This window comes from Xiphias gladius, chromosome 17, assembly GCF_016859285.1.
Source record: "Xiphias gladius isolate SHS-SW01 ecotype Sanya breed wild chromosome 17, ASM1685928v1, whole genome shotgun sequence".
NCBI classification, from domain to species: domain Eukaryota; kingdom Metazoa; phylum Chordata; class Actinopteri; order Istiophoriformes; family Xiphiidae; genus Xiphias; species Xiphias gladius.
Genome location: NC_053416.1, coordinates 1,695,023 through 1,815,000, shown reverse-complemented (window position 1 = coordinate 1,815,000; position 119,978 = coordinate 1,695,023). Strand labels below are relative to the sequence as shown.

General features: G+C 43.6%; 4 protein-coding genes and 7 non-coding genes across 17 annotated transcripts in view; 6 read left to right on the top strand and 5 right to left on the bottom strand.

Moving 5' to 3' along the window:
* zgc:77151 (uncharacterized protein LOC337153 homolog) overlaps positions 1-19,764 on the bottom strand; it is a 41,973-nt gene extending 22,209 nt beyond the window's left edge. Inside the window, exons 1-3 of the mRNA XM_040151555.1 lie at positions 19,528-19,764; positions 2,416-2,568; positions 28-135 (exon numbers count right to left, since the gene is read on the bottom strand). Of these exons, the coding sequence (XP_040007489.1) occupies positions 28-135; positions 2,416-2,568; positions 19,528-19,548 (282 nt within the window). The 5' untranslated portion in view covers positions 19,549-19,764. The remainder of the gene's footprint in view (positions 1-27; positions 136-2,415; positions 2,569-19,527) is intronic.
* Positions 19,765-31,604: 11,840 nt separating this feature from the next.
* LOC120803049 (hexokinase-4-like) lies at positions 31,605-58,400 on the bottom strand. 2 transcript variants are annotated; one of them, XM_040151340.1, is made up of 11 exons: positions 58,257-58,400; positions 54,348-54,464; positions 46,102-46,264; positions 45,109-45,257; positions 43,679-43,798; positions 42,358-42,453; positions 41,024-41,123; positions 38,170-38,353; positions 35,824-35,979; positions 34,389-34,622; positions 31,605-32,978 (listed from the first exon to the last, which is right to left on the bottom strand). In XM_040151340.1, exons 2-11 carry the CDS (start codon positions 54,405-54,407, stop codon positions 32,777-32,779), a joined length of 1,464 nt encoding a protein of 487 aa, XP_040007274.1. In that variant the 5' UTR covers positions 54,408-54,464; positions 58,257-58,400; the 3' UTR covers positions 31,605-32,776. The 2 variants fall into 2 exon arrangements, with proteins under 2 accessions (XP_040007274.1, XP_040007273.1); XM_040151339.1 differs by lacking the exon at positions 58,257-58,400 and adding an exon at positions 57,601-57,836.
* A 1,428-nt stretch (positions 58,401-59,828) lies between these two features.
* uimc1 (ubiquitin interaction motif containing 1) lies at positions 59,829-87,808 on the bottom strand. 6 transcript variants are annotated; one of them, XM_040150766.1, is made up of 23 exons: positions 87,701-87,808; positions 87,240-87,352; positions 85,662-85,792; positions 85,404-85,488; positions 83,889-84,007; positions 82,912-83,092; positions 82,556-82,722; positions 80,488-81,231; positions 79,237-79,303; positions 77,822-77,928; positions 76,985-77,106; positions 76,051-76,270; positions 75,313-75,417; positions 74,220-74,275; positions 71,637-71,839; positions 70,965-71,032; positions 69,877-70,018; positions 69,393-69,707; positions 67,524-67,605; positions 67,323-67,425; positions 67,102-67,150; positions 66,082-66,115; positions 59,829-65,197 (listed from the first exon to the last, which is right to left on the bottom strand). In XM_040150766.1, exons 3-23 carry the CDS (start codon positions 85,770-85,772, stop codon positions 65,026-65,028), a joined length of 3,252 nt encoding a protein of 1,083 aa, XP_040006700.1. In that variant the 5' UTR covers positions 85,773-85,792; positions 87,240-87,352; positions 87,701-87,808; the 3' UTR covers positions 59,829-65,025. The 6 variants fall into 6 exon arrangements, 5 of the variants coding, with proteins under 5 accessions (XP_040006700.1, XP_040006703.1, XP_040006701.1 ...); XM_040150769.1 differs by having other exon boundaries at positions 69,877-70,006; XM_040150767.1 differs by having other exon boundaries at positions 70,965-71,029.
* Positions 87,809-87,906: 98 nt separating this feature from the next.
* Positions 87,907-87,978, bottom strand: trnad-guc. The gene has a single exon. It is a non-coding gene; the product is annotated as a tRNA-Asp (tRNA).
* Positions 87,979-88,286: 308 nt separating this feature from the next.
* Positions 88,287-88,358, top strand: trnad-guc. The gene has a single exon. It is a non-coding gene; the product is annotated as a tRNA-Asp (tRNA).
* Positions 88,359-89,150: 792 nt separating this feature from the next.
* On the top strand, positions 89,151-89,222 carry trnad-guc. The gene has a single exon. It is a non-coding gene; the product is annotated as a tRNA-Asp (tRNA).
* A 120-nt stretch (positions 89,223-89,342) lies between these two features.
* trnad-guc lies at positions 89,343-89,414 on the top strand. The gene has a single exon. It is a non-coding gene; the product is annotated as a tRNA-Asp (tRNA).
* A 574-nt stretch (positions 89,415-89,988) lies between these two features.
* trnad-guc lies at positions 89,989-90,060 on the top strand. The gene has a single exon. It is a non-coding gene; the product is annotated as a tRNA-Asp (tRNA).
* A 120-nt stretch (positions 90,061-90,180) lies between these two features.
* trnad-guc lies at positions 90,181-90,252 on the top strand. Its single transcript has one exon. It is a non-coding gene; the product is annotated as a tRNA-Asp (tRNA).
* A 468-nt stretch (positions 90,253-90,720) lies between these two features.
* trnad-guc lies at positions 90,721-90,792 on the top strand. The gene has a single exon. It is a non-coding gene; the product is annotated as a tRNA-Asp (tRNA).
* An 8,831-nt stretch (positions 90,793-99,623) lies between these two features.
* On the bottom strand, positions 99,624-109,609 carry st6gal1 (ST6 beta-galactosamide alpha-2,6-sialyltranferase 1). Its single transcript, XM_040151147.1, has 7 exons — positions 109,400-109,609; positions 106,732-107,100; positions 105,270-105,534; positions 104,113-104,210; positions 101,369-101,470; positions 100,944-101,118; positions 99,624-99,895 (listed from the first exon to the last, which is right to left on the bottom strand). Exons 1-7 carry the CDS (start codon positions 109,589-109,591, stop codon positions 99,624-99,626), a joined length of 1,473 nt encoding a protein of 490 aa, XP_040007081.1. The 5' UTR covers positions 109,592-109,609.
* Between the last annotated feature and the right edge of the window lie 10,369 nt (positions 109,610-119,978).

Genomic DNA, 119,978 nt, shown 5'->3' with positions numbered 1-119,978 from the left:
AACCGGTCTCCCCGACCTTTGACCCACCTCTCCGTGCTCCCTTGTCCGGCCCTTTGGCGTGTCTTCGGGTAAGAAGTAAAGTCTGGCGCTGGCCAGCAGGTGGCGCCGCGTCTGGTCTTCCCACAGTAAGGTCACCTGCACACGAAGGAGGACAAACTCGTGTAAACGCGGATGCCGTGTTGCCGATCAGCTTGTTAACGTCAGTAACCAGGCAACTGTCGGCAGTAATCAGGTTTTTTTTTATCTCTAATTGTCGCAGGCGACGGGAGAAACAACCTGATGCCTGCGGCCACGTTTCACCTGGAGACATCCGATTTATACAGGTAACCAGGTAACCAGGTTTCCGGTCAGCTTTTCTCGGGAATCATCACGGGGTGATGACGTTTATCCACTGATGATTAGGTAGACAGCGATGGCTGAATGTACCCCAGCCTTATGACCTCCGTGTAAAAGTACAACACGAGTAAAAAATCTTCAATTCAAGTTTTTATTTAGGTAAAAGTGCGGACGAATTGTCAGCAGAACGCACTTAAGGTAGTAGACATAAAAGTTAAAATTATAAGTGAAAATGCAACGTAACCATAAACTGTGACTGTCATATAAATGCAGTGAAGTAAAAAGTACAACATTTCAGAGGGAAATGTAGTGGAGTAGAAGTAAAAAGTACAAACACAGAGTACATAAAAGCAGTGGTAAAACATAACTAAGAATATTTAGTTAAGTGCTGCAAGATGTATTTGTACTTAACCTGAATGTTTCCATTTTATACTTTTTTTATTTTTACTTAGTCAAACGACAATTTTGCCTCATGTAATGATACAATTCATGAAGCCAATAAAACCAAAAAATTAAGACCAAAGGCGCCAGAATGTTTCAAACAAAGCTTGTTGATCATCTAGTTTTTCGGGATTCGCTGTTGTCCTTTGGTGTTCAGTAAATAAAAAGTCTAGTCAACAAAGAGCCAAATATACACAAATTAAATAAGGAAGGTCTGTTACTGGCCCACGTGTCCAGCGGTTCTTAAGATTTATTTAAATTGTAAAGAAGATGAACTTGGTGTCTGGTGGGTGTTCAGTTCATTTTCTTTGACACGTCTAAACAGTTTGTGTTACCTCTTCATTAACCCAAAACTCTTTCATTATGATCAGACACTGTCAATACAACACAATCACCCTAAATACAATGCAATCTCATTAACAGGTGACCTTACTTTTTCAGCTCTCGACCTGAATTGACTAAATTTAGCCTTGCTGTGGGATGTAGACTCAATAAAATGGACTATCAGTCTTCAGAGCAGGAGCCAGACCCATTTAAGGCTCGATTTGTGGCGTCATACTCACTCAGCTTGTAGATTTAGTTTGGGTCAGTCATAGTCAACAGTTAAGGGGGCACTCCAACAATTTTACACACAATGTAAAAGATCTCTCTGGATGTGACTAACCTACAGGTAATTATCAGCTGAACCTGCAGCTCCCTCAACTTTTCAGAGCTTTATGGCAAGTTTCAGTTCATTGTTTCTCTGTCTGGACCACAACTTTACTGTTCTGGTTCACTCTCACTACTTTTATAGCATCAAAGAGCCACCGTCCACTACCTGCTCAGCAGCAAACAGCAGACAGACACAGTCAGAGACCAGCTGGTGAACACAGTGGAGCGTTCAGCAGCTACAGACCCAGATGTTTCCCTCAGGAGCTGGTGGAGACCAAAACCAGAGCTAAAAGAGAGGCCGTAATGGACTTAGATTCATCAGGTGGACACACCCACCACTCCATAACTGTAAAAATAAGCAACCGTTTGCTTATCCATTAGCCACACCGACTTTATTAAGTGATAATATTTGAAATGTTTTGTTTACAGTCTGTTTCAGCTGCCCTCAAGTGGCCAGAAAAATCAGTTATTGCAGTTTTTAAGTCATTGTTTTCAGTCTCTTGCCCCTGAGGCCCGAAAACCTGCAGTTTTTTACTGAAACAGTTGCCTGGAGGGACCAAATAATGACGCTATGGGAGCGGTGAGAGGGAACCAGAACAGTAAAGTTCTGCTCCGGACAGGTAAACAATGAACCGAAACTCACTTTAAAGCTCCGTGGAGCCGAGGGGAGCTGCAGATTCAGCTGATAATTCTCTGTGGGGTCATCACTGTGAATGACCCCTTTCACATTTTCACATTGTTTTAACATTGTCATGTGACACTGTTAACACGATGCTAACACGATGTTGAACTAAAAGGTCAGTTGACAGTTTTAAGAGGCTACTTAGTGTTAGTGTCAGTGTTTAATCAGACTTTTAAGGGTTCGCTGCTGCTACGTCTAATGACCTTTCCTTCCTTCCTTGAGCCGTTGTTGCTATAAAAGCACTGATTATAGCAGCTTTAATCTAGCGGAGAGCCAAACGATAACCACATGCGCCGGTACCTCACCTCAGCGATGCACACAGGATCCTGCGGTCCGCAGCGGATGAAGTAAAACTCCCCGAGCTTCCACACCTGGACGGGCCCGTCGGGTCGAGCTCTGCTGCTCACCGACTTATAGAAGGCATAGCTGCCTCGCTGGCAGGAGGGAGCACCCAACCACTAAGACAAACACAAGACAGTACAGGAACACGGATGAGGCAGGGTTAATGGAGCCCGCCTGGCTCAAAAGAAACTCAGAGCATTTTCACGGTCAGAGTTTAGCATTTAAAAAGCTAAACAGACCAGATTTCTCTCAAGAGGGCACAGCCAAAGAGGCACAGGTTCCTGATAAAGTATCATTTAACTCAAGTGCAGAGGAAAAAGGGAAATAAGTTAGAATAGAGGAAGCTAACATTTTTAAACCTAAAGCTGTGTGAGTAACAGAAAATCCAATCAAGCTACAGTGAGCCAAAATGAAACAAGAATTCTTTTCCATATGTCAGGAAATCTTATTCAAAATCAAATATAATAAAGCAAATTATAATAAATCCGGCTCTACAACAACACACACACAAAAACCCCCCCCACCAATTAGTCGATTAATCAATTATTCGATCAACAGAAAATTAATCCGCAACTATTTTACTGTTCAACAAATCATCAATTTGCATTAAACCTCTCAAATATTAAGATTTCCTGCCTTTATCTTTTTTATATCAGTTCAAATCAAATATTTTTGGGTTTTTGACTGTCGGTGCGAAAATCATCCGCAGATTAATCGATTATGAAAATGATCGCTAGTTATGGCCCTGATTGATACTTCTGTTTACCGTGGCCTTCAACGAACGCCATTTCAAACAAGCTCAAGACCTTGGCTAGTTAAACGTCACGGCTCAACAGAAGGGGGCGAGTCCATGAACGGCCACGGCTAATCCAGACATGTCTGCGCACACACACACAGCTAACAAAGAGGACTGAACGTTTTTCATCCACTTCGATAATCGATTAATCGCTTCAGTCACTTTTCAAGCAAAAATAGCGAAGCAAAGACAAACATTCCTTGATTCCAGCCTCTCGAGTGTGAGGATATTTCCGATCTTCCTCATTATTAATTTAGTATTTGGACTTTTGGTCGAACATAACAAGACATCCAGCTCTGCAAAGCTGCGATGGGCATTTTTGGGGTTTTTCAATAACTAAACGATTATAGAAAATAATCACCACATGACAGGAAACTTGGTCTCTGGTTTCAGAGGTTATGGTGGCACTAGAGGAAAAGTCAGAGAATCACCTAAGTATTTAGGATTCTGCACTCTCTGTTTATTCTTTTCAGCATATCTATCTGACACACATTGTTTATACTAAGCTTCAAGACCAGTTCTTGAGGAATATTCTCAGTTTCTTAAAAATTCAGTGTGAGGCTTTTAGATGCAAGGAAAAGGTTTTTGCATTGACACTGCAGACAGCCATGTTTTACCAATGTTGAAACGCCAAGTTAAAAAGACAGCTATGGGGCACTTTGACATTTTTCGTTTATTAAAAGGGAAACATACCTGAGTGATGACACTATCAAATTGAAATTGAAATGTGTGGGCGTTCTCACAGGGTCCTCCCTACATTTTCTTGAGTGTGTTCAAACCATAAATTCTGCAGAAACCACCTCTGGCATCAACACCTCTGACAATAAAAATGCACCATCTTGCAGCGAGCCAGTATTTTCACATGTGAAGAGCACTGCTGTGTCTTATTGTATGAGCAGGATATTGTAATATATTAAACTACTCAGAGAGGAGAAAAAATTCCCTCCTCAGACTGTTTAGCATAGCAGAGGAATATCTGCAGCCACCGATTCTGCTGTTGCAAAGTGACAACCAATGATCAAAAACATTATGATGAGAAAAGTCTGAAATTTCAGACATGAATAAACCCGTCTGATCTTAATCTTCTGTCTGTGTCATACTTCTTTTCCAGATATCCTTTGTTTAAACACATGAATTTAAAAGAAACAAAAAACAACAAAACGGCTGATTCTACAGAAAAGCCGCCAGCTTCCTGTTATCATCTCACTACAACACAGCAGTCGCACTTCTTGTTATACGGATTTAAAAACGCCTTTGAACCCTTGGCTGTTAAATAAATGAGAACATCAGTAGTTGAAAGCGAACATTAATAATCGTTATTCTGCTGTTTAGCTTTTACTTTTGCTCAGCTGTACAGTAGAGAGGGCACACGCTTTCCAGAGGCCACCATAAAATCACCAGCTGTAGTTAATCATTCAGTATCTATAAATCGTTCACAAGGGTCCAACGTCAAAAAGAGTTATGTTATTCTGACATTTGTTTTCTGCTGTTTTTTGACAAGAACTACTAATTACTTTACATTTCCACCACGTAATGAAATCTGAAGACAGAAGAATGAAATCAGGACTCAAGAATTTTCACAGGACTGAATTTGATAAACGTCTGAAGTGATTATGCCTCTCTGCACGCTGTTTTAATCTTTAAAAAACTTTCAGTAATGTCTGTGTAGTAATCAAAGGTCAAATATTAAATTTGTGGAAGTATGCCGGGTAATGTGCGCACTACGGCACAAAGTCGTGTGACCGGATCCAATCAGAGGTTCCTGCAGTCATATTTTAAAGTTATTACTCTGCTTTTATTCTGGTACATTTTGCCAGCATCTCTCTTTTTTCTGCTCAGTGAGGGAAACTTTTCATATTTTCAAGACAAGCTGGCCTGCATGATGGTAATCATGTGTGTTGGCTGTAGTTAAGCTGCCCCCAATGACAAGCTAAATACCTCCTGTAAGTACTTAAAACTAAAAGCCATTTTATTTATTTGTGTGTTTGCACATTCATAGAAATACTACTACGTCTTCCAATGTCTTGTTTTTTTTGGATAAGTTTACTATCACAGAAAACTACAGAAACCAGAAAATATTCAGATCTGAGAAGCTGGAACCAGAGAGTTTTGATGTATTTTCTTTTAAAAAAAAAAAAAAAACAAGCAAAAAAATGAAAGACTCAAAAACGAATTTTTGCAGCTCTGTACCTACACATTTGGACCTCACTGTACATGAATCGAAAGTGAATCGAGCCTGTGGAGGAGAGGAAGGAAGCAAAAACGCTTTTACAAAGGCCTTTACTAAAAACATAGCACGGTAACAGATTTACAATTTCAAGGAAGACTTTTACTTTGAAGCTGCTACAGGAAGTGTCCGGCCAACTGTTGTCTGCAGCTCCTGCTCTGCAGCAGAGCTTTGACATGGTGATGTGTCAGGCTAAGGTGGTTTTTCTCCTTAAGTTCACATTTTAGCAGGTTAAAAAAGACACTTTATGCAGCCTGCTGTACGTTGAGGTTTGCAGACGTTCCTTACGATTGGCTCAAGAGCTGCCTGCATAATTTATGAGGTTCGAAAGTAAGGCCTCACCCATCAATCACTTTAAACGCTTAATCAGTTTAGTTTATCATTTAGTCTACGTCATGTCAGAAAACACTGAAAAATGCCCGTTACAAGTTCCAAGAGTCCAAGGAAATGTATTCAAATGTCCAACCAACATGTTCAAAGCCCAGAGAGTCCAACATTACAAAATCCCTGACAACACTTCAGTGACTGACATTACTCTCAAACAAGGACAGACTGTTACCTGAGTCCTTGGTACATGAAAAAATAAACATCTGAACCAAACTGTACGGCGAAAAAAAAAAGTAGCAGCCGTCGGAGGGTTCAACAAGCATTAAAAGCAACAGCATTAAAGCTTGTTCATAAAAATGTTTTACTGTAAACTGAAACATGAGAAGGCAATCTGTGACTCAGAGCATTTTCTTCATCCACTTGCACAACTCTGACTAATCTGAAAAAAATGGCAAAAACTTTATTCTTACCAGAACTGACATTTGTGTAGTTGCCTTTCGAGTAAGAGATAATCCTGTACTTTACAGACTCTGGATGATAAATCCACTAGACTCTTTCTGCTGTTAAATGGGCGCCTGGAAGCATTTTGACAGGTACTGTAATAACAGTGACTTCATGTGCACAAAAGTGGTGGGGGCTGTGGCGACGACGTCGTTCAGTTGATGCCTCCATTTCATGTGATTTGAAGGAGATGGATGTTTTGACACCATGCGTCGGGGTAAATTGTAGCTTGTGGTTTTTTTTCATTTTCTCCTGCAGCTAGGTGTTTTGTTGTTCAGGTACGTGGGGGAAAACAAAGCAGGAACGGATCAGTCGTGAACTGTGTGAAATGAGCCGCGCACAGGTTTATAAACGTGTCCTCGCTAAAAATGAACCCAACTCACAAAAGGCCTCCATTACGCTTCACTAAGGCCGCAGCTTATTGTTAGCACGCACATGGAGTCGGGTGCCGTTGAGAGATTATTATTTATCTCACAATTTCCCGGGAGAGATCAGAAGAAAACTGTCAATGTTGGCCTGTTTTTTTTCCTCCTTGAAATTCTGCACAAATAAAAAGAAATTACATTCTGAGCTCCAGACCCAATTACCAGCTTCTCTGCAGCTTTCATCTGGCAGTGGCGGAAGAAGTAAATAGATCCTTTCATTATGCAAAATGTAAGAGTGCAATACATTCAAAACCCTGCTTAAGTAAAAGTAATATAAAGTGTCATCAGCAAAACATACCTAAGAGTATAAAAACAGAAAAATGTCCCCTGTGACTGGTACAGTACAATATCATATCTGACATTATTAGATTAATTACGACTGAGTCATGGAGGCTTCAGCGGCATTTTACAGGTGGAGCTGCCTTTAACTGCTTTATATACTGTTAGCTAACTTAACTTTTATTAACGAAGTTATTTCACTGAGACCGTGAGAGAGGTTTAGAGCGGACATGTTTCCGCTGAACTATTGAAATGCGAGAGGGGGGCCCCAGCTGGACGCTGCCTTTTTCTGTAAGAGGTCACGAAGGTTCAAAAAAACCACTGGTTTAATCTTTAATGATGTTTTGTGTTTGATAAACTTATCATACGTCTTCATTAAAGATCTTAATCTCCAAAGACACTGGTAACGTTTGCTGTCGAATGCATGTGGCGCAGTAAAAAGTTACATCTATCAATAAATGACTACAAAATGTACTCAGTTACTTTGTAGAAGTTTTCTGTAGTTGTTTTGATTGTTTTTTAATTGGTCAAAATACCATTTCCGAAGTCAAGAATGAATTTTCACGCTGTAGTTTGTTTGTTTTTTGTAATTATGCATATGGTTATATAAAAATGCCATCAAGAGGAGGAACAATTAGTCAAATCAATTAGTCGATCAACAGAAATTAATCGTTCGGTCCATAAAATGTCAATAAATAGTGAAAACGCTTCCGTCGCAGTTTCCCAGAGCCCAAGGTGCAGATTCAAATGTCTCGTCAGTCCAGAACCCAAAGACATTCAGTTTACACTGATATACAACAGACAAAAAAAACAGAAAATATTCCCAACTGATAGAACTTAGAACTAGGTTCTGTTTGGATTTTGTTTTTCTTGGAAAAATTAATCAATTGCCGATTGATCCTCTCTCAATCGACTAATGGACTGATCAACAATTTGTTTCAGCTGTGTCTGCGATACTTTTGAGAATCAACTGTTCATCTATCAAACAAAAACGCCAAACGCTCTCCAGTTCCAGCTTCTTTTCTCCGTTTTATGTTACTGTAAACAGAATATCTGAGCCTTCGACTGTCAGTCAGAAAAAAAACAAACAACTGAAAGACGCCAACACTGGACTCTGGGAGAGTGGGACAGACAATATTATTCATTCAATTATTAGTCGATTAGTCTATCAACAGAAATTTTATAGGCAGCAATTTTGATAACCAATTCATGGTTTAAAGTCCTTTTTGAAGCAAAAATACCAAAAATGCACTGGTTCCAGCTTCGAACATGCATATTTTCTGCTTTTCTTTGTCGTCTATGATAGTAAACTGAATAAACCTGCAGCTTTGATTTCACTGTAAGAGGAAGTGTGAGGAGCCCCGGGTCTGTGGCACCCTGAAGAGTATGTAGTAGGAAGCTAAAACACAAAAAAAACCCAAAAAAAAACCAAAAAAACGAAGAAACAGAGGCAGTTTTTCTCAAACCCAAGGCTGCTGGATTTATGTGAGGCCTCCACAGGCCTGATGGAGTTTCTATAAACTGGACACCTTTCAGTCAACAGTACCAGACCCCTTCAGAAAATACATTCTCTTTCTTGTATTCTTTAAGAACGTGACCTAAATGATAGTCTGTGTTTCTGTCAGGAGGATGATGATGAGATTCCATTTTGGATCCTGAGCCACAGATTCAGTCAGCAGACTGTGTTAATGTGCTCACACATAACCACAAAATCCACAGGCTTCTACCAGTCCTCGCTCTGAAGATGAAACAGTGCGGACGGACTCCTTTCAACGCAGATGGGCTGCTTTTTATTCAAAAATCCTAAAAGTGTTGTTACATTACGAAAATTCAAACATATGGAACTCTGACAAAAGTTACAGTTCAGCCTTTTTGGGCTTTAGATCAAGTTTTTATGAGGGTGGAGAGAGGTTTTGTAAAAACATTAACACGTTTGTTTTTGGATAAATAAGTACAGATAAATACCAAACTCGTGATTATTTTCAGTGTGGATGAATCTGCCAGTTACGTTCTCGTTTAATCCAAGTTTTCGTTCGGTCTATAAAGTGTCAGAAAATGGTAAAATAAATATTTGTCACAGTTTCCCAAAACCCAAGATGATGTCTTTAAAATGCCCGTTTGTCACCAACCAGTAGGTGAGCAGTCTAGGTGAAACCTAGAGATAAACCTAGACTGGTTCCAATCACAGGAGACCGAAAAGCAGCAAATATTCACATTTGAGGCACTTTGACAACAGTTGTGATAATCAAATTAAGCAATTAATTATCTGTCCATCAGGCTGAAATTTCAAAACCCAAAAGGATCGTGAAGGAATTAAAGTCAGACAACCTCAACATATTAGTCACGGCTGTAACTAATGATTGTTTTCATTGCTGGTTAATCTGCCTGTTCAGCCTATAACTGTTTTGTCTATAAAATGTCAGGAAATAGAAGAGAAAAAAAAAAAAAACCCAGTCCAAGGTAACAGCTTCAAATGTCTTGTTTTGTCCGACCAACAGTTTAAAGACCGAAACATTTTCCATTCACAATGATAAAACGGAGAAAAGCAGAAAAACCTTCATATTTGAGAGGCATATTGGGAAATAGCACTTTGTTTGAAAAAAATGACAGAACGAAAGATTTGTTATCAAAACAGCTGCCAATTATTTTTCTGACAATCGACTAATCAACTAACCGTTGCAGCTCTAATATCAATAAACAAAGCTGGCGCTATTCTATGTGTTTTTCTTATTGTCAACAAATCCCATGAAAAGCCAAAACCAACAACGTGTCAGCTCGTCTCCCACCACTTCCTGACTTCCCTCCTCAGCCTGTGTTTCTCAGCTCTAATCCCATTGGTTACTGCCGAAGACGTAGATCTTTACAAACACCTCACAAATATGGGGTTTCGTGTTTGAAAAAGGCTCAGTAATTTCCTAAAACAGCTGCTCACTGTCATTTTTAGCAAACAACCAGGAGAAAACAGCGCCTTCGTTGGGGACTATTTTCAGCTGCGGATGAATCCACGCCCCCCCAGTGCAACAGTGTGGCTCGTTTTATGCGTTTTTAATAGTTTGTGGACAACAATTGACGTCTACGGCTCCGTACCCGTTAGTAAGAGACACTCAGTGTCGGTTTGGTCTTTATATGAGATTTGTCGACAACAAGAAAATGTAGAAATATCATCAGACTTATACTTTAATTCACTTTCACGTTCATCCGCCACTGAATCCCACAGTTACATCTGAGACGATAAAATCAAGGCAAATTGCACACATGCAGTTTTACATAAAACACGGCAGAGACCCGACGACCCAGTTTTTACAGCCCTATACTGACGGCTGCCATCAAAACGTTGCTGTTTTCTGACACTGAGCCCATCTCGCAGCCTCCGTGATCCTCTGTTTAGAGTTAGAGGCGAGAAAAGACCGAATTACGACCACTTCACATGAAACATAATCTGCAGACGCACAGCTGCAACATACAAGCCACGAATGACCCGAAATATTAAACAACGGCTTCTCAGTGACAGAAATTCAACCTGAAATGAGGCATTTATTACTTTTGCTGCTCATCATTTGTCTTGTTTCATTTGTCTTGTTTAGGGCTGTTTAGTTATTTTCATGATCGCATAATCTGCCAATTAATAGTTTTGACTATAAAATGTGAGAGTATAAAAAAATATTAAAATTACGATTTCCCACAGTCCAAGCTAACGTCTTCAAATGTCTTGTTTTGCCTGATCACCAGTTCAAAAACCCAACAGATATTCAGTATAGAGTGGCAATGATTAATCGATTAACTGACTAATAGATCAACAGAAAATTAATCTTCAGTTATTTAAAAATCAATCCATCGTTCAAGTCATTTTTAAGCCAAAATGCCAGATTTTTATCCGGTTCCACCTTCTCAAAAGTCACAATTTGCTCCGTTCCCGTATCTTAACATTATGATAAATTAAATATCATTGGGTTTTACAGTGTTGGTCGGCCAAAACAAGAGATCTGAGGACACCACCTTTTACTTTATAGTCAAAACATTTAATTTATTATCAAAAACGTTACTGTCAAATTACATTGTTTATGAACGTAATGGTTTGTTGCGGCCGTAATTTAACTTATGATGATATAAAACAGCAAATCCTCACATTTGAGAAACAGGAGTCTGAAGAAAGTTTGGCATTTATCCTTGAAAAATGACTGAAATTGCTAATCAGTTATCAAAATAGTTGCAGATTAATTTTCTGCGGATTTTATTTAATAATAGACTAATTGCTTTAGCGCTAGACAAATCGATAAAATTTCCATTTCACTTAAATAACAACAAAAATTGATTTTCAAAAGTTTGCAGGAAAGTAACTAATGTTCAGGGCTGCAACTAATGATCATTTTCTCCATTAACTGATTGATTGTTTGGTCTAGAAAATGTCCGATAATTATGAAAAATCAAAGGTTCCCAGAGCCCAAAGTGAAATCTTCAGCTGTCTCGAACAAAACCCAAAGATAATGAGTTTAGCGTGATTAAAATAAAAGAGAAATATAGCAGATCGCCACATTTGAGAGGCTGGAAGCTAAAATTTAAAAAAAAAAATGTATTAAAAAAAAAAAAAAGTAATCTATTATCTAAATGGTTGTTGTGAAGCGGACTTCCATCACAATTTCAGTCCAAAACCCAAAGCGAGTTCATGTAGTTATTTAACAGAGCTGCAGTGATTACTTTCTCATCTCATTGTCTGTCTAAAATTTCCCGGAGCCCAAGTTGACAGATTTAAATTTGCTTGTTTTGTCTGATCAACAGTCAAACACAAACATATTTATTTCAACAGAGAAAACCAGGAAGTTTTTCCATGTGAGAGGCTGAAAACAGAGGATTTTTTTTAGCATTTTTGCTTAAAAAGTGATTAATTGATGATAAAATGGTCGCCGATTTATTTTCTGTATTTACTTGACTAATCTGTTGATCCATTGAGCTGTACTTACTTGTAGGTAAATGAGCAGGAAAAACAAGCAAAAATAAAACACACAAACTATCACAGGAGACAAAGAAAAGCAGCAAATGATTATCAAAATGGTTCCTGATTGATTTTCTTTCGATCAGCTAGTCATTGCAGCTCTCATGTTTACCATGAAGCATGGCTGGGCAGTTTTGAATGCATGACAGTTTAGTTTTTTCATATTAAGTGAATTAAAATACACCCGGCAGAAGTCACATTCACCAAGCTTATTATCCTCAAGACATAAAAGGCCTAGTGTATATGCTCAGGGTGTGGCCGTCTCTGCAGCTGCTATCCATTTACTCATGATAGATGGGACGTGAAGATTCACAAAATAAAACGCATATACGGCATTTCCTCCCCTTTCTGTACCAGAAACAGTCTGTAGGGGCATGTGTTTCTAAACTGGAGCTTTTCTGAAACAACCCGACGTTCCTGTTCCTCGTGCAGCTGCTGTGACGTTTGAACACAGCAGCTTTCCCGTCGCCCTTCACCTCCCGCCTGCTGCCTAAACGCAAAATATTCTCAAATTCTCACTCCTGTGTTGATTATCCACAACCCCCACCCAGCACACCCTCCCCCACCCAATACCCATAACCCAACACAGGCAGCACCCCCCCCACCCCCCCTTCTCCCCCTCCCCCACCCACTGTAGCTCTGCAGACCAGCTGCAGCAGGCCCAGGATCAATTTTTAGAAAGATACTGAATAAATGTCAGAGCAGAAAACATACATATCGGCCATACACAGACTCAAACAACAGCATTAATACCTGTGTAATTTTAAACAGCCCCTATAAAACCCAGATGCAGCGACGTAACGTTTAGTGACGTCACTGTGGAGTATCACAGACACACTTTATGCTCCTGTGGGAAAACTGTAGGACACCAAAAACTAAACACTAATGAAAAACAACATCAAGCCAGACGAGCTCACTATCACTTAGACCCTTTCTGAGGCCCAGCAGGAACATGATATCTGTATTAGAAGAATATTATGGTGATACAACTGAAGAGAGAACACCGCTAAATTAGACAAGGTCACTGTTGAATGTCAAACACGCTCTGTCCTGCTATAGGAACTGAAATTATAGAACCACAGGAGACTAAATAAAACGCAGAGGTTGTGGAAACATTATAATGATGCACCGAGAATAAAACACATTTACCACCACAGACGCAAGATAAACCTCGTATAGCAAGATTGTTAGAATGTTATAAAACACCAGAGTAAGAGAAAGTCATAAATAAGTGCTGCAGACATGCTGCAAGTCCCTGCAGGAATATTATAAAAGACACTGTACCCAGTGCTGAGTCCCAGAGGTGCATTTCAAGCCCATATAAAGATATTAAAAGATGTATTTTAGTCATTAAAATAACCACAGAGTAAGACAGACGCATCGTGACGCACTACAAATTTAATACAGAGTCATATGGCTTCTATAAATATATTCATATGTAGAATATGATGCTCATACAAGGAGTCAAAAAGCATACAGTTATAAAAAAACCACTACACTGGAGGCGGCGGTAGCTGATATAGCACCATCAAAGAACACCACAGCAATACAGTAAGATACATTTGACCAGGCACTGATTACTGCAAAGGAATATTATACATGTTCGTAAGGAGTATTATACCCATACAAGGAAGAATATCATTTCAAAAAGAGTAAAATAATACTACACTCTGGAGTAATTCAGACATAGTGTTAGCCCCTAAAGAAGTACTGCTGGAATATTAAATAGTTTTTTGGGAGTGAGGAAGAATTAAATAAGAGTAGAAAGAAAACAATGAAGTCACGTAAAGTCGTCACTACTTGCTGTGGGTTCCTGCAGGAATATAACAGACTGATTACGGATCATTACACTTATACTTACGATAACGTTTCAGGCACAAATCGACTGCTATAGACAAAATAATACCCATTAATTGAGCGAAAGCTATAAGAGTGTTAATGTATTATATGACAAAAAATAAATAAAGTCACTCTTGAGCCCTACAGACACAATATCATCCACTATAGGCATATTATCGATTCATTTAACTAATACATCTAATGATAAATTATTGGAATAAAGAGCGTCATTAAGACAAAGTCTCCACTGATTCCTGTGAGGATCTATAGGAAAATTATGGATTTATTTACGGAGGATTATCCTGGATACGACCCTAGGAAAAACACAGTACGTAAATAAAGCACACGTCAGAGCACTATAGACATAGAATCAACCTCTAAAGGAATATTATAGGATTAGTATTTACAGGTTTGGGAATATGAGGAGGACAAAAAGGAGATTGAACAAAATGAAGTTAGATAAAAATCGTTACTGAGCTCCACAGACACAATACTAGTCCTTATTGATATATTATAGATATTTCGCCCAATATTGAATGTTACTTACAAAATATTGGGCATTAATCGAATGTGATTTTATATTATGAGAATATTAAACAGTTTTTTACAAGCATATGAGTGGGAACAAGAACGAGAGAGAATAAAATAAAGCAATATAAAATCAGTACGGAGCCGTACAGACACATTATTAACCCATGTAGGAATATCACAGATGCTTTTAAGGAATATTAGTTTAGAAATGGTTCAGAAAGAGGATTCCATGAAGACAGATGTGCTCTCTATAGAATATTATGGGGTTATTTTAGATGTATTTTTGAATTAGTACACTTGAAACCATAGACCATAGAAAAAGACAATAAAGTACGATTAAGACAAAACACTGACAACTATGGGCAAAGCATCAGCCAAGAACTGAATATGATGTGAATATTAAACAGTTTTCATTTGGAATTTGACGAGAAAGAGACAGGATAAGATAAAGTTAGATATTGAGCTCTACGGGTAAAATGTAGCCCGTTACAGGAATATCATAAATACATTTACGTAATATTATGGTAATACTTCAGCTGAGGGACACCATAAAGTCAGATCAAGTCTCCTTAATGGATCAGCGGGTTCCCTCCAGGAACACCCGTGTGACATTTTAGATGTTTTTAAGTATCATTATACTCGCATAACTCATATACACTATGAGAATAACTATGATAAAGGTAAGAGCAAGACTAGTGAGTGTTGGGCTTTGGAAGAAAACTCAAGAAGAAGAAGAAGAAATAGGATAAAATCACTATTGAGTTCTACATGCAGACACAGTATCAGCCCCTCGAGTTATACTATACACATATTTCAGGAGTATTAAATAGGTATTACTTAAACATAAAGAATAAAACCGTTAAGTCAGGTAAAATAACTAAACTAACGGAGCTGCAACTTATGATGATTTTGATGATCGATTAACCCGGTGATTACTTTCTCAACCAATCATCTGGTCTACAGGATACATGTAAGATATAATTTAGCAGGTTGACGGACTTTAATTTGCTTGTTTGGTCTGACCAATGGGCCGACACAAAAATATTCAATGTGCTATCAAAAGAAGATGGAGATAACCAGGAAATATTCTCATTTCGAAAGCTGGAACCAGAGGATTTATTTTGGCAATTTTGCTTTAAAAAATAAAAAAAAATTCATCAATAATAAAGATTTTTTTTCTGTTCGACTAATCTATTAATCCTCTGAGCGCCAGTCATCTGCAGGTATTTGAACAGAAAACGTAAGGAAAAATGAAACAGCAACGAGAGATAAATTCACTATTTCGCTCGCGTTTGACGAGTGGGAGCCAGAATTTTGAGCAATTGGCGCTTCAAAAAAATGATCCATCGTTTAGCAAAATTATCGCCAATATACGTTGTGTGCAGTGAGTAATCAATCAATCCGCTGAGTCTGACATATTCACTGTACAGGTATATGATCAGGAGAAAGACTACATCACACTTCACCTACAACAGAATATTCAGGCATTTTGCCTAAAAAAAAAAAAAGACCGATCCACTATAAAGTTGTTGCAGATGTTTTTTCTGTTCATCCACTATTCTATTAATCCTCTGAGCTCCAGTTTTTTGTATTTATAGAAGCAGGAATAACGAGAGAAAACACCGCAACAAAGTGAGATAGATTCACTTTTTAGCTCACACCCGACAAGCTGGAACCAGAGAGAAATTGGCCATCGTTGCTTAAAAATGATCAATCGATTATCAAAATGATTTTTGATTTGTTTTCTGTACTTCCACTGACTGATTAGTGGTTTGATGTCCAGGTATATATAGGTATACATGCAGGTAAAATCAGGGAAACAGACGACAACAATGTGAGACAAATTCACTGTTCAAACATTTGACAAGCTGGAACCAAAGCTGGAACCAGAGGATTTATTTTGGCAATTTTGCTTTAAAAATAAAAAATTCATCAATAAAGATTTTTTTCTGTTAAACTAATCTATTAATCCTCTGAGCGCCAGTCATCTGCAGGTATTTGAACAAGCGTAAGGAAAAATAAACAACAATAAATTCACTATTTTGATCCATCGTTTAGCAAAATTATCGTTGTGTGCAGTGAGTAATCAATCAATCAGTCTGACATATTCACTGTACAGGTATATGATCGGAGAAAGACTACATCACACTTCACCTACAACAGAATATTCAGGCATTTTGCCTAAAAAAAAACCGATCCACTATAAAGTTGTTGCAGATGTTTCTGTTCATCCACTATTCTATTAATCCTCTGAGCTCCAGTTTTTTGTATTTATAGAAGCAGGAATAACGAGAGAAAAACAAAGTGTCACCCGACAAGCTGGAAAGAGAAATTTTGCTTAAAAATGATCAATCGATTATCAAAATGATTTTGATTTGTTTTACTTCCACTGACTGATTAGTGGTTTGATGTCCAGGCAGGTAAAATCAGGGAAACAGACGACAACAATGTGAGACAAATTCACTGTTCAAACATTTGACAAGCTGGAACCAGGCTTGGTTTTGGGGCAAAATTATAAACTAATCATCGAAATCAGTGCAGATTTACTCTGTGATGATCAACTAATCAATTAAATCTTTAAACTCTAGTTATTTGTAGGCATAAAGCTGGAAAATCAAGAAAACGGACAACAACAAAGTGAGAAAACGTACTATTTAGCTCACAGTTGACAAGCTGGAAGCAGGGAATTTTGGGGGCATTTTTGCTTAAAAACGATTTAAAATCGATTAGAAAAGCGTTGCCAATTTACGACCTGTTTATTGAGCAATCAATTAATCCTTTGAGTTTGTGATATGAGAGGGGAAAAGGGCAGAAAAAAAACAAGGAAAAAACTACGACAAAGAGACAAAGTTTTTACTGAGCTCTGCAGACACAGAATTATACATATTTTTAACTTAATCATAGTGGGAATATATGATAAATACTACCATCAAGTCAGTATAGTGTATAATAAACCTACTATTATCTGCTATAGGAGCGTTATATGACTATCATAGGGCTTTTTTTTTTTTTTTGGCCCTGGGGGAGGGCCAGCTGAAGCTGTGCTCCAGCCTAGTGGTGGAAACGAGGCAGGGCTGAGCAGGCAGGAAAATAAAAGCCACATAATATAATCTGAGAACTGAGAGGCAGTCCTCTGTCTAAAAATGTGAACACACACACACACACACACAAATTTAAAATGGAAACCTGCCTACGTCAGTTCTCGTGATATTTCTGGGAATAATGCAATGAGATATATATATATATATATATATATATATATAAATTTTTTTATTTTTTTTTACAGTTTTCAGTACAGGAAGGAAGAGAGGGGGAAAAAAACCTCAGTTGAGTATTAATAATAAAATGTCTCCTGCTTTAGACAAAAATAAATAAATAAATAAATGAATCAATTCCAAACACAGCCCCACAGTATTGACCTTGGTTATATCCTGTTATTCAAAAAGCTCACAAGTTCACCACTGGGGGGAAAAAAAACCAAAAAAAAACCTAAATGCTGCAATAAATTAATATTTAAAGGGAGATATTACAAAATACGGCCCTGGGGAGGGCCAGCTGAAGCTGTGCTCCAGCCTAGTGGTGGAAACGAGGCAGGGCTGAGCAGGCAGGAAAATAAAAGCCACATAATATAATCTGAGAACTGAGAGGCAGTCCTCTGTCTAAAATGTGAACACACACACACACACACACACACACACAAGAATTTAAAATGGAAACCCTTAATCTGCACCCTGCCTACGTCAGTTCTCGTGATATTTCTGGGAATAATGCAATGAGATATATATATATATATATATATATATATATAAATTTTTTTATTTTTTTCAGTACAGGAAGGACTCAGTTGAGTATTAATAATAAAATGTCTCCTGCTTTAGACAAAAATAAATAAATAAATAAATGAATCAATTCCAAACACAGCCCCACAGTATTGACCTTGGTTATATCCTGTTATTCAAAAAGCTCACAAAAAAAAAAACCTGGGAAAAAAAAAAAAAAACCTAAATGCTGCAATAAACACGGATATTTCTGTCAAAATAAATGAGATTTCTGTCAAAATAAATGACTTTGTTCCTTTTTTTTTTTTTTTTTTTAATTATTATTACTATCATGATTATCATGATAATCATTATTATTATTATTATCATTTCGACTGAAGCTCACATTGCTCCGGCTGTGTGCGACCCTCTGGATGTTTCCTGGGTGTTTCTTGGGCAGGACTAATCCTCGCTATTTCAACTACAAAAACTACACACACACACACACACACACACACACAATATTAACATTCCTCCTTAAACTGTGGCAATTACGCCGGAGACAAAATGTCGGGGGGGGGAGGAGGTGGGGTGGAGGGTTGGAGCTGGAGCTGGAGCTGGTGGTGGGGGGGGGGGGTTTGATAATAATATCAATATGCTTTCCTCTCATAAGCGACACAACCGCTGCTCCACCTCGTCCCTGTCGAAAAATCTCCCAATCGTTAAATATCACGTCGGTGTCAAAACAAAAAAAAAAAAAAAAAAAAAAAAAAAAAAATGTAATTTTGAAGGGTCCGCGGTCAGAAATGAAAAATGTCGATGCGACGACTCGCGATTTTTCTGCTGAAAAGGTGGACTGGCTGAAAAGTTTCCTGATATTCTGAGGCAGGCGGACGAGCAGAAATTTTTTATTTGATTTCGCTATAATGTGCCGTCGGTGTGGGTGGGGGTTGGTAGCCGGAGGAGAAGCCGAGACTGTCGACACGACACACAAAGAAATTAATCATTAACACGCCGAAAATATCAGAAATATTAAACTGTATTTTAACGGCCGAGGCTCCGGCAGCGGACGAGGCGACGGCTCGGTGTCGCCGCCGATCGTTTCCCCGGAAAAAACGCAAATATCTGCGGTTGATTTTCCACCTCTGGAGGGAAAAAAAAAAAGTTGAGCCTGGTTGAATAAAGTTGTAATTGCAGTCGGAGCAACTCTCCGTGCTCGGGTTCGGTTGATATGGGAAAACAATCAATACGACATGGTCAAACTAAATGAAATAAAAGACGAGATCCGGCTCCCGTTCACAGCGACACACGGCGGAAATATTCCGCCCGTCAACAGGTCAGGGAAGCCGCCGGCACGAAGTGACAGAAAACGACATTTATCTGGAAATTATATCGGCTTTACCTGTATTGCATTGTGCTCCATTGCAGTCCTGCATTCCCTCTCTGAGGCCCCTCTCCGGTTACACCGCCGGGACTCGCCGACACACAAACAAACGCACCAGAGAGCGAGCGAGCGAGCGAGAGAGAGAGAAAGAAAAAAAAAAAATAATAAAAGCCGGATTTTTTTTCTTTAGCTTTTTTTTTTTTAATAGTGTGGAAATGGGACAGGATCTAGGTGTGGCCAAAGTTTGCCACAGAGTCCAACTTAATGCTAAAGTCACAGCGAAACGGCAGTTGGAGCATCTTTAGCTTCGGCGACGTGACGTATTTCCGACTGAAACGGAATACGAGGGCGGGGTTTAGCCACGGGCAGCGGTGGAAGGCGAGCTCGGCTCCTCCACTTCGCCGAAAGTTAGGGGTCGATGCCGGACGCCGTCCGCCGCAGGTAGAAGCGGCGCGGCCGAAGCGCCGGCGTTCAAATACGCTGCCGTCACCGGAATGGACAAAGCGGGCTCGCCCGTGACGCGTCCGCGCGTTCGCCACTTTAGGTGGGGCCAACTTTCACCACCCTACACGCAGCTGGGCAGATGCTGCGTTCGCCTCAGGGGTCATTGGGGCCTCATCCTAAACCCGTTACAGTGCACGACGTCAACATGCGTTATTAATCTGAATCCGCAGGAAATATAAAAGCAGAGCATCCTCCCCCCCTGAAAGAGCGGCGCAGAAACACAAGGGGGGTAGAAAAGAGAAACACTCGAGTAAAGTACCAAGTGCCTCAAGACCTGAACATAAGTAAACCACAAGAGTACGTTTACTCAGTTACTTCAGGGTTTTAACTCGAGCCCCAGAGACAAACAGCGGAGGGAGAAGTAATCAGACGTCTCAGTGAAGCAAAAGTAGCAGGACCAAAGAGTAGAAATACTCTGCTACAGGTGAAGTCCTGCGTTCGAAACGCTGCTTAAGCGACAGTGCAAAAAGTAAGAAATAAAGAGATAAAGTAAGAAATAAAGTAAGAAATAAAAGTACCCCTTGTACAAAATGGCCCATTTCAGAACCATACATAGGATTTTATTATTCGATCATAGTTACTGATGCATTCATGTGTTCGTCCCTTTAAAGCGGCAGCTGAAGGTGGAGCTCATTTTGATTAATTTATAGCAGCGGGGCGGCTCGTTAATTTCCCCACCGGGAATCGGTCAGATCTCATCTCATCCTCTGATTACTACGTTAGTCCATCAGCTATTGGTCGGTCACATTTCGTACTATTAGTGGAGCAGAAGCAGAAAGTAGCAGCAAGTGGAGGGACTTCAGGAATGTACTGCTAAACTGTACTTAAGCGGCACCTGAGGTAATGTACTTGGTTACTTTAGGGTTTTAAATCGAGCCCCAGAGACAAACAGCGGAGGGAGAAGTAATCAGATGTTTCAGTGAAGCAAAAGTAGCAGGACCAAAGAGTAGAAATACTCTGCTACAGGTGAAGTCCTGCGTTCGAAATTCTGCTTAAGTAAAAGTACAGAAATATTAGCATCAGAATATACTTAGTTACAAAAGTAGAAGTACACGTTTGTGCATTAATGTGTACTTTTACGTCATGTCAGTGTCCCCATCAAAAATCATTACAGTCTCATCTAAACCTGCAATAATACATCATAGGATGTATTTGTATTACTTAAGTGTTGTTTTTACATTTATACACATATACAGGAAAAAACGAGAAAGCGGGGGGGAGGGTGGCCTGTTCACCTCCGCCCACACATCCCTCACCCACATTGTTCAGTCAGGAGGAGGAAGAGGATGACGAGGGTTAACTGAATAAATCAGAGCTCAGTCCAAACACACACCTCCGACTGCCCTGCCAGCTACGCACCAGCCACGGGCTCGGTGAGGTTTCATACGCAGCCGGTCAGCCAACTGTCCCCCGGGTCAAGATGAGCCGTCAGAAAATGTCCTACTTTTCACAGCAAGAGAAGAAGGAGGCATTGGGGTTTTTTTTTTTGAACGTAACAGCAGACAAACGAATAGTTAACGCGGGGACACGGGAATGGAACGTGGAAAATGTATTTTTCATTTCGCTGTAATTACTGAGCGGTTGCAGTTAATGAACAATGTGTTTTGCTTTTCCACAAGAATCCGTAACAATTACTGACAAAATTTTACAAAATAACACGAAACCAGGTGCAAAGAAACCCGGCGCAAACAAAGGAAATCATGCGGTCCAATAATAACCATAGGAAAAATAAAAAGTGGACACTGATCACCGCTGTGTTTTTGTTCGATTGTAATCATCAATCAAACAATCCCAGGATTTTCTCTCTCCGTGAAGCACTTTGGTCGACGCTTGCCGTTTCCAAATGTGCTCTATAGATAAAATGACTTGACTTGACAGCATCGAACACTGGGTCTAAAAATAAGCAGTTTCTTTAGCTGCCACGGTCACATACAGTCATTGTTAATCAGAAGCCTCCGCGGGAGTATAAAGCTTAAATAACATTAATTATCAGACTTATAGCCATGACAACAACGGGCTTAAACGCATCAGAAGATCAGGCTGTAATCCGCGTCTGCAATGTATGTAATTTGCAGCGGTGGAAGAAGTGCTCACATCCTTTAATCAAGTAAAAATACCAGTACCACGCTGTAAAAATACTCCGTTACAGGCCCAAGTACTGAATACGAATCCTACTGAGGTAAAAAAGTGGTAAGTAGCCTAACGTCAGGTAGAAGCACTCATGAGCAGAATGACCCCCTGTGCGAGTTACAGTATTATATAAATTATATTATCTGATTATTATTACTAATGCATTAATCTGTACAGTGGTGAAAGAAGTACTATGTAAGTGAAAGTACCAGTAGAGCAATAGAAAAATACTCAATTACAAGTAAAAGTTCAGAACGATTATCAGCCAGATGTACTTAAAAGTACCAAAAGTGAAAGTACTTCACTCTGGGCCCTTTCAGTTTACCTGTATTATCATTTACGAAATCATTGGCTCATTGATCCTGAGTCATGGATGATTCAGCGGCATTTTACTGCTGGAGCCGCTCCAGATGCAGTTGCTTTCAGCTACGTCAGAGACGGGGAGAGAGTTTAGTCCACCGGTTCCCAACCTGGGGGTCGGGCCCCTCCATAGGGTCACCAGGTGAACCTGAGCGGTCGTCAGGTGGTTCATGGGAGCGGAAAGAAGAAACAACAAAGTTTTCAGACTCAATTCTGTTTTTAATTTTTGGATTGTTCGTTAATCTGTGCCTTCTTTTGGTGAGATACTGGGTCGTTTGATCAGTTTTAAATGAAATTCCGGGAGAAGTTTATAGGACAGATGTCTCCGGTGGAACTGCTAACAACTCAACCACATCCTGAAACGTGTGACGTGGGACACGAAGAGGTCGGCAGCCACCGGCAGCGGTGGCAAGTAGCTAAGTACATTTACTCCGGCACCGCACTCAAGTACAATTTCTAGGTACTTGAGTATTTCTGGCGTCCGCAGCTTTGTACTTCTACTCCAGAACAAAGAAACAACCGAGCTGACCCAGATGCCGTCTGTTGTTGGTCAGTCAGAAGTGCTGGTGAGTAAACTACCGGCCTGTCACTGCAGAAAAGTTCAATATTTTATGCTTTAGTCGCGTCCACGATGTTCAGACCGTTGCCGCTCTCGCGTCTGTTAGCAGCCGGTTAGCCTAGCTTAGCACGAGGACTGAAAACGGGCAGAAACAAGCTGGCTACGTCCCCCTGATCAACTCCTGGTACCTTGTTTGTTTCCAGTCGCCGTGCTAAGCTAAGTTAGCTTAGTTAGTTAGTACGGATACAGTGACCGGTTTCAATCTTCTCATCTCACTCTCCAGAAGAAAGCAAATAAGCAAATTTGCCAAAACGTAATTTGTCATACACGTCTTACACATAAATAACACAGCTTTCAACCAGGCCCAGAGAAACAGATGCTGGTCTTCTCCTCTAAAATCTGGTGAGAATACGACGAAGAATATTTAAAAATATCCTCTTTAAAGCTTCAGTTTCAGGATAGGCCTCTTAAAACGAGTTCAGTCCACTTTATTGATCTAAGTTTCTCAACAGAAATATGTGAAATAACTTAGATGATCAAACAGAAACAACAGGTCCAGGCGATATTTTATAGACATTAATGAACTAATCCAACAACACGGTCACGCTGCGACGTTTTCGGACAAGCATGAGACTCTTATCTGCCTCTAATGACACTGAACCCAGATCATTTGAGATATGGCTAAATTTAACCCTGGTCTTGTGAGTCTGAGGACATCCTCATAGTACGTGTCTTTTATTCCGCATGTCGGTGCCACACGAGCACAAGCTCTGTTCAGGTGGTGCACGACTTCGACAGTATCCCCATTGTCCCGCTCTCCCTCGCTCTCTGCTGTCTTTCGATTGACTCTATTGCATTAAAACCGCCGCAACAGTCTGGTTTGAACCTGCATCTCAGCTCCGGGGGCCTAAAGATCTGGTAGCCACGCACAGCATTTAAAAAAAACAAAACAAAACACCGCCGGAAAACGTAATCTTCAGTAACGAAGAAGTAATAAAAGCTTGGTCAGTATTTTCTGATACAGCCCCAGCGAGAAACATTTGAAGAAATAAACTGCATTTCGTTAATACTACATCCACTGTCAGGCCTGCACACATACCTGAACTAATAGGTCTGCATGACTGTAGCAGAAATGAATGTGTGTAATGCATTTACGTTTAATAGTCGTAAATCAGCATATTTCAGCCCCCTCCACAACACACTGCCAGTGATTTGTGGAGTTTTTCTTGTTGTTGTTGTTGCTGCTATGAGGCCTCGTTATTTTTTGTTGCAGTTTTCAGGCCTTCGTTGAAGAACCCCGAGTGTGAGACCGAGGTAAAGAGAAAAGCCGCCGTCGCACCGGACTTCATGATAAAAGACAGCCGGAAAAAAAAAAAAAAAGAAGACCCGGAACTGGAATCATGTTTTACTGGCAGGACTGTGGGGAATTCGTCTCCAGCAGGTTGCTGCGCCACAGATGGAGCATAACGACACATGAGAGACCTAGAGGCACAATCTAACCTCAGGATTAGACCCCGGGGACCGCATCCCGCAAACAGTCCGATGTGCCGATGATGTCAAATTTAAAAAATGCAGATAAATAAACAAACTTTTCATTTACAGGGTTTTTGAGGGGCCCTCCCCGCGCTGGGGCCCCGGGCACTGGGTCACGCTGTTCGCCCCTCGCTACTCGTTGGTGTTTGCAGCCTTGTTCTTACGTGTTCTTGGAGAGTGAGAAGAAGGGGCGCAACAGCCACACGTTCATCTGCTGAAGAAACCTTCCATGGCTGTGCTTTCGACAAAGGTACGTTTGTTTTCTACCCCAGCGTACCTGCTGCGAGCTGCCGCAGCGGTGGACCAACGCGCCTGCTGGGGGCCACTTTTCAGAACCATTGGTCCCGTCTCTCCACTTGTCCTTACTCCACATCGTACGGTGACGGAGAAAACAAAGACATCTCTGGGGCCCCGCTTTTGTTTTGTGTTTTCTCCTGCACATCACGGTATTGTCTGTCGCAGAGTGAAACTGCGATTTGTATTTTGCATTAGCTCCTGTGGCTGTTCTGCCCCTTTTTACTCTCCAATCACACGATGAGGAAAATGTTGTTAACAGCGTTTTTCCCTGTAGGTACCTGCTATTCACAAAAATACTGATCCCTGCTCTGCTCCCCGTTCCTTCCCCGTATCTGTATTTAAGTACCAGTAGGAACAAGTACATATTTCATTAGAACCATAGAGGATTTATTACTTTAAACCACCGCAAGAGTCTGAATCTTGATCTCCGCTCCTTAAATCTTGCAGCACCGACAGAGGAAAGCTTGAGTCAGCCAGCCTCAGTCCGGCTTTTTTAGTATCACAGCAGTTCTTCTCAGTTAATGGGTTTGCCCTTGTGCGTTGGAAATGTTGCCGTGACAGGCCCGACCCGCCAGATCCGCTCACCCCGTGATTTTGGACGATGTTTTGGGCTTTGAGGGTCAGGGGTTTACCTTTTAAGTACCGTGTGTATTCACTCAGCGGCTGGACAGTCTGAACCTTAGTGTCGGTGCAGACTGAGGCGCAGTTTTAACGAAGGGGTGCGATGTGGGAAAATGAGTATAAACGTGTAAAGACTCACGTTTGAGGCCCTGCTTCCTCTCAGTAAGAGGCTGCGCATTATTAATAGTTCCACTGTTTATCCAGCGGAACAAATAAATGCCAAATAAACAACTTTAAATACTCGAATATGACAAAATAACCATCATTCGCTGCTGTTTTTAAACTCCAAAGATTCTACAGCCATGGACAGATCATTAAAGAACGGGCTCCTGGAGACAGGCATGTAAAAGGACCCCCCCCCCCAGACAGGAAGAAGACCCCCAGACTCAAAGAGACGCTTTGTGTTCGTTTCGCGACTCTTTGCGGTCGTTTGATCGGCTTTGATTTACAGGTTAAAAGTCACTTCACACAGAGGTTTTGGTCCAAGGACCCGCTGATCTGTCCTCGTCCCCGGGCCCGTACGCTTCCAAACAACAGAGAGAGACCAGGAAACGGAGAGGAGTCTTCTTTCGCCGTCAAATCTTCAGCCCACCATCGTCTACAACAGGATTTGTAAATCACGGAAAAAATCATAAACTATACAGAAACCAGAATAAATACTCGTTAAATAATCCGGCTCATCTTCTTTTCCAGGCTTGTTAGAGACACAGTCAGCAGCTTAAACACCTCAAAGTTAAACGATTCCAGTTTTCCCCTCGGCCGTTCACCAGAATCTTTCCCTGGACCGTTGAGCCGCTTCATGTAAAATGATTTCTCGTAAATCACGGGGGTCTCACTTTCCTCTTCACCAAAAAAAAAAAAAGGAAAGAAAGAAAAGAAGGAAAATCCCACAGCTCACACAGTCGGCTTTGCTCCTGGATGTTTGACCTCGGTGGCCTCGGTGGCGAGAGGTGAACGAGACACAACATATGATTCAGGGACAGATTCAGGTCGATATGTCCAGACCGCTGACGCTTCACTTCAAGTCCCCCAATTTATTATTTATAGGCAGCATATAAACATTTGATAAGTGGTTGATAACTCACTCTAATGCAGTTGTAAGCAGATGTGAGGGCGTCTTTATTAATGCGCTGTGTTTGTCAGCAGTCGTCATTCACAAGCGCTCAGGCCCGTACGTCCTCCTGTCCGAGCCCCTCAGGCTGGGTCAGCCGACGCGATTAACGGCTCGGGTCGGGGTGGAAAAACGCGGTCGCACGCAGGACGCGCGGATCCCGTTGAGAGGGTCTATAAGCTGCTGCTACCGGCTGTCTCCAGTGGGGGGAGGTAGCACGTGCCTGCTTCAGCGTCCGCCGAGCCGAGCCGAGCCGAGCCGAGCTCCGCTCTGCTCCCCCTCCAACCACGAGGCTCCAGCGTGACCTTTCATGTAGCGGCAGGCCTGGGCTGAAGCGCTCGGTTCAGGCCTTGTGCCTGCGAGGATCCGCTGTGACGGCTCCAGGCTCGTGCACCCGCTGCGCTGCTTTGTTTTCTCACACGTCAGATGTGTTTTGGTTTCGTGAAATCCGAAGGTCAAAAATAAACAGAGGCTCATGGGAAACAAAAGGGGCGACGTCAGCTGTTATTAAGGATGTTATTAAGGATTTCAGACGGGCGAACCGTGGGGGAGGAAGTTTTCAGATGCTCTACATGAGTAAAAGTGCCAATGCCATACTGTAAAAAGACTCTGTTGCGAGTAAAGGCCCTGCATTCAAAATGTCACCCGCTTTTACAGAAGTATTGTCAGCAAAATGGCCTTGAAGTAGCAAAAGTAAAAACATTCAATATGCGGCACAAAACACCCAGTCAGTGGTACATTATCATCACTGATTACACTGCTGGATTATTATTAGTGATGCATAAATGTGTGAGCAGCATTTTCTGAATCGGAGCTAATTGAGATGAATTACATACCGAAGGGAGGTTTGATGTTAACAACGCGTCATCATTTACAAAATGATCACGGTTTGAAAATTCAAATTTTTAGTCATCATGTGGTCAGAAGTAAAATATTTCCCCCTCAGCTGTAGCGGAGAAGGAACGTGGAGCGGCAGAAAATGGAAACGCTGAAGTGCAGACGCCTGAAAACTGAACTTAAAGTAAAAGCACCGACGCGCCATCAGAAAAATCTACATCAAGTATTAATTCAGTAAAAGTACTTCTGTGATGACGCTGTCAATCTTACTGCTGGAGCTGCTCCAGGTGCAGCTGCTCTCAGCTACGTCAGAGGCGGGGTGAAGGTTTAGTCCACCGGTTCCCAGCCTGGGGGTCGGGCCCCTCCAGAGGGTCACCAGGTGAACCTGAGGGGTCGTCAGGTGCTTCATGGGAGCGGAAAGAAGAAACAACAAAGTCCTGATTCACACCTTCATAATCACCATTTGGACTTTGATCTTTGATATGTCAGCGTGATTATCGGGGCCTAAAACAATTATCGTGAAAGGGAACGAGCAAAATAAGGTCGTAACCGCTGCCGTGTTGTATTTTATAGGATTATCACGGTTTTTTTTAAAGTGAAATCTGAATCTGAAACGTGTCAGATTGAATATAGAGCAGTAAAAAGTAAAACATGTCGTGGAGTGGACGTATGAAGTAGCAGAAAACTGAAATGCTCAAGTTACCCAAGTACAGCACTTGAGTGACCTTCCACCACTGGTTATAGACAATAACTGTGTGGATACACACACGGTGTCGTCCCAGCTCCGGACTGCAAATCCTCCCATTACACAAAAGTCACTTTTCAAATAAAGGCCAGAACGAAATCCGAGGATCTGGATGGTTTCCATCACTTTCATCGGTGGTGTCATACTCACCTCGCGCTCTGTTCTTCTTCTCTGCTTCGCCACTATTCTTTTTTTTTGCTCCCCCCCCCCCCCAGCAACTTTAATGTTTCACAATAAAAGCCTCCACGGGGATGGAAAGGATCCTACCCGCTTACTCCGCTGGGAGGCTTTTAATATGAAACAGAGGGAGAAAGCGTTGAGTTTGCACCGAGTACAAACTGCAACCAGGAACAAATTAACGCCACAAATTAATTATGAATAATTCAGGCCTGGTTCTTTCTTCAAGGGGGGGGGGTTATTTAGGACATCTCAAGAGTTAGTTCTTAAAAATATTTATTGGAACCGGCATCGGCAGCCCTGGATTTACAGTGTAATCATGTTTTATGAATCAGGGAACCAGAAAACACTGACTGGTTCCTACTGGTAAACGGAGGCACAGGTGGTTTAGCCAACCAGCTTGTGTTCACCTGCGCGACCGCAGTTACTGTGTCTATGATTCGGACCATGAGTCCTACATGTCAGTTATGTTCCCCCGAACTGTGCAGTTTTCCACAAAAGGGCGCTTCTCATTTCCCGTGCGAAGCCAAACTGTCTCTCCCCTGATTCGCTGCACTGCTAATCACAGGCCGTGCGGTCCCGTGTTACGGTCGCTCGTTGCGTGTTTATTTGTTTATTTCAGATTCTGGCCATCACGGGCCGGAGCAGCTCATTGATCTGCTCTGGCTCCCGGCTCCAGCTTTAGCTGTTGTTTGTTTGTCTCACCGACCGTCTCCTGGAATCACATTTCCATGCTCTAATTTGCAGCGCACACTCGGGGTCGTGCGTCCCGTCAGCACCTTCGTAATTTTTCTTTTAAACACCGCATTGCAGGTTGGTGTGCTGAGGAGCGGGGCATTAATAAGCATTACGCCGCCGCGGAGCCCGAGCCGCCGGAGAGGCTCTTGACTTTCATCCCCAAATTACCGCCCGTGTGGCGGGAACGGGCCGCAGCAACACGGAGGTGAAGAAAGAGAAAAAGGAAAAAGGAGCCGCACAGGCTGGAGGCTGCGGCTCCCGTTTGTCCTCTGCATGTCAGCGAGAGCTGCGGCAGCACGGCACAGCGGCCCCACACATTCACAACTAACTAGTTTTACTGCGACCGTTCCTCCGAAATATTTTCTCCGTTTACTGTTGGTGCCGGTTACGTGTCTCTTAGTTTTATCACTGCTCCCAAAAGCGAGCGTCTTCAGTGGAGCTCCAGTCCGTTGAGGCCAACTATGAGTCAGCCGGTAGTCAGTGTGACTGTCGCTGACCCGTGTTGTTTCGCACATTTCCATTTTGTATTGTTCGATAAAAGGAGAAAAGGTGCTTTCATTTTTCTGGTGAACATTCATGTGCCAGGCTCAAGTTCAGTCAGGTCAGGCTTTGTTGGTGCGCAGAGCCGACGCCGGCCGTTGGTCCCGGTTGGCAAAACTCCGGTTCTCTTCCGAAACGTGTTCGCATTCAACCACCACAGCTCCCACGAGGCTGAGACAGTGCGTCTGCCGCGTGGCCGAGAGTCATGGGAGCTGTAGTCGCCGAAGGCTAAGCGACAAACTAACAAAATAGCTTTTTAAATATTCGATAAAGCAACGAGATGACGATATTTCAAGGCCTGTTACAGTAGTGGATAATCATTTATCTTAAAACAGGAACATAAAGCCTCAGAATGCGGCTGAGACCAGCAGCTCAAGGTCCTGGAGAGTTCGGCTGGATGAACATTGAAATGTATTCAGAAAAAAAAAAGAAAAATCAGAAATGTATGAGTGGCAACAGAAACACCGCCTGTGTCTTTCTTCTGCCAAAACCAAACCAGACTCATGGAAAACACACAAAGGTTGTAACCTTGGATTCTTGGATGTTGGACGGTTCGACTTCCATTTCCTTCTCTGTATTCGACGATGGACGAGTCAAACACAGAACGTCGTCTTCTTCAGTCGTTGATCCTGCGTCGTCTGCACTCTAATCTCATATTATCATTTAAATCACTGATGGGGCTCGTGTCCATGCATCAGTCCTTCCACCTTGCGTTAGTGGACGTCCCACATGTCCCTTGATTTCCCATGTGAAACAGAAACGGCGGAAGATTTTTGAAGACTTTTAAAAGACTAAACCACAGCCCTGGTTAGCAGGTTGATTTCATATCACACCCTCTTCCTCTTCCTCCTCCTCCTCTTCTTCATTTTCCTCTTCCTCCTCCTCTTCCTCTTCTTCCTCCTCCTCCTCATCCTCTTCTTCCTCCTCCTCCTCATCTTCCTCTCCTAAAACGTCCTGAACTCCGAGCAACAAACTGTGATTCAAGCTGCAGTGAGCTCTGGGTTGACTGCTAGCATTAGCATGCTAACGTGGAGAGCGTACCTGCTCAGATGCATGTTAACACTCTACTGCACCGCATGTACTGGATGCTTATGTTTGATGTTCGTAACAACCTGTCCCCTGGAAATTACGTTTCTACATTTTGAAGGAAGCGTGACTGCGACCAGCTCCCGTTTTCCGCGAACAGGATGAAGGAATGTTGTTATTTGTGATTTGCTGAACGTAGAAGGAAAATGTTCACAGACGACGTGTTTGTTTTCCCTCAATATATCTGAACCTGCAGCACATCATCGACCTGATAGTGAGTCCAGCATCATTACACTGGTTTATGGTTCTGTTTAGACTCTCACAGCATCTGGTTTAGATTCAGGAAAGGTCCTGGTCTGGTTTAAGTGACTTCACAGTGACTTTGGACGCAATGTTTTTTCTTTTTTTTTACGTTTGAACCAGAACCACCATCTTTCCCTGAACTTGGCCACAGACAGGACTCTGGATGTGAACTCCGGTCTCTGGTGTGACAGTCCTGGACTTTGTATGGACCCGATGACGTTGCCACCTCTGGAGCGTCACCAGGGATAAAAAGAATTATTCAACGTGACAGAAGCTGCCACACGTTTTTACAGGTTGTTGATACTGTTGATGCTTATTCTCCTGCCTGCCTTGTGCAAGCGTGGCCGGCGTGTTTACGTACATTTGACCAGAACCACCATCTTTCCAGAACCTTGACCAAAGTGCCTTTGTCGAAAACAGCTGCTGCTTCTTCCCCCAGAAGAGAAGACGATTGGTCGCCTGCAGCGTCTTTCTTTATTTCTTTCTTTTAAAAAAAAAAAAAAGGTGCATATTTACTTTCACTCAATAGTGCAAAGCAAAGAAAACCTATTTAGATTTCCAGTTACCCTCAAATACATAATCCTGTAAATATAATCTTTGCTCATGTACACATTTGTTCTTATACTCTATTTTATATTTTATTATTGTGTAAAAATCCTGTTGTCTCGTCTCATTCGTTTAACTTTGACGGTGAAAATGTGATTTGTGGTTTTCTGACAAACAGCCTGAGGTGTTCATATGTATGAAATCTATCTGATGTTTTTCCAGGGACTCTCTGCTTCCCAACAGTACGTGAACCTCTTTTATTCTGCTTCAGTGAATTCAGAAATTGACCTTTATGCACGTGACAAAAACGAAATCAACAGGTGACAAAATTTCAACTGAAAAACAGCAATGCATCACATTTCATAAGCTGATCACATGTTTGCGTGTAAAATATAAATCTGTAAAGTAGCTAGTGACCATATACTGAACATCCGACAAATGTTGTGGAGTAGAAGCAGGAAGTAACAGACATCAGAGAAAACTCGAGGGGAGCCATAAGTGCAGGACTGGAGCAGCTGGTTGTAATAGGTTAAGATACGACTTTTAAAATACGCAACATGCCCGGCTTTATATAAAGTCATTATAAAATGGGCTCCCGCCAGATGCAACACTGAAGTGATGTACACATTAACACATCACTAATTATAATCCAACCATATAATAGATATATTACTCTAAAGGGGGTCATTCTGCGTTTAAGGCACTTAAAACATATTTTTATGAAAATACTTTTCTACTGTTATTGATGTAAACATTTTAATTGCTGGTCTTTACTTATGTCCCTTTGTTGTGGCATCAAGTTTGATTATTACCACGTCACTGATTCGTTACAATCAGCATTTTAATGTTGTTGTTCGAGGTTTCGATACTTAAAGTCTTACAGTACTTGGTAGTTTATTTTGTAATAATGCATCATATTACTTTTGTTTTCTGTAAACTCTTAATTTGCACAGTGAACATGGCTCTGGAATAAAGTAGTCTAGTAGAATTTTGAACGCAGGACCGTTTCACGTAACAGGGTATTTCTACACTGTGGCTCTGCTGCTTTTAATCAAGATAAAGATCTGGGTTCTTCTCCCGCTGTTGTTTACACAAGAATAACCATCGTAGCTGTTTGAAAACATTTCAGGCTTTAAACAAACAGGCTTTAAAAACGATTCCCGACTTCGCGTTTGAAGGCCAAACTTCCATTTGCTTTGCCTCCGAGTGTCGTGGATTATCTGCAGCCTCTCTACTCTTTTTAATCTTCCTCCTCGTCCTCCTCCTCCTCCTCCTCGTCCTCGCCGTCACTGTCCTCCAACAGCCGGGACTTGAGAGCCAGCCGCTGAGCCACAGCCGTTACCATGGCAGCGCCCTTCCCACTGCCGTCCTCCGAGACGAGGAAGGTGATGCTGCACTTGGGGGCGAGGAGGCGCACCGTCGCCCGGAGCTCGTCGCCGAAACTACGGGAGCGGGGAGAGAGAAATGAAACGGGGAGGGTGGGTGAGAGAGAGAGGGATGGAGCGGGAACGGGGTGACAGGAAGAGAAAAAAAAAAAAAATCAGGGCCAGAGCGAGGGATAGATAGGGGAGGAAAAGAGAGAAACACAGAGACAAAGAGAAAATCAGAAAGAATCTCGTCTGTCAACAGGAATGAAATGTTTTAAATCCAACTGAAATCACATCTAGTCTCAAAAAATGTCACTGTCACTGCTCCTCCGTGATTGATTGACAGCAGCTGGAGGGGCGTGTCCCTGATTGATTGACAGCAGCTGGAGGGGCGTGTCCCTGATTGATTGACAGCAGCTGGAGGGGCGTGTCCCTGATTGATGGACTATTGACTGGCTGTTTCAAAATAAAGTCTCCATCTACGTGGACAGATACCTGACGGTTTTCTGTCAAATTTTAAAAAAATGCAGGGGGCGCTGTCATGAAACCAAATTACCGTGAGACATGAATGCTGTGAAAAAAAAAAAAGAAAAAGAAAAGAAAACAAAAGCTATTTCATGTTGGTGGACACTAAACGCAACATCCGCTGCAAAAATGTGTTAACCGTCGTCACACATGACAGGAAATTATACTGAGGGAAGGAGAAGTGATGGGACTTTCAAACAGTGAGATGCTATTTTCTCAACACGCTGTTCTTCTCACAAAGGCAGGAAGTGTGTTAATGTGTCAACACCCAGCGCCACCTCCTGCCTGTTCACACAGACAGATAAATATGATTTGATATCTCTCCAAAATTAAGACAAAAAAAATAAAATTAAAAAAATAAAAACTTGAATAAACCAGGAATTCCTTCTGGTTCTTTCGGACGTTGGCGGTTTCCTACGGTCTCTGCCTCAAAGATGCTTCGGCTTTTTTAGAAACCTACAAAATATGGGAATGAAAATGTTTCTGGGTTTTCTGTTCTACATTTGCTGACTAATGTGTGAGCATGTGAGGTTGTCTTTTACTGTTTCACAGGCAGCGGGTGCTTTTTTCCCCCCAATCATTCCTGCTTTACGGACCCTCCAAATTTCGCATTTCTCGCCCTTTCTGTTCCAGGGGAATTTGTGACCTGGATCCAGTGAAGTTTTCTAGTAAAATTCAGACAACTTTCTCTACGGTCAGGAACAATGAGACAAGAACAAAGCTGGGGGGCAGTTGGGCAAACCCGCAATAAAGCTTGTTTTCATTTTCAGTCGTTTATCTTCCAATTATTTTATATATTAATTGGAAAATGGCAGAATGAAAAACGCCCATCAACATTTCCTGAAGGCCAAGGAAATGTCGCAAAAGGTGCTTGTTTTGTATTTGAAGTTCTGGACACAGACCGGCAGCGAGTCACTTCCAGTCCCCGTTCAAAGCGTCTCCCTCACATTTCCCTCTTACTTGGGGTGTTTTCTGTAGACCGTCCCGTCCACCCCGACGGTGGTCTTCAGATGGTCCAGCCCGCGGCTGACGCGGACACGGTTGACGATGGACGCCAAGGCGGCGCCGCAGAGGTGGGCAGAGCGCGAGGAGACGGTGTTGCAGACCAGATGCGCCACACTGACGTCGACCAAATCCCATTTCAGACCCAACTCCGTCAGAATGTTCTGGCAGTTTTCCAGACCGTTGTCCCGCCTGAACCAGAGACACAGACAGGAAATAAGGAAAGGCAACATGGACGACCAAGCAGGAACTATGAATGAATAATCCTCATCTCACCATATCACATTTGATTTTACGGTGACTTTATAGTGACATACAGATATATTATAACCTTCCTTTAATCAGCGAATCGTTGAGATCAAGACCCGTTTTGCAAGAGAGACCTGAGCAGAGCAGAGGGACAGAAACATCATCCAGCGGGGGGGGGGGCATTCAAGTTTTAAAATCCTCCGTAATTTCTTCATCCTTAAGTGATGGAAGGCCATCTGCTCAAGTTCAGCATCTCCCCCCGGGGGAGGTAACTGGAGTTAATCAGGCCTCACATCTGCTCTGGTGAAGCGGTGCCTTTAAACGCGCTAAGTGATTTTTACTGAGGCAGCTTCTGCAGGAGACCTTTAGGAATGACAATGCTAGAACGCGGTTCTCCTCTCGCTGCTTTTTCATGTCTCAGACACTGACGAGTGCGATATTGATCTCCCGTGATGAGACGCAAAGCGCAATGAGGCACCGCGTCGGGTTGCATCAGGGTAGAGCCAGGGTCACGTGCATTGGAGCAACGGCCCCAGAGCCGAAAGAGACAAAAAAACTACACAAAGACAAATAAACGACAGCGTGTTTGTGTGTCTTTGTGCCCGTTTCATGTCTCTTTACACTTCATAATAATGTGGGTCGTAATATAAAGTTTGGCTGTTCTCGTCTTTTTAATCACACAATTAGAAAAAGGTTATTAGCTCCAATTACTCTCAAATTTCATTTTCGTTTTCCAGTACTGTACCATGTATTACCATGTATTACCATGTATTACCCTGTATTACCATGTATTACCATGTATTACCATGTATTTCCAGAAATACCCTCACTATCATTTATTTTTCCTTTCCTCTAAAATTCCCACTTGTCACTCCTGTTTTTTTTAGTTCTGTATCTACTTTTAAGAACCAGTAGCAACCGGTAACAATTCATTGGTACCTTATTCATGCAAAACAATTACACTGGAAATACAGCCTGTGTTATCAACAAAAAAAAAAAAAAACAAACAAGTTTTAACAAAACTGACATTTCCTTTCGAGAAAGGACTGGATAGGATCAGTTTTAAGTGCCGGAAAAGAAGGTTCACGGCTCTAAATCACCACAGCTTTGATGCGTCCCGATGAAACAAGATAAAAACACTCACTCTTCGATCTCAGAGATGAACTTTGTCTCGAAACTTCCCGGGGTCCTCAGCGCCTCTGACGCCTGTCCGTTAAACAGCAGCTTGTCCTCCGTCAGCCTCACCAGCAGCAGTCGAACAATTTCTCCCAAGTACATGCCGCTGATCATCTTCTCGAAGCTACGGGAGAAATCAGGCACGGGGATAAGAAGCACGGTCGGAGGCCAAAATATCCAAAAATATCCCTCAGCTAGTTTGTGTGCTGTCCCATCGCCTCGTGGCAAAATATCGTTTGATTCGAGGAAAACGCACAGAACGGACGTGTGGACGCCGGCGTCTACAATCGGGTCACGTGTGAAACCAGTTGCTCGTTTACCAAAACTGACTTTATCATACAAGTGCGGGTCTAAAAGTGATTAACAACTTATAATCTACAAATACAAATATGTTTTGTAATCACTAAAAGCATCTTCCAACCCCCCCTTTTGTTTGTATTACAACCGAGTGCACTGTGTCTACATTAAATGCTTTGAAAAACCCTTTGAACATCTTTTATCGCCACCAAAAAATCCATTTCCTACCATGGCAACAAGAAAAAACAGCTTTCACGCTGAATATATGCCACTGAAACGTGACTGTTCCTTCACGAGGAGACAACCAGAAGAGATTTTTGCGCTGACCAAACCCCGGCCGTAAAACGAAGGATGTGTGCAATCCCACTCTCATTTGAACTCTAAAGAAAACCCAAAATAGTAGCTGCGTAGAAGTAGAATACAACAACAAATGCAGACTTCACATGTTAGAATGAAATATCTCAGCAACTGTTAGAGGGATTTCCACGTTATTCAGTTCAGGCCTTCATCTTGCTCTTACACGACAACTTGAATTAACTCTGGTGGTCCTCTGACTTTTCCTCTAGCGCCATCAACGGGTCAACATTTAAATTTGTATATGTCGCTGTAGGCATGTCAGCATGCTAATGTTAGCTTATAGCTCAAAGCGTCACCGTGTATCCTAATTACAGCCTCAAGGGGCCGGTAGACCCCTAAGACCTGTTCAGACCGGATTCAGGTTACGAGAGGAGGCGAGGTGATTTTTAACATCACCTGCTCCAGTCAGTTGTTCCCCATCCAGAGTTAATATGCTGGAAGATTTTCACCCCGACTCCGGTAATAATTACAGCCGTAATGACCTCCTGTTTTTGGTGAACAGGCTGCTCCCCCCTGTAATTTAAATCTCGTCCGGAGCGACGTCCTTGTGTTTTTAAAGATGATCTCTGAGGCTTTTTCGCACGGAGAGCTGCTTGTCCTTTCGCTTTATGGTTTAATCAACCCAGTGTGAAATTTGACTTTTGTGTGAAACTGGAGGAAGTCAAAATGTTTGCGCTAACACCAACAGAACCCATATTGTTTCCCAAATAGGCCCTATTCTGGAAACAATGTGTTGACAGAAAACCTCAGCAGGACAGATGGAGGAGTCACGGCCAACCCTTCTCTTTATTCCTAGAAAACCTCCCGCAGGTTTTTCCCAGTCAGCCGCGGTGCTGGGAGGTTTTTTCCTGATGTTTGCCGGAACCGGTCACCGATCTGGGAAATTCATTCTGAGAACCTGTCTTAAAAAATGTATTTCGGGTGATGCTCAGATAAGACGGGAGAGTTTGTCCGCCTGCTGTTTCAGCTTCGTGTTTGTCAACATTATTGTTGGGAGACGGGCAGCGACTCTGAAAACAATGTGAGGGTCTTTCTGAATCCTCCTCTTTAACCCAACATGAAGCAGGTCTATCGCTGTTTAACCCCTTTAACGGGCTCCGTGTGACAATGGAGGAAATTAAAAATGTTGTTGCCGGTGTGAAAGACGGAGACATCTAACACCAGCGTAAAGGCCTATTTGAGAACCAGTGTGACAGAAATCCTCAAATGTGTGGTTGTAACGTCAGCCACGGGTTCTCTTCTCTCTTGAGGCCTGTTTTTTTTTTTTTTGCCTGTATTTGTTTACATTCGATCAATTTTTTCCATTAAAAGCTGCTGAATTAGATAAAAGCAGCTCTTGTTGGGAGTGTACCCATGGATTTACAGGCCGCTGCCACTGGATCACTGGGATACTGAGAAAAACCTGATGGATTCTCAGGGAAGTTCTGCGGCCTCTTATTTCTGTGATTTCTAAGCAGGTTTACAGACGTTTATTCTGGACGGACATCAGCGATAATGAAAGCGCAAGTCTCACTGAATCTTTTCCTTCCCTTCAGCTCATTTTTGAGAAGCTTGGACCAGAGGATATTTATGTATTATTAAGATTATGTCAATATTCTGTGGAAATATATTTACTAATCGTTTACGCACCAAAAGCATTTAACTGTCACACAGTACGTACGTGTGGACGCCAGGGTTGATGGACGTCTCGTCCACCTCCACGTCAAACTCCGTCTGGATGTCTTTCAGAGAGCCGTCGTCTCCGAAGCCGCCCCACTCTGTGTTGATGCACATCCGCCCGTCCTCGCCCTCCACACGCTTCACGTTCTTCATCTCCTCCATGTAGCAGGCGTTGGTTCCCGTACCTGTAGAGGGAGAGAAGCACGGTGGGTGGGGTGAGGCAGATTTCATTTCATTTTCATTTGCGTCTAGAAGAAACGTTGCGAGTTCGGCGTCAAACTTCAACCCCCCACTCGCTGAGACCTGTCTCAACGCCAGTGCTAACTCTTGTTCTGCTTCTATTTTCTATCACTTCTTTTCTTCTACTGAAGTTAGCATGCTAAGCAGCTAGCCGAGGCCCGGCACTTCTCGTAATACCACTTTAGCGGTAGTGGGTCGCCGTAGAGTCCAGTCTGAACCTCAGTCCAACGTGAGAGGAGGAAGAAGTGAAGCGAGAGAAGATGCTAACGTTGGCTGTGTGGCGATAGCAAAAACGTACGTATAGGTCCTTTAAAAATTTAAAATTGCGCCTGTTGTTCCTCCAGTGGAGGAAAGTAACTTAAAGACAAATAATATGACGCTTTGTTATATGGTTCAACCACCCAACAGTATATAAAGTACGATTTAGCTCCAGCTTGACGGTTCTGCTGAATGAGTGCTTTTACTTTTGACACTTTAGGTACTTTTACTGAGATTAAAATTTGAATGCAGGACTTTTACTGGTAAAGCTACTGGCAGCTACTTCTACTTAAACCGTTACTAATCTAAAGGACTTTAGTTGGTTCTTTTTTCTGAAAAATGCTCATTTTAAAATAACAGCCATGAGATGGTGAAGTGATAGCTTAAAAGGTAAAACAGCCCAGAGAAATCAATCCTTATAACAAACATTTAAAAAGAATTACTGTTGACGAGATACAGCTTCTTTGATTCAGGAAACACCTGGCATACATCAGGCTCTGCCCCAGTGATTTATGGGATTTGGAGTTACACTGTACGTTATCGTACGTTAACCCAGAGATAAGGACACAACACTCCAACCTCCCTCCTCGCTCTCCACCACCTTTACTCTCACATGCTGTAGGTGCGGTGGTGTAATCATTTCCAGAGGGAGAGCGAGCTCTGAGGCCGAACTAATTATGGCAGGGGAAGGAGAAATTTCACTGCTACATCGTGACCCTCATTACATCTAATGTGACCGTGCTTGTCAGGAGGCCTCTCCTGTTCCCCAGGTAAAACACGCTACGTCCGCTGGGTTAGAAGTCATGTGTTCTCTAAGGCTCAGTAACACATGAGAGGACGCCGTTGGAGAGAACAGCCTGCTGGGTAATGTGGCTTTCCAACAATACCAATTACTGTGTCGAAAACGTTGGAGCGGTACGAACAGTTAGCGTCCACAGTACATTGGAGGTATATGCCAATCGAAATCACAAGCAATCCACCCGAAGGCTTGAAAGCTGGTTTCCTCCTGCGCGGAGAAAACGGAGGCCGTCAGCTGTCAAATGTTTTCATGGTGGAAACAGAAACTTGGAAACTGTTACTGACAGTTTCTATTACTTCATCCAACCCATTTATATCAGCGAGGGTAGGCTAAATAAAGGAAACCCCTCTTTGCACAACGCAGTGCAGTTCAACAGCTGCACAAGCTACCTCCTCCTAAATGGTCACGCAGCGGATTCAACACGTCTCTAAAGCAGTTGCAACAACACTGAACATTATAAACTTCATGAAGGAGGATTTACTACAGGACTGTTGTAATAGACTGCATTAGTTTTAGCGAGGTGTACCTAATAAACTGGACACTGAGTGCACATCTGACACCATAACCTCAGACACACAGTCACTGTAAAAACATAATAACCCTTCAGAAAGAGCAATTTGCACAACAAAGTTTCTGTCCCTTTGTGGTCGTTTGTGGTCGTTTGTGGTCGTTTCTGTCTCTTTGTGGTCATTTGTGTGTCTTTCTGTCTCTTTGTGGTCATTTGTGTCTCTTTGTGGTCGTTTGTGTCTCTTTTTGGTCGTTTCTGTCTCTTTGTGGTCGTTTCTGTCTCTTTGTGGTCGTTTCTGTCTCTTTGTGGTCGTTTCTGTCTCTTTGTGGTCGTTTGTGTCTTTGTGGTCGTTTCTGTCTCTTTGTGGTCATTTCTGTCTCTTTCTGTCTCTTTGTGGTCATTTGTGTCTCTTTTTGGTCGTTTGTGGTCGTTTCTGTCTCTTTGTGGTCATTTGTGTCTCTTTCTGTCTCTTTGTGGTCGTTTGTGTCTCTTTGTGGTCGTTTGTGTCTCTTTCTGTCTCTTTGTGGTCGTTTGTGTCTTTGTGGTCGTTTGTGTCTCTTTTTGGTCGTTTCTGTCTCTTTGTGGTCGTTTCTGCCTCTTTGTGGTCGTTTGTGTCTCTTTGTGGTCGTTTGTGTCTCTTTGTGGTCGTTTGTGTCTCTTTTTGGTCGTTTCTGTCTCTTTGTGGTCGTTTCTATGGTCGTTTGTGTCTTTGTGGTCGTTTCTGTCTCTGTGGTCATTTCTGTCTGTTTGTGGTCGTTTGTGTCTCTTTCTGTCTCTTTGTGGTCGTTTCTGTGGTCGTTTCTGTCTCTTTTTGGTCGTTTCTGTCTCTTTGTGGTCGTTTCTGTCTTTTTCTGTCTCTTTGTGGTCGTTTGTGTCTCTTTCTGTCTCTTTGTGGTCGTCGCTCTACCACCTGTGGCCACCCCTTTGGTTACAGTATATATCACATGGCAGATAGTTTCCCCGGAGCCAGTGAAACACCAACGGGCAGCAGAGTCACAGTCACGTCAGGTTTAATCTGAGCACATCCTGAAGTTCTTTACTCAGCGTTACCGATGATCATGCCGATCTCACAGCTCTGGTCCCTGTAGCCGCAGCTCATCATCGTGCCCACCGTGTCGTTCACCATGGCAACCGAGCCGATATCATAGTCCTGCAGAGAGAGGGAGAGAGAGACAGACAGGTGTGTTTATGTCCTTCCTATTTATAAGCTGAATGCCAAATAACCTGCACACCTACACACACACATTGTGCTAGAGCCGGTCTCACAGAGAGAAAGCGGCCCAGTGCTTCAGATGAGAGAATCGTTCTGAGAGAGAGCAAAGAACGAAGCGCCGGACAAACACCTGCGGGAAATATCATAACACAAAACATCCAGAAACTTTTACACACTTACACTTCTCACGCAAACGAATAGTCCGGTTATTGTGCCCTTCGAAAAAAACAGAGCGACGGCTTCTCTCTACATATATTATGTACGTAAACTAAAGTTCTGGACTTTATAGTTTTAGCTAGGTGAACCTAAGAAACTGGACACCGAGGTTCATTAGTCACGCTGGTAGAAACGCATCGGAGACGAGCAGCGGTGGAAGAAGTATCCGGGTGCTTTGCTCTGCTCATCAGTCCGGCGTTCAAAGCGTCAGTTAAGCGAAAGCACGGAAGGATGATCGGCAGCAACGTTTGGAAGGACCAGCGACTGGGCAGAGTGGGCGGCTGTCCCCGAAGGCTCGGGTTTAACCGCGGGACAGGAAGTGCTTCGCCGTACTCCGATCACTCGCACGTTTGTATGGGAAGACGGATCCACTCCTGCACGATGTCAAACAGAACAAGGGTGTGAAAGTGCAGCATGTGCACGGTGTGATCTTCAAACTCTAGTTTTAATAAGGCGAATACTTCACTTGATGTTATACTTACAACGATTTTGTATTTAATCAGATTATAACCAAAGTAACTTGAGGGGCCCGGGTGAAAAGGGAGGACGGGTGGTCTGACCAGGGGCCTTCGGCTCGGTTTAGCCCCTTAGTGCCTTAATCTGGCCCCGACTCTTGGAGTGATTGGATCTGTCGCAGTGCATCCTGTTTTATTACAAGTTTACCGGAGCTTTCGTATGTAAATTGCTGATCTCCACAGTAACCAGGAAGTGTAGTTGAAAGATAAAAAAAAGAACAATCTTTCCCTCTGAACGGTAGTGAAGTAACAAATAAAGCGCAGAAAAACATGGAGGCACCTGAAAATGTAGGAATTTCACAACTTCCCATTGGTTCAGGAGACGATTTGACGGATCCGGAAAACAAACCCTCAGGATCTTTATCTGTTCTTTGTCTTTTCAACTGAACCTATAAAAACAAAACAAACGGAAAAACACCACACGAGTGTTTAAGACTGACCCCTCTCCTGCGAATGGCCTCCTTCAGTAACTTCACCACGTCTTCTCCCTCCACTCCGGAGCAGTTGAAGCCTTTGGTCCAGCGGATCAGGATGCTCTGTGCAGAGAAAAAAAAAAAACTTCAATACGCACATGTGATGCGAAAGGCAAAAACATTTAAAAAGGCCGAGCTCGTTTCCCTCTAAACAACACTCACTGTGCACCGGGCCACATACAGGAATGTTTTTAATGTGCTAACGCTAAACTTCTCTTACTTCTTTCTGTGAGGTTTGGTCATACGAGCGTTTCAAGTCACATTTACCGACTCAAATTGACAAAGTTGCGGTAAATCGCTCATTTCAGATTCACGGACACCGTCTTCTGTAACACGTTTAGCTGAACTGTTCAGGTGAAGTGAAGATACAGCGGACGCTGAAAAAAACTAACAAAAAAAACAGCTTTCCACAGTAAAGTGGTCCATGACAAATGTGAGAGGCCGTCGCTGAGACGTCAGATGAGGAAATACTATCCTACGAAGTAGGTGGCGTCGAACCGTCAGAGAGTGGAAATCGTCCTGCAGAAAGACGCTGAGGCGGCCAGAGGAGGGACAGACTTTAACAACGTCCGCTGAACTACAGACGCTGCTGTGACCAAACCTGCCAGGACACAAACGTCTCAGTAGCCACGATGACGATGAGCTTGTTTTAGTTTCATATCTTATTTTAGTTTTTTTTGGAAAACTTCAAATTCATCAATGTTAAAGACATTATGAGTCTTAAGAGGAACAAGTGGAGACGGGCCGTCTTCACGTGACTCATACCACAGGTCCGGGCTGTTGCTCGTTCCCCAGAGAAACTCGGTGAATGTCAAAGGACGAAAGACGAGTTCTGAACATTCGCTTGTGCCTGCGGGAATAAGAACGAGTCCGTTGGCACGAGCGGTTTGATGCAGGACGCCCACTGAGGACTGGGTGTCCTGACACCGGCTGAGCTACAGACGCTGAAGAAAGACGTTTCATTATGTTGTCCGATGAAGACAAAAGCAACTGCTTTACATTCAAAGCGAAGAGTTTTAATCACGACAGTGATGTTGGTTCAAAACTATAAACGAACGCAGCGAAAAACTGAACTGGTTGAAAGCTTTGGATTTCCCTGCTGCTTCCCTCTCAACGGGCTGACACACAAAGACCCAAAGACACAGCTTTTTCTAAAAGAGACCATTGTTAGGTGAGTGTGTGAGTGTGTGTGTGTGTGTGTGTGTGTGACTGTGTGTGAGTGTGTGTGTGTGTGTGTGTGTGTGTCACTGTGTGTGTGTGTGTGTGTGTGTGTGTGTGTGCGTGAGACCTTGTCGATTTCTTTCTGTTCGCAGGGGAAGGAGAAGGTGAAGCCCAGAGGCAGAGTTTGTCCCTTCAGCTCCTGGGAGTCGAGGAATTCTCCGAGACAGGCCGCGATGTGGTCGAACAACTGGACAGAGAGAAGGGCGGAGACGGGCAGATGTTTTCAACTTTCACATCTGGAACGGCTAAAAACCAGTTTGGTACTACCCAGTTCGTTCTGCCCAGCGACAGAGGCCCGAGTCTTCCTCGGGTCAGAGCTGTTAGAGCCGCTGCCCTCGTCGACTTTGAACTCCACTGAAAAGAACTCGGTAACTTAGGAATGAAAACGCCGGGGGGCTGATTTCCTCACATCCTCGACAGCGAGCTGCGAGACTGTTTAGAGCCCTAGTCACCTTTAGAAATTCACCGCTTAAACACATTCAGAAGGTGATTCATTAGGTCCAGATTTAATTAATGCGGTGAAGATTATAATAAAAGTCTAACAAACACTGCTTCACTCGAGCGTTAAGAGAGCGCTCCACTCATTTAGCACCAGACCCCTGGAACACTGCAGGACTCCCGATGGACAGTTTTGAATAAAGGATCCAAATCGATGCAGCAGAACCAGAGATATGGTCTTTTTTTTTTATTCCACACGTCAGTCTCCCTTCTCAAAACCTGGCGCCTACACTACCCGCAATGCAAGTCGACTCCCGTCAGCTCGGCCGTAGGTGTTGGCGAGTGTTGAATGCTCGTAGCGGCTCACGTAGCCTTGAGCAGAGAGGAGGAGCGGGATACCAGGGTCTAGTCCGCTGCTATGACCAACCAGCGCTCGAGAGCTGAAATGACAAATCAACTGCTCGGCTGACAGAAAAAAGTTCGCTTGTTCCAGCTTCTCAAATGTGAATATTTGCGAGTTTTCCCAGTTTTTTATGACAGTAAACTCTGCGTCTGTGAGTTTTTGACTGACGGTTTAAAGACCTGAACTGTTTGTTCAGGTCTTTAAACCAAGACCCTCTACAAGACTTCTACTAGAGCATGATCGCTACTTCTGTGCTGCAAACTTCTAACAAATCTGCGATTAATCAGCTTACGTAGACAGAGCTGATATGTGGTGAACCTGGGGCCTTTGGGGCTCCCGGGGGTCCGGGGCCCCTGGATAATTGCCTGCTTTGCCCGGTCGGTGATCCAGACTTAAGTAAGCTCACTGCTTTGTAGCTCCACTCCCCCAGATGTTCTTAATTCTCAAAGCTGCAGACTTCAGACCCAACAACAAGCAGTCCCGCTTTAATAGTCCTGTCTTTAGTGGTGGAAAAGAGCTGCTCTTACAAATGGATTCATGAAATGAGTTGAAAATTTTCATCTTTGACTTTAAAGTTGCAGTTTTCCTTAGTTGTGCCCTGTCACGTTTCCATCACAGTTTATTCCTTGACCGTTTGCGTGTCCCTAGTGTGTCACCTGGTCTCCAGTTCCCAGCATGATTTCCTGCGGGATGGCGCAGATCTGACTGTCCATCTTCAGCACCTTCTGCTCCTCCTCCACCACACGGACATGAAGCACACGGAAGTTCGTCCCACCGAGATCCAACGCCAGGAAGTCGCCTTTCTCTGCATCGGGGGAGCAGAAAGCAGAAGTGGCAGCGTTAAGTTAAGACCAGAAGCATCTGCTTTTTCTCCTGCATGAATGCGTCAGCTATTTAAAATCATTCCTAGTTTCCCTCGAACAGGAAGCGTCGGCTCGGCTCAAATCTCATCTTTGACCGATGTTACTGGAAACAAAAATATGGGTCACGGCTTTTTGTCACCCACGACGACGGCAACGGCGGGACCTTTTTACAGCCCTGAGTTACTGTCTGCAGGTGTTCCTCGCCAATAAGCTGCGGGCATTACGGAGAGGAATTCATATCAGTAACGGCGACAGATGCGCGCTGCATTATCTGCAAATAAAACCAAGATTTACACCCGTGTCTGTTCCGGCACTGCCCACGCCATCAGGTGGCGGTGGTGTTGAAGCGTAACCAGCAGAGCTGAGCTGCTGCTATCGGCCAGAACGCTGCTGCTCCAGTTTCAGACAGTCCTCCCGTCCACTTGGGACACGTGGGAGTTCGAAACCCGGCGCGCTCAAGTTTTAACGCTCTGTCGACGCGTGCTGGGAAGTTCGCTGATGCTCGGTCACGTTTCTTTAGAAACACTGAGCTGAACTCTAAGCGGCGAATTCATCCATCCCAACATTTCAAGTCAAAACCCTTAGAGAGGACAGGAACTCGTGTTTAGCGCCGAAGTGGCCTGAAAATAATATCTGCTCACTTTTAGTTGCCTTAACTTGAAATGAAAGAACTTACTGTATTTATTTACTTTAGGTTAATGATAAAAAATAAGTCCATTCCACCAAACTCCTACCTGACGTTTCAGAGCCTAGAACTCTACCCAACTAAAATATAAACGTCCTTACCCGTCCCGTCCGGCGTGGCCCTGACGAAGGTGGGCAGCATCTTAACGGCCGCCTTGTGATGCGAGTGTTTCCCCAAACCTCGGATCATATCCTTCCTCAGCCGAGCAGAAACCCACTGCAGCCTCTCCAGAGACAGATGGAAATGCTCCAGGTACTTCTGCACCTGCAGAAAATATTGAATGTGTCAATTCTCAAAAAGGAACTCGTGTAAAAATTCTGATTGGAGCGGATTTGTTCAATCGGACTGGACGAGCACCAACAACCAGCTTAAGTCATCATCTAGAATCACATTAATGTGTTGACATTTCATGATGGAAAAAAAAATAAATATACGAAAACACAATTAACTTTCAAAAAGAGTTTCGTAGTTTGACTTTCCGTTTGCAGCACGTTTGCTTTATTACTACATTTATTCAGTGATTTTGTTTCTTTTTTTTTTACCTAAAATTTTTCTTTTATTTTGTTTTTACAATTATTTTTCATCAGTAACAAACTGTACAGCATATGTAGATACACACTGATAAACACAGTTGTCAGGTAAACATTAACACTGCCACATTTTTGATGCAGATTCTCCACATGAAAGAAAAACATGACACGAGCTGCGGTGGAAAACCCCACACAGTGAAGGAGACAGAAGAGATTTCACATCTTTATCCACAAGATGGCAGCGTTTCTTGGAAATGGGCAGCGGGAACCCACAGACTGTGGACACTTGGTGCTGCACTGACCAGCTTGAACCAGTGTGAGAAGTCTTGTCCCCCTTTGAACAGTGCTTTCCTGGCAGTACGTGTTGGGGTTGGACAGCCGGAGTTAGGGCCACGGCCGGGTTCAGGCTCCGGGTTCGAGCAACAGCGCGGCGAATGGTATTCTGGGAATTTGCGGCCGCTTACGTAACAAGGCCGATCTGTAATGAGGAAGGAGCAGCAGGCGGTTTACGCATGTACCACAGAGCCGAGGTGAAGAGCCCTGAACCGGCAGCTGCACTGCATGTAGCTTTTCCCTCAGAAATCCCACCCTGACGTCACTGCTGTCCATCCCACGCCAAATCCACGCCTGCACGAAGACAGCAGTACGAAGCGTGTTCTCGAAACAATGACAGACAGTAAATATCCGTCACGGCTGGGACATGAGTACGAGGAAGAAACGGACTATAGGATAAAAGCTTTTTATGTCGTTAACCACCGTAGACAAACCTTCGTTTCCGAGTAGGCTTCAACAAAACAATGTCGTTAATTGGCCTAAAGAGAAACCATAATGAGGAAAGACAGAAGTTCTGGAGGTTCGGGACTTGTTTTCAACGGCGAAAGCCAACGAAATGTCGTCTTGAAATTTCACCTGGAAATATCTGGACTCTGAATCCAGATGTTCCTGATGCTGCTCACATTTTGGCCTTGACGGTTTCGTTTTAGTCAGAGTCGTGCCTCCTGGTGTATGTGTTACACAATGAGAAGCAAAAGCACTGAACTGGAATTTATTTCAGTCTGCAAATAATTACACAAACAGTGTGGGATAAAAAAAAAAAAAAAAAGAGGGAAAAAAAAGGGAAGATTTCTCTTCAATGGGGTGTGGGGGAGGGGGCGGACTGGGAGACTGGTTCTGGGCGATGGTAAACAATATTAATACATCTTTATTCAGTGTAATAAAGGAATCTCGTTACTGCTTGTCTTTTTCTTTTTTTTTGAATCTCTGTGGTCGTCCGATTGACTTTCCAGCAGGACGTGTCGACGGTCCCTTCATGCAGAGGCTCTGGTCCAGGGGACCGGGTCTGCATCCGTCTGGGCCCGTGCAGCGATCCGTCCGCGGTGCTAAGGAGACGACTGCGCTCTTGCCGACGGCGGCGGCTCGGCTCTGGCGACTCCACCTTACCGGGCCGACGCCTGATCGCCTGACTTCGTCTTTTGTTAGAGGACAAAACCTCCTAATTGAGGGCGAGACGCTGTCAAAAGATGCATCTGTAATTCGGTCATAACGTACACAATGTACACCCCCTGTTTTTCCAGCTCTGATCTCTGTCAGTAGAAATTGAAAGAGCTCCATTGTTTACACTCCTAAATTTCTGTTAAATTAAATGTCTCAGAGGCAAACTATGCAGGAAGAGGTTTGGCTGGCAGAGCCTGTTATGACCCTCTGGAGATGGTAGCAACTATTCAAACTTCTCTTCCTGTTTTCCGTTTCCTTCAAAGCTGGAAAAACACTGCACAGTTTTTAAAAGCTGTACACAAACTGCATCTGTTTCTGCATTTACAGGTGGTACAGTACAGCGGCGCCTTCAGGTGCGATCACGCCTGCAGGGAACCGAACCTGGAGACGTTTTCTTTTCGGGTTTTGGTTTGGGTTCACGTTCACGCTGCCTGACCACAAGCGAGACAGAGGTTCAGGGTGTGTTTAAGCTGTTGGTTCGACCGGGGTGCACAGAAATATGTGTTAAAAGAAAGAAAGGAAAAAAGTCGCTGAAATCAAGCATGAATGGTACTAAATTACAAAGAAGTCACTCTAAATAAAGTTTACTGCTTCCTAAATGACCACACTCATCCCTAACCTCCAGAAATGTGAGCCGAGTCGAGTTTTGACAGAAGTTCAAAACAGAACGTTTTCATTTTTCCCTGCTGCTTTTGATCAGCTGCCGACGTGTTGCCCAATCCCCTTTAGTGACTAAAGGGTAATCCAGTAAATTTAAAGGTGACGACTTCTTTCCACGGCAGCGGTGGGAAGAGCATTTACTCACGTAAATACTGCACTTCAGTACAATTTTTAGGCACTTGTACTTTACTTGACCATATACATCTTATGCCACTTTATACGTTTACTCCACAGGTGAAGGTTTAACCTCAAAACATGTATCTTAATGCTATAAAAGACAATTAGTTTTTAAAAACTAAGGTTTCCCAACCCTTTTTGTGTTTGACCCCTCGTAAAAAGGTCAGTGTCTAATTCAGGCGTCTCGTGTGAGTTGCTTTCGGTTCAACATAACATCGATTTCCTCTGTAAACGTCTCCCGCGGCTTCACTTCAGCAATTGCTGGAGGCCAAAGGATGGAAAGTTATACAGTATTTCTTTGTTCAAAACAAAGTTAGAGAAAAGTCCAACAACTGAAGACAGGTTTGCGAATCCGAACTTTGTTTTTTCAGGTTCACCTGGTGTCCCTGTGGAGGGGCCCGACCCCCCAGGTTGGGAACCAGTGGACTAAACTCTGGTCCCTGTCTCTGACGTAGCTAAAAGCAGCTCCAACAGTAAAACGCTGCCGAAGCCTCCGTGACTCAGGATCAATGATCTGATCACGTCAGAGAGAATCAGTCACAGAAACTGATAATAATTCTATATTTATACCGAAGTGGGATTTTGAACACAGCACTTTAAGTTGTAATGGAGTATTTTTACATTCTTACACAGGTACTTCTGCTTCAGTAAAGGATCCGAGTACTTCTTCGAACCGCTGGGTCTGGAGGGTAAGTGAGGGCAGGAGCAGATGTAGTCCAGGGGGGACATAGGGGACGTCACCCTGAGATGACACGACGCTTCCTGTGCTCTTTCTATGCACTGTCTTTGTTTTATTGTCTGTATTGGCACAGCCGACGACATGAATTTCCCTTTTCGACGACCTTGAACTCACATGGACCCATGAGCAGCTCATTTACTGGAAAGAGACTGGGAGAGAAATGCTTCGGCAACAATTTGTGTAAACCCCTTTCTCTGAGGTCCGGCAGACGCCGCGCGCATGACGCCCGATTTTAACCCACGACTGGTCGCCCCGGACACATTTCCGGACCTGACCCGACTTCCGCCCCGTTTTTGTTTGATGCGCAGTTTGGGTCACTGATCGATCGCCTGAATGATCCGGTTGTCGGCTGATCGGACGGATCCCTGGCAGGTCGGAAAATGCGGTTCTCGCAGTTTGAGCAGTTCTGGGTTGCCGATTGATTTTCTGTTGATCACCTAATCGTGGCAGCTCTAGTTATCACTTTGCTGCATTTTCACACGTCTTAGAAAACCTCGTTGTCCACACTAGTATTTCTATGTCTTTGTCCTCATCGGGCCGAATGACCCAAACCAAGCCCTCCTGAATCCAGTATCAGCTGCTCCAAACACACCTGGAGTAAACAGTAATCCACGTTTCAACATGGAGGCTCCATCCAATCTGAGACTCCATGTTGAAACTTGGATGTGCAGAACCAGACCAGTCTCTTCAGAGTCTACCTGTGGTTTCTTTGGCAGCTTGGCCCGTCTTTCTCGCCCTCACACGTGTTCTTTACTATATGAGGCTGAAATACTTCAGACATGTTTCAACCGATTTCAACAGTCCTGATCCGCCGATGGGCTCAGTTACTGGCTCGTGACTGGGGGCGGCACGGGCAACTCTGAAATCTGACTGCCTCCCCTTGGCCCCCCCCCAAAAAGGCATCAGTAATAATGCTGAAAAGTATATATGAGAAAAAGCACAAACCACTGACCCAATCAGATGCAAAACGACCACAAAGAGACCAAATTCCTCATTTTTGTTCCATTGTTAATCACTGTTTAGTTCATTTTATTTCTAAATATCTTCTAAAAAAATCGAATCACTTTTGAAAACTCTTCTGCTTTTGTTTTTCATTGTTCTACTTTTTGCTTTCGTCTTTTTCTGTGTTTTCCAGCAACCATGAAGCACAATGATTGTCTAAACAATGTACTAGACTGTACTAGGTGTTGTTGTTGTTGTTATTATTGTTATTATTATTGCACAAATGTGGGGGCTTCAAACACTTTGTGTCATAATTTCCCAGTAGTCTTTGATATAATCTGATTCTAGTACCAGGACCAGGATCAGAACTGGTTCCTGGATGTCTACAGACCCTGGCATGAAGTGTGGATACACACATACACCACTCCTGTCTTTGTCTGGCTCTTCTTCTTCTCCTTCTTCTTCCGCTTGCCTTTCACGACTCGCAGTAATTTTCCAGAGGCGTGTTTGCTCGGGCCTCGTCTCGCTGTTCCTCCCTGTAATGTTGAACTCTGTGTGTGTGTGTGTGTGTGTGTGTGTGTGACAGGTCCCTACACGCTCATTCCTGCTTTTACGTCAGTGGGGGTGTGGCTGACCTCATTCCTGCATTGTGACTCTGATCTATTAAATGGCAGATTTGAAGCTGGCCTGTCCCATCCTGTATTGTTCAAGAAATCGCCGAGCACATGTGCACAGCGGCAGTAAATGACGATCTATGACTCAAGTGAAAGTAAAACCGGCAAAATGTGGAGCGGGCTGGGAGGACGATTCGGGATTTGGGGGAGCTATTGGGAGCTAAATCGCATTTTCATTTTGCTGTGGGTCAGTGCCAACGTTAGCATTCAGCTAAAAGCACAGGCTAGCTTAACAACAGCTGAGTCTGGCAAAGGCCCCATTCAGACGGGATCAGAGCTGCAATGCAGTCCATCAACAGACAATTCATTGGCAACCATTCTGACAATCTGATAATTGTTTTAATCACTTTTAGGGCAAAATCTCCAAATATTTGCTGGTTCTAACTTTTCAAATTTGAGGCTTTGAGGCTTTTCTTTGTCGTAAACAAAAGTGAACTGATTATCTTTGGTTTTTGGGCTGTTCGTCAGACAAAACAAGACATCTGAAGATGGTACATGGGTCTGAGGGTGATTATAACCTTCATTCTTCACTATTTCCCGACACTTTTTAAGACTAAACAGTCAATTCAATATTCATAGAAATAACTGGCAGATTAATCGACAATAAAAAATCCCGGTTAGTTGCAGATATCATTCAGAGCGAGCGACGCTTCTCGGGGACGTCATTATCGCTGATGTCCATCCAGAATAAACGTCCATAATTCCACTTTAAAATCACAGAAAAAAAGAGGCCGCAGAACTTCCCTGAGAATCCATCAGGTTTTTAAGTTTTCCTCAGTATCCCAGTGATCCAGTGGCAGCGGCCTGTAAATCCAGGGGTACACTCCCAACAAGAGCTGCTTTTATCTAATTCAGCAGCTTTTAATGGAAAAAATTGATCGAATGTAAACAAATACAGGCTAAAAAAAAAAAAAAACAGGCCTCAAGAGAGAAGAGAACCCGTGGCTGACGTTACAACCACACATTTGAGGATTTCTGTCACACTGGTTCTCAAATAGGCCTTTACGCTGGTGTTAGATGTCTCCGTCTTTCACACCGGCAACAACATTTTTAATTTCCTCCATTGTCACACTGAGCCCGTTAAAGGGGTAAACAGCCATAGACCTGCTTCATGTTGGGTTAAAGAGGAGGATTCAGAAAGACCCTCACATTGTTTTCAGAGTCGCTGCCCGTTTCCCAACAATAATGTTGACAAACACGAAGCTGAAACGGCAGGCGGACAAACTCTCCCGTCTTATCTGAGCATCACCCGAAATACATTTTTAAGACAGGTTCTCAGAATGAATTTCCCAGATTCGCGTGACGCCGTGCCGCTCGTCGCAAACACATCGGTGACCGGTTCCGGCAAACATCAGGAAAAAACCTCCCAGCACCGCGGCTGACTGGGAAAAACCTGCGGGAGGTTTTTCTGAGGCGTGGACTGGAATAAGGAGAAGTGTTGGGTGTGACTCCTCCATCCCTGCTGCTGAGGTTTCATTAGACCTGGTGAACTTACGATCATGAGGCTGAAAACTGAAAGTCTTCTATTATTAAATTAAGGAATAAACTCATGGTTCAACGTTCCACTGTTCATCTGTCACTGAATGGCCGTGTGACTGATCCGCCCGTATGAATCAGACGAATAAAAAACTGTGATTTCCTAATCTGGACAGACGGTTACGAATGGCACTGAAGTAACTTTTTGTTTTCCCTTTGATGTGTCACCGAATAGTTTGACTGCTTCCCCTAAATCGCCAAATGACAAGGCTGAGGAGTTGGAGACAGACAGTGATTAAAGTCGTTTCACTCTCCCGGCGATAATTCTCAGTTTGTGCAAGATCGGTTTAACTTCAGCAATGAGGCCCATCGTCCCCCAGACAAACCAGACCAATATTCGTCTCCAGTTACTGAAGGAAACACTTGCTCCTCTTCAAATAATGAAACGTTCCCACTACACTGACTTATTGGAATATTGGGATGAGTGCAGGTGCACAGTTTTTTGGGGTTTTTTTTGGGGGGCTGCATTTGTACCACGATTTGTAATGTGTCACATTTAAAGCCATGGTTTTCCGCAGGAATCCACTGCACATTATCACTGTTCACTCAGAATATTAAATGAATGTCAAATAAGCAACTTTAAATATTCGAATATGAAATAATATTCATAAATAGCTGCTATTTTTTAACTCCAAGTGGCCTGCAGCAATGGATGGATTATGAGAAAACAGGTCCCTGGACACAGTCATGTAAAACACCGCCCCAGCCCCCCCAAACAGAAACAGGACACCCAGTCTGAGAGAGACTGTGCGCAGCCATTTTGCATCCCTTTGTGCTCATATGACTGTTTTTTTTTTTTTTTCCCACCAAAAAATGTTAAAGGTTGCTTCATACTGAGGGTTTTAGTCCAGTGGCCCTGGACCTGTACCTGGTTGGTCTGTTCGGTAGTCCATCCATGATACTAACAACTAAAAAGCTACCTATCACCTGCTGCTTCTGGTTCGGGAGGCACCAAGGGGGGCCAATCAGATTTCAAGGTGGACCCGTGCCACCTCTGGCCACCCCTCTGGACGCGTGGGGCCTTAAGAATAAGGATCATTAATGATAAGAATCATTTACATCTACAAAATAATCTTCTGAAATAACCCCAGAAGAAGCAAACCCTCTGTTCTGTCCTATTAAATATTACATCCAATATTCATTTAATGACACCAGGCTTTACTGCATCTAAATGCTTTGCACCAGGATTTATGCAGGTGCCATATTTTTTATTTGGCAGAAGGCTGTGCTTTAACAGACCTAAACCACAGTGATGGCAGACCTGAAAACCGCCCGATGACTCTTTTGTTAACAGCCCATTTAAACGCTTTTGGCAGGGACGTCAGCTTCCCAATGGGAGCACGAGATCAGAAAACGCTTGTATGGGTTGTTCTGGAGGGTGATGACAAACAACAAACTGTCTTTTGTTTGAGGGACCTGTTGTTCTTCTTAGTACACCTGGACAAGCTGAGACGTCTAAAAGAGTACAAGTGGACCACCGTCAAGTTCACGAGGCCATCACAAATAATTAATGCTGCTGTTTCTGATCAGGTTCTGGTTGTTAGCAGAGTTAACAGGTTAAAAAAAAAAGTATTTCCTGTTCAGGTGATACGTACCTTATTGAGCGTGGCTGGCGGGATGCCGCCCAGGTGCAGGGTCGAGGTGTCTCCACTCATTTTAGCCTTCTTGGAAACCTCTGTGGTCTTCTCACCGTTTGCCTCTGCGTTGCTAATCTGGAAAGAGGAGGGCAAAAGGGTCAGTTCACCCAAAATTACGAAACATATTGTCACATCCGTAGTGGCATTAAGCCACGCAGATAGTCTCAGATCTCCACTGCTGCTCCTCCGTCAATAAGAACTGTTTACACCACCTGTAAGCAACATTACTCCATTACATAAAGGAACATTACTGCCTTTATGTACGGTAGAATTACTAAAACCACGAGGTTTGCTTCAGGGTTGTAGGTTTTCATTATGCCCTGGACTACACTACTCTACACTGGATTAGCAGATGGAAATAAAATTTTAATTCCAGGCTTCCTGAGGGCCCTGGATACTTTGTTAGTTTCATGATTCCTCCCACCATGACACCACTGATGATTAGCACTAAACATAACCTGGTTGAACTTGATGGGAATGTCATTAGTTTTGCAGGTATTTGGTCAAAAACGTATTGGAGATTTTAAAATTTTTGACCTGATGATGCATAACATGAAAACTGTGCAATATTTTGAGCTAAATGCTAACATCAGCATGCTAACATGGTCACGATGACAGTTCTAACAGGCTGATGTTTTGAAACTATAATGTTTACCATGTTACGTTAGTGTGTTAACATGCTAACGTTTGCTAATTGGCACTAAAATGTCCTACAGAGCCAAAATGCAGTATCTATATATTTGGTCAAAACTGAGCTAAAACCGGAATATGTCTTTTACAATATGAAAATTATTATGCCATAGAAATGTGTAATTTCCAAAAAAAATAAATAAATAAATACATAAGTGAAATTTCCAGAAACTACAAAAAAGATGCGGAAACCGAACCGCGTTGACTCAACTTTGGGTCATACGGTTAGCTGGAGTGAAGTCACAGTTAGCTTTAGCTTAAGCTAATTTACAGACTTTCTGAATGTAACTGAAAAATAATTTACGATGTTCCAACATCTCAGCAACCGAGTTTCACCTGCTTAGCCTGTAGCTGGTGTGGTGAGCTACTAATGTTGAGCGTATAAATAATAGATACAAGTTTAAAAGTTAATTTTAAAGACTGGAAAATGATATTGGGGTTTTCTGTTGTAATACTGGCATCCACTTTGCTGCCTAACAGTCTGGCAAAAGTTATCGTTTTAACAAACATATTTTGTTAGCATTGAACCAGTCCTAGGCGCGGACATGTTATCAAAACCTCTGGGTGCTGTGATTTAGCTGCTAAACGTAAAAGCCAACTGACTCGAGACAAAGAAGGAACTGGGATTAAGTATAGGAAATAGCTACATGCTAATTGATTCGTGACACACACTCAGAAAGTCAACTAGTAGCTAACTAGCTTAGATAGCTGTAAACTAGCATGGCAAATCTAGATAGTAAATTTTTTTGTTATTAACATGAGATGCCAAAAACAAAAAACACCATATGTTTCACTATCTGTAGCGTTACCTGTGATTTGTTGAGTTAAAGCTCAATAAAGTTTATTTTATTTTTGGCTGCTAAAAAGCTAAAACGTCATAAAATCTGAACAACAGCGTCTCTTTTGAATCGTTACTCCGCAGACGTCGTCGTGAAACAGTTTTGGTTCCCAGTTTTCTGTTGCACTTGCAGCAAACTGGAAACTCTGAAGTCTTGCAAGGTTTCATCTTTTTTAAATTGTGGTCACAAGGTTTGGGAAGACTGTAGATTTTATTTCTGGATGCAAAGACCAAACACTAAAAACGAAACTACACGAGAACAAGCTTCTGCTAAAGAAAGTACCGTCTCTTGTGTTTGACCCCGATCAACTTACCAGCCACGCTGACCCTCCTGCTAAAAATATCCGATGAGTAATTGTGGTCTCGCATGATGCTCAGATGTTTGTTATGCTTCACCAGCTGTGTATGGACTCACCTTTTATCAATATTGGTTTATGGAGCCTTTTACTGGTGCTGCAAATTTTCTCCAGAGCCTGCGGGGCTCAGACTAACGGGGATTATGTCCTCTGGGTTACTATTTGTCATGCTAGCAGATAGAAATGTCGGTGGGTTTACCAGTTGGTCCAGACTGAAATATCTCAACAAAGACAGGGTGAACGGCCATAAAGGTTTGTACAGATATTCATTTTTCCCCGGAGGATGAAACCTAATAACTCTGGCGATCCCCTGACTTTTTCTGTAGCGCCACCAGCAGGTTAAAATGCTTTAACCTGCTGAACATCCGCATGCTAGCATTGTCATCACGAGCACCTGTGTGCCGACATTAGTTAGAATGAGGCTGAAAATGTGGATCGTCTGAAGAGTCACCTGAGATGGTGCATTCATGTGCAATCGTACTGACAGGAAAAAAGACTTTTTCTAATCGGTAGTTAGCTTTTGCATGCACCGTTTCTACGCAGCTCATTGTCACCGTTCAGATTTCAGAGCTGCAATTAAATTTTTCCAAAAAAAAAAAACAAAAATCATCCAACATCCATGCTCCCACGATCCTGTGGCTTCACGGTATTAAACGCCGATTTACAGTCCACAAACAGGAAGGTCCAGTGAAACACTGAAGGGTAACAAGCCCTTATTTCAGGTCCACCTGCTGTCCATCATCAGACCGGTCCAAAGACACCGTAATATATCTAACAGGTACAAGTGGAAACCTGCAGACCAGAGCAGTACATCACACAACGGGGCAGTGTCCCCAACAAAACACACCTGTGAGGCACGAAATGAGGCGGCGGCTCTAACCAGAGCACATCATCCAGTGAGTTTAACCCGAGAAGGAAGCTTCTGCGGTGGGAGCTGCTGTGACGAGACTGGGTCAACAGCCGGGCAAAGCATCCCACTGGCCAGGGGCCTAGGACCCACAGGGCCCCAGAAGCCAGATTACCGCCTATTATTTGGGTCTAATTAATTTTATTTAGTTGCAAATGTGTCATAAATTTGTACCACTACAGTACAATATCGACTATGACAGGTCCCCCGTCCTTTAAGTTTTTACGTCTGTGTTAGTTGTTTGCTGTAAATTCCTGTTTTATCAGATTTGCTTCCATTTTATTGATTCATTTATTTAATTTTTATTGTCGGACAGAAAACGCCCGGCAGGGTCGTTTTAGTCCGTCACGGGAGAACCGAACGAATAATCGATTGATTGTTCAGTGCCTCGAAAGTCAGCGAGTAGTGGGAAACACTCACCGTGAGTCCCTGAGGCCCCAGTGAACACATCCTGATGTCTTGTTGCTTTCGACCAACGGTGAAATAAAGATAAAGAGGCTGAGGTCACTTGAAAATGCCCGTCAGGCTGTTTCGAAAAAGAACTGGAGCTGAGAGGGAGTTCACCTCCAGGACCGGTGCCTGTCACCCGGAACCAAGCCTGGCTTTCCCACCGGGCACCCAGAGGCTCAGCGGCGGAGAGAGGCGTTTCCTGACATAGCACCTCGGGTTCATGAGCTGAGCCGCCCGAAGGCGACAGAAAACACACCAGACCAGTCGGTTCGCGAGCTGATCGACGAGCCAGCAGTCTGTGCGAGGTTTCAAATCTGGGGTTCGGGGGCCGCTCCGGGGCCCTCCAAAAAGCGAGCGGGGGGTCCCCGGGCGAGGGGACGGAGCTGGTATTTCACATCTAAGGAACCGGGCAGGACGAGCACAAGGTTTCCTCTAAGCCTCTGCTGCATCTTCTCAGACGGGACAAGGGGGATCGAGGAAGGCTCCGGAATCCGGCGCCTTCGTGAGCCTTGGCTTCACACGCGCATGGAAACATCTGGGAACCGCCTCATCCGCGGCAACAACGAGCTCCTCTAACGTGCGAGAACTCGCTGTCCCGAAAAGCGCTAGAAAGTAGAGCGACTCACCTCTGCGTCCTTCCTCCCCGGGTAAGAAGAGAGTGCGAGAGCTCGCTGCGGGACGGCGTCTACACCCACTCCACCCGAGGACGGCGCTGCCGGTGTCGCAACGCGCGGAGAGGCGCGCCGTTTGCGGAGGATGCCGGAGGCGGCTGTGGCGGTGACCGGAGCTTTTCTGAGAAGGCGCCGTGGACTGTGGGGGTGTGTGTGTGTGTGTGTGTGTGTGGGTGTGTGTGTGTGTGGGGGGGGTGGTTGCAGCCGCAGGTGTGTGTCTGCGCGTCAGCTCCCCCTCAGACCACATTCCGCCTTAAACCGGGCCACGCTACTGCTGCTTTGAGCTTCGTTCAGAAAAGTGACTCTATTAAAAACAAAAAACAAAAAAAAACGAGAACGAACACAGGAAACGTCCGGTCTCGTTTCACAGCAGATTGGAAAAGAAAGAGGGGAACTGTCGGTTCCGGGGTCTGCGCGGCGAGCGGCGACTTTAAGTTCAATTTAAGACCTAACGAAAGTCGACGCCTTTCTCCCAGTCATACCTGTCGGAGAACGACGACACCAAGGCCTGGGAGCGGTGTGTGAAATACGGGAAATTACCGGCATTTTTGTCCTATACCTGTCGGAGCTTCCCAGCTGGAAATAACGGGGACATTGGTCATTTAGTTAAAAGGCGAATCGACGGGACCTGGACCTCGACAAGCGGCAGAATGCGTCTCCAAGTTAAACAAGTTGTGCTCTAGTCCTTTTAAGTCTGACACTTTCCTGTTGTCAGTCGAGGAGCTTCCGAACTACTGTGGCTAGAAGTAATGATAATAGTAATAAAATAATAATAATGAGGACGAGGATGATGATAAAAGACCGGATTAATAGTCGGAGGATCACTTAAGTTATTGCAGATCCATCCTCCGGGGACCAGGAACATCTGTACAGAATTTCACTTTATTGGTTTCAGTTTTTGATTTTGAATGAATCTGCAAAAATTCATTCAAAACACGTTTTTATTCTGGCACGAGACGAGACGAGACGTTATTGATCCCCAGGCGGGGAAATTCGGGATATTGGTGATTATGGGTTTTTGACTGTTGGGAGAGAAATGTCAGTTTATGTTTACAAACGGTATCTGCTTCTAAAAAGTGATTTTTTTGTTTTTGTTTTGGTGATAACATTTTTCATTGTACTTAATTAAAAGAACATAACAAATTTGGGTTTTTTTTTTCTGTCATCATCACCAACTTGATTTTATTCTCCTTAAAAATCCAGCCGAGAAAACAATCTCTCACAGACGTTTGATCGTATCCCCTGATCTTCATCCGCAGATGGAGTTTGATAAGTTTTTAACAGGACACAGATGAAGTCCTCAGGAAAAAAAAAAAAGGGGAAAGAAAATCTGAAAATAAACTCCATCTGTTTGAGGAAGATGTTTTTCTGTTATTCCAACAACTAACTGAAGGTTAAAGGAAAAATATAAATCTTCATATTTCATTTTAGAATCCATTTTAATTATTTGACTGTATTATTTACTTTATTGGCTTTTACTGAAAATCTTAGAGCTACAGCAATAACAACAGCCAAGTGTCCATCCAGATTAACACAAATTTTAAGCAAATCCTCCAGAAAAAAAAAAAAAATCGGCAAAAGAAAATGCAAATGGATCCTTGTTTCCCTCCACCGCTGCTGTGTGAATATGAGCCGATTCTCCAGTCGCTGCCATTAAACCAGCACGGAAGAAGAGGACGCCGCGAGACGAGGTCACTACGAGAGCTCGGGTCAGAGGTCAGACGATGGGAAACCGTGTGGAGAACCCGATGGAGGGAGGTTCCAGTCTCCTCGTGGCTCCGCACAGACCTGATGGTTTCCCGCTCTTCGCTGGAGGTGACGTTAGAGTCTCATGATTCCTGTTCCTGATCAGTGTTTTTTGGTCACACAGCAACTTTTACACCTCAGCCAAGCTTATTTAGATTAAACACACTTTGGTTTTGTTTTTTTTTTTTAAATTTTATAGCATTTCCACTCTGGGTTTTTTAAACACGTATTGAAAATGTGCATTAAATCAGGTGGACACAAAAACATACTGACTGATAAATGAGACAATAGTTTGCTTTAAACTTTTGTTTCCTTTGACGACACGCCTGTGACGAAAGCCAGCTCCACGAAGAACTGGTTTTCCCCAGTTTGGTGGTGCAGAAAGATGATAAAGAAGCTCAAAGAAGCAAAAATCCACCAGAGAGACATCAAAAGTGGTTGGTTTGCCTCAATCAGCAGTTGGGTCCATTTCTAAAAAAGCAGGTGTTGGAGCAGGAAAACTAGAAAATGGCAAACGACCTGGTTGACCACGGAGCAGAAAACCATTTCCACGGCGATGAAAAAAACTCATTTATGACTGCACAGCAAGTCGTGGACACTCTCCGGGACGTAGGAGTTCGCGTTTCCTCGTCAACGATCAAGAGACGACTTCATCACCCGAACCTCAGGGGATTCACCACAAGTTGCAAACCCCCCTGGTAGAACCTCCAAAAACAGAAAGGCCAGGCTACGGTTCTCAAAAACACACAAGGAGAAACCGGCAGAGTTCTGGAACAAAGTTCTGCAGACTCGTGAAACTAAAATCAACCTCTGTCGAAATGATAGGAGGAAAGTGTAGAGAAAAAACAAGAAACAGCTCATGACCCAGAGCCCCCACCTCATCTGTCAAACATGGCGGTGGATCTGTTATGGCTCGGGCATGAACGGCTGCCGGTGGAACCGACACGATGGCATTTGTTGATGATTTCACTGGTGACGGAAGCAGCCGGGTGAGTGCAGAGGTTTACAGGGGCGTTCTGAGAGCTCAGATTCGGCATCAAAACCCACTGGGCGACGTTTCATCATTCAGCAGGACGACGGCCAGAGCTTCTCACGGTGAGGAGGTGGATAATCCTCGACTGGCCGAGTCAATCACCTGATCTCAGTCCCACCGAGCAGCGGTCCGCTTGGTGAAGACCAGTCTAGAGGCAGAGAGACCCCCACAACAAGCAAGAGCTGTAGGAGGCTGCGGTGAAGCTCGGGGAGACCATCACCAGGGGAGATACGGAGAGTCTGCTGCTGCCTGTGGATCAGAGACTTCAGGGAGTCACTGACTGCAAAGTGTTTTACACTAAATATTAAATATGATGATTTTGTTTGGCTTGTCTGTCGTGTGTATCCGTCGTATTACTTTCGAACGCCTAAAGTTTGGGCAGTATGCGTTTAATGGGCTGTATCTCCAACACAGTTCTTTCTATATTGATGTAAACCTCCTCAAATTAAAGCTGACACTTGTCACTTCAATGTATTATCCATCATGTCATTTCAAATTAAATGAGCTGAAGAACAAAACTGTCCAGATACTTAACATTCTGGACTGTAAACCTGTCCCAAATTAAGTCCTGGTTCTCTCTGCCACTGAGGGAAATAAAGGCCCGGGCCACTATTTGAGAATCTACGGTACAATTTTTACTACACACTGGATAAACAGCTTTTAAGAAGGTCATCTTTCACTTCCTTTCCTTACAGTTTTTTTCTCCTAAACTTTGGCCCGGTTGGTTGCAACTACAACATTGTGACAGAGTCTTACAAAAGATCAACGCGCACGCTGTTGCATTGCCTCAAAGTCTCACAGGAAATACAAACCTCAGGTCGGCCGTTTGGAGCTAGAATGTAACAGCAGCAGCAAAATGAGGCAGTGGCGCAGAGCAGTGAACAAACGCTGCATCACCTGTGGCCGCGTGAAGACAGACCTTCTCAGGGACGATAAAACTGAAGCTCGTGGTCTCAGCTCCAGAAATGCGTGCTCCGGGAACAAGATCGCGTAGCATCAGCCGGATCGCTTCCTTCAATGAGCCAACGTGTGGCCTCAGCACGTTACAGTGACTTCAATTCTGCTCATTCGAAAAACTGGCCAATGTCAGTCTGAAGTGCTGTTGCAGTATTCAAGGCCAAAGAAATGAAAGAATGTCGGAAAAAAGAAAACGTGTAGTATATTGCGTCTCATCAGCGTCAACTCTGAGGAGAAAATATTTTGAGATATTTTCCTGCTGTGTTGTGGTCAGAGGGCGATAAAAATGGTCCAGACCGAAAACAATTCATGGTCAGAAAAGAAACAAAATGACTTTACAGGACAGTGACGACATTTCTGAGCTGCTGGAGTGAAAATGTGAAATAAACTCCCCAACACGGGTTAAACACAATGCTGCGCGGTCTTGATGCGGCCATCAACCACCCCCTCTGGCAAGTTTGTGACCTTCAAGAGGAAAGTCAGAGTCTTGGGGCTTTAGATGCGACGTGCTTCCTTCCACAGACTGCGTGCTCGAGTACTTGGGGGGGGGGTTTACAGGAAGCCGTTTCGATTCCCATTTGTGTGCTAAGAAATGTTAACATTTGTCTGGAAACGAGACAAAGGACGAGAACTTTCTTCAGTGTTTTAAACGGGGGCTCTGATTGTGTCAGATTTTACATTCTAAGCGGGTGTCTCACTGTTTTTTAGACAAAACAACTGAGTGAAGGAAATAATCAGCATCAGAAAGCTGCAGCCGGGATCAGCTTTTGCTTTTTTGGCCTGTTTTAACGTTTCAGGTGCTTCTCGTCTCCACTCGGCCATGTGCGTCTTCCGTCCCTCGACCGCATCCGAAGCTCAGCGCTGACGGAAGAAGTGGTCGGGTTACAGTGGCCGAGACGCACTGATCCTGGCTGCGAATGTGATAAAGCTGCTGCTTCTCTGGAGAATTAACGCCGCCGGTGTGTAGGACTTCAGCTACACTGCCCTGAGAAGCAAAGCGCTCGCGTCCCAAAGCAAAGAATGAATACGACGAACTCGGCTTTTAATTGTTGCTCGCAGTCGTTGAAAACACCAGTTTCAGTCGTTGCTGCTTCTCAAATGAGAGTTTTCTGCTTTTCTCGGTCATTTTTAATCGTTAAATGAATATCTTTGCTGTTCGGATTTAAAAAGGGATCTGATGATGTCAGGGCTCTAGGGTATTAAAACTGTTATTATTTTCTGAAATGTTAAAAATCAAGGGATTTATCAAGAAAATAATTGGCAGAATAACAGATAATGTAAAAACAAACAAAAAAAAAATCATTAAGTTAGTCGCAGCCCTGACTCCACACCTGCCATTTTTGTCTCAATTTTTCTAGCACTGGCAGAGGGAGATGACGTCCCCAGTTTTAATTCGGCCTCTAGAGTTCTCATTGACTCAGTAGTCGTCCATTCAGTGAACACGACACCAGACCCCTTTGAATAGTAAGAAAGATCAGACACGAGGGCAGCAATTCAGAGGTCAGGCATTTACCAAGGAATATTTTGCAGGTAACACTTTACAATAAATCCAGCTATTTATCATATCTATCCAGTATATACATTTGTAATATGTGGGTTATAATATACTATAATGTAGTCGTAACTGTTTATTAATGTATTTATCAACAGCTGTAACTCCTCCTGTGGACACGGGAGGATAAACAGATAAAGAACGGCAACATAGTAAAACACAGCTGGAATAGTGTAAAATACGTCCTCACAGGAAGTCATAATTGTTGACAAATGCCGTACATTTATAAACACTGTCCTTATAGATTCTTTAGGGCTGCAACTAATGATTCTTTTCATTATCGATTCATCTGCCGATTATTTTCGTGATTAAATCAATTCATCATTTTGTCTGTAATGTGTCAGAAAATAGTGAAAAAATGCCGGCTATGATTTCAAACGGACCAAGGTGACGTGTTCAGTTGTCCTGCTTTGTCTGACCAACGGTCCGAAACCCAAACATAATCAGTTTATTATCATGTGTGACAATGAAAAGCATCAACTCCTCACATCTGAGTAGCTGGAACCATCAAATATTTGGCCTTTTTTGCTTAAAAAAAAAAGACTACAATTATTATTTTATTTGAAAGAATAGTTGCTAATTAATTTTCTGCTTGTTAAAATGTTGGCATCGGCACGAAAAATTCAGCATGTGAACATTTATACAGTTATCACAGTAAATTTCCAAACTTGGGATGTTTGTAAAACATTTTAGTGTCTGATGTTTAGCATTTAATGTTAGCATGCTAAGAAACAAGCGCGTTGTTAGCAGCATGCTAATATTTGGATCGTCAGCGTGTCGCGTTTGCGTTAAAGTACAGGTGAGGCTGAATTCAGTCGTTGGTTTGAACCGTTTTTACTATGGTGAACGTAGGTGCTTCGACCTGCCGGAGTCGCTAGAGGAAACTTCAGAGGCTGACCAAAGGCAGTGGGATTCATCCTCTGGGGACTATGAAAACCTGTGAAAAACGTCACGGCAATCCGTCCGATACTTGTTGGAGATATTTCAGAAAGGGGTTTTATCCCCCACAGGCTCGCGTGGCTGCACACAGTAACTTCCAGCTGACAGTAAAAGGTCGGTGAAATTAGGTCCGTGTGAATGTGATACACACTCGTGGTCCAAATCCCTCCGTTAGACGGACGCGTTAACGCAAAGCTACGGTAACGAAAAAGGAAAGGTTTCAATACAGGAAGAGGTAGTCTGAAACATCCTCAACATAAACAAACGTAAATATACAAAACATTTAGTGGCACAGAAAGAGCTGTAATCAGTTTTCCTCTGCACTTTGAACTGATGTGAGATTTTTGCACATTCAAGCGTTCAGTGTGTGTTCGTTCGTCTGCATAAATATCCAGAATTTGACATCAGGAAGAAGGTGTTGTTCAGTCGTTTCTAAAGGTAACCTGATAATTGGCCAGGTCTTTAGTTAAGGCTCTGGTTTCCAGTACTTTCAGTCCTCATCTGCGTCTGTGGCTCGGCTTCTTGGCGCGCTGCTGTTTCTTGAAGTCGATAAGGCAGCCGGTGGCCTCGGAGATCGGAGTGAAGGATCTGATGGGAGAGTTACTGATGCTGAGCGCTGAGACGCCGTCCTCCTCTTCATCATCATCGTCCCGCAGATCGATGACCTCTCTAAGAGAGAATGAACATACGACAACGTGAACCCAGGGGTGGTGGAAAGTAACTAAGTACATCTACACAAGCACCGTCTTGAAGTGGTTGTACCTCACGCGAGTATTTCCGTTTTATGCTACTTTCCTCTTCTACTCCAGAACATTTCAGAGGGAAAAATTACACTTTTTAGTCCAACACATTTATCTGACGGCCTTTCAGATAAAGATTTTACTTAATAAAAAAACCCATTATAATCCTACAAAATACGGAACATTTTTGAGGATTGAAGCAGGCGTTCACAACTTGTTTTGCTTGTGACCCCCCCCCCTGCAAAAAAAGTCAGGGTCTATAACTGAGGCTGTTTCAGACGTCAACGACTTGTCATCAGTTCCATAAAAGAGTGATTTCCTCTGAAAACTCACATGGTTTCATGTCAATTACATTGCAACAGCATTTCCATAACTGTTGGAGGCCCAGAGGTAAAAGGACATAATAAGGAAAGATTAGAGAAAAATACACAAACTGAAAACAGATTTTGAACCACAACTTAGTTTTTTCTTCTTTCGTCTCCCATGAATCATCAGACGACCCCTCAGATTGACCTGGTGACCCTCTAGAGACCTGCATAATATATGTAGCGAAGACTTAAGAAATGTATTGACGGGTATTACGCGCATTTTATCACAATTAGCGTATTAATTCTTGAGTTATGGCCAAAGACGTGTTTTGTGAGGTCACAGTGACCTTGACCTTTGACCTTTAACCGCCAAGATCTAATCAGTTCATCCCTAAATCCAAGTGAACGTTTGTGCCGAAATTTGAAGAAATCCCCTCTAGCTGTTCCTGATATAAGAGGTTCAATGACAACGGGGCGGGCGTGAGGAGTGTCTAAGCCGTCTCACCCTGGCTGGAGTTTGGATCCCGACGGCCCGGCCTCTGTGAACACAGAACAACATCGTGTCAGTGAAATATGAATCGGGTTTGACTCGTGAGAGTTTTTGATTCTAATGCTGATTTTTTATTTTTTTTTGTTCTGAGGCTGCAAAAACACGTCTGGATGTCACTGGTGATCTCATCCTGTCTGGAGGAAGTTCATGAGGTGAAAGTCTCACCTGTAAACCAGAAAATCAAAGATCAGGATCAGAACTCTCTAATCATCTGGGGGGCAAATCAGGGCAAATCAGGGCAAATCAATTATCTTGTAATATGAGTCCAGCTTTGGTGCGATAAAAGTTTTTCTTCAGCCATAACACCATTCAAATTGGCACAGACCAAGGCTGAAAATCACAACTATTTTCATTATTCATTAACCTTAATGCATTTTCTTGATTTTCTCAATCAATCTGTTTTAATTTCCCAGACCACAAGGTGACGTCTTCAAATCCCTTGGTTTTTTTCCCCCCCATCAAGAATGACTGAAACAATAAATCGATCATCGGGATTGTTGCAGATCAATTTCCTCGACTAATCGACCAAATAGTTTCAGCTCTGGCACAGACTGTCCCGAACATGATGGGTCTACTCAGAGGTCTGCTGTGAAACATCTCGGCGTTATGTCTGAGCTCCATCTAAAATGTAGGCTTCAGGTGAAATCAGTGGTTCGGCCCTGCTTCTTTTCAGCCGACACCCAAAACCCTTTTCAGCCTAAATGTTCCAGAAACCATGGAACCAGAGGCTCTGGAAAGAGCTCAGCTGTTTGCTGAGCTCACCTGAGTCAAAGAAAAGGAGCTCCGGTGTGAATTTGTTTGGTCAGAGTGGGACAGCGTCTGAAAGTGGAGGGTTTCGATCCAGAAGTGCGAGAGTGTGAAACGCTGTGATACCGAAGGAGCCGGGGCTGAACCCTAACCCTCAGGACTGGGTGAGATTTGGCCCAGTTTGACATCTCCGAGCATTTCTTGGTCAGACTTGACCTTCAGACTTACCTGAATTCCTGTTTTCTGTTTGCTCCAGAGCTGAGACCAGATTTACTTTCTAGAGGGTCAGAAATATAGAGGGTAAAAAAAAAAAAAAAGAAAAGTTATTATAACAAACGGAAAAAAGTGAATAACAACTTTCACTTCAACATCATGCCGGTTGTCATTTTGTCTGAAAGGTTCCTCTCTCGGTGGCGTGGCGGTGTTAGTCTGCGTATAACGAGGCTTACGGCTTCAGTCTTCGATGACCAGCGTCGGATGCAGAGTTCGGTGTGTCTGCTGTAGTCTCTCAGAGGAACGGCTTTCTCACAGATGTAACATTTCTCTTGGTTCCTGCGGAAAATTAGGCCAGAAGCGAATGAAAGAAAAAAACAATTCGTCAGAAAACGCAGAGCTGCTCCAGGTAAATACGGCAGGTCATAGCTACTTACTTGCCAGTGTTAGAGGCGTAGTTTGTCTCCTCAGCAGTCTCCTCGGCTCTCCTTGTCCTCTTCCTACGCGGCTTCAGTGACACTGTAGAGTGAAGAGCAGGGCGTCATTTTAAACCGTCAGCAGAGCATAAGTGACTTCTGACGGGAAAAACGACAGATTCTGGCATTTGAAAAAAACAGTTTCCCACTCGTCCTACGCTGCAGTTTACACCGACTGATAAATACTTGACAAAGTGGCATCACCGTGTTTTTCTCAACAACACCACAGAGGCAGATCACCACGCTGACCGAAGACAGCCTGGCAACAAGAGAAACAGCAGCACGCGTGAGGCTGAAAAAGAAGCGCAGTAGAAGAACCTCGAACCTTGTCTTATAATTATCGCTGCCATTATACTGTTATCTGGTCAGGATGTCTCCCAATACTTTTAAATGAACACGTGAAAAAGGGGAAAACAAACAAAAACAAAAAAACAACACAAAAACCTTCCCAAACTTGTATCTCAACTTCCAGGTCACCGCTAAGATCCGTCAGCCTCCAGAAAAACTCATTTTCCTACAGCTCCTGACAGAAATCTGAGGAGAAACGCTCCTCCGTCATCAGCACCGTCAAGTTAGTGTTTTCTTTGCTAATTCTCTGTTCATACAGAATAAACACCGGCCTCAACATGAAACCCATTCATTGATTGATTGATTATTGAACATTCTAGTATGTAATCTGTAACTATAACCTGATCGGTCCTGAGTTTATGGAGATGATAAGAACATTGATATTTGAGACTTTACGAATGATATATTTGCCGATTATTTATTTATTTTATATAAACTCATTACAATAATCAAGAATTTTTAATAAGTATATTTCTATCTTAATATGAAATGACTGTGCGACTGTGTGAAAGTTGAACTATCAGCTGAACCTGCAGCTCCCCTCGGCTTTACAGTGAGTCTGAGCTCATTGTTTTGGTTTTATGGACCACAGCTTTACTGCTCGGTTCACTCTCACCGCTCCCATGGCCTCGTTTTTTGGCCGCAGCGGGCAGATGTTTTCAGAGAAACAGATGTAAAAAGCCACTGTCCGCAACCTGCTCAGCAGCAAACAGCAGACGGACCCAGTCAGAGACCAGCTGGTGAACATAGCGGAGCGTTTAGCAGCTAAAGAGACAGATATTTCCCCTCAGGAGCTGGTGGAGACCAAAACCAGAGCTAAAAGAGAGGGAGTACTGGACCTAGATTCATCAGGTGACACAGACACCAGATCCAGATGAAAGATCGTGCTGCTGTGTAACTGCTGAGTGTGGAACACCCTATCAGTGTTAAAACAGCTCATATAATCATCATCAATCATAAAAATACAAAATGTAAAAATGTTGCGCTTTGTTTTTTTTTAGATTTTAGATAGATCGATCTAATTTAACGTGATATAGAGTGAATGGCAGCATGCAATGTTCATGGAAGAAAGAAAAAAAACAGTAGCTAACTGAGTTCAAGCAAAAAAACTGCATGTGATCTGATAAATATGAAACATTATAACACAAAGATATATCTGTTTAAACTGAGTCCTGTTTGAAGCAAGTTATCCAGTTCAAAATTGAAGCAAGTTATCCAGTTCACACTGGTGTGTGCGCGTCCACACCAGTACGCATATTGGTTGTTTGTCCCGAAAAGCAAGTATCCAGTTCAAAAAAAATTGAAGTTATCCAGTTCACACTGGTGTGTGCGCGTCCACACCACCAGTACGCATATTGGTTGTTTGGCAAAAATGTCCCTACCAGTGTTAAAACCAAACCTACGCCTCTAAGTTTTACAGCCATGAAGCTAGATGCCCAAGTGTTGAGTGCCAGGTGTTACGGAAAAGAAAGTTTCCCTCACATTGGAAGCAGTCGACCTCAGGCCTCCTCTCGTCCACGACGGCCACCTCCCCATCGCAGTACGCTGCGTGCACCTCGATCTTTGTCACAGGGAAGGATCTCTGACAGATGGGACAGTCCACGTTGGTTTCAGGACTCCGAGGGATGGCGGCTGATTCCACTTCAGGAGACGCTGACCTTTGCAGCCCTCTGTCCGTTATCTCCTCCACATCTGGATCCCCCCTGTCCTCCGTTACCTCCTCTTTTTTCATATCTTGTCTTCCAACGGCGCCGCTGCTGACAGCGATGTTTCCCTCCATCTTTCCATCCACTGGAGCTGAAAACGTACGTCACGTACACACGTTTTTAGACATATTTTCTGCTGACATGCATTTTCATGTGTAGAGCATGGTTTGAATAAACATATTTCCAGCACCGACTACAACACAACCTGGATGGATAAAATAAAAGGTTTTCTGTTCTATTCGTTAGTCGCGCAGCCTCACCGTCCACGTCCACCTCCACCTCCATCTCCTCCTCCTCCTCCTCCTCGCCCTGCAGCTCAGCCCCAGCCGGAGCGCCGTTTGAGGGAATCATCTCGACGTCAGGGAGATCTGGACTTTTTCTACAGTCAGACTGAAATCCAAATTTTAAAATTGAAGAGAAGATTAAATTTTGATATTTATTGCAGATTTATTTTTAGATGATGCTTATTCGTTGTAGTGACGTGAATCTTATCTTGAAACACCTGCCAGGTAAACGCGAGTGCGCTAATAGGGTGATATCAGGGTAAAGCAGAAAAAACACGTCAGGTTCTTCACTTCGCTTTTTTTAGGAACGACCAAAATCTGAGCATCTCACTCATGTCTGTGTTATGACGGATGCATCAGCTACTTTATCTCCAGACTGATATCTGATATCTGATAGTTAAAAATTTGATAATGTTGTCAGGTTCTTTCTTTTTGTTTACAAAGACGCATTACATAAAGAAACATTTTTGATAAGGAGCACTTAAGTATTTTTTTTTTTTTTACAGAATTGTGACCACGATATCTTGTTACTAATCAGCGCTCTCTGGTGGACACACCTTGAAATGGTGACGCTGTTTCTAAACGACCTCAAACCTATCTTTGACGTTCAGCCGATAAATACATGATGATACTGTTATCTCCAATAATTATCAATAATTTATCAACTTTTTGGCCATGATCCGGGACCTTTGATATGGGGTATCTGTCAATACAGAGACTGATCGGATTCTTTTATTTACTTTAATCTTGATCAGTAGTAGCTGTAGCTTCCTGTGTTTATTGATATGATTTTTTTTTTTTTTTTTAAATGAACGATTAACTGAGAGAATGTGACTCCTGAAGCGCAGTGATCCACTAGAGAGAAGACGCCTCACTCTGATTGCACAGTCGTGTTACAGAGCGAAGCTTCTTCCCTCACGGATGGTCAGTGGTCGAGTCCTGGCGCACGAACCGACAACGGGCGGATTTAACTTTTGCCGAGCACCAACTTGGTGTCTTATCAGCCTGTACGGACTTTCTTTTTTTAAACTCGAGAATGTTGGAAGTTCATCGCATGAACTCACCTCGGCTGCAGCGTCGGTGACCATCGTCAGATCTTGCGTGCTGTCGTCGTTACTCAGTTGGGTTTCTGCTTTTAAAAACAGAAGAGAAACACTTAGCGGTCACCAGATTACGTCGGCTGTGTCAAGAGCCCGAAGGTCTCATTTCGACCCGTAACTACAGTCCCCGATTCTGCTAGCGAGCAAAACTTTAACAGGGAGCTGACTTGTGTTTTGTTGACTTACAATCTGCAGTCGATGCCATGAAACTGGATGCTAATAATTTATACTAGTTAGCAGTGGTAGTGTTCATATACACGTCTAAATCGGATTCTGAAGGCCAAATTACAAACGTTTGTTCAGGGTTGATCAGTGATCAGACGGTGACTCGAGGTCGCACATTTAATGATGGATTTTCACAGGTTTTGTGTTGGACAAATTAAATTCTTGAAAAAAAGAGTACGAGAGCAGAAGCCGTCTTCCATCGGTGGGCTGCTCTTTTGTTTTGAAAATGCAGCGAAACAATAAACAAGCTTTGGCCACAGTGCTGACGCTTCTACACAAGGAAGGGAACAGTCACACCTCTTTAACGGTTTAACAGCGTATGGTGCTTTACCACATGATTGAATACGTGCAGAATGAACGAAGGGGCTTTAAATAATAAAACAAAGATTAGAAAGTGAGAGGCTTTAGTACCTGGACAAACCTGACAGTCATCGATATCCACCTGTCCGTCTTCGTCTTCTCCTCCCCCGTTCTTCTCCTGTTCTTTTTTGCTCTCCCTCTCTCTTCCCTCCTCTTCCTCTCCATCGTTCTTGTCTTCTTCCTCCTCCTCTGCCTCAGCTTGAGGGGTATCCGACGCTTCGCACAGTTTCTTCCCTCTCTTTCTGAGACCACCCCTGGAAACGCGTTAGAGTAAATAAACAGTCCTCGAGAGCTCGGAGACGCAGCACGGAAACAATGGGAAAACAGTTTGAAAGCTATAGAAGATAAAAACTGAGAAATCCTATTTAAATAACAGACTTATGTTAATATACAGGCCTTCACACATCTACACGATGCTCACTTCTGTCAGAAGTGATGACTTTTATGTGGAGTTTGCTGAGTTACCTCTGGCAGTGAACTCCAAGCCAAACCGTGCGTTTGAATCTGGCGTTTCTACGGTCAGGCGGCAGTGTAATCAGATTGACTACTGACACCTTGTGGCAAAGAGACAGTACTGTTCCGTCACCGCAGACAGAGACGGTGTGTTTTCTCTTTCTGAGTCTGCAGTTGGTTCCAACTGGGAAATGGCAAAATGGAGCAGGCTTAAAAAAAAAAAAAATGCCGGCAGGCAAAGATAAAATCGCTAAATTTGTCACCGCGGCTTTGATGGTCAGTATGAGACACACAACGGGGACATACAGGGTCTGCACACAGCTGATAAAAACTGAAACTTTTTCTGGAAAATGAAAAGAAACAGCTCTGATGGCGGCTGGAAAGATTGAAAACATAATTTAACCATCGGATATTTATCTTTCATGCCTCTCAGCGTGGACAGCCCACCCCTTAACTTAACTTGAATTTTGTCCTTGTGAGAGTGTGTGTCTTCTTTTTGTTTTAGTTTTAACGAAATTGTCTCTTTTCCTTTTGATTTGTTAAATCAAGAACAGAAAATGTCAGTTCCCTTTGCCATTTCTAAAGTTTTGGTGATGTCCATCAACACAGGCCCTGAATCACTTTCTGTTACTACTACAAAACAAAACAGTAAAGTGCATTCATTTCTTGTATATCAATTACAACAATAGTGCACGGTCAACATCGGTGCACAAAGTGGTGAGAAAAAGTGTATGTGAAACGTTTGGAATGACTTGGTTTTCTGTGTTAATCATCTGATCTTCATCTAAGTCTCAACTTCTGACAAACACAATGTGCTTCAGCTAATAACACACCAACAACTCTAACCCTTCTTGTCTTTACTGAACACACACATTAAACCTTCACAGTGCTACTGGAAAAAGTCAGCGAACCCTTGGACTTAATAACTGGTGGAGCCTCAAACCAGCTCTTCCAGTAGCTGTTTATCAGAGCTGCACAGCGTTCAGGAGGAACGTTGGACCGTTCTTCCTGCAGAGCTGCTTCAGCTCAGACACGTTCTCAGGACGTCTGGTGTGAACGTCTCTCTGAGCTCTTTCCACCGCATCTCTATTGGGGTAAGGTCTGGGCTCTGACTGGACCGCTCCAGAAGTTGGATTTTCTTTGTTTGAAGTCACTAAGTAGTAGATTTACTTCCACGTTTCAGGTCATTGTCCTGCTGCCTCACCGATCTTCTGCTGAGCTCCAGCCGGTGACGTTATCCTGTAAGAGAGCTGGATAAACCTGGGATTCATTTTCCCCTGGATGGCGGTGAACTGTCCGGGACCAGAGGCAGCACAGCCCCAAACCATGATGCTCCCTCCATCGCACTTCCCATGAGCCTTTAGCTGTAACTCTGGGCGTCTTTTTTACCTCACTGATCATTCTGCTTTGAGCCTTTGGAGTCGTCTCAGCTGGACGTCCACTTCTCTCTATGGGAACCATTTACAGCTTTATATCAACATCTCTTGATCCTCAGTCTTCCCTGCCTTTTTTGAGAGGCAGGGTTCACACATCAGCAGATGCTGCTTGTGTGTCAAAGTAGCTGTGGCCCACACCTCCAGTCTGGTTTCACTGACTGGGCTCCAGGTTTTGCTAACTCCAGCTCCAGTTAGCTTTTGTCGATGTCATTAGCCGAAGGGTTCACGTCCTTTTTATAAACCTACACTGGAATGTGTGAACGATGTATTCAACATGGACAAGAACAAGAACAGCACGATATAACAAAAGTTAGTAGTTAAAACAGATTGTGTTTAGATGAAGATCGGATCCATATTTTAAAACAACATTTATACATTAACTGCAGATTTTCTTGCCTCTGTACTATATATAGCGTATATATTATAGTATTAGTTCATTTAGTCTGTAGTAAATAATAGGGACATCGTGGAATTGTCACCTAATCAAGATTTTTCCGTTTGTTTTTTTTCTTCTTCGAGGACAAACTTGCTGGTTTGAGGATGAAGAGCCACCTCACTGTCTCACTGGCGTCCACATTTCTGTGTTTGATCGGGGAGCGAACAGCAGGCGGCTCAAGTTGTCTGACAGCAGTTGTTTTAAGTCATGTGACTAAAAAAAAAAACCCTGAAACCGCCCGCTCTGTCTCAGCTTTTAACTACACCGTGATCCATTTCTCTTTGAACTGGACTAGAAGAAGAGTTTTACCTTCGAGGAACGTGATGTTGAGGCGATTCAGCGGGCGACTCGGGTGAGGGGGGTTTCTAGGAAAAAATATGTTGTGCTTGTTCAACGATTTGCTTTCAAACATCAGGTACAACAGCTTTATTTTTGTGAATTTTATGCCTGAATGATGTGAGGAACTGATCAGCTGGCTTGAAAAGTCTACTCTTCTAATTGCCTTTTTCTCTTCACACCCTGGGCCTCATGCAAGAACACTTTTGTTTTCTTATCCTAAAACTCTCTTCCTGATTTCTGTGGCTTGTTTCTGCTGACGGTAGTCGTCAACAATTGGAAAATATTAAAAGAGCTGCCAAAGAGGAGTCACCAGAGTAGCACTGTACTTTGACGGAAATAATGTGGGGATGGTCTTACACGAAGTCAGACGTCTGCGGTCCAGGACTTAAATGGGAGGAGGTAAATAGGAGGACATCACCCCCTATTTACTGTGCAGCGGCGTCCGCGTCCACGTACACGACTCCCTGCTAACAAAGCAACGACGCAGCGCGTCGCATTTTACAGGTGTGAAAATTCGCTTTGTGCGACCCTGCGCCTGTCAGCGATGATGACTGTGATTCATTAGTGTCTGAAATCTCAAGTTGTAAATGTAAAGTAGTAAATGATTGTCTATTACGTAGAGAGTAGCAAATGAGTTAACGAGGGAGAGATTCGGACACGGTCGTGGAGACGGACCAGAGAATATTACGTAGTAGGTGATGTTCGTCTGCATGAAGACCCTGCGGCAGCTGTGGAGGGACAGAACTTCTGCTGAGCTCTAGGAGTTTAATGTTTAGTTTATTTTATTTTTCATTTGAGTTGATTTCGGAATCATACTTGAACCTTGAATTCATTCTGATCTTTTGTTGTTTTGTTTTTTTTCCTGTGAAGAAAGGTAAAAGGTGGCTCATACGACATGTCTGGACCAGGTTCTCTGAAACCACTCCTACAGGTCACCTACGAACAAATCTGTTTGTACGAGTGGTTCTTGCATGAGGCCAAATCTCAAGCATTAGATCTGCGGTACATAAAGTCAGATTTATGCCTTCCAGGAACACGCCCGTGTTAAAAATCATTATCGTACCTCTGGCTGTGGCAGGATGGCCTCCCCCCAGGGGGCCTTCCTCAGCAGACACCTCTGAGCCTGTTTCAGACTCTTGTCATAGACCTCCATCTGAGCCAAGATCACCTGAGAGTGGGGACAGAAGAGAGGGAGGCGCAATGAAAGGCTGAACGGCCAAGGTCAACTCATGAAAGAGAAAAAAATTCATTTCAATTCATTTTTGTTAAGAACTGTGTCTGTGTGCGTTCCAGGTGTTTGCTTTGACGTGTGCGCAAATTTTTGTTCCGGCTGACGGCGCTGGTTCTGTAATTTGATTGGTGTAATATCTGTGTGGGCAGGAACCAAACATGGTGTGGAATATCACTTCAGTGCCATCTTGTGATTACAGCTCTGTGACTCTGCACATGAGTTACTTTCCGTCACGACTGAAATCACACAGTAGCGTGCTGAGCTTTCACTGTAGCCCCCATATCGATATTTGCCGTTTAAAAACATCCAAACTCCAGGGTGATCTCCTCCTCAAATGTCTTACATCTAATCAACAGTTAAAAACAAACAAACCAAAGACCAGTTTACAATGAAAAGCAAATCCTCAGATTTGGGAAGATGGAACTAAAGAATATTTGGCAACATTTTGCTTAATAACTGGCTTAATTGCCAACGATTTTTTATAATCGATTCGTTTCCTGATGATCAACTAATCCTTTTTTTTAACTCTTAGCTGAATAAGTCTTTATTGTTTCTCATAAAACAAATCACCTGTGTGTAGGTGTCTGGGTCCAGGCCCCGTGGACAGAAGGGTACCCCCCAGTAGTAGTGAACCGTCGGCCCGCCCGCCGGCCCCGCCCTGCTGACCGCACCCTGACTGCTGATTGGCCGTAGCTCTTGCTCTGTGGTGGAAAGCTGCTGTCGGAAGGTGGATGTAGGAGTAGAGGAAGAAGGTCCGTTCCGTTCCTTGAAAGTGCAGGAGTCCCGCAGTCTGTCAAGAAAGCGAAGGTGAAGAGAGTCCGGCTTCTACGACAGGAACATGATCCAAAGCAGAACTCACAATTTATTTGTTAAAAAAAACAAACAAAATATGTCATTTGTGTTTGGGGGGGGCTTTTGCATATAACTATGTTTTTTTATTCACTAAACAAAAATGTAAACATAAAAAAGAAATACATATAACAATGAATGTTGTATATTTCACCTTTTCCTTTGTTTGATTCGTTTACATTTGGGCGTTTTAACTCTTCCATCAGTCTCTGACTAAAGAAGCTACGAAAAAGGATTTTGAGTAAATTTTCAACTGATCGGTGAAGGTGCAAACACTTTTTGGGGTTACACTCAGTTACTGTCATGTATCCAGAGGTAATTATGTGAGCAAACACATTCTGTTTCATCGCTGTTCTGGTGTAAGTTCACGTCCGGGGGGGAGGGGAGCGGTACGATCGGGGCCAACATTAAGATGCTGTTTGTTTGCACCTCTTAATTAGCGCAGCAGCGACGCGTAGCTGAATAACTTTAAGGGAAATTTGTGCAACTGATTAAAGACAAACAAAAGAACAAAACTGTCTCTCACTTAAGAGCCAAGAAGATTTAAATTCAAATGTGTTTGATGTTTCTGTGAAACTTGATGCCAACTAACAACTTCAGCCTGATGTGTGACAAAGAAACTTGGATCTCGTAATGTTGGTGGCGTTTTCTCTACCTGCAGTTTGACCCGGTTGTCCCTGGAGAAGCTGCAGTCACGTGGTTCAGGGACGCAGCCCGACCGTCTGCCTGATGAACAGGTCTCTCCTCTGGGAAGACCGGGCTGGGAGAGCCTACCGGCTGCAACAGATGGAGGGAGGAGAAGAGGTGAACGACGGAGCGATACCGGGGGAAAAAAAGAAAAAAAAAAAAAAAAAAAAAAAAAAAGTGTAATATATTTGAAAATATGTTTATACCACAACTCTATTTCAAACATGGTGAATTAACTACATATGTAACCAAAGACACACAATAAAAAGGGCCAGAAGTTCCTTGAGCCTTTGTAAAGGCTTAAAGACAAAGCTGCTCACTGTAGTTTTTACCACACAAACAGGAGGAAACGGTGCATTTGCTGGGGACTATTTTCAGCGGCGGATTAATCCACATTAGGTGCTCTAGTGACCATCTGGGGCAGCAGGACAGTGTGTGTGTGTGTGTGTGTGTGTGTGTGTGTGTGTGTGGGACTGAGTCAAAATAAACTACTGTGTGTGTGTTGATGGTGACGAAGGAACATGTCACCCAGTGCAACAGTGTGACTCAGTGATGGGTTTCTAACAGTTTCTGGAAACAGTGGAGCATCTGTGGCTCAGAGGAATCAGGTACATCAATAAACGCACAATATTTTTTAGATACATTCATTGTTGGTTCACACCTGGGATTCGTTAACAAAAATATAGAAAATCATCAGTATTATTCCTTAAAACACATGAAACTGTCTGTGGCTGAAGCAGAAATCAGATCAGTCCAAATGGAGGATTAAAATCATTGCTTTGAATTTATTCCAGCGTCTCCGTACCGTGACGTCCTCGCCCTCGTCAGACCAGAGTAGCGTCATGTCACTGGTCAGCTCCGTCTCAGCCGAGTTCCAGTCTTTGGATGCTTCGCTCAGCTCACGCGCATCATCTGGAGGCAGAGAACACCGTCAGAAAAGACCAGAGTCCCACTGACCGACGCGCAGGATCTGATCACACCATTCCTGGTGCGTCGGGGTTGCAAGCGTTGTCATGATGCACGATGTCCCCTGCCCTCAAAGACGCCTCCAGGAAGCAGAGTGTTTGACTGTACCTGACTTCGATGACACCGGGGTCTTGTTAAACCCGCCCTCCTGATTACTGCCATCAGTCCTGCTGTCCTACATTAAAGAGCAGAGGGAACAGAGAAACGAGCAGGAATTTACCAAAGGGTCTGGATGTCGGCACCGGATGACAGAGAAAAGCAACCCTCCAATGTCTGAAAATCACGTTGGACAATATCGAGATCAATAATTAAAAAAAAAAAAAAAACTAAACTTTTGATTTCCCTGAAACAAAAAAGTGTAACATATTTGAAAATATGTTTATACCACAACTCTATTTCAAACATGGTGAATTAACTACATATGTAACCAAAGACACACAATAAAAAGGGCCAGAAGTTCATTGAGCCAAAGACAAAGCTGCTCACTGTAGTTTTTACCAAACAAACAGGAGGAAACGGTGCATTTGCTGGGGACTATTTTCAGCAGCGGATTAATCCACATTAGGTGCTCTAGTGACCATCTGGGGCAGCGGGACAGTGTGTGTGTGTGTGTGTGTGTGTGTGTGTGTGTGTGTGTGTGTGTGTGTGTGTGGGACTGAGTCAAAATAAACTACTGTGTGTTTGTTGATGGTGACGAAGGAACATGTCACCCAGAGCAACAGTGTGACTCAGTGATGGGTTTCTAACAGTTTCTGGAAACAGTGGAGCATCTGTGGCTCAGAGGAATCAGGTACATCAATAAACGCACAATATTTTTTAGATACATTCATTGTTGGTTCACACCTGGGATTCGTTAACAAAAATATAGAAAATCATCAGTATTATTCCTTAAAACACATGAAACTGTCTGTGGCTGAAGCAGAAATCAGATCAGTCCAAATGGAGGATTAAAATCATTGCTTTGAATTTATTCCAGCGTCTCCGTGCCGTGGCGTCCTCGCCCTCGTCAGACCAGAGTAGCGTCATGTCACTGGTCAGCTCCGTCTCAGCGAGTTCCAGTCTTTGGATGCTTCGCCAGCTCACGCGCATCATCTGGAGGCAGAGAACACCGTCAGAAAAGACCAGAGTCCCACTGACCGACGCGCAGGATCTGATCACACCATTCCTGGTGCGTCGGGGTTGCAAGCGTTGTCATGATGCACGATGTCCCCTGCCCTCAAAGACGCCTCCAGGAAGCAGAGTGTTTGACTGTACCTGACTTCGATGACACCGGGGTCTTGTTAAACCCGCCCTCCTGATTACTGCCATCAGTCCTGCTGTCCTACATTAGAGAGCAGAGGGAACAGAGAAACGAGCAGGAATTTACCAAAGGGTCTGGATGTCGGCACCGGATGACAGAGAAAAGCAACCCTCCAATGTCTGAAAATCACGTTGGACAATATAGAGATCAATAATTAAAAAAAAAAAAAAAAAGTTATGAATCAATACGATCCACTCTTCATCTGAAAGACGCCACTCACAGAAGAGTCTGTAAAATAAAAATCTTTAAAAATCTCCGTAGAATTCATCTAAACAAGGCAAAGCGGAGTAATGCTGGTGTTTGAGGTCACCAAGAGACGATGGGCCTCACGCAACAGACACTTACAGGAACAGATACGTGGCGCGAACAAGCGGTTTAAGAAAACTCATCAAACTCCTCATACTTGGACTTTCTCTTGCGTACGGAGGGGACGTATCTACCTACTGGCCGTTTCCAGCCTCTAACTACATTCACCCAAGTACTGTGCTTAAACACACATCTGAGTTTTGTTACTCCACCACATTTACCTGACAGATATATTAACTAGTTACTTGACCAATTAAGATTCTACAAACAAAACATACGAAGAGCTTATAAAACATGATGCAATGTTAAAGGTGAACTATCCAACAGTATATAACATTTCAGCTGTAATGGTTCCGGCTTCTGAAATGTAAAGATCTGCTGCTTTTTCTTGTCTTATTTACAGGAACCGGAATCAATTTTGCGGTTTGTGGTTGTTGGTTGGACAAAGCGAGACGTCCGAAGGCGCCACTTCGGCTCCTGGTACTTGTAATGTGCATTTCTCGCTGTTTTCTTACATTGTCACAAACCAAACAATGAACTGATTAAGTGAGAAAACGATCGGCAGATCAATCCATAACGATTTACATTCATTTGTTGAAGCCCTTTCGTGTATAAAACAGTTAAAAACCAGCTGAACCTCATCTACAACAGTAAAGATGCCTAATACAGATAATGTAGGAGTAATAATTAACTAATCATAGAACAGCCACAGGGACCAGTTCTCTGCTTTAAGTACTTTTTCCGGATTATACTCACATACTTTTACTTAAGTAACATCTTCAAAAGGAACAGGACATTTATTCCTGATGGAAGATTTCTTCAGTTTGGTTTTAGTACTTTTACTTAAGTGGAGGATCTGGATTCTTCCTCCAGCGCTGCACACAGACACCTTAACTCACCCGCCTCGGACTCCGAGAAGGATCCCTGATGGCAGGTGGTTTCACGTCACCGTTTGAGTTTCCGCGCTCTGCAGCTGAGGGAACCGCAGACTGAACCTTTTGTCCTCGTCCAGTCCCGCCGAACGCGCGGCTCGTAGAACAGCCATGACTTTGCTCAGTCTGTCCTTGGTCAGTCTCTGAAGATACGGGGCTTTTGCAGACCATTGATCTCTCTGGGGGACCGAGGTTCTTGGGAAGGCCGGGGCTTCTTGGGAATACTGGGCTCTTAGGCCGATGGGATGTGGACCTCACAGAGGAGGTCGAACTCTCCTGAGTAGAGAACACGAACCCTGAGTTTTTGCGGGACGGGTTACAGACACTGACGGGGGGGTTGCAGGCACTTGGAGACCTCTCAGGCTGAGTATTCCTGCCAAATACAGGACTTTTAAGATACTCAGGACTCAGCTCCGTCTCTCCATCATCACCCTGATCGGCCTCTGAGAAGACAGGACTTTTAGGACATGCCGCGAGGTTACTGGAGCTTTTGGGGCTCCTAGGAAACGTCGGGCTCTTGGGTCTAGCAGGTTGAGACTTCTGAGTCGAGGTCCCACTGTCCTGAGAGCACAACACAAACCCTGAGGTTCTGCAGGTTTCCAGCAGGTCCTGACTCAAGCGGGGGACGTCAACCTTGGCTCTGCAGCCGGTCCGGGGGAAGACGGGGGATTTAGGGAGCTGACAGTCGTCGATCTGGGTCGAATCAGAACTCTGATTCATAGGAGAAAACAAAGACACACAAGTCAACAGAGTCATATACATGCAGAGCTGCAATAAATAGTGGATTAAATTATTCGTTGATCAAAAAAAAAAAACGTAATCAGCAACGATTCTGATTATCGAATCTTTTAAATCATTTTTTTAAGCAAGAATTTGCCGTTTCCAGCTTCTGAAACATGAGGATTCGATGCTTCTCTTCATCACACTTGAATGTAAAACAAGACATCCGAAGACGTCACCTTGGTCCGTGGGAAATTATAACAGGAATCTTCTTTTTTTACTATTTTCTGGAATTTTATAGAGAAAACAATGAATCAATTAATCGGAAAAAAACGATAATTGTAATCAAACTAATGAGCAGGTCCTCAGATGTCTCCTTAACCTTAACCTGCTCGTCAGGGTCTGACTGCTGTTCCTTAACCAACTTTTATAAATGTTTGTGAATTGCAGGTTTATGAGAGTTTCATTCACGTTTATCTCGGCAGATTAAATTTTACCGCTGAAAACGACCGTTCGACAGGAAATTAACCGACAACGATTTTGAGAAGTGATGAAGTATCTACGTCATTTATCAAGGAAAAGATTACAAGATCTCGTGACATCTTTTATAAAATAAGCATCTAGTCGTGTCTCCCTGTCACCTTTCAGACGACTATGAGATGTCAGCAGTTCCACCAGAGACGTTTCTCGTCTAAACTTCTCAGATGTTGAATTTAAATCATTAGTCGGGTCCCAAAGATGAAAAATTATACAAAATTCACAAAAACAAAAAACAAAACTTGAAGTACATTCTTTTTTATTTATTTTTCTAATCACGAATGTATATTTAATACTGTTGTATGGATGCGTTTACTTGAGCAAAAGATATGAATATTTCTTCCACCACTGGAAACTGTTTCACTCACAGTTACGAAAAAATGCCAAATGTGGGGATTTGCTGCTTTTCCTGCTTTGATGTCACAGTTGTTTGATATTATTGTTGTTGTTATTTTGATCGGTTGGTTGGACAAAAAATACGTTCTGGAGTCATCACCTTGGGCTCAGGGAAATTGTCACAGGCTATTCATCCCTTTTTTTTTTTTGACATCGACAGATTGATCAATAATGAAAATAGTCATTAGCTGCAGCCCTGAACTGAATATCTTTGGGTTTCAGCTGTGACCAGCATTGTTTTCTGATATTTCATAGACTAAACAATTAAGTGACTACTTAAAAAAAAGAAACTTCAAGAGATCAATGATCAATGACAATAATCGTTGGCTGTAGCCCCATAAAATGTAAAGGAACGAAAAGTGAGAAATCTCTTTGGACGAACCTGCGGTGAGTCCAGAGCCACTACGAGAGACTCCGAGCTGCAGGGTGAAGCCTGAGAGTAGATTTTCTGAGTCTGTGACAAGTCTGGCATCTCCAGCAGAGGACTTCCTTCTTTCCTTTTGCGCTTTTTATTCCTGTTGTTATTTTCATCTCCGGTTCCTTTTGCTTCTGGGAATACAACACGGCACGTTTTCAAATCCATGGGAGCTTCAGCAGTTGCTCCGATTTAAAGCCTGAACGATTTATTTTCCCTCATCATTTGATATATTTTTTTCCTTCCCGCTGCGGTAGTTCAAATGAACCTGATATTATTTACCAAGCACTGTAGGACATTTAACAGCATCTTCAGTGACTCACCTCGGTTCAGGTCTGTCTGAGGCGTGCAGACGTCCTCTGACGCTCCCCGATCGACGGCCGACGCCTTCTTCCCGTTCGAGTACAAGAGTTTTCGCCGAGAGCAGAGCCTGAACGGGGCTTCGGCGTCAGCCAGCAGGCTTTGACTTTGGGAAGGCGGGCAGGGTCGCGTCTGGCCGACCATCTACGAGAGAAGAAGGACACCGCGTAAAGGATGATGCATTCTAACACCGCTGCTGCTTCAGGAACAGATCTGTTCGGTTTGACGGTTTTCAAAGTTTTGCTTCGGGGATTCCTACAAAACTTGGGAAAGAAGACAAGAGAGTAACTGAGAAATATGGTGATACGCACCAGAAAGGCCTAATCATGAGTAGGAGAACGTTTCCAAATGATCACCAGGCAATAAGGTACTAAAAGTAATTTGATTCTTTGATTAGTCGATCAACAGAAAAATATTTCTCTTATTTCAGCTTTTCAAACGTGAATACTTTTCTATGATCGTAAATGTAACATCTTTGGTTTTTCTGACCGTTTCTCATCTCAACACGTCACCTCGGACATTTTTCACCATTTTCTGACATTTTATCGACCAAACAACTAATCGACTACTGGAGAAAATAATCGACAACGTAATCGATAATAAAAGCAGCCTATGTTTCAGCCCTAATCATTGTCATTACATTTAAGGCTGGGTTCCGGTAGGCGGCATCATTTTGGATCCGGTTCCATGTTGGTGCCCGGATACCTGGATCCGTTAAGCGTGGTTCGATTTGTTAGCGTGCTGAGTGAAATGAAAACAGTGCCCTTCCTAAAATGAACAGATGAAAAATTACCCACATGCGCTGCCTGGCGGGATAAAATCACTGGCCGGGGCAGGTAGTGTTAAAATCACCCCACCTCCTCCAAAGGAATAAATACCATCCGAATGGGGTTTACACTGCATTTGTTAAAAAAAAAACTAAAAAAAACCTCTCACTCACACTCTCTTGGATGGCTTTCATCATGGCCTCTTCTTCTCTCTGCAGTCTGAGCGCAGTGTCACTGGCTTCCTGTTCACTCAGACGCAGGGCCAGGTCCATCATCTCCTCCTCTGTCATCTCTGAAAACAGCAGAGTCAGCGTCAGCGTTGCTAACTCTCTGTTCATAAATTCACAAAAATCAGACTGATCTGTGGCTTTTGTTTTTTTTCCAGTTCCATGTCACCCAGTCTTCTGTATCCACCTTGCACTGATATTCAAAATTCAGCCAGTGGCTTCTCCACAAAGCTCTGCCTCAGAGCCAGATCGGCTGTGACATCTATCAACGACTCCTGCAGAAGGATTTCTAATCCCCTCCTCTCTACCAGACATTGCCCGATTTTCAGGGAAACGCTCACAAAGCTGTAAGTGAAAAGAGTCCTGACAACGGCTTTTGACTCACGGTTCTCGCTCCTAAAAATCATCCGGTGATGGGAAGGCATCAACGTTTCATAGTCCAGGCGAGGGAACCACAACGGTTTTCCGCTCCACGCTTCGGTTTTAGTCAGAGAGGGCGAAGGGCGACGCACCTTGACCCTGAAGTCCTGCACTCAGATTGTTTAGTCGCACGAGAACGTCGGCTCGGTCTGGCCATTTTTCATCGGAAAGTTTTGCAAGGTAGCAGCGAGTGAAAGAGCTCCACCACCTCTCGGAGCTTGAACGGCCAACTGAGAACTTTTCCTCTGGAGAGCCACCAGACGTCACCATGGTACAGCAGCTGGTGGGGGTCGTGGACCCCCCCCCCACTTCCCCTTTTTAATTCCCTCTTGATTCTTTCCCTGCTGGACACTTGTTTTTAGCGTCAGCACCTTGGGATTTCGTTCTCCAACCTATAAGAAATCGCTCCATGTCTCTGTAGACCAACTACGCCTGTGAAGTTACGTGTGCTGTCAGGGGCCAACCTGTAGGTGGTGCCATTACGCAAGTATCTTATACACTCATTAAAAAAATTACAAGAACCTATATTCTTGTGTGCTTTTATTTCATATTAACTTATTTGAGCACCCTTCCCATGACCCCCAGGTTAAGAACCACCGTTCTAATGGATACAAGTGAACACAAAACTAATGATAATAATACCTGCCACAATAAAAAGACAAGATGCAAGTCGGTTTTGGTCGATAATACAGTAGCTTTGCTGGTCGTATGTATCTAAAGAGACTGATTCCACCGTCAGAGCGAAATATTCTACGTTCAGTATCGTGCGTGGTGATGGTCTGACACATAGAAGTGGCCTAGACATCAGCGCACTGCAGAGAGTTGTTTTCTACTTGCACAAACAACGTGAGTACATTTTTTTTTAAAGAAATTACATTGAGTGAAGTTCAGAATTATTTCTAATGACATGGACGCTGTTTCCGAGCTCGTTCTTATTTGATCACCTTTATCAACGTTTGCCCTGCACAAAATAAGATCAAAAAAAGTTAAAGTTAATGTGTTTGAAATTATTCTGACAGCCTCAGTAGTTGCGTTGCGTACCTTTGGGTTTCGCCCTGTTGTCCTTCTCTCTCTTGCGTTTTTGTCTTGCTGTTGACGGTGACAGAAGTGATGACGAGAGCTCGTCCTGGAAGAACAAACGACAATTTTCACTCACAATTTACTATCCAGCCACAGCCGAATCATCAAATCTGCTGCTTTAGAAACGTGGTATGTTCAAGACCGCCGGCAAGCGTCTGATAAGAACCCCGCAGAGCTTCATTTCTCAGATGCCTCTCGCTAATGTTCACGGTTCTCTACCTTGTCGTCTCTGTCGTCGACAGCTTCGTCCTCCTGTGTGTTTCTGTCGATCTGCCGGCTTTCACAGGGCATGTCGCTCGCATCCTTGATTAGTTGCTTCCTGAGAGCCATCCCGGTCTGCTCCTGAGTGACTTTAACCGACAGAGACACACAGAAAAGATTCACGTGTAACATTTCAAAACCGTACAATAGAGCTATTTTCAGTCCAGCTTCCGAAATTCCTGCTGGTTTTCTGTCCGGCAGCTTTGACGTGACTGAGACGTTCACACGTAGTCGACCTGCCCACGTTACTCACAGGCTTGTTTAAAAAAATACTGGTCCCCTCTGCACAGACTGGATTTGTTGTGTATTGGCTTATTCGAGGCTACTGAGAACTAGGACTGACCTCCTCCATTTGGAAGGGATAAAAGAAAACATCGCTATTTAAACAGAGTTGTGTTGTTTTCACTCATCCAGACACAAAGTGGCAGGAAGTCCCCCTTCTCCCTCCAGCTGGTGAGCAAAGTATTTCATTTCCCCCCAACTAAGTGTTTTCATGCATCGCTTTTCATGTTTACGTCCTGGTACCTTGCTTAAATTATAATGTAGAGAGCTGAAAAGCTTCTGATGGCGACAGCTTCTCTGTGCGAGCGCCGTTAAAGAAAGACTGTCTGAAAATATGCAGCATTATCCCCATTTGAACAACAAGTGTGACTTGCCTCTCTCTTGGCCAGCAGGCTTTTCATCCCCCTTTCGAAGACTGCCTCTCAAACAGCTAGTAACTTCTGCCCTCAGACGCAGAAAAGCCTGCTGTCCAACTATAAACAGTCCGTTTTGCCCATTTTGTTAAATTAATTATCGATTGTCGAATTTTCGGTGTGTGCCTTTTCATATCACATACGCTGAGTTGCCAGTATATTAGGCACACCTAGCTGAAGCTAAGTAAATCTAATACAACAGTCCTGCAATAAATCCTCCTGTTTTAAAGGTTATGATGTTCAGTTTTTTGTCAAAACTATGTTATAGAGGTGCTGATTCAACTTTATGATCAGTTCGGAGGATGTTCTTTGTGGTACTGTTGAACTGTACAAAGCGGCGTGTCTGTCGTTTAGCCTGCCCTCAGTAATGTGAATGGGGTGGACAAAATAAAAGAGACAGCTGTCAACGTAACACAAGTGCGCTTCAACAGCTCCACACACGGCAGCCTCCACAGTGACCATTCAGTTGAACCAGCAACTCTTTCACACCGAGCCTGAACAGTATGACCTTCATGAGGGAAGAATTAGACTGGATTAGCTTTAGCTGGGTGTTCCTAATAAACTGGGCACTGAGTGTATGTGATATGGAACACACACACACACACACACACACACACACACACACACACACACACACACACACACACACACACACACACACGCACACACACACGCGTTCTGAGAATTCAACAATCGACATGTAATGAAAAATGGACCGGTTATGAAAAATAAAAACCTAAAAACGACACCACTGATTCCTTCAGACCGCACTTATTAAACAGCAGCAGAGCTAATGAGAGCTAATGAGCACCTTGCCTCGGCTACTCTCAGCAGCGGTTACCTGGTTTATCTGATGATAGGGACGATGTTGGGTGATGAGGGTGATGAAGAGCGTCCTCCCCTTCCTCTCATCCGCCAGGCGGCTCGAGTGCGGACCCGGAGACAAACTAACCTCTGTGTTAAAAGTTGAAAAAGAGCTGAGTCAGAGACACGGAATGAGCGAAAGCGGATTCAATCACACATTAACGGGTCCAGCTCATATTTAAACGGTCACTCGCGGCGATTGTCTCCTGCCAAAGTTAAAAAATGAGCCTACACAGCGCGAAAGCATCGGTTCACAGGGAAACAAACTGAATTCCAGACACTAAAAACAGCTCATACATTTCTCATTGTCGCTTTACTTTTTAAATAACCAATATCATTAGAGAAAAATTCGCGTGTTCGTTTGTTTGTTTGTTTGTTCAGCAGCTTCCGAAAAAAAACAACAACAAACTAAACATTTAGTAGTTTAAAACCACTCACAGCAGAGTTGCACAATTTCGCGGCGCCATGTTTGTTTCTGTTCACGCAGTCATGTGACTACGACGTAACAAACCGCAGCATCGTGGTGCTACGCGGCCTTCGAGCTGCATTCACGGACTGTCGGTTAAAGTCGCAGAATGTGCCTTCACGGACTGATTGGAAAAAAAAAATGATAATAATAATTATAATAATAATAATAATAAATACTCCCCGTCGGGGAATCGAACCCCGGTCTTCCGCGTGACAGGCGGAGATACTGTCCACTATACTAACGAGGAGAGGTGAGGAAAGTCATGTGACCACATCCACTCGTGGAGTGGGCTGCTGACTATGAGGTGTTCAAAATCATAGACACGTGTGAGAGCACGACCATAGAAAATAATAACAACTCCCCGTCGGGGAATCGAACCCCGGTCTTCGGAGATACTGTCCACTATACTGACGACGTGAGGTGAAAATCGCTGTAATTTAATCAATATTATTATTCTACATATTAAATGATTGAAATATTGGAATTGATGCCATTTTACTGCCCGATATACTAACGATGAATCGTTCGATGTGGTCACATGACTGTCCTCGCCTCTCCTCGTTAGTATAGTGGACAGTATCTCCGCCTGTCACGCGGAAGACCGGGGTTCGATTCCCCGACGGGGAGTTAATCAAACGTTTTCTCGCCTGTTACTCAAACAAAAGAGCACTTTTTTCCCCCACTTGTTAGACAGTGTGAAACCGGACTAGAGTGCAGTCGTTAGAGGGTCATTCCTGGGAAATGAAATGTCCAATTTTACAATGCTTATATACGACAATAATTGCGTCTGAAATGTGATGGAGCAGAAGTATAAAGAGCAGGTAAAACAGACCGGACGGTGAGTTATGTTGTGGGCTATAACCTGAACCTGAGCATGACGTAACTTCATCACTCAGTCAGTCCGTCAGCCAATCAGTCAGTCCCGGACATTCGCGTTTTATAGGGCTAGCCTCGCGGTCACAGTCCAGCCAAAAATGTTGTAAAAAGTACTGTGAAGTTGTACTTAAGTGCGGGGCTTGAGGTCAGTGTTGCCGGATTGGGTTGTTTCACAGATTGTCAAATAAAAACAGGCAAAAAAAAAAAAAAAAAAAAGGGCTCAAGTTGTAGCTCGTTGAAACCATGGTAACATTATACTTTCTGTTTCTTGTAAAAGTTCATATCCATTTATCATGTAAGTGAAGACTTTTAAAGTTTAATGTAACATCATCCAAAAGACCTTTGTAGGAACAAAAAGTCCTTTGATCACACTGATGTTGAAAACCAGGAAGTGGGACACTTTTACACTTCCTGTCAATAGCGGACTGAAAAAACTGCCGCAGGAAATGTACTTAGTTACTGTCAATCACTGCAAGTGGAACAAACAAATACAGGTGAGCAACACCGAGTCGAACTCTGTGGTCACATGACTGTCCAAACCTCTCCTCGTTAGTATAGTGGACAGTATCTCCGCCTGTCACGCGGAAGACCGGGGTTCGATTCCCCGACGGGGAGTTGTTGTTATTTTCTATGGTCGTACTCTCCTGACCTCTCACAGGTGTTCATATCTTTAAATAACCAATAGTCAGCAGCCCACTCCACGAATCGATGTGGTCACATGACCGTCCGCACCTCTCCTCGTTAGTATAGTGGACAGTATCTCCGCCTGTCACGCGGAAGACCGGGGTTCGATTCCCCGACGGGGAGTTGTTCTATTAGAGTATCCTCAGGAAAAATGGAAGGATAAAATAGCAGAGCAGACAAAAGAATATTCAAAAGAAGTGTAAATACTGTACTAAAGGAAGAAAGAGTAAAAGAGTAAATAGTTACCAGTTTCACATGTGTATAAGTACTTCACATTCGTTCTATTCGTAATCATGTACAAAAAAAAAAATTTGAAATGAAAAATCAATCAATCAATCACAAAACAAAAAAAAAACAACAACATTTCTCTTTTAAATGTTTTCATCTTTCCGTTACTTAACTTTTCATTGTTCATTTTTACCACGACTCAACTCAGCAGCTTGACATCATTATGAATATTTCGATCATATAATAAGTAGAATAATAATATTGATTAAATTACAGCGATTTTCACCTCACGTCGTCAGTATAGTGGACAGTATCTCCGAAGACCGGGGTTCGATTCCCCGACGGGGAATTGTTGTCATTTTCTATGGTCGTACTCTCCTGACCTCTCACAGGTGTTCATATCTTTAAATAACCAATAGTCAGCAGCCCACTCAACGAATCGATGTGGTCACATGACTGTCTGCACCTCTCCTCGTTAGTATAGTGGACAGTATCTCCGCCTGTCACGCGGAAGACCGGGGTTCGATTCCCCGACGGGGAGTTGTTGTTATTTTCTATGGTCGTACTCTCATGACCTCTCACAGGTGTTTATATCTTTAAATAACCAATAGTCAGCAGCCCACTCCACGAGTGGATGTGGTCACATGACTGTCCTCACCTCTCCTCGTTAGTATAGTGGACAGTATCTCCGCCTGTCACGCGGAAGACCGGGGTTCGATTCCCCGACGGGGAGTTGTTGTCATTTTCTATGGTCGTACTCTCATGACCTCTCACAGGTGTCTATATCTTTGACTACCCAATAGCAGCCCACTCCACGAGTGGATGTGGTCACATGACTGTCCTCACCTCTCCTCGTTAGTATAGTGGACAGTATCTCCGAAGACCGGGGTTCGATTCCCCGACGCGGAGTTGTTGTCATTTTCTATGGTCGTACTCTCATGACCTCTCACAGGTGTCTATATCTTTGACTACCCAATAGCAGCCCACTCCACGAGTGGATGTGGTCACATGACTGTCCTCACCTTTCCTCGTTAGTATAGTGGACAGTATCTCCGAAGACCGGGGTTCGATTCCCCGACGCGGAGTTGTTGTCATTTTCTATGGTCGTACTCTCATGACCTCTCACAGGTGTCTATATCTTTGAACACCCAATAGCAGCCCACTCCACGAATCGATGTGGTCACATGACCATCCTCACCTCTCCTCGTTAGTATAGTGGACAGTATCTCCGCCTGTCACGCGGAAGACCGGGGTTCGATTCCCCGACGGGGAGTAAATTTGGCCTTCTTGTTGTTGCTGTTACCATTTACTGTGGCTGCGGAACTATTTTACGCCATGTTTGGATCTTCAGCGGCGCTGCTGCAACTTTTCAGTCTCTTCTCCCCGTAACCATTATAATACATATATCATCTTTTAGGCATTTGTATTTTTAAAATTAATTTAACATTCATTTATTTATTCCAGCATTTGTTTATATATTTATTCTTCTGTTTATCAATTAAAAATTTACTTATTGATGTGTTTATTTCAGCATTTATTTATTTATTTTAATGTATTTCTTACATGTAGTTTATTACATATAAGTCACTTTTCATCCTCCACAGTTTTGGAACAATGTATTTATCAATGAGTAGTTTGACCAGCAGGAGGCGTCGTCCTCCGTCTTCACAAAAATAAGGATAGAAAGTGAACTACAATACACACTGCATACATAAAAAGGAATTACATACGACACCGTGGATTGTATTTCACTTTATTTCTTTGTCTGACTTGTTTTTATTAATGATGATAAATATCTCAATGCATCAGTATTTTTTTTTTTTTACTTTACTCTTTACGAATGATTTCCAGAGCCTGTTTTTTTGTTGTCAGTTCTTTATTGATCGATGGCCTCAGTTTTAAAGTTTTACATAACATGTATTTTGTTCGTCCCAACATCCACAGGTGTTTCTCTCCCTCCCGCTCAAACACAGATAAAATGGCCGACGCAAGACCTGAAACGTAAAGTCGTTAACCAAACATTGTGTAAACAGCGACAGCGATTGTAACACAATGAGCCATCTTCAAAATACAACAACAACAATAACAACAACAATAATATTAATAACAATAATAATAATAATAAGAATAAGAATAACTTATCCAATAGAAGCGGATGCTTGATTTGAACATTTACAGCCTTGGTTTGGAGTCTGATTCATGCAGGATTAAAAATACAATGTTATGAAACCAGAGAAGCCACAGTTTAGAGCCCCGAAGTGTTTTATAGCCCGTGTGAAGGTGAAGTGTGATATTCAGGCAGTGGAGACGTTACATCAGCGGTTCCCAACCTTTTCGGCTCGTGATCCTTTAAAATCAAGCTACTTCCCGTCATCACTGGTTAAACTGGCTCAGAGTTGCGTGCAACCAAACCAGCCATTTTTCCTTCTGCAGGCCTCCTCCACAAGGAAGAAGGGGCGGCTCGTTGCCTGAGAGCCAAAATCGGGGGGCAAAAGAACACGTTACTGCTGGTAGAGCTTGAATTCTGCGATTGTAAGAACTGAAGAACGCGGTTTCCTGGCCTTTTAATCAGAATAAAAACCTAAAAGCCCCCCTGTCCACCCCCCTGACCCCAAGGTTGGGAACCACTGTGTTAAATTATTACACAGGCTTTACATCATGTAACCCAACAACATTAATAGAAATAAGACGGGTTAAAAATCTGGGCTCGTCCTTCACTCAGGAACAGGCAATCTGTATGTTTGGCATTTTCTCGTCGGTTTAAGACGAATGAAAGGAAAACTGAACTCGAGCACTGACACGTGGCGACGCCGGGAGTTCACGTCCTCAAAAAGCCACAGAGAGAAAAGAAAGAAGATTTTGCCATCGATATGAAATTCACACAAAAGTCATTTTTGTTCTCATATCAGGTGACAAGTGTTCAGTGCCACAGGAGAAAAAAATTAATTAACCACATGAAACCACAGTCAACAGCTTAACAACCAACCCTCTCAGAGACCGAGAGGATGAAGGCAAAGCAGAGGAGAAAGTGCATCTGTCAGCGGAGACAAACAGAAACGTGAAGGCTGAAATTAAAGGAGCAGGAGTTGGGACCAGAAAGCAACTGCGTACGGAGAAAATGTTCTCCTCTAAAAATGCAGTGACATCATTATTCAAGTGTTTGCCTCCCGCATGGACAAGTACGTCCAGGTAAGAAAAGAAAAGCATGAAACTGAAATGATTCGAAAGACAACGGCAGAGCCATTTTGTTTCCTGGAGGCTTTGCTCGAGCTCTGATTCGTGCAGCTTCAGCCCGGTGTGTGCCGAGAGGCCCGGAAACCGACCAGTACAGCCGGCACCTCCCGTGCTGGATCAGCACCTCCAGTTCCCAGGGGGTTTTTTCTGGTTGCGGTACTCGGATCAGACACAGCTTCATTTAGGAGTATGCACCACGCGAGCACAATATGGAGTAAAATAATAAAGGCGTTACAACCAGGTTTTGGCCCAGGAGTTCTCTACAGGTTCCCTACGGCAACATAAAGTCGGGCAGACACTGCGCGGATTTAAGTTTCACCCCTGAAAAATTTCAGACACGAGGTGGAAACGCTCTTCCCAGAGTTCTCTGAACAGGTGCTCTGGACTCGGGCAACTTGTGTCCTTCATAAATCTCTGTAGCCAAACTTGTAACAGCACGAACGGGCTGCTCTGCTCCTCCAGATTCGGTGACATATTATTTATGTGCTGGTGCTTGAATTCTGAAATTCATCCCGTTGGTGGTAACAAATTAGTCTAAATGCGTTTAGCGGATAAAGGAGGATTATGACTTAAGCCCAATTCGCCGCAGAGCAGACAAAGTGTAGAGTGCATTTCCATCCAGCTGTTTTTCTGCACAATTTCAATTTAATTTGCCCGTAAAAAAAAACGACGAGGAGACTGGAACCTTCCTCACGTCAACACACGAAACCAGCAGAAACGTCATGTTTCCATCGCGTTCTCCACACGGTTTCCCATCGTCTGAGCTTTGACTGCAGCTCCTTTAACGACCACGTCTCGCCGCGTCCTCTTCTTCTGTGGTGGTTTAACGGCAGCGAATGGAGAAGCGGCTCCACCAGCTGTTCATCAGCTCACATTCACACGGCAGCAGCCGGAGGGAAACATTTGGATGGATTCTCTTTTGCTTCTTGCTTTTTGTTCAAAGTGCCCTTCTCTCATTTTTACGTCTTTGCCTTCAGTGCAACGTACGGTGCAATCGCCGAGAAAGGGCGGCTAAAATGGACGTTGTGTCAAATCGCCAATAACATCGTACAGTGTCTGCCAGGACCTGCCTTCGTTAATTTTGTGGTTGAGTGGTGCAGTTTCCTCAACAAATGTGCAACTGATCAAATTACCGAAGCACTTGACCAGCAGCCCGGGACTTTCGGGGCCGTTGCCTTCTTTGCCCGGTTGATTAATCCAGGTCAGGACACTGGACCGGTCGGTTTGTCCTGACAGAACGTGGACTTCGTTTCGTTTAAGCATAAAATCCATCCCTCAGGGAGCCTCGCATGCCAGGCTCACTGTCCCTGTTTGCATGCAAACGAGCACGTGGTGATGCCGATAAGAATATGCGTGTTTTACATCAATGGTCAGGTTGAGCGAGGGGAAAAAAAGGAAGGAGTAAAAGCTGCAATCGTGCCATGCGGACAATCTCTCTGCTTATCAGAGATGTAGTTTGTTCTTGCTTCCTCCCGTTGCTACACTAGTTCGGAGAAAACGTTTGCAGAACACATGCGTCAGTAATCGTACAGTAGAGGCGGGAATGCCCTCGAGGCTCTTCTTCACTGTGGTAATACTGAAAACACAGCAGCGGACCGGAGTTTTACTTCCCGAAACATTTCAGACGGTCAGAGGGCGCGAAATTTGAACAGCGAAGAAGAAATCCTTGTCAAAGCTGCGATTGGAATGGTGGTTGTTGCCCCCTTCTCATTCATTCATGGATTTTAGCTTCAAGATGCCGGCTTCTCTCCTCTTAACTCAAAACATTTCAGAGTTAAAAGTATAAAATGACTTAGCTGGAGAGAAAGACTGGGTTCAGCTAGTGAAGCGTAAATCAGCCGGTGAATCCAAATCAGAGGAAGCGCAGTCAGCACCAGCGTCGTCCCGGACAACGACACCTGGCCTCTGGTGTCTGGTGAATTTTGATGGTAAATACGCAAACGGCTCATTTCAACGAGAAACTGTTCTCGTTTTTGGAAGTGTCAAGTTAAAAAGACACTTTACTCTGTTTTTACAGGAACCTTTTCTTCTTGTATCTTGTTTTATCACAAAACTTTCTCGTTATTTCACCGAACCGCTCTTGCATCTCGTTGAATCAAACGTGTAACACGATAAGATGGTATGTTGTTAACACAAGAAAGTTACAGATTTTTTTTTTTTTTCGGTTACCAGTGAAATATTCTCATCAAGAAAACACAAACATGATGCCCCAGTTTTTTCTGTTGCACCAGACACTCAGTTGTGCAGGAGCAGATCTGCGTCAGCTCGTTTCGACCAACCAGTTTCCTAAGGAAATGTCGCAGTGAGGCCCGGTGTCCCTCAGCAGATGTTCCTCTGACGGACCACGCGAATGTTCGTAGAGATAAAACTCTGTTCTGCTTCGTCAACGGGATCCCGCCACAGAGCGATAATATACACACTACATAGGGATTATAAAAACAGGACCGGGAATAGGTTGTTACAGGGTCGACAAAGTGCTTACAAAACTTACAGGAGTCTGTTTAAGTCTTTAGTGGAGGGACGTGTCGTTGGTTCACTGGTAAGACGAGGGAAGCAGCTGGGAGTCAAGTCACGTGCAGGTAGCATTGTCTCCAATAAACGGGTTCACAGAGGTGTGAGAGCAGGTAGGAGCACGCGTGGTCACTGACTCTCCACAGGTGTCTTTTTTTTAAAGGAGCAGTCCGACATTTTAGCGACGTCCTCCGTTTGTTTTCTCTGGGGTCGCATGAGAAGGTGGATACCAGAGTCGGAGTATATACAGAGCGTTTTGTGTTTGAGACAGAGATTTCCATCGTTACCTACGGCAGACTTGTAAATGATGATGCGAAAGTTTTTTTATGCACAATACGGAAGGGAAAAGCTCAGCGGCTTTATTGGGGCGGGGGCCTGCCAGTGCTGTACGGCTGCGGCTGGAGGTTCCCGCTTTGTGTCTCCGCTGTGCTTCACAAACCAGAATGATACATAAGCAGATAATTAAAAATAGAGTGGTTTTAGATAAGATGTTACACCTCTGTCTTTTTTATTTTGCATTTATCATGTATCATGTATGAATAAATCTGATGCTGATGTGATTCACAGTCTCTGTCTGAACTAACTATTCCTGGAGATTTAAAGATTTCACACTAATAAAATGACCTTTTTAAAGCTTCTACGCGTTCTTGAAGAATAACATACCGGTGAATAAGCTGTAAGAACGTACAATATGGCAGCTGTAGGGTCAATCGATACCTCCGATCGGCTATTCCCTCTCTGATCGGTCATGCGATCAGCTGACCGTTGCTCTTTAAAATGACTTTTACACTTCAGTTGATGAGCGCGTCTTATTGCTCACACTCTGACGGCAGCTGCTTTAATGCTGAAGCTTCGGACGCTTCTGTACTGTCATTCTTACGGGTTTGATAAATACGGGCCCTGGTGGGAAACAGTCCCACTCATTTCTGGGCCCACAAGCTAAAACTGTCAGGACGTAGCATTTGGTCGCCGCCTTGCTACTTAGTGGAAACTGCACTTTGCTACTACGAACTTTAGGTGATTCTGAAAACACCAAGGCTACCTGATAGTGACTGGAAAACGTAGTTAAACTAGTGATGTGCTTTCCAGCACTGCACATAGTCTGCAGTTCCCACAGACAGACCACGTCAGCAAAACGCCCATGCGGGACATTTGGAATTTGTGTATTTAGACACACTTCCCTGCAGCGCTCATGTCAACACGCGTCCTGTGTTATTAATGCTGTGCCGCCTCAGCAAACAGGGCCGTTGCACGGTCCCCTGTGAAGGTACCTAGAACCTGGGCTCGGTACCACCTCCCGGTCAGAGCCCAGATTTAGTTCCAGGGACTCGTGGGCAGAGCTCAGTAAACAAAAGCCGAACCTGTTTTTAGGGGTCATTGTCCCATAAGGAGCAAGGAAGCTGGCTTGTTGTGTGACTATTGTATCAAGCTAATCACCGATCCAGCTGGGTTTGGTGTAGAAGTACGTGCCCAAATGTTTTCAATCTATTCAGTTTAACAGTTTGAGTCCATTTTGAGGATGTTTACTTCGTATTTTGACAAACATCCGATTTGTGTCCGGTCTCGGACACCAGGGGTTAAACTGGGCCGGAGACCCATCGGCTCCATCTCCTTCAGGACTCCCACACCTCAGCTTTCAGACGCGGTCTCCCCCTGACCCAACCCATGTAGAATAGGCAGCTCCTTTTCCTCCACTTTACTGAACAACTGTGGCCGTCACACTGCAGCAGGATCCAGACTGTGTCTCCACACTGAGATGGGGGGGGCTGTTGAGGCACAGCCGTGGTGACTTCATGAATTATTTGAATCTTGTGGTGTGACACTTTGACCTTACGGGAGCCCCATGAAGCTGAAACCTTTCCCGCACAGCACACAGGTGAACAGGTGAGCCGCTCCACACGGTTTCACGGCTTCTACGGTGAAATCGGTGGGAACGAAGCGTTCCCCGATCAGGATGAGCCCGGTGCCACCGATGCCGATGCTTCATTTGTTATCTTCAGCAAAAGTCTAGATATTGTTTCCTCTGGAGAATCACTAGATTTTTTCCTGGCGTGTTGAGAACTGATCTAAATACTTAAGTAAATAAAAAATAAGGCAACAGATGAAAACACTATTTGTTGTGCTCAGTCTATAAGTTACTGTAGATGCTGTAGTTGCCTCAGTCTGTTTTTATGCATAGACAAGAAAACAAACCGTCTGCCAGTGGCCCGTGTATCCGGGGTGTTGTATTAACGTCTTCTGGGACTTCACAGAGCTTCGTGGACCCTCAAATTAATTTAAAGGGTCGCTTCACCTAAATAACCAATAAAAAAAAAAAAACAAGCAAACAAATGAATAAATGCTTAGAATAAAACTAAAAATGTTCTCGCTTCTCTCTAATGGTGTCTGGATATTTAGACGGTTAGATCCAATTTGAGATTCAACATTACAATGGAGGTGAATTATTTTGTGGTACGTCATCAACTATTTTCTGCAATGTCATTCGAAAAGCCCCCCCCCGGATCCCAATTTAAACCCCGGTGGACACTACAGCAACGCCGGTCGCAGTCAGGAAGCTGGTATTTAGTTTTAGAACATGCAATGTCCAGTTTTATTTGGAGGACAGCGCTGAGCTCAAGCCACAGCAGAAGAGGTGCCTATCAAGCCTTGAAAATAGGGCAGTAAAAAATCCCTAAAACGACAATCCAGGGCACTTGAAACTAGTCTGGAACCAAAGAAAAGCAGCTATATTTTCCGTCTTTCTCATAGAGTAACGTGCCATGAGGACACAGGCTGACTGTGAGTCTTTACGAACTCCGAAGTCGAAGTTGAAACTGAGCTGAATAACAGCACTGAAGCAGATCGGTCCTCGGTGTGAGCAGATGTGAGGGAAGCGGCGTCGGAGGCGAAAGGCTGATCCAGGGACTGATCGAAAAAACCTAAGTCCTTACTTCACTGGCGACCTCCTGCCAGACTCTACCATCAAAGATAGACAAAAGAAAAATTGCCCCAAAACATGGAAGTGGAAGAGTGAGGGGCAGGACCGCGGCGCTTCACAGTGGAATAAAACAGCATATACACACATTTCAAAGGTAAAGGCTTCCTCTCTCCCTACGGGTCTGAATGGTGTGAATGGTCCATTTGGCCAAATCTCCGTTCTCCAGGGTTCGGTTTAAGACTGAGGTCTGGTTAAGGGTTAAGGACCATACTATTTGTTTTTGCATGTTTCAGTCCATAAACCATAACTTGTGTATAGCTAATATCACTGATTTGCAGTTTTCAAGAGTGTGCCATTAGTTTGTTTGAGATAGTAACTGCATCAGAGGGAATGTTTAATGTGATGATTTTTGTGCTTTTTTTTTTTTTTAAATCGCTGGTAGGTTGCAACAAGAGACTATTTTAAAAACTCATTGATGCTCAGACATGCAGGAGTTGAGTTTTCTGCAGAAAAAAGCACGGGACAGATTCTCAGTACAGCACGAAATGCGCATCAATCCGCCGCTGAAGATGGTCCCCGGCAAACGCAGGATTTCCTCCTGTTTGTTCGATGAAAACCAGAGCGACCAGCTGTTTTCAGAGCCTTTTGACCAAATGAAACGTGAGGCCCGACAGTGTGTGGGAGCTGATGTCTGTCCGCATGACTGCAAGTCAAACTAAAAATCGCTTTAGAGCTGCGGCTACAAGGGGTCGCAAGACAAATTTAAGGGGTTACAAGCATTTTACCTCTAAAGACAATCACTGTCTGGTCAGAAGCAGACATGTGCAGCCAGTGATGAGAGTTCACAAGTGCACGTTGCTTCTTTTTAAGGGGTCGCAAGCCAAAAGAGTTGGGGACAAGTGCTTTTAAAAAGTTTGGCAGTAATGTTAAGTATACACAGGTTCTGGTTTGCTGGCTATAACTTTCAAAAACAGCGGTATGGTCCTTTAAGGGTTGAGCTCAGGGTCAGTTTAGGGTTCATGGATGAATATTGTCAGTGGAATGTCCTCATAAGTTCGTGTGCGACATCTGTCAGTTGATTGGACTCCAGAGTGTGTGTGTGTGTGTGTCCTCTTGTGCTATGACGAAGAAATGTGTGTATTCCAGTGTTTGCAGTGTGTGATAACAACACGTCATATTTATCGTGAGTGGCAACGTCGCTCCTCCTGCTTGGCAGTGAGTATGAAGTTTTCATGCGCCTGACCTCGTCGTTACGTGTTCTTCATGCAGGGTTCTGCTTTGCATCTCGTGTGTGTGTGTGTGTGCGCGCGTGTGCTTGTACTTCTATCTCTGCTAGGACCAGTTACAGACTTGGTTTTAGGGTTCAGGTAAGAATCAGGTTTAGGTTAGCGTTGGGGTAAGGGTGTGTGTTAATGTGTGCTTCGCTTCACTGCTTTTCTCAGTCAGTGGCGGGGTAAACCTCCAGCGGCCTGGGTGCAGTTCAGCCTGCTGAACCCAGGCAGCGTGACGCGCCCGTGGGTGTAGATGTCCTGGTCGGAGCCCCGGTTCATCCGCTTGACCAGGTTCTTCTCGTACAAGAGCGGGTGGTAGGCGCCGAGCGTGCAGGCGGCGTCGTAGAAACGCTGGTAGTAATGGCAGAGCTCCGTCTTTCTCCGCGACGGCAGGAACTCGTAAACGTGCACCACCTCACACAGCGACATCATCAGGACGGTGCCTGGGCGGGACACAGAGGAGAAGAGGTTTTTAAAGGTGTAATTTTAAATTAGCACGTGTCTTCAGTACACTGAGGGTTTTTCGATGGCTAAATTTAAATCGTTGCTGTATCGGTAAGAAATTTAAATCCTCCTAATCTGACTGAAAAAGGCGATTTGTGGAAGTATTTACAGCCGAGGAGCAGCGTGGCGTCTAAAGAGGGAAGGAAAAGAGAATATGGCTCAAGACTTAATACATTTTCCAAGCGTATTACACTCTTCATCAGTATTTTATAAAAATATACTATAAATACCAGAATATTATTTTTCAATTAATCCATCAATCGTTTTATCAATAAAATGTCAAACAACTGTCAAAAATGCCTGTTAAAATGTGATACTGTGACATCTTCAGATGTCTTGTCTGTTTGTTTGTTCTTGACCGTGAGATTTGGAAAGACAACTTCTCAAATGTTGGGATACGAGAAGTAAGTTCGTCCGTTATAAAGTTGTACCTAGATGTTATTTCACACCCTTCACGTTGTTTAAAATGGGTTTAACCCAAGACAATAAAGGGAACAAGGAGGTCGGCAAACTTCTACATGCTCTGTGGGATTGTTCCTTTTCGGAAAGAGGTACATAGAAAAATCGTGAAATGGCAAAAAAACATCCTGTATCTGAATCCAGCAGGACTGTGACCTTCCACTTTACAATACTCCAAAGCTGTTCAGTTGGATTCAAGTCCGGGGACACACTTGGCCAGGCCCTGAACCCTCCACTGGGAGGCATCTTTTCATTCAGCATTTGGCCATCTGAACTTGCACGTTGAGAAATGTCAGAAAATAGTGAAAGGTGCTAATGTATTAGGACCAACAAACCAAAAATCCCACAAGATTCAGTTTTACGATCAGCTGTGACAACGAAAAGCATCAGATCATCACACAACAGGAGAGAGTCACCTAAACTAGTGCAGGCTACACTTAACCGCAAACCGTCATCTTGTGTTCCCCAGATATGTTATGAGATAACAGAGTAAACAGGAAGCGGTGAGAGAGCCGTTGTTTGACATACCGAGGAAGCCGGAGGAGGGCGGGTTCTTCTGGATGGGTTCGGCCATGTTGTCTTGGATCCTCTGCCAGACCTGCCACTCAAAGCGAGGATGCAGGATGTAGAAAGGCTGCAGAGGATGCAGCCTCCTGTATCGCTGGTACTGGATGAAGATGGGGTAGTCTGTCCTGTTGTACCACTGTGTGTTGGGGGGGGGGTCACATATAGGCTTCTGTTAAAAACATTATATTGCTCTGGAGGATTCAACACAGCTGGCAACCGTTACTGATAATGACCAGGACACACACTTTTACTCTCTCTGACTGTTTCCACTGCACGGACGATGAGCAAAGACATTAAAACGTGGGCCTAAGGGGCGAGAGACTCGCGTAGGCCGATACGGGAGTTTAGAGTGGGCCGGGTGTGTGAATGCGGTGTGTAAACGTCACCTGAGTGAGGTCAGCGGAGAAGGGGGCGGGGTCCCAGGCCACCAGAACACCCGAGCTGTACAGAGAACTGGACAGGAAACGATGATCGTCAGACGCCATCACCTGTGGACGGGTAAACCCAGTGCATTATATCCATATCTATATTATCCATCTCAGCATCTGAAAAGGACTCATTTGACCTACGTTTGAACTCTGTCCTCCGACTTTAGCTGCCCACGGTCTCAACGCTTTCGGAGCAGCAGCAGGGAAACAAACTCCACTGAGATCAGCGTCAAGTGCATGTTTTAAGCCCACAGCGCGGTCAGCTGAAATTCCACAACGGCTGATAGAGGAGAGCAGCTCATTTAAAAAACTCCTCTTCTGCTGGTCAAGAGCCATTTGCAAACTGTCTTTGGCTAAACGCAGTCTGATGGAGCAGAGATTCCGTCGAGCGCTTTAAGGAGAAGTATTATTACACGGGGGAGATTATTTAGTGTAGTTATTCTTAAACCATGACACAGCGTTCACAGCGGTGGTTCTCTAAAGCAACGTAATTTACAGCAGTCGATGTTATATTATGGTAAAAAAAAAAAAAACTCTCTCTAAAAACGTGTGTTTCGTGGCAGGGACAAAGAAAGAAGGAAAAGACGCAAGTGAAGGAAACGAGGATGCAGTTAAGGGAATTGGGATGTACCCCAGACCCCACGCCAGCAGCACGGTAACTCAAAAGAAAATGATGTCAATGCACCTTAAAGTTAACAGAACTTAAGTGTTGTCGAGGCAGAATGAACTCGCTTCATCTAAGAAAAATGCAAAAATCTAAACTGTGCTGGTTGATTCATTATATAAAAGTTACCTGTAAAAAGTAAATTTAAATGAGGAAAAAGGGAAAAAAATTAAAGTGAAAACGTGTGTGTCTGCTGATGTGGCCATGGGTTCGGCTGTCACACACACCCAGATTCGGAAAGGCGCGCTTGGCCCGGCGCTGTGTTTACTGCCATGAAACTGGATGCCATTATCTTACCGTTCTCAAAATATGTCCACCGGAATCAAATGCAGCGCAGGTGACACCAAAGAGGAGACAAACTACACTAGTTTTCAAGAATTCTACGTTTTGAATACAAATATAAAAATCCACAAAGCACCCAGCCGGTACTGCACCCAGTATTGTGTAAGTTGTTTGTACTGAACAACAAACCACTATCACATTAAGGCTAAACCAAGTGTTGACAATGGGAAAAATTAGAATATGTATAATTCGGCCTCACATGAAGGTCTGATTTTTTTTTTTTCTTTTTTATCATGCGCACACACGAGGACAAAAATAGTTGAAAGCAGCATGAACACCAAATGGTTACCACGGCAACCAGTCAGCTCTGCTTTTTTGGGACTGTCGTGGTTCCAGATTCGCTGATGAAGAATCAATTGTTTTTACCAGAAACAAAGTGCCCACTGCACAAATATAGGATTAAATATAAAGAATGTATTCATGTCTTCGTGTTTAATTTTCCTGAGCCTGATGCTGCTGGTAGGACAGCGCTTAATCTCGTAATTAGTCTCTCAATGCATCAATTAAGGATCTCGTGTATAAAGTGTCACAGACGATGACAAAATGTCTGTCTTTGGTTCTGAAGCCCAAGCTGCTCATATAACGAGACGGGCGGTCTAAAATCCCAAAGGGGGTTCCGTTTACAAAGAAAAACCAGATCACTCAGGTCAGGTTTGGTTTTCAAGCGTTTACCGAAGAACAGCTGATAAACTAAACGGCACGTGATCAGATCAGAGCTAAAGCCACAACGTGCTGTGTTACATTTCTGCTTGTGTGAGTTTTAGAGCTGCTGACAGGTGGACAGAGCTGTCTGCCCCCGTTTCCAGTTTCGATGCTAAGCTAGTCTCCCACTTAACGAACTTAGTTTTGCTTTTATGAATTTATCTTTTGGAAAAATGCAAACAGGGACATTTTCCAAAAGGCTGAACTACTCCTTTAACTGACTTATTGACTAATTGTTTCTGTACCAACACAGGACGAGACAGTGTCTACAGCAGGTTCAGAAAGGAGTCAGGCCCCTTCGCTTTGTGCAGATTTAATTTTAAAAGGAGGAAACTGCCATTCTTTGCCCATCACTCCACACTCAGTAAAAAATTGCACAAATTTATTAAAAATCAAAAACTGAAATCTCTTATTGACAAAAGTATTCAGACCCTTAATTCAGTACTTTGTAGAGGCCCCTTTGGCAGCAGTTAGAGCTTCCAGTCTTCTTGGGTGAGTCTCTACAGGCTTTGCTCACCTGAATTCGGACAGTTTACCTCGTTCTTCCTGGCAGATCCTCTCAGGCTCCGTCGGATTGGATGGGAAACGTCTGTGAACTGCTCTATGTTCTATGGGTTTTAACTGTGGCCACCTCCCTGACCAAGGCCCCTCTTAGCTGGTTACTCAGTCTGGTCGGACGACCCAACTCTAGGAAGAGTCCTGGTGGTTCCAGACTTCCTCCACTTCACAGTTATTGAGGCCACTGTTCTCCTGGGAACGCTCAGAGCTTTAGAACTGGTTTTATGCCCTCGTCCTGGTCTACGCCTCGCCGCGGTTTTATATCAGAGGCCTACAGCAGCAGTATCTTTATCTTCCCTTGGTCCCAAACATTTTTTTATCTGAACTTTGGATACAAAAGTCAGATGGCGTGGACTGGTGTTCTAAGATACAAACGCCTGTGTAGGTGCGACACACACACACACTGACAGCTACTGTGACTTGATTTTGCGTTTACCTGTGAGTTGATAAGGCGGACGGTGGTTTTAGAGCCGACATCTTTCTCGTAGCCGGTGGTGGGTGCAGCATTGAAGCGCAGCACAGCGTCATGGGAGTCTGTGATTGAATCAAAGAGAACACTTTTAGAGGAAGTTTAGTTTCCCGAGCTGCTGATGTGACACATTTTCTGTTTCTACATGTGTAATTAACATGTTGACAAAAACAGACAAATACTTCTTGGCAGAACCAGTGCACGTGAAAGTGAAGACGTCCAGATGTTTTTGTTTAGTGTCGCCTCAAAGGTTTCAGATTTGCTCCAGATGCTTTGAATTAAATAATTAAATAAATTAAATATGTTGTTTCAAACAGCCAGTCTGATGGTCCAAGAGAATTTTCATACTTTTCTTCACTAATTTGCTTCACTTCTTCCCTGACAGCAGGTATTTATTTTGGTCACCGGTGGGACTTCTTGGCAACCAAGAAGCAACAAATGAAAATCCTCGGGACGTTCCTAAACAACAGAGCCAGCAGCTGCAGTCGGCAGCAGTGGCTCCACCTCTTCTCCTACTCAACAGAGCTGAGCTGCCTTTTGCAGCTTTAGAGGCAGAGTCGGCGATTCTAGTCTAATACACTCGTCGTCAAATTCAGCGAATATCTCCTCCGGATTCGGAAGCTGTCCTTTCTGTGTGTGTGTGTGTGTGCTGAAAAAAAAAAAAAAAAAAAATTCTGCTGGTCCTACACAGCCCCAGCTCTGTGAATGGCTTATAAACAAAGTGGCTCAACCGGCACCTGGGGGGGATTATGATCGTGCACGGGAGGAGGGAGGGGATAAAAGGGAGAGACGGTAATTCAGAGATGGCCGGGAAACAGCCTAAGAGGAGAGGGTCTGGGGAGCAAAAGTTAACTGACTGGTGGAACTAACCTAACCATGGGTTAACTCGACTACCAACACACCTGAAACATGGAGGATAGCGCTCAGGTCAGAGGTGGGTGACTGGATGGATTTTTTATTTTATTTTTTATTACGCTACAAGAAGTAGAAACTGCTGCCTTCTAGCAAAAAGAAATAAATGGGATGGGACACTGAAATTCTGATCTGATTTGAACTGAGGATTTAATCACACTCTCTTTGTTTAGTTATAAGAGACAAGACAGACACACATAAGAATATCTCACCTATCTCTTTGCCAAGTCCGGAGTAGCGGAGTGACCCTGCCGACGACACCACAGCACAGCTCTTGTACGGCCCGAGGTCAGAGGTCAGGGGCTTCCATGGCAGCTGGGTGGCCCAGGGCAGTGACGAGAAGGGCTGGAGGTCAGGGGTCAAAGTCGTGACCTCTACTTTGTCCTTCAGTTGGCAGAGAAGCTCGGGACCGCTCAGCTTTGGCCTGCTGGACACGCCGCCGGGGCCGGAAACCTCGACTCCATATTTATTCATCGCCTGGAAGAAAAACAGACGAAAAACCGAATAATCGCTGAGTTTCAACAAATATATGAAAATTCTGACAGGTAAAGGGGGGCTCCACTCATTTTAGGCAGCGTTGGTTTGGTCAGAAGTTTGTAAAGGAAAAGAAAATCTGGGGGGTGGAGTTAGAAAGAAGTGAACTTACCAGACCTCTAGAGGCTCCAGGCTACATTAGCTGCTACTAACATAACACACCCGAATCTGAGACCAAACAAGTTGGTGAAAATGATATATCTGGTTCTGCTTCAAGGATTTTGATCATTTTTTTAAAAAGACTGTCCATTGGAGCCCGACATCGTTATAATGGTGCGCTGATGAATCTGTGGGGGACTCTTAAGTTAAAATACTGAGAAAAAAACCTCTGAAATTCTGTGGTTAACATTAAAATTCTAACTTTATTGTAACCTGCAATAACTGATTTCTAGCCACTTTAACATGTCAGACTTTTAGCAAATGGTTTTCCCATTTCAAACAGTTACGACTAATTAATACGATTTGCTTTAATATCCATGTTATTGATACTTTGGTAAATCAATATCCAGATTACTGATACTTTGGTGTGTTAATGTCCAGGTTATTGATATTTTTGGCGTTACTTTCCAGGTTATTGATACCTTAGTGCACTGATATCCACTTTATTGATATCAATCTGGTTTGTGCCCACCTGATTAAGTACTCCCTCTCTTTTAGCTCTGGTTTTGGTCTCCACCAGCTCCTGAGGGAAACATCTGGCTCTTTAACTGCTAAATGCTCCACTATGTTCACCAGCTGGTCTCTGACTGTGTCTGTCTGCTGTTTGCTGCTGAGCAGGTAGTGGACAGTGGCTTTTTACAGCTTTTCCTCTGAAAACATCTGCCTGTTTCGGCCGAAAACGACGCTATGAGATCGGCGAGAGTGAACTGGAGCAGTAAAGCTGTGGTCTGGACAGATAAACAATGAGCTCAAACTCACTGTAAAGCTGCGTAAAGCAGAAGGGAGCTGCAGATTCAGATGATAATTATCTGTAGGTTAATAACTACCAGAGACACCCTTATATGTTGTTTTCGCAGTGTCGTTTCAGACATTGTTAATGTAAAAATATCGATTGTAGCCATTTATTTATCACTCTGAGATATTTTTCTCAGAGTTTCAACTTCAATCTCCAAAATCTGAAGACCACATATTAACTCTCACCTGATAGTTCTGCACCACCTTCCTCAGTCTGCTTCCCAGCATGCTACTGGACATCTCATCATCCCACACCTCTCCCAGAAGCCCGTGAGGCCCGAAGAACTCTGCGTCCCCTCCTCTGCCACTCAGCTCCCCCCTCCGCCGACCTCCAAACAGGGTCTCCAGCGCACGCCTGAAGGGGCGAGGCAGCAGTTGAGCGAAAAACCCAGTGGGCTCCCGCTCTCTTGACTTCCGCTTCGACGTCGAGTCCCTGGCTTCGTGGGTGTGGTTCAGAGAGGAGAGGACAGGGATTGGACGGTGAGGGTCACCTGGGACGACACCTGGGAGCTTCTGAGGGTCGATGTACATGGGCTTGGCTCCACCTCGCAGCACCTGTGGGATTTAGAGGGACGACAATGCCAAATCCTGAAAAATTTAACAAATTTTGCTTTCACTTTTATAAGCATTTTGTCAAATTTCCTAAATAAATAAAACATTATTTACCAAAATTGTTTTGAAAAGACTTTTAGAAGATAGGAAACCGTTGGGATACCACACAGGGACACAATTGATAGGAGAGCCTCTTTTACGATGACGTGCCAAAGACCACGCAATTTTGGATGTGATTTGGAAATACCACTAAGTTACTCTGCTTGAAACTGGAGCAGCTCTGGTTTCATATTAAACACAAAGGGTTGGATCCATGGAGGATGAATAAATAAACTGTCAATTTTTCCGTAAATTTCCTCCGCTCATCTTGTATAGCTCATCATTTTTTTTCCCCTCTGACCTTCAGTCTGTCCGCTAGTCCCCTCTGCAGTGTCTTTGTTTTGATTTTTGGTTGCTGCTCTGTCTCCTCATTTCCAAGTGCTCCATTCTTTCTCTCCATCTGGTTTTGCACTGCTCTGGTGAGCAGTGTTGCCAGATTGGTAACAGTTTCCTCCATTTGAATTCAGTAGCATTATTTAGGAATTTATTAAAAACCCAAACCTATGTGAAAAAGGTCACATAATTGTAGTGTACCGTATATGTCATTGATTTAATCACCCACGATGATCCTACACAAGTTTGTTTGCTTGTCCACCGTGATGCTCCAGAGGGCTGCCGATTAAAGCCTGGCGAGCTGCATGAGGCTTGCGAGCTGTGCAATAAGTATAATAGCATTAATCCGACTGAAGCCAAGTGAAACATGAAGTAGGGTAATACGTAAAACCATCATTTGTGTATCCTTATCAGTCACAGACTCAGACAGTTCTGACTGCTGAAGCGTCAGAATCATTGCCTCTCAGCTGAAAAATTCTAAACTGTAATTCTTGGCTGTGTAACAGGTTTTCTACCTGGTTCATTTCTGCAGTAAAGACGCTGGGATACGCTCTGAACTCGTTTTCACCCGTCAAGAATTTATTTCCTCCGTGGCAGCAAATAAACACTGCTCAAGCCTTCAGAAACTCCTGCAGCTTAAACTGGACTAACGAAACTCTTCCAGTGCAGATCTGAAAAACTCTCTATAAACAGAGTGAAATCACTCGCTAGCCCAGCAACACTAAGGCCACAAAATCCCATAATGCAACACTCTCCGTAGAAGATTGTGTTACACTGGTGACCTCTCCATTCGAAAAGAACATCAGATGTAACCTGTCACAACCTAATGTAGTTAGTTAATGATATGTATTGGGTTTAGAGGCAACGCTTGGTTTCTTCTGTAAGCTAGTTAGCCAGACATGCTAAAAATTGGAGCTTACATTACAGCAGATAAACACACCGATGATCTCATTCCTTACGCGTTTGTTCTCGTGTTTCTGGTCTTGTAAAGGTTGAAGAAATGTGCACCATTTCAACATGTGAAGAAAGTCTGACAGGCCCGTCGTGCCTAGTTAAGCTACGCCGTGACAAATGTGGCTAATTTGGAGGATATCACCTTGAATTCAGATTTTGACCGATCATTTTCCTGTAACTTTAGGTCACCTGTTTCAGCCAACACCAGCTGGTTGGCAGCAAGGCTGAATTACCAAGCGGGCAAAGCAGGTAACTGCTCAGCAGCCCCAAAAGTCCCATGGTTTACTTTATATCCTTTCTATCAACATAATTCGATGATGATCACTAGTTTGTTAGAAATTTGCACCAATGAAATACAATATCAACTCTGACAAGTCCTCCATCCTCCGTCTTGTAGCCCTTGTCTTGTTCGGTGAACCTGTGTCAGAATCTAGTTTTAAGACCGTCATTGGGTTTACAGTGTGATCCCCTGTCGTAAAGTTGTCAAGTAATTAACACACAGAAAACCTTGGGGAAAGGCCGTATGATGCCATGAAAAGAGAAATGTGAGACATTCAAGTTGCTTCGTTTTTTCTGTCAAAAATCCCAAATATTTGAGTTTACTATCATAGAAAACTATGAAAAGTGGCAAACATTCCCATTTGTGAAGCTTGTAACAGTGAATTGTTGGCAGTTTTGTTTAAAAATGACAATCAATCATCAACTACTAATTTTCTGTCAGTCAACTAATTGATTAGTGAAGTGATCATTTCAGCTCTAGAGTACTGGTTGGTTTATGGGTGCCGGATGCACATAATGAAACTGCCATGTACAGTGTAGGTCGATAATGGCCCAAAAACACATTTTTGCCCCGGGGCCCACGAGGAGGTTAATCAGGCCGTGGTCGCCAGAAAAACCACCATGACAGATGACAGACCTTGATGACAGAGTGTGCACGAGGCTGAGCCCGGGTTCGCGCCCGGACCCCAAAGATGGCGTCGGTGACGGGCACGCTGTTTTCGGCACAGAGGGCGTAGAGCAGAGCCATGGAGATGCAGAAGAAGGCCATGCAGAGTGCTCCGCGGCGAGCCCGACGCCTCAGACGCCACAGCAGGCTGACTCTGTCCATTGCCGCCCCAGGGATCTGCAGAGGAAACACACATTCTCAGGCTTCTGTCCAGAAAAGTTTATCAGAGTATCTGAAATTCAAGCAACAAATAAAATGGGGGCGGCGAAAGGTCTTCGCCAGTTGCCTGAAAAAAAAATCAGCTCGCCGTGTTTCTAGTATTTTGACTGAGTTGTTTCGAATGTAACCAGCATAGCCTAATCCTAAATCATGATTATAGATTAAATATATATACATTTCTTCCCACATTTGAAAGTTCATACTTTTGAATGAAAAGAGACAGCCCTAGTACCTAGTTAGTTAATAACTGCATGTGCAAGTTAAATCTTTACTGATGCAGTGTCAGAAATCACTTGTTGGCAGGTCTTATATGCATTATGAGCTGTTTTTTGCCTGAGGAAGTGGGTCAGCAGGATTTCCTTTTCCCGTATAGAAGATGATCATGGATGTAACAGATGGAAGCAGAAGAGGAAGCGCTGAAGCTCTTTCCATCAGTATTTAGGGAATTCACAAACTCTTATCATGGCTGACATTTAGATGAATTCCTGTCCAAAATATATCATAAAATGGATTTACTGAGCCGTGGATGAGTATTGGCTAAAATAAAGCTGGGCAAAATCTGATCCTTCCTTTACTGTACTCTGCTGCGTTTTATCCAAATCAGCCTGCTGGTGTTGCAACGCTGCTCTCCCTATTGACAGTCGGGCTCCGCACCGCAAGTATTTAGCTCCATGTGAGAGTGAAAATCAGTGTGTGAATGTGACAAAAAGATTCAGTTGCACCGATGATTGACTCTGTCCTAAGGGAAAGTGCAACAGCGACTCGACTATTGTCTCTCCTCTTTTAGTAGAAAAGATCAGTGTATAAAACATTCAGGTGGCAGCTTTTACTGATTTTTAGCCAAGCCACATCCAGTGGCAAACATCGCTGCCGTCAAGTCATATCAGCTTCTGCTAATTAATGTTAATACCATGAATAACTTGATAAAAGACTAAAACTAGAATGGCATTCATTACAGTGTAGACCTCCGCAAAGGCCAATGTCACACGACATACACCAGACTTCAGAGAAAAAAAACTGAAATTCATAGCAGAGGATCTGGATCTGCCCCAAAATGTAATGGGTTCATCCCCTGGCCCCTGCCCCATCCCTCCACCAAGTTCGGCGCAAATGGGTTCAGAGCTTTTTGCGTTGTTTGGTTTGTGTGTCGATCCACAGACAAAAAACCAAAACTATCTGCATGGTTTAGATACCACTAAAGGTGAGTGAGTAAATATTTTGTTTGTAGTTTTGAACCAGGCGTTTAAAGACGTGTACTTCTTTCAAACACAAGATGAAACAAACAAACAAATAATCAAAAAAGCAATTTGAAGATGATGGTTTTCTCACTGAATCCCTGTTTCTAATACTGTAAGAGAGAGAGTGAAACGGAAAAGAAGAACAAAGGCGAGGGAGCATCCCATCACTGCCCCGGGTGATGGGTGAAATCAGGGAGAAAGAGCAAGGAGGAGGAGGAGGAGGAGGAGGAGGAGGAGGAGGAGGAAGATGGCTCAATTCATCAGAGGACAGGCAAGATAGAAGAAAGGATGAGAGATGCCTAAAGAGAATGAGAAAGAGAGAGAGCGAGCGAGAACATTGAGAGGGAAATGGGGGAAGTGCATTACAGAAGCAGAGTCCAAGGAGGCATCAGTGGTTGCCCTTTTTCCCATGATGCATTTGCAGCACCTGCATTCGATACAACCATCAGTCACGTGTAATGGAAAAAAGGGGCAGGTGCAAGGAGGTCATCTAAAAACAACAGATGGAGACTGTTCAGGCAGTGCCAGATAGCGCAATCCACGTCAAAAATGTACAGCTTCTTGGGCTCATAACTCCATCGAATCTGAACACACACACACAAAACACATATTTTTAGATTCAGTGTGATTTCTACTTTCCGTGGATATCATTATCTTCATGTCCATTGTGAATAGATGCCTATAAATTCAATTAGAAAACAGAAAAAAGGTGCTCCTTATGTCTCCAGAACCACCTGCTAATTCTGCATACTTTCAATGGGGCCAATCTGAGATATCTTGCACCAACCACCATTACAGTTAGGCCTTGCCAATGGTCCAAAGAGTTTTAAAGGAATTTCATTTATTTTTTCCTGCCCTGTGGCTGAACTGGTGCTGAGGACTGTGGCTCAGCCTCACAAAAACAGTAGTGATACGGTGAAATGTAAACACTGGGCCAAAATAAATCCCAGCAGGTAGAAAGGTGGTCTAACATGACTCAGTGTTTCCTGCAGCAGGTACAAGAACGCAGAATTTCTGATGCCTCAAGTCGTTTTTGCAAAATCTCAAGACCAGCTGAGGCAGCACGTTCAGCTCAAGGAAAAACAAGTGACACATCATAACTATTTTTCTCTACTTTATCATTTCACACAGTGACTGTTTATCGCAGCCTAAATCTGTTGAAAATGCTGAGAAAAGGCTGCTTTTTGCTCTCGTATATACAGTATATACTGGTTTTGTTTCTTACTCAGTGAATATGACAAGAATCTGAACCCTAATTCAATAAAACCTGAACCAGTTTCTGTACCAAAGGCCAGCTTCAACACATGGCAGTGACACCTGTGTTGTTTTGGGGGGGCTGAGTCGGACTGTGGGTGAAGATCCAGCCACCAGGTGCTCACCTGCAACATTAACTCCCAGATCTGGCTCTAGGAGGGTTTTCCCTATTCCATTACTGGACGATCCATAAGTGCTCTTGAACCGGTCTTGGTCTGGCTGCTCACCTGCAACCAGCTTGCCTTGGGAGATCCCACGACGAGCTACTGCCCTAGACAACAAAGCTTGGAGGGTCACAGGAACACAAAAAACCCTCCATCATGATAAGGTGACTAGGCTTGGGCGGTAAGCATTTTTTCAAACATTAATGTTCTCCCAACATTTCAAGAGGAATATATGAAATTTAAAAAAAAAAATCAAATATCTCATTTTCAATTTTGAAAGGCTTTTCTCTGGTGTGTGTGTTTGGTCAGGGAGGGAGATGAGAAGGCCCTTGCACACTGGCTCGGTGTTAGACAAACCGCTGTCTAACACGATTACTTGGATGAGTCTTGCTGGGATTAAATGCCTTTGACCTATATTATGTTGTAGCACTGTGGATAAAGTTAAATGCCCGTAACGGTGTAAAACGACCAGACCGCATTCATTCCTACCTCCACATGATTCTGTTGGCTACGTTCCCTGTTGTAATGAACTCATTTTAAATTCAAATTTCTTTCCATAAATTAAGGCACAATCGAACCTTTATTGCAGGTTATCGTTCACAAATATTCAGTGCTGAATACATTAAATCAAAATAGGCAAACAAAACAGACACACTCAGAATGTATCATATTGAAGGTAGTCTCAATCTAAGTGGTAGCCCCGTTGGCTGACTGCTTAACTTACGCCACCCTCTTAATAAAAAAGGGCAAACAGCAGATCGAATGCATCAGCCTACTGAGGGCAATTCTGGGAGTTAGACAGAAAAATAGGGCTGAATAATTTAGCCTGGTTAAATCCCTTGCCTACAACTATAAAGCAGCCGAAAAGTAACGGATCATCATTTGGTTTAGTGCAGGTCTAGTGGACCTCATTATCCAGGTTTTCTGCCCGGGAGATTTACTTTGGCCGGCTTCATTGGGGAGCGTTGCAGGGTGACTGTGTTCCCCACTGTGCCGACTAGTAGTTCAGATGATGCGCTTGAAGCACGCGTGCAGAGGGATTTGCAAGCCATCCTGGACTATGACAGTTTGATGCGTTACCTCACTTTCCCCACAATTTTTTTGACTTTTCTCCAGAATATTCCCAAACACGGAGTCATGTATCCCCACTGCCATCTTTGTGAGCTGGGCTGCCTGCCTGGAGGAAGTAGCTAGACAAGAGGGCCCGATAAATGGAGAGTCTGAACCAGGGTTTGATTTAATGTAAACATTATCCAGCCCGGGGTCCTGCGCTCAGCTAATGCAGTTTTCCCTGCTGCTACACAATATGGCCTAATGGACCGCGGCCGATGAGATGGGCAAGACAAGAGGAGGGCAGGAATTGATGGGATCCATTGCATACATCAGAGCCTATAGAACACACACACACACACAGACACACACACAGACACACACACACACACACACACACACACACACACACACACACACACACACACACACACACACACACACACACACACACACACACACACAAACGACTGACCAGTTTTGCTGCATATTAGTGCAGAGAACTTATAAAATCAATACGTGCCTGCTGTGTTATTTCTATAGATTCAGCCGGAGGCAGAATACGTACTGCAACCACTACTGCCGTGCTGTCCGACACACGGCTGCTACATGACGAACCACACAACGGCAGTACGATTTGAACCATTTGTCTGAGTAACTTGTTTTTCCATCAGGAGCCACGGTTGTAACTATAGCCCGACAGACGCCGGATTTACAAGGCCGACGGCAAAAAATGAGATAACAACACAGCACTCAATTTTTTTTTAAAGCATAAACAAGGTTGATACAGATCCCTACTATACAGATGAAAAATCAACTTGTCAGCGCTCTTTGGACTAACTATGTAACGGCGACAGTGTACAATAGGTTTGTTGAGGCTGATTTAGGTGTGATATACTGTAATTACTAATGTAATTAATATCACTTGTTTCAGACAGGTCTGGATGGAAAAATGTTTTCCAATCAATTCATCAGATGATTTTATTTACTAATAGATTAATCCAGGGCTGCAAGTAACACTCTTCAGTGCCAATTTACTGATTTCTTTGTTCTATAAAATGTCTGAAAATGGTTAAAAACGTCTGTTACAATTTTCTAAGGCCCAAGTTGATGTCTTAAAATGATTTGTTAGTCTAAATAACAGCCAAAAACCTAAATATATTCAATGTATTATCACATAAGACAAAGAAAAGCAGTAAATCATATCAATAGGAAGCTGGTACTATAGAGTCTACAGCTCTGTGAGGCTGTACGATAGGGCTGCATGACTGTGGTCAAAATTAGAGCTGCATCAATCGATTTCTCGATCAGTCAAACGAAAGAAAATGAATCAGAAACTGTTTTGATAATTGATTAATCGCTTCACTAATTTTTCAAACACAAATCCTCTAAACAGTTGCTGGTTCCAGCTCCTCAAATATGAAGATTTGCAGCTTTTTCTGGCCATATATGATAGTAAATTAAATGCCTTTGGGTTCTGGACTGTTGGTCAGACAAAACAAGACATCTGAATCCGTCATTTGAAGCTCTGGGAAACTTTGACCATCATCTTGCGCAATTTTGTGATATTTCATAGATTTAACTAAACGATTAATCAAGAAAACAATCTACAGATTTACTGCAAAATTATTCGTTAGCTGCAGTCAAAATGAGAATCACCTTTTTTCCTTTAATTTTTTCTTTTTTTTTTTTTACCAAAAAATATATATTCCAATCCATATCGTGTTCATACAGATGGTGCAAACAATTCAAGATTTAAGATTCAAGAACTTTATCATCACTGTGCAAGCACAGCGAAATTGCAACTGAGTCAACCTCAAATGGTGCATTTGTATTTAAGACTCACACATATTTAGAAAGATTAAAAAAGACAGGAATGAGATAGAAACCTAAAATATCAATGACAAAAAGTACAGAATCTAAGCAATATAAGTACAAAATAAAAGCAATATAACGAGTAAAATAAAATTCACATTAAAATACAACAGACAAGGGGGCAAAAGCAATTAGCAGCAAAAATGCACTTTAAGGTGCGGTTTGACGGATACGGAGTGATGGTGTATTGGAGTGTTGATTGACGTGTGGTTGGTGTAGAAATGTTGGACATAATCAGTGGCTTAAAGTGACGAGTTAGTAAAAATTCCTTGCACTCCAGTGTCTTGTGAGACTGAGGGGACGTCTGAGTTCAGTAGTGCCATAGGTTTTGGGAAGAAGCGGTTTTTCAGTCTGTTGGTGCGTTTGCGGATTGATCTGAGGCACCTGCCTGATGGGAGGATCTTGAACAGATGGTCTGTGTCTGTGGGCATAGCTCACTCCAGCGAGTGCTATGGAGTTGTTCTACTGATGGCAGCTCAATGCCAACAGTGTCCTGTGCTGTTTTCATGATACGCTGGAGTCCTTTATTTTTTATGCAGCTTTGGTGCAGCTGCTGTACTGGGCTGTCATGCAGTTTGCTAGGATGCAGTCTGTTGTGCATCTGCAAAAGTTGACGAGCAGCTTTTGTGGGAGGTTGGCTTCCCTTAGCCTCCTCGGATAGTAAAGGCTCTGTTGTGCCTTACCCACCACTGCTGAGGTGGGTCTTCATCACAGAATAGTACCTCTGTGATGGTAACCCCTGGGAACCTGAAGCTGGGGACTCTCTCTACACAGCCTCTGCATGGATGTGGAAAAAACTGTGTGTGGTCTTCTTGATAGTCCTAAAATCCACGATAATCTCCTAGGTTCAGGTTGTTGTTGGCGCACCATGTTGTCAGGTTATGAACCTCTTCCCTGTATCGCGTCTTGTCGTTGTCTGATATGAGCTGATGCCTGTTGTATCATCCGCAAAACTTAACAACAGTGTTTGAGTCGTGGTCGGGTTAGCAGTCACACGTCAAGTGTGCATAAAGGTGGGAGCTCAGCAAACATCCCCGGGGGACGTCCTTGCTCAGGGTGAGGGTGGAGGATGTGTTTTTGCCCGGTCTGAAAATCTGGGGGTGGTTGATGAGGAAATGCAATATCCAGTTGAAATTCCAGTCTGCTGTCTGCATTTTCAGCATTACTTGTGCATTTCTTGTGCAGGTTTGTTTGGTTGAAGTCCCCAGCAATGATGAAATCTCCTCAGGGAGTGTGCTCTGTTGTTTACTCATGGCATTACTCATGCGTCCGAGCGCGGTATATATAATGCCATGACAACAAAAACTGGGCAAGTGAAATGGTCAGTACTTTAGCGTTTGATATTCCAGGTCTGGAGAGAAAAGTCCACTGCCAGATTTCTTACAGGGGTCGGATGTTCTGTCGGCACGATGGAACGAGCAGCCTGCTAGCTCGGCTGCTGCATCCGGTACGTTGTGATTCAACAACGTACCAGTCCTTTGTAGTTCTCTGCGTGGCGATACTCAGTCTGAGCTCGTCCATTTAACTGGCGAGTGATCTTGCATTCGTGGGAAAAACACTAGGGGGAGGGGTTTTGTATGGAGAAACTCTTAGGCGGGCTGGCAAACCAGCTTGCGTACCACATTTCTGTTTCGTCTCCCTGCCTCGTCTGCATCGCCTCCCACGGGGGGTAGAGATCCACATTAGTCCTGTTGGTCTGAGAATCTCCTTCGGTATTGATTTTGAGCTGAAATAGCATTGTGTGCAGTCCGTACGCAAATGTAAAAATTCTTGGCGGCTGTAGTGAATGTTTGCCCTTGTTTCCTTGACTAACGAGATGATAATAGTCAATATTAATAACAGCAAAAGGCACCGGATAAGGGAACACTAAGCCGCTGCGTCTGTGCGCGCCGCCATCTCCGGTTTCACACATAAAGGACATCAACGGGTTGCAAGTAAACAATATAATCATTAGCTACTGGTACAGGGGAGACAGCTTTAAAACAAAAAAAAAAAAAAAAAACAGAGAGCTCATATACAACTGCATAGAACATTAAATTTGAGAGTAATCAACTAATTATCTCTGGATAATCAAGTCCGTTGTCTGCTTCTCATCAGACATTTGAAAAACATTTTCCAATGTGTTTTTAAAAATAAATCAATAAATAAAATAAAAATTGCAACTAATACACACCTTGTAGTCAGATGTGGTCCTGACCACTGCTAAATGTAAAGATGAAAAGTCCGAGGATCACCAAATCAGTAGGATTCATCCTCTGGAGACCATGAATATCAGTACAACAAGATTTTACAGCAGACCATCCAATAGCCTTTTTGTTTTTAGGAATGTGATGTAGAAAGACTGATGAAATTTCAGTGGCTTTTTCTGTTGAGATTATTGAAATGAATCCTGAGACCGGTTCAGTCTGTGGATGGACCAGCTGCACTTGTAGGTGAAGTATAAAAACAAAAAAAAACAATGAAAAGACAGAAAAGATTTGAATGACTGACCTCAGGGAGAAAATAAATCGGCTTCTGGAGGAAACAGCTGCTTCCACTTCACTTCAGTTGAAGGAAGGAGCTGTCTGCATCCTCTTACCCTCGCTTTGATGAACATCTACACACATTTAAATCAATATCTTAATCCTTAACCTTTGGAGTGAAGTCTGTCACCAGGGCTATTTCTTGCTATTTTGTTTCCCCTGGGCCAGATATCTACTGTTGCCCTTCACAGCCAAATAAGTTTGATATTTTCCTTTTTTTTTTTTGGACATTTATAGACAACACAGTAAATGTGTTAGTGTTAGCCAAAAGGTTAATATTCAACTGTTGACCCCTGGCCAGGTGTTAACTTAACCATTAAGGCCTGTAAAATAATAACCCGAAGAGGACAAACAGAGGATAAAAGGCTAAAAGGAGAAAGGCAGCAGACATGCAGTGTAACAATCTTCAACCAAGGAACAGACAGACCGACTACACGAGATGTAGGAAACAATACAGGAAAGGAGCTGGCAAAAAGTCATACACAAGGAGTTCTCAAACAGACACTGGAATGGTTACCTGGAAACTGGCTAAACTATACAAGGTGTGGCTATTAAATAACAAGATTAGGGAAGACTGATGTAAGTCAAACATTAATTAATTCCCATACCTCACACAGATGACTAATTGGCTGATGAGAAACAGTTGGCACAGAAAAACTGGCAGGAAAAAACACAAAGGTAAGAAGTAAATCAACCATGAACACATAAGGTTAAGTGATTTAAAAATAAAATAGGAAATTACTACAGAGTCCAAGCGGTATGTCACAGAAATCCCACCCCACTAGGGACAGCACCGAACTCTTTACAGAAGCAGGAGGTAAACTGCGGACCTCAGTCTGAAACAACATGCTGAGATAGACCATGGTGTCGGAACATGTTAAACAAGAGGCTCTCTGCTATCTCTTTGGCAGAAGGCGATTTGGGTGGGGCTATGAAAAAAGCCATTTTAGACAATCGATCAGTGACTGAGAGAAGGACAGTGTTACCTTCAGAGGCAGCCAGGTCAGTGGAAAAATCCAAGGAGAAGTGGGACCACGGTTGCCGAGGAACTGGCACAGGTTGGAATAAGCCAACTGGTTGATGACGGGACGTCTTGTTCTGAGAGCAGACAGGGCATGTGGCAACAAACTCTCCCACCTCCTTCACTATGGCTGGCCACTGAAAACCATGATGTAAGATTCTCAGGGTACGTCCAACTCCCAGGTGACAATTGAGGTGAGAGCAATGCCCCCATGGGATGACCCGGGACTGGAGCAGCACAGGGACAAAAAGGTGGTTCAGAGGGCGACCCTTGGGAATAAACACTGCCTTAAGTATCCGCCTCACCTCACCCTGGACATCCTACAAGACCACCCCGACCACGCAGGTGGGTGGCAGAATGGTGGAAGGAGCCCAGGAGGGGGTGTCTGGGTCGAACTTCAGAGAGAGAGCGTCTAGCTTAACATTCTGAAAGCCTGGGCGATAAAACAGGGAGTGGTTCAAACGGCTGAAGAATAGGGCCCACCTGGCCAGTCGGGAGTGGCGTCTCTTGGCGAAGCGGATATACTCTGGATTTTTATGATCTGTCCAGACCAACTGGGTATTTCTGTCCCCTTCAGCCAGTGCCTCCACTCCTTTAAGACCAGTCTGATAACCAACAGCTCCCTTTTACCCACATCATAATCTCAGCTGGCGACAGTTACTGGAAAAGAAAGCACAAGGATGAACCTTGTTGTCTGCCTTGGAACACTGGGACAGCACTGCCCCCACCCTCAAATCTGAAGCGTCGACCTTGATGATGAACTTCTGACCGGGATCAGGGACTGTGATGTCACTTGAAACTGATTCGACCATTTAAAGCATTAGCCACAAGAGGTTGAGGATGGTGCTCCAGGTTGAGTGTGAGTTGTTTAGCCAGGTTCCATTCCATAAAGTTCTCTTCGGCCGCGGAATCAATGAACACAGATAATTCTATGGACTTGGTAGGAGTGATAAGCTGGACTGGGGGGATGAAGGCATTGGAAATCGCTCAGCTCACCAGTAACCTTCTGACTACTGGTGGGCCTTGTCTTTGAACGGACAGCGAGCAAGAAAATGTCCAAGCTGACCACAGCAGATGAATGTACCCTCCGTAATGTGGCGCTGACATTCCTTCGGCAAGAGACGAGTCCTTCCTAGCTGCATGGACTCCTCCGGGCCTCTAGTGGGAGCTTAGGAGTTTGTGGCCGCCGAAAAAGGTTCCTGGAGG

What these genes read in the sequence shown, in the direction of transcription:
- LOC120803049 (XM_040151339.1), bottom strand. Translation starts at nt 57,630, where the DNA reads ATGTGTTCACTGGGGCCTCAGGGACTCACG. An exon ending in GGCCACGCCGGACGGGACGG is followed by an intron (nt 45,258 to 46,101) that starts GTAAGGACGTTT and finishes CCCCCGATGCAG; the next exon opens with AGAAAGGCGACTTCCTGGCG. An exon ending in TTCATCTCTGAGATCGAAGA is followed by an intron (nt 34,623 to 35,823) that starts GTGAGTGTTTTT and finishes TCTCTGGTTCAG; the next exon opens with GCGGGACAACGGTCTGGAAA.
- uimc1 (XM_040150766.1), bottom strand. Translation starts at nt 85,772, where the DNA reads ATGGCTCTCAGGAAGCAACTAATCAAGGATGCGAGCGACATGCCCTGT. An exon ending in TGGCTCTGGACTCACCGCAG is followed by an intron (nt 81,232 to 82,555) that starts GTTCGTCCAAAG and finishes CCTATGAATCAG; the next exon opens with AGTTCTGATTCGACCCAGAT. An exon ending in GGTCATCGAAGACTGAAGCC is followed by an intron (nt 67,151 to 67,322) that starts GTAAGCCTCGTT and finishes CTGACCCTCTAG; the next exon opens with AAAGTAAATCTGGTCTCAGC.
- st6gal1 (XM_040151147.1), bottom strand. Translation starts at nt 109,591, where the DNA reads ATGGACAGAGTCAGCCTGCTGTGGCGTCTGAGGCGTCGGGCTCGCCGC. An exon ending in TCCGCCTTATCAACTCACAG is followed by an intron (nt 101,471 to 104,112) that starts GTAAACGCAAAA and finishes ACCCGTCCACAG; the next exon opens with GTGATGGCGTCTGACGATCA. An exon ending in TCTCCGCTGACCTCACTCAG is followed by an intron (nt 101,119 to 101,368) that starts GTGACGTTTACA and finishes CCCAACACACAG; the next exon opens with TGGTACAACAGGACAGACTA.